General features: G+C 43.6%; 1 protein-coding gene across 7 annotated transcripts; it reads left to right on the top strand.

Moving 5' to 3' along the window:
* Positions 1-44,709: 44,709 nt before the first annotated feature.
* Positions 44,710-119,693, top strand: LOC115129596 (protocadherin-19-like). 7 transcript variants are annotated; one of them, XM_029660139.2, is made up of 5 exons: positions 44,710-47,971; positions 51,597-51,711; positions 86,801-86,856; positions 88,979-89,151; positions 117,014-119,693. In XM_029660139.2, exons 1-5 carry the CDS (start codon positions 45,825-45,827, stop codon positions 117,601-117,603), a joined length of 3,081 nt encoding a protein of 1,026 aa, XP_029515999.1. In that variant the 5' UTR covers positions 44,710-45,824; the 3' UTR covers positions 117,604-119,693. The 7 variants fall into 7 exon arrangements, with proteins under 7 accessions (XP_029515999.1, XP_029515997.1, XP_029515996.1 ...); XM_029660137.2 differs by having other exon boundaries at positions 51,597-51,933; XM_029660136.2 differs by having other exon boundaries at positions 51,597-51,933; positions 88,979-89,163.
* The last annotated feature ends 24,486 nt before the right edge of the window (positions 119,694-144,179 follow it).

Genomic DNA, 144,179 nt, shown 5'->3' with positions numbered 1-144,179 from the left:
GGTATTGCCCTTTGCAGAATTTGGTTGCTTATGTACTTAGACATTGCACAGTTGGAAAGATCTACTGTGTGGGGCCAAGCCCGAAACTCTGGTGAATTGGTCACACGCTCCCACTTGCAAGAGCTAATTTAACAACAATGTTAGGTCTTGCGGATGGGAGATAGCATTGCCGTGCTCGGTCATTTTTCTGTTTTCCAATGTGGCTCTGTGTTGGTAGCCTTTGAGAATGAAGGAACATACTATGCTAACATATGTGATTTTTTTAAGAAGGTCATACCAAGGATCATTTAGCTATTTGATTTTGAATTTAAGACCACTTGAAGTATCAAAAATTTACACTGACGTTCAAAAGTTTGGGGTCACTTAGAAATGTCCTTGTTTTCCATGAAAACATACATGAAATTAGTTGCAAAGTGAATAGAAAATATTGTCAAGACGTTGACAAGGTTATAAATATTGATTAATTTAAATGATAATTATGTCCTAATAACTTTGCTTTCGTCAAAGCATCCTCCATATGCAGCAATTACAGCATTGCAGACCTTTGGCATTCTAGTTGTCAATTTGTTGAGGTAACCTGAAGAGATTTCACCCCATGCTTCTTGAAGCACCTCCCACAAGTTGGATTGGCTTGATGGGCACTTCTTATACGTACCATATGATCAAGCTGCTCCCACAACAGCTCAGTAGGGTTGAGATCCGGTGACTGTGCTGGCCACTCCATTATAGACAGAATACCAGCTGACTGCTTATTCCCTAAATAATTCTTGCATAGTTTGGAGCTGTGCTTTGGGTCATTGTCCTGTTGTAGGAGGAAATTGGCTTCAATTAAGTGCCGTCCACATGGTATGGCATTGGGATTCAAAATGGAGTGACAGCCTTCCTTCTTCAAGATCCTTTTTTACCCTTAACAAATCTCCCACTTTACCACCACCAAAACACCCCGAGACCATCACACTGCCTCAACCATGCTTGACAGATGGCGTCAAGCACTCCTTCAGCATCTTTTCATTTTTTCTGCGTCTCAAGAATGTTCTTCTTCGTGATCCGAACACCTCAAAGTTAAATTTGTCTGTCCATAACACTTTTTTTCCAATCTTCCACTTTCCAGTGTCTGTGTTCTTTTGCCCATCTTAATATTTTATTTGTAACTTTTTATGGCTGCAGGGGCAGTATTGAGTAGCTTGGATGAAAAGGTGCCCATTGTAAACGGCCAGCTCCTCAGTCTCAGTTGCTAATATATGCATATTATTAGTAGTATTGGATATAAAACACTCTAAAGTTTCCAAAATATTGTCTGTGAGTATAACAGAACTGATATTGCAGGCCTGAAACCCTGAGGAAAATCAAAACAGGAAGTGGCTTCTATTTATAACACTTTTTTTTCCAATCTTCCTCTTTCCAGTGTGTGTTCTTTTGCCCATCTTAATCTTTTCTTTTTAATGGCCAGTCTGAGATATGGCTTTTTCTTTGAAACTGTGCCTAGAAGGCCAGCTTCCCGGAGTCGCCTCTTCACTGTTGACGTTGAGACTGGTATTTTGCGGGTACTTTTTAATGAAGCTGCCAGTTGAGGACTTGTGAGTCGTCTGTTTCTCAAACTAGACACTAATGTATTTGTCCTCTTGCTTAGTTGTGCAACAGGCCTCCAACTCCTCTTTCTATTCTAGTTAGAGCCAGTTTGCTCTGTACTGTGAAGGGAGTAGTACACAGCGTTGTACGAGACCTTCAGATTCTTGGCAATTTCTCAGAACAAGAATAGACTGACGCGTTTTAGAAGAAAGTCCTATCACTGTCAACTGCGTTTGTTTCAGCAAACTTAACATGTGTAAATATTTGTATGAACATAACAAGATTCAACAACTGAGACAAACTGAACAAGTTCCACAGACATGTGACTAACAGAAATTGAATAATGTGTCCCAGAACAAAAAAGGGGTCGAAATCACAAGGAACAGTCAGTATCTGGTGTGGCCACCAGCTGCATTATGTACTGCAGTACATCTCCTCCTCATGGACTGCACCAGATTTACCAGTTCTTGCTTGAGATGTTACCCCACTCTTCCACCAAGGCACCTGCAAGTTCCCGGACATTTCTGGGGGGAATAGCCCTCACCCTCCGATCCAATCGGTCCTAGACATGCTCAATGGGATTGAGATCCGGGCTCTTCGCTGGCACTGGCAGAACACTGACATTCCTGTCATGCAGGAAATAACGCACAGAACGAGCTGCATGGCTGGTGGCATTGTCATGCTGGAGGGTCATGTCAGGATGAGCCTGCAGGAAGGGTACCACATGAGGGAGAGGATGTCTTCCCTGTAACACACAGCGTTGAGATTGCCTGCAATGACAACAAGCCCAGTCCGATGATTCTGTGACACACCGCAAACCAGACCATGACACACCCTCCACCTCCAAATCGATCCCACTCCTCGGTGTAACGCTCATTCCTTCGACGATAAACACGAACCCGATCATCACCCCTGGTGAGCCAAATCCACGACTCGTCAGTTAAGAGCACTTTTTGCCAGTCCTGTCTGGTCCAGCAATGGTGGATTTGTGCTCATAGGTGATGTTGTTGCCGGTGATGTCTAGTGAGGACCTGCCTTACAACAGGCCTACAAACCCTCAGTCCAACCTCTCTCAGCCTATTGCGGACAGTCTGAGCACTGATAGAGGGATTGTGCCTTCCTTGTGTAGCTTGGGCAGTTGTTGTTGCCATCCTGTACCTGTCTCGCAGGTGTGATGTTCGGATGTACCGATCCTGTGCAGGTGTTGTTTCATGTGGTCTGCCACTGCGAGGAGGATCAGCTGTCCGTCCTGTTTCCCTGTAGTGCTGTCTTAGGCGTCTCACAGTACGGACATTGCAATTTATTGCCCTGGCCACATCTGCAGTCCTCATTCCTCCTTGCAGCATGCCTAAGGCACGTTCACGCAGATGAGCAGGGACCCTTGGCATCTTTCTTTTGGTGTTTTTCAGTAGAGTCAGTAGAAAGGCCTCTAGTGTCCTAAATGTTCATAACTGTGACCTTAATTGCCTACCGTCTGTAAGCTGTTAGTTTAACAAATGTTCCACAGGTGCATGTTCATTAATTGTTTATGGTTTATTTAACAAGCATGGGAAACAGTTTTTAAACACTTTACAATGAAGATCTGTGAAGTTATTTGGATTTTTACAAATTATCTTTGAAAGACAGTGTCCTGAAAAAGGGATGTTTCTTTTTTTGCTGAGTTTATATTGCTTCTTTAATCAGAACCACAGTTTTCAGGGTTTTCTAATGATCAATGAGCCTTTTAAAATTAGAAACTTGGATTAGCTAACAACATGCCATTGGAACACAGGAGTGATGGTTGTTGATAATGGGCCTCTGTATGCCTGTGTAGATATTCCATTAAAAATCTGCTGTTTCCAGTTACAATAGTCATTTACAACATAAAAAGTTGTCTACACTGTATTTCTGATCAATTTGATGTTATTTTAATGGACAAAATAAAATTCCACTGATTCCACTCCAGTCTCTATCACGAGCGCGTTCTAGCCAATTAAGGTGCCACCAACCTCATGTGATTTCCATTCGGAAAGTATTCAGACTTTTTCCAGATTTTGTTACGTTAAAGCCTTATTCTAAAATTGATTAAATAATCTATTTACACACAATATTCAATATTCACAAAGCAGAAACAGGTTTGTAGAATTATTTATGAATACCTTATTTACGTAGGTATTCAGACCCTTTGCTACGAGACTCGAAATTGAGCTCAGGTGCATCCTGTTTCCATTGATCAGCTTTGCAATGTTTCTACAACTTGCTTGGAGTCCACCTGTGGTAAATTCAATTGATTCGACATGATTTGGAAAGGCACACACCTGTCTATATAAGGTCCACAGTTGACAGGGCATGTCAGAGCAAAAACCAAGCCATGAGGTCGAAGGGAAAAAAGGTCTGCAGCATTGAAGGTCCCTAAGACCACAATGGCCTCCATTTTTAAATGGAAGAGGTTTGGAACCACCAAGACTCTTCTTAGAGCTGGCCGCCCGGCCAAGCTGAACAATCGGGGTAGAAGGGCCTTGGTCAAGGAGGTGAGCAAGAACCCGATGGTCACTTCATAGTTCCTCTGTGGAGATGGGAGTACCTTATAGAAGGATAACCATCTCTGCAGTACTCCACCAATCAGGCCTTTATGGTAGAGTGGCCAGACAGAAGCCACTCCTCAGTAAAAGGCACATGACAGCCCGCTTGGAGTTTGCCAAAAGTTCCCTAAAGGACTATCAAACCAGACTCAGATTGTCTGGTCTGAAGAAACCAAGATCGAACTCTTTGGCCTGAATGCCAAGCGTCACATCTGGAGGAAACCTGGCACCATCCCTAAGGTGAAGAATGGTGGTGGGAGCATCATTCTGTGGGGGAGATTTTCAGCGGCAGGGACTGGGTGGCTAGTCAGGATCAAGGGATAGATAAATGGAGCAAAGTACAGAGAGATACTTGATGAAAACTTGCTCCAGAGCGCTCAGGACCTCAGACTGTGGAAAAGCTTCACCTTCCTATAGGACTACGACCATAAGCACACAGCCAAGACAACGCAGGAGTGGCTTCGGGACAAGTCTCTGAATGTTCAGCCAGAGTCCATACATGAACCCGATCGAACATCTCTGGAGATACCTGAAAATAACTGTGTAGCGAGCCTCTCCATCCAACCTGACAGAGCTTTAGAGGATCTGCAGAGAAGAATGGGAGAAATTCCCCAAAAACAGGTGTGCCAAGCTTGTAGCGTCCTACTCTGGGATGTAATCGCTGCCAAAGGTGCTTCAACAAAGTCCTGAGTAAAGGGTCTGAATACTTATGTCAATGTGATATGTTTTTTTATATTAAATTAGCACAAAAAAACATGTCTTTGCTCTTTCATCATGGGGGATTGTGTGTAGATTGACGAGGGAAAAATAAACTATTGAATACATTTTAGAATAAGGCTGTAATGTAACAAAAGTCAAGGGGTCTGAATACTTTCCGAATGAACTGTATCTCTCGCTTCAACTGACGGATTTTGATGGGGATTTTTTTATTAGGCTAATTATATTGAACAAAAATATAGACGCATGCAACAATTTCAAGGATTTTTACGAGATTCAGCTGTCAATTAAAATGATTTAATTCGGACCTAATCTATGCATTTCACATGACTGGTAATGGGCGTCTTGGGCTGGTTGGACATACTGCATACTCTAAAACGACGTTGGAGGCAGTTTGTGCTTAGAAAAATGAACATTCAATTCTCTGGCAATAGCTCTGGTGGACATTCCTGTAGTCAACATTCCAATTGCATGCTCCCTCAACTTGAGACATCTGTGGCATTTGTGATGTGTGACAAAACTGCACAATTGAAAGTGGCCTTTTGTTGTCCCCAGCACGACGTGCACCTGTGTAATGATCATGCTGTTTAATCAGCTTCTTGATATGCCACACCTGTCAGGTGGATGGATTATCTTGACAATGGCGAAATGCTCATTAACAGGGATGTAAACAAATTTGTGCCCAAAAGTTGATAGAAATAAGCTTTTTGTGAAAATAGTACATTTCTGGGATGTTTAATTTTCTGTTTAATTTATATTTTTGTTCAGTGTATAGCCAACCCAACTCTATTTGTTACCACTATCATGTATCCCATGGGTTTTCAAAACTTTTTGACCCGCAACCCCCAGAAAGGAGTGGTACAAAACGTGCAACCCCCGCGCTCGCGTGCAAACACGAATATGCGCGCACATTCACCTGTCATTACAGTCATAAACAGTGATGCATTTTCAAAGCACAAGATATGCTACAGAATTATGCTTCCTTTTACACCTGCATTTGGAGTTGAAAGTCATTCATTTTAACAGCCAATATCAACTTGGGATATTCTGTATAATGTCACTTCTCTGGAGTGCAGAGAAAGCAAAATCATACTAGGTACTTGTAGCGGAGGTTGCAGGATCGTATGAAAAGCATGTTCTGTCTACGTGGCACCATCACTTTGGAGGATAGCCTGCCTGCAGAATGCTCATTGCCAGCCAGGTAGCCCTGTTCTTCCTTACAAATATCCTAATACATTTGCCAGAATGTTACATCTTCATCCCATAATATTGAAGCAAGTGCGATGTTACAGCTGCTTAACTTTAGACATATATTCAGTAGCCACCCAAACTAGGCCAATCTGAAATATGAAAATTAGCAATGAAATAGCCAGGCAGCTTATTGCTCTGGCAAAGATGAGTCAGTAAGTAGTAGATTGCTAAACTGTATTTAATATGGATGAGAAACATAGGCCTACTCTGTTTTTGCCAGGCAAAACTGGTGGTTGTGAAATAAGTTCTTCCTGGTCACTGATCTGTATATGCGAACACACCAATGCTGATGAATGGTCAACAATCAAGACGAGCAGCTTTTTCGTTTTTTTTTGCACTGATAAGAATTTGACAACGAGTTGCGGGCAGAACAACAATGTCAACATTTTGGGAGGAAATTATACCACCACCGAAAAGGACACTTTGGAGGATGGAAGGTCAAAGGGGCATGTGCTCTGCACAGGTCCAGCCCTATCTGTACACATGCCTGCCTTTTCCCTGTTAGGTGTATGTCTCTGGCTATTGAAGCCTTGAGTTGTCGCTTGAGCTCCGGGGTTTCTAATACTTGTACACTACAATTGCGTCAGTAGTGCACTGTAAAGGTAATAGTGTGCTATTTGGGATACAGCCTAGGGCCTGCCTGGGCATATTCCCCTCAGGCTATCATCATACTTAAGTGAAGCGTCGTCTAGAACCCGCAGCTCTGCCGGAGAAAACTGCCAGTGGTGAAGCTTCCCCAGTACCTAGCCCTCGGGGCCAATAATTCTCTTTGAAGGTTTGCCTGACAATTTGCTAAGCAGTTTGTAGCTCAACCTCAATTCACTGAACTGGGAGTTTTACTGACAATCATTCCATGCACAAACAGCTGGAGATGCTTGCCATCGTCCATTTATGTCTGTCTATAGGAAGACAGGCGTGCTTACACTCACACAAAGAGCTGTGTTGTGTGTATAGATCTCCAGATTACAATGAACTTGGCCAAGGTTTGAAACCTCAGGGGCCTGTAGAGTAAGGATTGGCTTCAGGTGACCTTGAGAGGCATCCATTTAATAATACATGGCATAATGATCAAAACAAGGTGGAAGCAAGTATACGCCTGGGAAGGCATGAAACGGGGACCGACTCAAGCTTGGCTCCAACTAGTGCCTGTCTGTTGCTTTCTGGGTAACCCAGATTTAACACATCACACACATTAATCACTCTGCCAAGTGGAAAAATTATAAGTGTGTGTCCGCCTTCGCTATAAGCCAGACCCACACGTATATACCTCAGGCATTACTCACAGCAGCTGATGCTCATGATAGGGAAGGAGAAACTATGCAAACCAGTCCATCTCTGTCTGATGTAAAATGTTCTCCTTTCCTCGTCAGCTTAGAAACATTTTAATGAAGGATGTCATTCATCAAATCATCTGGATAGTCATTCTATGAATATTTGATTCATAACAAATCAGTTACAGTGCGATACACTCACTTACACTGACATGAGATGACGCATAATAAATAGAGTGTGTGTGTGTTTGCCCACATTCACACACACAGGCACACATGCACGATTGTGCATGCTCTCACATACAAATAAGTGTGTGTGTGTGTATCTCTTTCAGCAAAATAACCGCTCGTAAAGGGCACAATTTCCCAGTGGATTGAAAATCATAATTTCATATTTTCTCTCGCCATTTTCTCTCTCACAGTGAATAATTCCCAATTAACCTGTAATTGATTGTAATAAACGAAATTGCCTCTCAGCGCTAGACTGAGAAATAGGTGAGTGGGAACTGCTGAATATTCAAAAGATAAGCAATGGATCAAAGACCACTTTTAATTCACCACAACTGATTTGAATAATTAAAATATCATTAAGATTTCACGGTACTGGTGAATTAGATGTCCTTGGTGGAGTTTGAATACTATTGATAAACACACTCACAGTCCATCCCTATAGAATTGCTTGCAGTACATTTGCCATGGAGTGGCTGCATTTGCTATGGAGTGGCTGGATTTTCTGTAAACCCGAGTTGCTCCCGTTTTAAAAAACAGGTTTCTGTGCAGGATATGCTTTCCCATAGCTGCTGTAAACTACGATGCCTATGTAGCTGCTGTACACTACGCTGCCTACGTAGCTGCTGCTCAGTGCCTTTGTCTGTTGTAGCCTGCACAATTCATGTTGTACACAAAGGACATGTTCAAACTATGTAGTGTAGTGGTGATTGGGTGAAATCACAGGGGATGCCAAGCCAGGAAAAAAAGGCATAATACTGTATGTTGTGATAGTAGTAATGTGTTGTGATAATTGTGTTAATTGCTCTACAACCTGTTAGTTCATATGCCTTGCCACCGTAATATATAAGCCTAAGGCCGAGACAATAAGAAGACACAGCGGCAGAATAAATTCACACACACCTTTGTTTCATCACAATACCGAAGAGCAACATCTGTCCGGTGGAGTCCACAAAGCATATTGCGTGTAAAAATCAGTTACATGACCTACAGCATGGTCAATCAAGTTAATGTTTCCAACATTTTGGGACTATTAAACAACTACTGATTAAGAACACCGGAGAATTACCCCAAGTCGCTAAGAAAACTTCCTCCACTAATTCCAGCACCATTTCAACTTCAACATTTCAACATCATCAAATCACCTATGCTTAGTCTAATATAGTGACAACTAAAAGATACCAAAAACAATTTAGTCCAATCAACATGAGCTAAATATCATGTGGCTGTCCATTGTATTAATTTCTGTGTGTGTGTTTTAAGTAGAGAAAAAATGTTGACTTATCCTACGTGTAAGGAAATACCAATCCCATCCTCCTATCTTTCCTGTCATACAGTACATGATTTTAGTTTTAGTTGTCCTAGGCTACCTGGCTAAAATACTTGCTGGCTAGCCTAACTTCCTTTCATGTGCAACGATGGGCCAGCTAGTTAACCTAAACCTACTACATCTAGCTACATGTTGAACTTCCATTCTCTCAGGCCTGGGGCACAATGTGTGAATTATAGTTGGATCAGAATCGCGGTTATAATCATTGACCAATATGGCGTATTATGTAAAACCAGAATTCCAAATCCCCATCTCCATCCATGGATAATTTAGGAAAGAGACAGTTTTTCCTAGCTAGCCACCGGAGGACAACGAGATCCAACAATTCGTTTTTTTCTGTTGATGATGTTTGGCTTTTAATGTGATGTGATTGGTGTGAAGCCAAATTAAATAGTTAAACCTCAATTAAATAGTAGCTTTGCTTAACCTAGCCATAGCTCAAAATGACAGTAACAGGGTAGAACTCCAACCGTTACTCTGTGCCAAGCCATTTTAACCCACTAGAGAGGAGGCAAGAGTGGGGTTGACACTTTCTTTTGGTGCACCAGGACCATTCACAGTTGAGCTCACTCAGTGCTAATTGCCTACTATTATTAATGTTTTTTTTATCAATTGAGACCAAATGCTTGCTGGCTTCCCTTGCCTTCAATAGTCTACAACTGCAGCCCACAATTCGGGGCATTCCTTGCGTGTGGGCATTCCTGCATTGCAGGAACTTCCCCTCCTCGAGTATCCCAACAGTTCCTTCATGAATACCCCCCCCCCTCCCTCTTGAACATCTTCATGCTAGTGTGATGCTTTTGAATGTGGGTCAAAAGGGAAATAAAAGTATTATCTGAGTTTTTTTCACCACCGCCTGCTGTGTACCGGAGTCCTCTTTGCTAGTTAGCGGCAGACAGTGTCCTTCGCTCACGCCTGCCAAACATCTGCCCTCCCCATCATTAACAGAACTGCAGGAAAACAGTGCCAGACAGCTAACTTGCTAGTTAGTTAAAATTACGGTGTCGCCTCTGCTTCTCACCTGCTGTGTACCCAAGAAAACCGTGTCCAACAGGTCGGGCCAAGGACAATGTCTACCGGTCATCCCCGCATCCCACTAATACAGCAGGCGGAAGGCTGGGGCAACATTGTGTGCTAACTAGCTAGCTTGTTAGTTAGCAACACTGTGTGCTAGCTTGCTCGTTAGCTAGCACACAGTGTCGCTCCCGCCTACTGTGAACCGGGGAGAAAACCGTGCCCGACAGGCGGTGGCGCCCCCACCTATTGCTAGCTACTGCAGTCGGGGGCGACACTGTGTGCTAGCGACACTGTGTCCTAGTTAGCTAGCTAGCAGTACTAGCAAACGGTGTCGTCCCTGCCTCCCTCCTGCTGTATACTTGAGTCATCCTTAGGAGTAGCTGGCAAAGATAGCACACAGTGTCCTTTGTTCCCACCTGCCGAACACCTGCCCTCGCCTTCGTTAACAGAACTGCTGGAAAACAGTGCCCGACGGGAAGAACACTCTACCGGTGTGTACTAGCTGTAGCTAGCTACCGTTGTCGTCTTCTGTGGAGTTTATCAGCGGTTGGCATCCAAAATGATGGTGAATTACCGTCATCTACTGAAATGGAGCGCCCCTGCCTCCCGCCTATTTAATGGAGTCATAGCTTAAAAATTGAACAGTAGAAGTACAAAGAAGGGTTCCTGCAGATGCATGAATGCCCACATGCAGGAACGCCCTGAATTACGGGCTGCAGTTGCACCCTTTTCGTCACATCCAATGCTACCGGAGGAAACAATATCATACTCTTTTTGACCAAACAGCATCAGATATCGATTGGGAGTCCCATAGGGCGGTGCACAATTGGCCCAGCGTCGCCCGGGTTAGAGGAAGTTTTGGCCGGGGTAGGCCGTCATTGTAAATAAGAATTTGTTCTTCACTGACTTGCCTTGTTAAATAAAGGTTAAATAAATCAAAATAAAAAGATAGATGGGCTACACATACAGCGACAGAGGGGCACTGTTTCGTTCGCTCCGGTGAGATACATTCAGCCTCTTGTGACTTGAAGGAAAATTATGAAACACAAAAAGATAAATTATTATAATTTTTGGTCAAATTTTAGGACAAGCCCGGCTTTCCTTGGCACCCATGAATACACACCACTGTAGGCTAGGCATAAGTGCGATTTTGTGTTATACACGAAGAAAGACATTATCAAAATGCTTGTACGAACTGTCAGATCGTTTTTTGCCCCACTGCAAAACTCAAGTGGGGAGTTACATGCAGTTTTCTAGGCAGCATATCAAACACAAGCAAGACACAAACAAGCAGTCTAATTAGCGATTTAATGTTATTTTTTCATCATCATTGCAAACATTGGCTAAGCACGAGGCAGACAGGCAAACAAAGTAGTAGTGCTCTCATACAGAAACGCTGGGTAGTGGCTACGATATGGCAGCAACTACAAAGATTAGCCGACATCATCACACAAAATGCTGATTGTTTTTGCTCAAATGTAATGGTGAAGGGACTGCGTCCTGCTTGTGCAACTGCAATATCCATTACGACAGAGAAGGTTGTCGCCTTCATAATGGCCTTGAATGTTTGTTCAAATTGCTGCTGTTTTTTTTTTATTTCAGCTGTCCAGAAGTATGAGGCATAGACCTTGGCTACATCATCAAGTGTGAGCAGCAGCTACATAAAAAAACGTGTGTGTAAAAGAACACCTGCGCAAAACGTGATCTGGATCTGTAGCTTTGAGAAAGAGATCTCCAGAGTGGTGGGGGGGCGGAAACTCTTTTCACAACCAAGGCCTATTTTCGAACATAGGCTCCAATTCAATTAATTATAGATAAATGAAACCGTACTGCATGTTCTCTCAGAATGTTTATGCTATATTGGATGTTAACCACGTTTGAACTGACACACCCCACAAGCTGTTCATCTAGCGCACATTGTCATTGGATACTGACTCGAAACCACCTGTCCTTACAATACAGAGTAAAGTAAACAGCCTATATCCGCTAGTTGTTGAATGGGGACTTACTCTTTCAAAAGTACTCTAAACTAGCTATTATCTTGGGAGACAAACTATATGCACATTTATATATATATTTTTCTATGGGAGGCTCTCTGGACTAATTATGTAATACAAAACACATAAGAGAGTTCCAAGGTGACATGAAACGTGAGTCAATTCTTCATCGAGGAAGGCCTAATTAATTAGGATGTCAAATTCAAGGAGCGCCCTCACTTAAATGTTTCTTCTTAATTGGGGAATCATTTGGAAGTCAGAGAGGCGTTGGCAGGTAATGAAAATTGACACCTGTTAATACCTTGACAACCTCTTCACAACCACAACATGAGTGGCTCTTTATTGACGGCTGGTGGTGACCTTCTGTAGGGTCACCTGGACTCCTGTGTTCGCTTTGAGGTCACAGAGTTCAGAATAATAGTGACTTGGTCCCACCTCTGCTTTGTTTGTCCTCAAGCGTTTTTTACTGTTATTTGGCATGTTTTGTTGCTTGACAAGAACATGTGGTAGCTAACTAGCTTGTTAGTTGTTTACAAACAAATTAGTGAATGTGCTAGAAAGCTGTGGCCTGCAACATTTGTGATTTGTTTGTTCACATGAAGTGTGGATCTGCCAACCCTCATATGCGGAAGCTGTAAAGTCTCAAAGTAACATTTTGCTTGGTTGCAAATGCATCTTGTTTAAATGCAGTGCCAAACATTGGGGTGCTGGAAACAAGCAGGGATGATGAGTGCAATCTAGATGAGATAGTCGATGTATCAGCAGTGGGCACAGAAAATGACATGTTTGACTGTTTCAAATCGGAGAGGACTTCACTTTATCCATGTGAACTCAAAGAACCTGCTGGCAAAATTAGACAAATTAAAACTCCTCGCTTCCAACACATGGGCTAGTTGCTGTGACTGAGACATGGCTCAATAGGTCAATTGAGGACAATGAGGTTGAGCTACCGGGTTATAGCATTCATAGATTTGACCCAAACCAAAACGGTGGCGGCGTGTGTGTTTTTGCTAGGAACGATGGGCATTTTAACCCTTGTTCAGATCTGAAAATGGATGGTCTTGAGGTCGCATGGATAGATATAATTCTTCCAATTTCAATTTCAATTCAAGGGCTTTATTGGCATGGGAAACATGTGTTAACATTGCCAAAGCAAGTGAGGTAGACAACATACAAAGTGAATATATAAAGTGAAAAACAACAAAAATTAACAGTAAATTCTTCCAAAATGTCGTCCTATACTTGTTGGTGTGTGATATCGGCCTCCTAAGTCAAATAATTTACATGATTAGCTTAAATTGAATTGCTGTGATCACAATGTATTTTCAGATAGGGAATGTATTCTGCTTGGGAGGTTTAAATACAAATGTGCAGTTAACGCCTAAGAAAAGTACACTAGTAAATGCCCTGTATAACTTGAATCAGTTATTTGGACTAAAATAACTGATTGTTGAGCCAACCTGGGTGTGTATTGACAGGAAATCAACTTTGGATTTAATTAGTGTATCAGACCAAGAGAACGTCTGTCAGTCAGGTGTCTTAAATATAGTTTTTTTTGTGATCATATGGTAACCTACTGTACCCGTAAGAAATCCAAAATGCTACTTGAGCCAGGTAATAACTACATGAAGGGACGGTCTATGAAACAAAACAATACTCAAACGTTTTGTAGAAGTACTTGGAATTTAAAATTGGTCTCATGTTTTAAACTATGATGGTGTTGATCAAGCTGGGTATCTTTTTTAAAGATCTGTTTCTGTCTGCACTCGACTCTGGCTCCGATGAAACAAATTTGAATCAAACGGCGGTCAGGGAAATGGATCACTTCCGAGATCTTAGACCTCATAAAGAAAAGGGATCGCTACCTGGCCAAATTAAGAAGGACAAATCTAAAACAAGATTATGACGGTTATATTAACTGTAGAAACCAGGCAAGATACAAAATGGATAAGGCCAAATCCCAACCTTACATAGGTGCTGTGAATGAAAACGTATATCAGCCTCATAAACTGTAGAAAATGCAGCATTGCATTTTAACACTTTTTGTTTTACTGCTATAGCCTCATCTCTGGTTAAGAAGTTACCAACCTGCTCTGGACAGTCTTTCATTAAGAACTTTTAGCATAGCAAAGGTATCAAATGATTTGTTTGAGCTGTGCATGGTAACATAGGACAACGTTTCCAATATACTATGCTCAATGAGCACAAACCAAACAAACAAAGCAATTGGATAACCTCCCTGCAAGATTCATAAAGGATAGTGCTTGTGTCACTGCTAAAATGATAACGCACACTGAAAACATTTCTATTGGTAGTGGTACATTTCCCAATTATCTCAAAACAGCCCAGGTGGTTCCGCTCCACAAGAAGAGCAGTAAAACAAATGTAGAAAACTACAGGCCTGTGTCGATCCTCAGAACCTCATCCAAAGATGTTGAAAGATTAGTTTTTAATCAACTTGAGGGATGCCTTCTCGAGCACAAACTTCTTTATGAACTCCAATCTGGCTTCATAACAACTCATTCCACTGATACTTGCCATATCCACCTTTTTGACCACATCAAGCATGAAAGTGAGAAGGGGATCTGTACAGGTAAGGTCATTTTAGACTTGCAAAAAGCTCTTGACACTGTGGAACATGATATTCTCCTGAAGAAACTGAAATACTTGGGTCTAAATGATGTAGCAGTAAATTGGTTTAGGTCTTATCTGACCAACAGAACACAAGTATGTAATGTTGGTGATGTTCTGTCAGAGGCCAAATAAAGAGTACCGCAGGGATCAATTTTAGGGCCTCTTATTTTTTATATACGTTAATGAAATGCCAGATACAGTGAAGTGCAAACTCCTGCTTTATGCTGATGACTCAGGCATACTGGTATTAGGGAAGGATATAGTTTACATAGAGGAGACCCTGAGTAAGGAATTGCATTTAGTTAGAGATTGGTTAACTGACAACAACTTGTCGCTACATTTGGGAAAAACGGATTCGATTTTGTCTGGAACAAAACATAGATTGCTTAGGGCTGACAAGATAAAGGTAAACTGTGCAGGCAAGGAGATTTAATCTAAAACAAGTGTAACTTATCTTGGTGTGTCCCTAAATCAATCCCTTTCTGGAGACCTGATTGCTGCTAAAATTGTTTCTAAAATGGCAAACAAATGTACATTTTTATATTGTAACACTAGATATTTTAATATCAAAGTTAAGAAACTGCTTGTCTCAACTTTGATTCATTGTCATTTTGATTATGCCTGCTCTGCTTGGTATAGTGGGCAATCAAAAAAGCTTAAAGAGAATGCAGGTCATGCAAAATAATGTTATCCGGTATGTGCTGAATGTCGCCCCTAGGACCACACATAGGGGTACAGGAGTTCCCGGTGGGCTTGTTGCCTTTGGAGTCCAGAATGGACCAATTTAAACCTAATCATATATTTTACATCTTAAATGATCGTGCAACAGGTTACATGAAAAACCACATTGATATGATCTACAACCAACACAGTCACAATACCAGAGCTAGTGTTAAGTCTTGTAAATTCCCAAGAGTAAACAGTAATGTGAAGAGTACGTTTTTCTATACAGGCATTTGTATATCGAATAGCCTCCCCCTTGAGATCAAGCAAATAAAAAGTAAAATTAGCTTTAAAAAGCAGGCAAAGGTCTTCATTTGGACAAGTTTGTCTGAGTAAAAGAAGCCACTCCACTGCCCCTTGTGCCCCCTACTGCTGGTCAGGTGTATTTATTTGAAGGATCGGTATGATGTGCAATTAACAGATTGTTTTAATGTGAAATGAATATGGTTGATTTTTAAGATTAGGGAAAAGTGCAGTGACTACTGCAAACTTTTTAGATGTCAATAAATTTGGGTATTTTGTCTTGCCTTTTAATCATTATATGTGTTATTGTTTTTACCAGAGGGCCACTTGGGAAACAAGTGTTATAATGAATACTTTCAAGGGATATCCTCTGGGTCCACATTGTACATGTCTGTTACCCAAATTAAATTAAATTAATAAAAGCTAAACAACTACCTAGCTAGGACTCATTTTGAGGCTTTAAAAGTGTTGTTACACTATGATTTTGAACATTCAAAGAAACTGGGAAACGTCCATGGTGGGCATCTTAGCTTGCTCCATAACTAGGAAACATGAGCACCACCACCAATCAGCCTACACCAATGCACATACACCCGTCGTTACTATGACAACCGACATAGCCTTGTCAGTAAATGACTGCTGTCTGAACACAAGTGTCCGATGGTCACTTTTAACTTGCTGTTTGTGTAGTCGAAAATGGATTTGAGCATTGAGACCTGCCGTGTGAACAAGGAAAAATAATCATTATTTTGCAAGGTGGCAGGTTAGGAAACTTGATAAGAGCGTGAGTGGATTGAAAATGCAGTCACACATCCGTTTCCATACACTAATCTTCATAGTGCCCACTCCTAATACGTTTTTATATCTCTCTTGCCGAGGTGAAATATCAGATTAATGTCCCGGCTTTGAGTATATCATATTACATTCTTATCTAACATTGAGGGACTGACTGAGTAGTGGGGTTGAATTGCAGGGGATGGGCACAAGCATCAACTTTGGCAAGTTGGTCGTTCTTTAGGAATATTGAAAATGACAGTTTGTTTCTACAAAATTGTCTTTTCATTTCCTGTGATTTGCTGGCATCGGGTGGATTATGTTTCCACGCATACCTTGTTTACAATGCTGTTGACAGAAATCATTCCCTTCCCACCACTGAGGTGGCAGTTAGGAATGAATCACTCTCCATTTGTGTGCACATAGTTTTCCAATGCGCTCTGCGGTAGAAGCGTTCAAGGTAAGGCCAATCAGGGAGCCCACCATGCTACGCTAGCCAATTAGCCATCCCCCTGAATATATGGCAGGCAGGGTTGGAGAGTAACTGATTACTTCTTGGATTACCTTAAATTCAGAAAGGTTTTTTATGAATTTATGACACCTTTGTTTTCACAATGATAGGGGAGAGTGGGGTAAATTGAGCCAAAGGGTTAGTTGAGCCATCCTTTGTTTCTGGGAAACCATACACAAAACAATTAATCATGATACCAAATATTTAGGAAGAGGTCATGATTTCATGGTGTCTGAAGGAAGAAACCACGTAAATAGTGGTAAGCAAGTTAGGTCCAAAAAACTGTACAAAACAATACTGTAGGTTTCACGATGCTTGTATCTTAACCAAAGTACTGTAGATAGTTTTGTACATAAGTTGGGGTCTCTATAAGCTACAATATGCGGTCCTAAACCTAGCATGAAAGTGCATCCTTGTAGCAGTGTGGTCTAATATAGTCAAAATGTCTGCCTTGAGGTAAGTTGAGCCATTCATTGGCCACCACATCCCATACAAATTATGATTGCATTTTGTCATTTTTATGCATATTATGCATAGTATTTATGCAATGTGTCATGCATATAAACTCATTTTTATTGTTACAGAGAAGACATCATGCCAAGTGTCTACAAAAGTAAAACAAGTAGGGACCCCACCCCTTTAAGGTTGAATTAAGTGATAGAAGGGAATAAGTCCATTTGATAAACAACAAGGGATGAACAAATAAACTGAATTACATAGAGGTACATTGATGCAAAAGAGAGGCTATGATAGAGTAGCAGACGCACACAAGGTCTTATCTAATGACATGGACTTTGATCTTGCTAAACATATCAATCATCTTGCGAACCAGTTTCCTGGGCTTAGTAGCCTCAAATGCAGAGAACTTGCCTGCGAATTGGCACATCAAAAAAATAACCCTGTCCCGGACAACTGGTCAAGAAATGGAAGGGTAAGTGATATTGATCAGAGAGATCTACAGATAACTGCCAAAATAATAGAAACACTTCCGTAAATGAAGGATACAAAGTACATTGAAAGCAGATGCTTTCACACAGGTGTGGTTCTTGAGTTAATCAAGCTGTTAACATCCCACCATGCTTCGGGTCATGTATAAAATGCTGGGCAGGCCATTATTGTGGCTGCCATGGCAATTCCCCCACAGGATGACAATGCCCCCATTCACACGGCATGGGTGGTCACTGAATGGTTTGATGAGAATGAAAAGGATGTAAACCATGGCTGTCTCAGTCACCAGATCTCAACCCAATTGAACACAATTGATTTTGGTGGTGCTCCTTTTCCACTACTATCATCATCAAAACACCAAATGCATGAATTTCTCATGAAAGAATGGTATTACGTAACTCCAATAGTTCCAGACACTTGTATAATCTTTGCCAAGGTGCATCGAAGCTGTTCTGGCTCGTGGTAGCACTTTACGTTGGTGTTTCCTTTATTTTGGTTACCTGTATTTCTTATTACTTTAACTAAACTTTGACCTACAGTCACAGGACACCATCAACCACTTACCCCAAGGTGGCTCAACTTACCGTGTCTCAAAGCTCAATTTACCCTATTCCTTTGTTTTAAAAACTGCAATGTTTATATTAATTCTGATTATTTCCAGGGATACACAACATCCTGAAATATCTGTCGATATATTTGTTATAAATAATACTATATTTCCCTTGAAGTAGTGATGCTGAATGTTAAAAAAAGCTCAACATACCCCACTCTCATCTATTCAATTCAGCATTGAAAAAAAACGTGCAAGTTTGCTCCACAAGTTAAGACATCATTATGATCACACACACAATGCATTTGATGGATCATTTTTGTCTTCTTCTAATCCCTCTTAAGGGGAAAGTAATCAGATCACATTACTGAGTTTGGGTAATCCAAAAGTTACGTTACTGATTACAATGTTGAACAGGTAACTAGTAACTGTAATGAATTACAATGAATTACATGTAGAAAGTAACCTACTGTGCCCAACCCTGATGGCAGCTACATTTGTACCATATCTGACACAGGAAGGGATGCCTGCATGTGGAATCTCTGCATTACACATTGACCATATACACACAGATAGACACACACACACACACACTGATGCGTGCATCTAGGCCTAAACACAAACAGTACACACACAGTTTGGTGATCCATAGGCTTTGGAAAGGTAGCATTTTGAGCAGAGGGAGTACAGATACAAACATCTGGCAATAGGCCACAGAGCTCTTCATCGGGCACCTCGTCATCTTTGATGTTCACAGCTCCTCCTCCATAGGTAGGATGGATTGTCCACTTCTGAAATGTAGCACCCAAATGGGTGATGCTTTCAATGGCTATAAAAACAAGTCAAAGTCAAAAACACATGTTCACATGTGAAATAGCTGTTTTCACACATTGAGCTTAAATCTCACAAGTGGAACCATATTTTCACATGTACTGTATTAAATTTAGACTTCACATGTTAACACAACCTTTTCACGTGTCAATTGCAGTTTCACATATAAAATGTGAATTTTCACATGCTAATTTTTCACATGTGAAAATCTCCCTTTCACATATGGAATTGCAAAATCACATAAATCAACTGTCTAATTTGTCGGTTCATAGGTGAAACTTTCACATTTGATTGTTTTTCACTTGAACTTGCAATTCCACAAGTGAAAGTGAAAATGAAATGAGCAGTTTCACATGTAAGAAAACTCCACATTTACTTCAATGTTTGTAAAATAGTGAATGTAAACAAACACGGTATAGCCTAAAAACATGATTAAAACTATAATTTTGATATCATGGATGGTCAGTCCTTGCATACATATTGTAGTCTATGGGTTTGAGAGTGGTTGCATTTCTCCAGCCCCATCCCTCAGCTTTTTCTCAAAACTGTGGCAGGTTAATGTTGGTTAATGTTAATGTTTCAATTAAGGATTGCTGCTTTAAACAACTTTAATAGAGTAATAGTGTTGTTACTTTACACTGTGTGCAAAACATTAATAACACTTTCCTAATATTGAATTGCACCCCCACCCTCAGAACAGCCTCAATTTCGTTGGGGCATGGACTCTACAAGGTGTCGAAAGCATTCGACAGGGATGATGGCCCATGTTGACTCCAATGCTTCCCATAGTTGTGTTAAGTTGGCTGAATGTCCTTTGGGTGGTGGACCATTCTTCATCCACAAAAGAAACTGTTGAGCGTGAAAAACCCAGCAGCGTTGCAGTTCTTGACACAAACCGGTGCGCTTGGCACCTACTACCATACCCTGTTCAAAGGCACTGAAATATTTTGTCTTGCACATTCACTCTCTGAATGGCAAACATACACAAACCATGTCTCAATTGTCTCGTCCTCTTCATCTACATGGTTAGAAGTGGATTTTACTGGTGACATCAATAGGGATCATAGCTTTCACCTTGATTCACCTGGTCAGTCTATGTCATGGAAAGAGCAGGAGTAATTAATGTTTTGTACACTCAGTGGTGCAATCCTCTAGTGAGTGAGTTACTTTTGTAGTATTAATTAAACACAAGAAAAACTTCTGAAGTCGAGAACAAAATGCTCAGTACTGCAAACAAAAATGATGCTATTGAAAGCAAGCAAACCCAGAAGTATTGATAGCAAAACAAAATATTGCAAGGAAATCATTTTTAAATGCGAGAGCAAATTACTTGTAAATGGATACAAAAATGTAATTTCGTTATACATTTTTTATGATAATGTATTTTTCAAAAACTCTTTTTGGTTATGCTATCATGGCCTTTGCCTTCGCTGCCTTTTTTCCAATGTTTGTCACCTTGATTCCAGCAACATAGAACCCTGCATCCCATTGCTGGTTAGCCTCTGAAGCTAACCAGCGTTGATCCTGGTCGTTCCCTGGATGGAAGACCAGATGTAGCTGAAAGATATTAATATTTTTTTAACTTGTGGGTATTGTTTTTTCCACGGAGGAAAGACACCTGAAAATTGACATGTGAAACTTCACGTTTCCGCAAACCACCTGTCTGACTCGTTAAACTTTCCCATGTGAATGTATTTTTTTAACCTAAGAACAAAAGCTCACACCTTGTGTTTTTTTCACATGGTTTTTTCATGTGGTTTTTGTGTAAGGGTAGGACCGCCACACCTCAGGACCACCACCACAGAGGCGAGCCTCTGCATCCTCTCACACCGCAGTCCACTTCCCTCTAGGAACCAGAGCAGGTGCCCAAAAAGCCGATGCTGTTTATCTTGAGTTCCTGCATTATACAAATCGAATTAGCTAGCCAAGTCAAAACAAAACTAACTAAATTTTACTTATTACTCACAGCCGTTCCCACACAAATTCATAATTCCTTTGCTAGGGCCTAGATTCAATTTACACGTACCGTCTTTCCCCTGAATTTTCCCTCACACTTTTATGGAAGCAATTTTTTATTTTTACAACAGTTAATGAGAAATAAGATGCCATACGGTGTCTAATCAATGATTTTGTCCCCACGGCCGATTCTCAAAGGCCATGAAAACACGGAAAGTGTCTCTCTACTGAATACTGCATCATGTACATTATGCCGGGATCGCTATACTCGAGTGTACTCCTTTTTGCTCCGACGCCAAAATATCACAATCATTATTTATCTCACACGACTTCATGTGGGCTACTTTACATTGTCTCTGCACCTGTTTCAGAGTCCATTGATAAAACATTACTGTACATTTCCATGTCCTCTGTGAGAAAATGACACATGCAAATAGACATTACACAAAACAATGAATGCATCCGCTGGGTTTACACACCAGGAATACAATGTATTTTCAAATCTGGTAAATCCACAGGGTTTCGATAAAGAAAGACCCCCTTAAGATGTGCCTTGCTCCTGAGTCCTGTCTTACGTGAAGGGAAGATATCAGGGCTGAGGCAGAGTAGAGGAGAAAAGCAAAGGAGTATTCGCAGGATCTATGACCAAGGTCACTCGCGCGTCACCTCTGTGGCTTACGAGTGTGCTAGTTGCGCCGGTCCCCACCTTTACAAGCGTTCCATCATACTATACAGAGGAGCCGGGCCCAGTCAGCTGTCACGCCTTGACCATAGAGAGCCCTTGGATTCTCTATAGTGGTTTAGGTCAGGGTGTGACTTGGGGGGTGTTCTAGAATGTGTATTTCTATGTTGGTGGTTTTGTATGGTTCCCAATCAGAGGCAGCTGGTAATCGTTGCCTCTAATTGGGGATCATATTTAGGAAGCCCTATCTCCCACCTGCTTTGTGGGATATTGTGTTTGTGTGTGTGCTAGTTGCACCACTTATGTTACTTGTTTATTTTTTTTGTTTAAAGTTCACTAAATAAATATGTGGAACTCAGAACACGCTGCACCTTGGTCCGTCTCTCTTCACGATTGTGACAGAATATCCCACCTCCGCAGGACCAAGCTGCGTGTGACGGAGGTAAAGGTGTTTTGGACCTGGGATGAAATCATGTCCAGATGTGAGACCCTTCCTTGGAAGGAGACACCAAGGAAGGTGGAAGGACAGCGACAACGCCGGGACCGTGGCAACAGAAACACCAACATTGTTTTTGGGGGGGGGAGCCACGAGGGGTGGTCGGCGGAGCAGCGGAGAGTGGAAGAGCAGGTCATCAGTCCGGTGCCATCGGTGCCGGCTCCCCGTACTCACCCTGGAGAGCCAGAGACCATCAGGGAGGCGATGGAGAAGTTGGGAGAGATGAGAGAGATGTTGGTCAAGTGTGTTCTGCTCAACATTCGACCTGAAAAGCATGTCAGCAGTCTGGTGAAGTCTGCGCCGGCTTCACGCATCTGACCTCCAGTGCCGCCTTCCCAGTCCGGTACGTCCTGTGCCAGCTCCCCACACTCGCCCTGAAGTGCGTGCCACCAGTCCGGTGCCACCTTTGCTGGCTCCACGCACCAGGCCTCCAGTGCACCTCCCCAGTCCCGCTCCTAGGCCGGAGCCTTCCTCTGCGCCAATGTCCAGTCCAAGCATGGTGTCCAGTCCCGCTCCAAGGCCAGAGCCTTCCTCTGCGCCGATGCCCAGTCCAGGCACGGTGTCCAGTCCCGCTCCATGGCAGGAGCCTTCTACTGCGCCCGTGCCCAGTCCAGGCACGGCGTCCAGTCCCTCTCCAAGGCCGGAGCCTTCCCCTGCGCCGGTTCCCAGTCCAGGCACGGGGTCCAGTCCCTCTCCAAGGCCGGAGCCTTCCTCTGCGCCGGTTCCCAGTCCAGGCATGGTGTCCAGTCCCGCTCCATGGCAGGAGCCGTCTACTGCGCCCGTGCCCAGTCCAGGCACGGCGTCCCTCTCCAAGGCCGGAGCCTTCCTCTGCACCGGTTCCCAGTCCAGGCACGGAGTCCAGTCCCGCTCCAAGGCCGGAGCCTTCCTCTGCGCCCGTGCCCAGTCCAGGCACGGCGTCCAGTCCGCTCCATGGCAGGAGTCATCCTCTGCGCCGGTGCCCAGTCCAGGCACGGCATCCAGTCCCGCTCCAAGGCCGGAGCCATCCTCTGCGCCGGTGCCCAGTCCAGGCATGGCGGCACTCCCGCTCCAAGGCCGGAGCTTTCCACTGCACCGGTGCCCAGTCCAGGCACGGTGTCCAGTCCCGCTCCATGGCAGGAGCCTTCTACTGCGCCCGTGCCCAGTCCAGGCACGGCGTCCAGTCCCTCTCCAAGGCCGGAGCCTTCCCCTGCGCCGGTTCCCAGTCCAGGCACGGCGTCCAGTCCCTCTCCAAGGCCGGAGCCTTCCTCTGCGCCGGTTCCCAGTCCAGGCATGGTGTCCAGTCCCGCTCCATGGCAGGAGCCGTCTACTGCGCCCGTGCCCAGTCCAGGCACAGCGTCCCTCTCCAAGGCCGGAGCCTTCCTCTGCACCGGTTCCCAGTCCAGGCACGGAGTCCAGTCCCGCTCCAAGGCCGGAGCCTTCCTCTGTGCCGGTGCCCAGTCCCGCTCCAAGGCCAGAGCCTTCCTCTGCGCCCGTGCCCAGTCCAGGCACGGCGTCCAGTCCCGCTCCATGGCAGGAGTCATCCTCTGCGCTGGTGCCCAGTCCAGGCACGGCATCCAGTCCCGCTCCATGGCAGGAGTCATCCTCTGCGCCGGTGCCCAGTCCAGGCACGGCATCCAGTCCCGCTCCAAGGCCGGAGCCATCCTCTGCGCCGGTGCCCAGTCCAGGCACGGCGGCACTCCCGCTCCAAGGCCGGAGCCTTCCCCTGCACCGGTGCCCAGTCCAGGCACGGCGTCCAGGCCCACTCCATGGCAGGAGCCTTCCTCTGCGCCGACGTCCAGTCCCGCTCCAAGGCCGGAGCCTTCCTCTGCACCGGTGCCAAGTCCAGGCATGGCGTCCAGTCCCGCTCCATGGCAGGATCCTTCCTCTACGGCTGGACTCCGCACCTTTGGGGGGGTACTGTCATAGAGAGCCCTCAGTTCTTTATGGTGTTTAGGTCAGAGCGTGACTGGGGGGGGGGGTGTATCTAGTTTTTAGATTTCTAGGTTGGTGGTTTGTGTGGTTCCCAATTAGAGACAGCTGGTAATCGTTGCCTCTAATTGGGGATCATATGAAGGTAGGCTTTTTCCCCACCTGCATTTGTGGGATATTGTTTGTGTTAGTGTGTTTGGGCACTACGACTTCACGTTCTTTGTTGTTTTGTTTCTAGTTTCACTTTGTATTAAAAAGATGAGGAACTCAATGCCCGCTGAGCCTTGGTCCGTTCATTTTGAAGAACGTGACATCAGCTTAGCAACCTGACAGCGGCATAAATGTGTATTGAGGGGCTGCAGGGGCGAGGCCATAGGGGAACAGTTGTTTCCATTCGGGTTAAATTGCCCATTGGCCAAACTTAATGAGGTGGCTAGTGTAGAAGTGGATGGGGGCCGTGGACTTGTAACTCATGTGTTGCAGGCACACGCAACCCTGTATGTGATAAAGCTCATTCACCTCCATAATGAAATAGATTTTTTGTAGTGTGTTTGTCTTGTGTGGATGTCCATGGGAATACAGAATTTCTTAGTGTGTGCAATACAAATATACTTTAATGCAAACCCAATTGTAGTTTGTGGGTTGATTATCATTTGGGGTGGAAATCATTAACAGCCCTTGTGATCCACTGAGATGTAAACAAACTACTTCATATTAAATTGGCATGAAGCAGAGCAGTCAACAATGTCCTTGCTTACCTCCCAGCCCTGCCTGCTACAGTTCTGTTATGTGCAGACAGCCAGCCTAACCTGTATATTTTGGAACTGTGCCAAAGCCAAAAAACTGTGAAACAAAAACAGTGAGAAAAAGATTTGAGAGCTATATAAACACAGCCTGACTTGAATAGTTCCCATAAATGACTGGAATTGCAAATGCATGGTTAAGTGACTATGGGGGAGAATGAAGTTGAAATCCCAATAAGGTTTAAGCCTAATCGTAGAGCATCCTTTACAGAGAGAGAGTGACAGAGAGAAAGGTGAGAGTATTGGAGTGTGGGTCCCTCTCTCTCAAGTCTCCAGTGTTACTCTAGCCTAGGTTATGTGGCTAGTGGTGAGGGGAAATTACCCATGAACGAAACAACTGCTTACACAAGGAGAATTATTCTTCCCTGCCTCCACGAACGGGGCCACTGGATTGTGAAATGCTGTGATACTGCCCCGCTCTCCCCGGTCCCTCAGAGTTTAGTAAACATTAGCTGACACATGGGGGAAAGGAATCCTTATAGCCCTGGGGATCACAGGAGGTTGGTGGGCTCTTGGTAATGGCTAGAGTGGAATGGTATCAAATACATAAATCACATGATTTTGGTGCCATTCCTCCTGGCTCAATATGCAGTGCTGCTACCGACTAACTGTCAAGGCTAGATTTTTTATTTTACCTTTATTTAACCAGGTAGGCTTTTTGAGAACAAGTTCTCAAGCTCTCATTTAGAACTGTGACCTGGCCAAGATAAAGCAAAGCAGTGTGACACAAACAACCACACAGAGGTACACATGGAATAGAGAAAGTCTATATACACTGTGTGCAAATGGCATGAGGTAAGGCAATGAATAGGCCATAGTAGCGAAATGATTACACTATGGCAAATTAAACACTTGGGTGATAGATGTGCAGAAGATGAGTATGCGAGTAGCGGTACTGGGGTGCAAAGGAGAAAAATAAATAACAATATGGCGATGAGGTAGTTGGATAGGCTATTTACAGATTGCCTATGTACAGGTGCAGTGATCTGTGAGCTGCTTAAAGCTAGTGAGGGAGAAATGAGTCTCCAGCTTCAATGATTTTTGCAGTTCGTTCCAGTCATTGGCAGCAGAGAACTGCCAATGAGTGCTCCTATGGTGCCCAGTGAGCTGAGATAAGGCGGGGCTTTACCTAGCAATGACTTATAGATGACCTGGAGCCAGTGGGTTTGGTGACGGATATGAAGCGAGGGCCAGCCAACGAGAACATACAGGTCGCAGTGGTGGGTAGTATATGGGGCTTTGGTGACAGAATGAATGACACTGTGATAGACTGCATCCAATTTGTTGAGTAGAGTGTTGGAGGCTATTTTGTAAATGACATCGCTGAAGTCAAGGATCGGTAGGATAGTCAGTTTTACTAGGGTATGTTTGGCAGCATGAGTGAAGGATGCTTTGTTGCGAAATAGGAAGCCGATTCTAGATTTGGATTGGAGATGATTATTCTGAGTCTGGAAGGAGAGTTTACATTCTAACCAGACACCTAGGTATTTGTAGTAGTCCACATATTCTAAGTCAGAACCGTCCAGAGTAGTGATGTTTGACGGGTAGGTAGGTGTGGGCAGCGATCGGTTGAAGAGCATGTATTTAGTTTTGCTTGCATTTAAGAGCAGTTGGAGGCCACAGAAGGAGAGCTGTAATGGCATTGAAGCTCGTCTGGAGGTTGGGGGAAGCAAATGGAATTTTGGATGAAAAGTATGCCCAAACTAAACTGCCTTCTACTCAGGCCCAGAAGATCGGGTATGCATATAATTGGTAGATTTGGATAGAAAACACTCTAAAGTTGCCAAAACTGTTAAAATAGTGTCTGTGAGTATAACAGAAATTATTTGGCAGGCAAAAACCTGAGAAAAATCCATCCAGGAAGTAGGATTCTTTTGTTGGTGTAGTTTTCTTTTCAATGTGTGGCACCCCCATAGAGACAGAGGTCCGGACAACAGGCCCTATGATTTGACACACTGACCTCTGTCAGAGAAGTAGTTGGTGAACCAACTAAAGTAGTTGGCGAGGCAGTCATTTGAGAAGCCAAGGCTGTTGAGTCTGCCGATAAGAATGTGGTTATTGATAGAGTCGAAAGCTTTGGCCAGGTCGATGAATACAGCCTCTTATCGATGGCGGTTATGATGTCGTTTAGGACCTTGAGCGTTGCTGAGGTGCACCCATGACCAGCTCTGAAACAGGATTGCACAGCGGAGAAGGTACGGTGGGAATCGAAATGGTTAGAGATCTGTTTGTTAACTTGGTTTTCGAAGACCTTAGAAAGGCAGTGTAGGATAGATAGGTCTGTAGCAGTTTGGGTCTAGAGTGTCTCCCCCTTTGAAGAGGGGGATGTTCTGGCAGCTTTCCAATCTTTGGGGATCTCAGACAATATGAAAGAGAGTTTGAACAAACTAGTAATAGGGGTTGCAACAATTTTGGCAGATCATTTTAGGAAAAAAGGGTCCAGATTGTCTAGCCCTGCTGATTTGTAGGGGTCCAGATTTTGCAGCTATTTCAGAACATCAGCTATCTGGATTTAGGTGAAGGAGAAATGGGGAGGCTTGGGCAAGTTGCAGTGAGGGGTGCAGGGCTGTTGACCGGGGTAGGGGTAGCCAGGTGGAAAGCATGGTCAGCCGTAGAACAATGCTTATTAAAATTATTGCGGATTTATCGGTGGTGACAGTGGTTCCTAGCCTCAGTGCAGTGGGCAGCTGGGAGGAGGTGCTCTCATTCTCCATGGACTTTACAGTGTCCCAGAACTTTTTGGAGTTAGTGCTACAGAATGCAAATTTCTGATTGAAAAAGCTACTCTTTGCTTTCCTAACTGCCTATGTATATTGGTTCCTAACTTCCCTGAAACGTTGCATATCGCAACGCTATTCGATGCTAATGCAGTAAACCACAGGATGTTTTTGTGCTGGTCAGGGGCAGTCAGGTCTGGAGTGAACCAAGGGCTATATCTGTACCTGGTTCTAGATATTTTTGAATGGGGCATGCTTATTTAACCTCTTGCTACGAGCAATCCCGTATCCGGGAGCGTAATCATAGCGTATCGAATATATGAAGTGTTTTAGGGAGCGTTTGACAGTGACGAGGCGTGGTCGCTTGACCACAGACCCATTACGGACGTGATTGCTGAGATCCTGGTTGAAGACAACAGAGGTGTATTTGGAGGGCAGGTTGGTTAGGATGATATCTATGAGGGTGCCCATGTTTACGGATTTGGGGTTGTACCTGGTGGGTTCATTGATCATTGGTGTGAGGTGGAGAGCATCAAGCTTAGATTGTAGGACTGTCGGGGTGTTAAGCATGTCCCAGTTTAGGTCACCTAACAGCACGAGCTCTGGAGATAGATGGGGGGCAATCAATTCGCATATAGTGTCCAGGGCACAGCTGGGGGCAGAAGGTGGTCTATAGCAAGCGGCAAGAGACTTGTTTCTGAAGATGTGGATTTTAAAAAGTAGAAGCTCAAATTGTTTGGGCACAGACCTGGATAGTAAGACAGAACTCTGCAGGCTATCCCTGCAGTAGATTGCAGCTCCGCCCCCTTTGGCAGTTCTGTCTTGTCGGAAAATGTTATAGTTAGGGATGGAAATTTCAGGGTGTTTGGTGGTCTTCCAGGATTCAGACACGGCTAGGACATCTGGGTTGACAGAGTGTGCTAGGGCAGTGAATAAAACAAACTTAGGGAGGAGGCTTCTAATGTTAACATGCATAAAACCAAGGCTTTTACGGTTATAGAAGTCAACAAATGAGAGCGCCTATGGAATGGAAGTGGACCTAGGCACTGCAGGGCCTGGATTAACCTCCACATCACCAAAGGAACAGAGGAGTAGTAGGATAAGGGTACGGCTAAAGGCTAAAAGAACTGGCCGTCTAGTACGTTAAGAACAGAGAGTAAAAGGATCAGATTTCTGGGCACGGTAGAATAGATTCAAGGCATAATGTACAGACAAAGGTATGGTAGGATGTGAATACAGTCGGGGTAAACCTGTGCATAGAGTGACGATGAAAGAGATATTGTGTCTAGAAATATCATTTAAACCAGGTGATGTCACGTGTAACTAAAGTGTTAACTAAGGCGTATTGAGCAGGGCTAGAGGCTCTACAGTGAAATAAGGCAATAATTACTAACCAAAAGAGCAATGGACAAGGCATATTGATGTTAAGGTGAGGCATGCGTAGCCAAGTGATCCTGTGAGTGGCTTCAGGCAGCTAGCGGGCCGGGGATAGCAAGCTAGCAGAAGGGCCTTTGAGGGACGTTGCGACAGAAATAAGTCTGCTGTTCTGTGACATCGGCCGATGGATCAGTAGGGCTCCATGTGGTAAACCAGGCCAATTGGCAAAATTGGTATAGTGGCCAAAGAATTTGTCCGAATGGCCTCTTAATAGAGTTTAGATGTGTATTTAAATGTTTGTTGTTTTGCAAAACACTATATATCCATCGTCTAAATTCAGGAGAGAACACTTTAACTAGTTGCCTTGAATGCAGCTCCCTAGCAACTCAACAAGTACAAGCTGTTACTAATTGCCAATCATCCTCCACACCTGTTTGCAACACTTCAACTAGTTGTCTTGAATGCAGCTCCACAACAAGCATCAGCTGCAAGTTGTTGCTTATAAGCCTCCATGCCTGTCCTCACTCTCCTGAGCACCACTGCCGCCCTACTTTAACCTGTCCAAATTAACATTCCTCCTCTTTGTTCTGCAATGCATGTTGCGTTGCACGGCACTGTGTGCTACGAGTCGTATCAAGGTTTGTAGCCCATCTTTTGTCATTTAGGTTCTTCCAAGCTTCTTCTGTGGGGATTGTCATCACCACAGAAGCCTAACAACCACAGCCTGACAATGATGTCTGCTTGAGATTCCAAGCCAAACTCTACAAAATCAACCCCCTGGGTCCTTTATCTGTAGCCATCATTCGGTCCATCCTCATTCTCATATCCATTCCATTTCCTCAATAAATATTCTAAACCCATTTCAATGTCTAGTCCTTAAACTTGGGAATGGTATATTTGATTGTGATATGTGGTTGTCTCAACTAGCTATCTCAATGCGCTAACTGTAAGTTGCTCTGGATAAGAGCATCTTTAAATGTTAAATGTAATGTTTACATACAGATGTCATTTTACTGTATTGATTCATTAACTATTTTTTATGTCATACATGTGGTTACATTTGACTGTAAAACCTAGCAGTACTACTTATTTCTCTGAGGCAGATGTACAGTACCAGTTTGGACACACCTAATCATTCCAGGGTTTTTATTTGTACTATTGTCTTCACTATTATTCTACATGTAGAAATAAAAACTATGAAATAACACATATGGAATCATGTAGTAACCCCAAAACTGTAAAACAAATCAAAATATATTTATATGAGATTCTTCAAAGTGACCACCCTTTGCCTTGACAGCTTTGCACACTCTTGGCATTCTCTCAACCAGATTCATGAGGTAGTCACCTGGAATGCATTTCAATTAACAGGTGTGTCTTGTTAGTTAATTTGTGGAATTTCTTTCCTTAATGCGTTTGAGCCAGTCAGTTGTGACAAGGTAGGGGTGGCATACAGAAGATGGTGTTTACCAAATAGGGCTAAGTCCATATTATGGTTAGAACAGCTCAAATAAGTAAAGAGAAATGACAGTCCATCATTACTTTAAGACGTGAAGGTGAGTCAATGCGGAAAATTTCAAGAACGTTTAAAGTTTCTTCGAGTACAGTCGCAAAAACCATCAAGCGCTCTGGGCCTCCCGGATGGTGCAGTGGTCTAAGGCACTGCATCACAGTGCTAGCTGTGCCAGCAGAGATTCTGGGTTCGAGCACAGGCTCTGTCGCAGCCGGCCCCGACTGGGAGGCCCATGGGTCGGCACACAATTGGCCCAGCGTCATCCGCGTTAGGGAGGTTTTGGCCGGCAGGGATATCACGAACTAGCGACTCCTGTGGTTGGCCGGGTGCAGTGTACGCTGACCAGCGGGCGACGATGACCGCCGAGCACCGCCCGAACAGGGAGAGGAGCCACCTTCGGTGGAAGTCGTGACAAGTGCAGTAATAACAGACAATACATACAATTCCCAAAAATGTACAGAAAGGAAGTAAGAAATATAGAAATATTAAAACGAGCAACGTCAGAGTCCAGAAAATGGGCATTATGTGAATAGAAAATGTGTGTACAGCAGTAGTTTTATAGTATAGGCCTTGACTAAAATACAGTATAGACATGAAGTGGGTAAAACAGTATGTAAACATTAGTAAATTGACCAGTGTTCAATGACTATGTACATAGGGCAACAGTCTCTAAGGTGCAGGGTTGAGTACCGCATGGTAGCCATCTAGAAACAGTGACTGAAGTTCAGGGAAGGGTACTAGGTGGAGTCCGGCTAGTGGTGACTGTTTAACAGTCTGATGGCTTGGAGATAGAAGCTGTTTTTCATTCCCAGCTTTGATGCAAATCAAATCCAATTGTATTTGTCACATACACATGGTTAGCAGATGTTAGTGCGAGTGTAGCGAAATGCTTGTGCTTCTAGTTCCGACAATGCAGTAATAACCAACAAGTAATCTAGCTAACAATTCCAAAACTACTACCTTATAGACACAAGTGTAAGGGGATAAAGAATATGTACATAAGATATATGAATGAGTGATGGTACAGAGTGGCATAGGCAAGATACAGTAGATGGTATTGAGTGCAGTATATACATATGAGATGAGTATGTAAACAAAGTGGCATAGTTAAAGTGGCTAGTGATACATGTATTACATAAGGATGTAGTAGATGATATAGAGTACAGTATATACGTATACATATGAGATGAATAATGTAGGGTATGTAAACATTATATTAGGTAGCATTGTTTAAAGTGGCTAGTGATATATTTTACATCATTTCCCATCAATTCCCATTATTAAAGTGGCTGGAGTCAGTGTGTTGGCAGCAGCCACTCAATGTTAGTGGTGGCTGTTTAACAGTCTGATGGCCTTGAGATAGAAGCTGTTTTTCAGTCTCTCGGTCCCAGCTTTGATGCACCTGTACTGACCTCGCCTTCTGGATGATAGCGGGGTGAACAGGCAGTGGCTCGGGTGGTTGTTGTCCTTGATGATCTTTATGGCCTTCCTGTGACATCGGGTGGTGTAGGTGTCCTGGAGGGCAGGTAGTTTGCCCCCGGTGATGCGTTGTGCAGACCTCACTACCCTCTGGAGAGCCTTACGGTTGTGGGCGGAGCAGTTGCCGTACCAGGCGGTGATACAGCCCAACAGGATGCTCTTTGTGCATCTGTAGAAGTTTGTGAGTGCTTTTGGTGACAAGCCAAATTTCTTCAGCCTCCTGAGGTTTCGCCTTCTTCACGATGCTGTCTGTGTGGGTGGACCAATTCAGTTTGTCCGTAAAAAATTAAGAAAATTGTTTGATACTTAAGTATATTTAAAACCAAATACGTTTAGTCTTCTACTCAAGTAATATTTTACTGGGTGACTTTCCTATTTACTTGAGTCATTTTCTATCTTTACTTTTACTCAGGTTTGACAATTTGATACTTTTTTAACCTCTGAGACTCAGGGCCTGAGTTTAGTGATGAGCTTAGAGGCTACTATGGTGTTGAAGGCTGAGCTGTAGTTGATGAACAGCATTCTTACATGTCCAGACGGGATAGGGCCGTGTGTAGTATAATGGCGACGGCCCTATCGGTTAACGAGCCTCTCAAAGCACTCAAAGGGATAGGGAGAGATTGAATATGTCAGTAAACACTCCAGCCAGCTGGTCTGCACATGCTCTGAGGACATGAGTAGGGATGCCGTCTGGGCCGGCAGCCTTGCGAGGGTTAACACGCTTAGATGTCTTACTCACGTCGGCCACGGAGAACGAGAGCGTCGGCGGTACTGTGTTTTCCTCAGATAATGAGGCCAGTAGGAATGGGACCCAGCAATTTCCAGAGGGCCCAAAACCAGGGAGATGGGTATTAGTGAGTTTAGCCATTTAGAAAATGCCTCAAGGATGCCGAGCATCACACCGTGGGCGTACTAAAATGCGACTGGGAGAGAAAACGGGATAAAGAGGTAGAACAATCTAGCAGAGCAGGGTTGACTTTGTGGCATTCTGACCTATTGTTGAACTATGCATGCAAAAATTGGATGTTTGCCTCTTTTTAACGTATCAAATACAGTCATTGTATCTGCTTTATCTCATCTGGCCTGGCCATATACATCCCCATGCAAACAGAAATTAGGTCTAGAATGCAATTGCAGTGCAGATAAAACTGTGTGGACCATATGAGTTCAGACCGAAGCATACGTATATTAGAGCTAAGCTGAGCCCCGACACATCTAAAAAAAACAATGATGTAACATACAATCTGGCCACCCCAGACTTTTTCAATATACCGCATGTGCAATTAGGTTACACTAAACAGAATGCCATGCCTTTCATATGCTATTTCCTTAATCCCCCAGCACTTCAAGGGAGGAAAAATGGGTCTCCCAAGGAAAGCAATCTCCCCGTATCCTCCTGTTTTCTACACCTCAGATATCTGCAAAGGGAACTGCCACCTTCTCGGCTTGCTCCCTAAACCACCTTTTAATCGCCAGCTGCATTTCAGGGGGCAAATTTCCATACTAATTTCTTTCTTCTCTCCTCACTTACCTTAATTCCAGCGCCGGGTGCCAGGCTAGCAGACGTGTGTGTCTTTCTATCCAATGGCGGAAGACTAATTGCATTCTGGGATACACGCTCGGAATTCAGAATGTCAGGGAAACGCAGGCGGCATCTCTGCAGGCAGACGACATACAACATAGGGACAATTAATAACCCTCCTTCAGGGAAGACAAAATGGGACTGTCCAGCCCTCCCAAAGACTGCAGTGCTGCTGGGGCTAATGCTGTTACGAGGCCAAGTTAACAGACCTGTGCCAATCATAGCAGCGCAAACAATCCCCACCAGCGCCACTGAATGCTAAGCCAGATCAGTCTCTTGGGATAAAATAAAATGACATTATTTTCTGTGTGCGCACACACACACACATCTCCCATAACCAATACTCAGTGAACCATCCATTATTGCCACAGTGTGGGAGGTCTACATTGCTTAGAGCACCAATAGGCTCTTAGCAGAGAAGTGAAGATGCGTGGTTGGTTGATAAGGTGCTATAGAAATAAACAGGGGTTCCGATTAAACCTGCCTCACGGAGCCTGTCAGAAGTGTACATTCGAGCCCTGCTAGAGTCCGACGTCAAAGGTGATGAAGTGAAACATTTAAACCTGGCACAATCATAGCGCATTACCGCATAGCCCGGTGGCACATTACGGAAAGCAATAAATACGAGGGCCTACTCGTGACCGCATTTATCAAAGTGCTAAACATATGTGTGGCCCAAAAGCGGGGGGCGTGGCCCGCCCCACTTGTGTTAACCACAGTGCTGTGGACAGTGGAAAGGTGAAAGTTCATCATTCATCAGAGGTATTATGAGGCAAGAAAATATCAACAAAGCTTTTCCCTGGTTTCCACTCTCAATATTTCACTAACAATCCCCGGTGTCAAAGAGAGAGGGGGGGTGGGGGTTATCCCCTGTCACTATAACCTCTTGTCCTCCTGATAAGCCACACAATAGCCAACTGAGACTAGGGAGGGATTTAGAGTATTACTGGGGATGTAAATCAGCCACAGCAGCTGCTCATGAACTAGATATTTAGATATTAGATTAGATAGAGACAGATTTAGGGAGGAAAATAAACACAGTCAATATGTTTCTCAGACTTAAGTCCCCCGGTGTCGTAAATACATATCAATTTACAAACACACTTACACATGCTGGCGGATATAGCCACCACACAGTATACTTTGCTCTTGTACTGTAGTTAGGCTCATGTCAATGACCTCTTTATCCTTCATTTCCTGTCTATGGCCTTTAACTTGTGTGGCCTTTAAATTAAGCATTAGCTCATGGATCAGTACAGATACATAGAGAGACTATAATAGTATCTACCTTCCATAGATTTAAGAATAATGCAATATTATGAAATGTATCTCTATGCTACCAACATCTGCTTTTCTGCATCTATGAGGAACACAATTGATAGCGGAGCGCTAATTTGTCTTGACTAGAAAAAATCTGTAAACACACCCGAGGGGATGTGGAGATAAGCGCTCCCGTGGTGGGTCGTGGAGATGCTATCAGACAGAGAGGCATGCCCCACCCAGGCCTGATTCTGTTTTAGGTGTTACCATGCTCCATGTTACCCAATTAATCAGGGAGGGTGACACTGAATACAAACACAGAGCACAAAGCTAATTGAATTGTGCATGCACCAGGTGTACAACGCCTATATGACTATAGAACCGGGTTGTTGTGCATTCAGGACTTTGTGTTTGTGTGGCTTTCTTTTCAGGTGCCGTGTCCCTCACAACAAAGCCTACTGATTTTGCACATAGGGGTAATCTGATCCAAATCTACATCTCTGGGACTGCATTGTGTGTGTGATTGGGCCTATTGTGCTAAATGCTACGGAACCGGTTGGAGGAATGCAAAATATCAGGGTTCAAACACACAGGCAAAGCAATAACATGAGGTCTATTCAGGGCTAGCAGACATCAATAGGGCAACTCATTCTGAGTTGGGTCCTGATTCATGGCATTATTGACCTGCATTGCAAACAATGAAATCTAAGCCAGACGAAATATCTTATATTGAGTGATATTTCACTTAAAATGTGTTCGTTGTTTTTTTTCTTACCAAGCTAAATTATCTAATGTCAACGGCAGATCAATTTTGGTTATTTTAACCTAATTGTCATCTAACGCATAAATATTCTGATGATTCATGCACAAATAGAACATATTTCTCTTAAACATGTTTAATTTCAGAAGCAAATAGATTTTTCGGTGACTAATTATTAACTGCTTACATATTGACAAACCAGATACAGTATTTAATCATGGAAGCGTTTGATGACCAGGAACCCTACCAACCCTCCTGGACATTTCAAACACACAGACTCAACAATATTTCTTTATTCATTTGCATCCCATTCCCATACAAATCCCATCTGCACATAATTCCCATCCAGTGCCAAAACAATAGGGGATAGAGGGGATAACATTTGGGTCATTAAACCTGCGGGAGCACGGTTCCAGAAATCCTTGACATATTTGATAAGAGAAACATCCAAATCAAACTGAAATGCAAATGTGCTGGTTGCCGTGCCAATGACAGGCAGAGAAAGCCACATTGTGTGTCAACGCTAGCCATTCACTGGGCATTAGACGTCATTTCAACATATAGTTTTGATGTACATTTGGCGGAGATGTCAACTAAGATGAGATCAAAGTTTTAAAAAAAAAAAATAATAATAATAATAATTACATGGAAACAATGCTGATACAACCAGTTTTTGCCCAGTGGGATGGGATGCTAACAAACACCTGGATAATAGGGAATAAGGTGCAAAGAGCAGAAAGGGATTGCATCACATACAGTGGGGCAAAAAAGTATTTAGTCAGCCACCAATTGTGCAAGTTCTCCCACTTAAAAAGATGAGAGAGGCCTGTAATTTTCATCATAGGTACACTTCAACTATGACAGACAAAATGAGAAAAAAATCCAGAAAATCACATTGTAGGATTTTTAATGAATGTATTTGCAAATCATGGTGGAAAATAAGTCACTTCCTTTGCCTTCAGCATCTGGCCAGGGCAGTGAGGGGGAATACATTTCTCGCTATGCCGTGTGGTTGAAGACTAATAATAAGGTTGTTCTAAAAGCCAAAACAAGCACAACCATCTTGCTCGTTCCGAATCAACGCTCCATTGTCGGTCTCTGTCTTCCGCTAGCTACCTGTAAGGCGTGTGTCTGAGTGCAGGCCAAGCTTCAGCGGGCAGACCGGCATGGACAGGTGGGGTGGGCTGTGCAGCGAGGGGTGAGGATAGTGCCAACGCAACGTCAGAGGGACTCAGCTATTCCTTTCGAATCAAGCAGCAGGGACAGAGGAGTCCGACTACAGAAGCGTGTGCCATGCAGACATGCCTTGGTGGAGAGAAAAATATTGAGGGAGACAAAATCAATCATTCTCTCTGTACTTTGAACTGTGGAGGTTCAAGTCTTCTGGGCAAAAAAAGTATAAATATGCTCCCCTTCACCCGAACTAGCCTAGCTTTTGCTACCATCTGTCCGTCGTCATACTCCTCCACAGTGCCGTACTTCACATAGGGTTAGAAAGAGGTGATAACAGTGCAGAGAGCAACAAACAAATGTCAGCAATGGTGGTACACTATAAAAGTACAAAGAAAAACTTCTGAGCTGCCTCAAACACTTCCAACCCTTTGAGAAGGACCGTAACAGCCATTGTCATCTCTGATTAGCAACTTTTCTTCTCCCCGACTTCAAAGCATCTAGGTGCAGTCAAGTCTCTGCATTTTCTGACAGCGAGCCATCTCATCTCCCCACTTCAGTCTATCGTCACAGCAGAACCCGTCTGACTGTCTCAGTCTCCGCACAACAGCAAGTGTGCCTCGCTCCCATTTCTGTTCCATTAAAAAGAATAGAGCCAAGATAGATTAAAACCCAATTTCGTATGCATCACTACATATCGCAAGCTCAACAAAACCCTTGTCGTCTGTCTGTCAAAGGTAGAGCACATTTGTAAGTATGATAGAGAGAGTACACATTTCTAAATGTGTTTTTTAATACAACAGAGAGAGACAAAGACCTATATCTATCTCTATGAAAGCCTGAATGGGACTCACGGTATCTATTCCAATCTATTACTAGAACAAATTAATTAAATCTAGGTGTGCGTCATGACTCTTAGGTAAACAGAACCCAGGACCATCAGGTATGGTTCCTTTAACTGCAAACAAGTAACACCCCCTCCCCCTAACCCCCCACATGCACTGTAGGGGTGTGCCAACTGTGCTCCACATGTGGTCCAATATCTGTGGCTGTGGAGAAACATATTTCCATGGCCACTTTGTTCATGAGAGCTGGAGGATTCTGGGTAATTATACTTTGAAACAATAAAAAGTCATACTAATAATGAAGGGAGAAGTAGCCTAGTCAATCGCCATCATCTCCTCTTAGATGATAGAGAAGGATATACAGTAGATTAGTAGATTAGTGTCTGAAATCAAAATATTGCTTTGACCAAATTATACAGATAAAATGACAACGATACTTAGCATAGAAAATGTAAACAGTTATGTTTACAACCACTAAAAAAAGCACTCAAATCATTTAAAATCAAAAGGACAAACAAATTAATGTAATTTGTCCAGTAGTCTCCTCCCCTCTATTACTCATCACCTATGTGATATGCCACCACTTTCATGGAGACAGAGTGGCTAGCCTACTGAAATTATTGATTTGTTTCCCTTCCACTCTCCTATGACATAGCAACTTTGTTTATCAACCTGTGCACAATTTCAAATGGAATATTATACAGTATAAAATCCTCTGGCTGATTTGCAGACCTTTACTATGCAACATGTTTTAAATAAAAGCCTTGAGTAAAAAGCCCCACCATCACCGATGGTTGTTTTAATTCCCTGTCCATTAAAAATGTATTGTATCTAGCTTCAGAATCCACCCAGTGTCTTGTAAAAGCACCAGCAACTGGGTGGTTTGAGCCCTGAATGCTGATTGGCTGACAGCCATGGTATATCAGACCGTATACCACAGGTATGGCGAAACATTTATTTTTACTGCTCTAATTACGTTGGTAACCAGTTTATAATAGCAATAAGGCACCTTGGGAGGTTTTGGTATATGTCCAATATGCTACAACTAAGGGCTATATCCAGGCACTCAGGGTTGCATCATTTCTATGAACAGCCCTTAGCCATCATAGTCACAAAGAGTGATTATTGGTCGTCTTAATCAAATCTACTTTGAAACAAAAGTATACACCTGTCACAGGCCGGCTCATAGCCTGTGGCAAAAATGAGGGGACACAAACAACAGGTATAGACCAATCAAAAAGGTTCTTTATTATAAACCAAAAACTATTAACTTTAAACCAAGAAAAAGGAATGAGGTGTGAAAGTATCATAAAGTGGGGTGTATGTAAAGTGCAGGGATGTGTGAATCTGTGTGTGTGAATATGACTGAGTGAAAACTAAGTAAAACTACAAAGGAACAAACAATACAGGATCATACCTGGAGGAGCAGAGAGAGAGACAAGAGTGGTTAGTGAAGCAGTTTAAATACCCTGAGCCCAGGAGGCTCCAATCACTAATGACCCTCCTCTGCCTGCAGGAGGAACCGCCCATGCAATGCCGTGACACACCTCACACAAAAGGTTATGGGCTTGAGAAAAGAAGACACCTGTAACATGTCAGCTATATGTATTGAAGTGTACTAAATTTAGAGTTTGCATCCCAAAATTACACTTTATATGCATCACAGAAGCCTGAAATATATAAAAAAATACTTTTACATAGAAATACTGGATTTTAGTTGTTGTTTTTTTGTCAATAATCTTTATGAAACATATTAATAACATGCCACCCTTGAGGCCAAATAGGTCATTTTTGGTGATTGACTGCAGGAGAGGGCTACTACCTCGCAGAGTAAGTTGGTATGGACTCACTGTGTGCAATAATAGTGTTTAACATGATTTTTTAATGACTACCTCATCTCTGTACCCAACACATACAATTATCTGTAAGGTCCCTCAGTCGAGCAGTGACTTTCAAACACAGATTCAACCACAAAGACCAGGGAAGTTGTTCAATGCCTTGCAAAGGGCACCTATTGATAGGGTAATTGATGGCAAAAAAATATTTAAAAGCAGACATTGAATATCCCCTGCAATAAGGAAAAAAAGTAAAACTGCAAAAAATGTGGAAAATAAATTAACTTTATGTCCTGAATAGATAGCGTTATGTTTTGGGCAAATCCAACACAACTCATCACTGAGTACCACTCTTCATATTTTCAAGCACGGGGGAGGCTGCATCATCGTATGGGTATGCTTATCATCGGCAAGGACTAGGGAGTTTTGAGGATAAAAAGAAACGTAAAAGTGCTAAGCACAGACAAAATCCTAGAGAAAAACCTGGTTCAGTCTGCTTTCCTACAGACGCTGGTAGACACATTCACCTTTCAGCAGGAAAATAACCTTAAACACAAGGCCAAATATACAGTTGAAGTTTACATACACTTAGGTTGGAGTCATTAAAACTCGTTTTTCATCCACTCCACAAATGTCTTGTTAACAAACTATAGTTTTGGCAAGTCGGTTAGGACATCTACTTTGTGCAAGACACAAGTAATTTCTCCAACAATTGTTTACAGAGAGATTATTTCACACTGTATCACAATTCCAGTGGGTCAGAAGTTCACATAGACTAAGTTGACTGTGCCTTTAAACAGCTTGGAGAATTCCAGGAAATTGTGTGATGGCATTAGAAGCTTCTTATAGGCTAATTGACATGATTTGAGTCAATAAGAGGTGTACCTGTGGATGTATTTCGAGGCCTACCTTCAAAGTCAGTGCCTCCTTGCTTGACATCTTGGGAAAATCAAAATAAATCAGCCAAGACCTCAGAAAAAAATTGTAGACCTCCAGAAGTCTGGTTCATCCTTGGGAGCAATTTCCAAATGCCTGAAGGTACCACGTTCATCTGTACAAACAATAGTACGAAAGTATAAACACCATGGTACGACGCAGCCGTCATACCGCTCAGGAAGGAGACGCGTTCTGTCTCCTAGAGATGGACGTACTTTTGGCACAGCCAGAAGAGGACTGGCCACTCCTCATAGTCTTTTCCTAGGGTCTAGCCTTTCTAGGGAGTTTTTCAGAGCCACCGTGCTTCTACACCTGCATTGCTTGCTGTTTGGGGTTTAGGCTGGGTTTCTGTACAGCACTTTGTGACTTCAGCTGATGTAAGAAGGGCTTTATAAATACATTTGATTGATTTGATTGACTTTGGTGCAAAAGGTGCAAATCAATCCCAGAATAACAGAAAAGGACCTTGTGAAGATGCTGGAGGAAACAGGTACAAAAGTATCTATATCCACAGTAAAAGGAATCCTATATCGACATAACCTGAAAGGCCGCTCAGCAAGGAAGAAGCCACTGCTCCAAAACCGCTATAAAAAAGCTAGACTTCGGTTTACAACTGCACATGGGGACAAAGATCGTACTTTTTGGAGAAATGTCCTCTGGTCTGATGAAACAAAAATAGAACTGTTTGGCCATAATGACCATCGTTATGTTTGGAGGAAAAAGGGGGAGGCTTGCAAGCCGAAGAACACCATCTCAACTGTGAATCACGGGGGTGGCAGCATCATGTTGTGGGGTTGCTTTGCTGCAGGAGGGACTGGTGCACTTCACAAAATAGATGTCATCATGAGGAGGAAAATTATGTGGATATGTTGAAGCAACATCTCAAAACATCAGTCAGGAAGTTAAAGCTTGGTCCTCAAATGGGTCTTCCAATTGGACAATTACCGCAAGCATACTTCCAAATTTGTGGCAAAATGGCTTAAGGACAACAAAGTCAGGGTATTGGAATGGCCATCACAAAGCCCTGACCTCAATCCTATAGAAAATTTGTGGGCAGAACTGAAAAAGCATGTGCGAGCAAGGAGGCCTTACAAACCTGACTCAGTTACACCAAGCTCTGTCAGGAGGAATGGGTCAAAATTCACCAAACTTATTGTGGGAAGCTTGTGGAAGGCTACCCGAAACGTTTAACCCAAGTAAAACAATTTAAAGGCAATGCTACCAAATACTAATCGAGTGTATGTAAACTTCTGATCCACTGGGAATGTGATGAAAGAAATAAAAGCTGAAATAAATCATTTTCTCTACTATTATTCTGACATTTCACATTCTTAAAATAAAGTGGTGATCCTAACTGACCTAAGACAGGCATTTTTTACGAGGATTAAATGTCAGGAATTGTGAAAAACTCAATTTACATGTATTTGGCTAAGTTGTATGTAAACCTCCGACATCAGCCGTACACTGCAGTTGCTTACCAAGACCACATGGAATGTTCCTGAGTGGCCTAGTTACAGTTGATTTAAATAGTCTAGAAAATCTATGGCAAGATTTGAAAATGGCTGTCTAGCAATGATCAACAACCAACTTGACAGAGGCTAAATCATTTTTTTCATAATGTTCAAATATTGTACAATTCAGGTGTGCAAAAGCGCTTACAAACTTACCCAGAAAGACTAAGAGCTGTAATCGCTGCAAAAGGTGATGCAAACATGTATTGGCTCAGGGGTGTGAATACTTATGTATATTACAGTAGATATTACCGTATTACTTTTTAAAATAAATTTTCTAACTTTTCCATAAATAAGTTTTCACTTTGTCATTGCAAGGTAATGTGTCTAGATGGGTGAGAAACTTTAATCCATTTTGAATTCAGGCTGTAACACAACACATTGTTGGAATAAGTCAATGGGTCTGAATACTTTCTGAAAGTAGTTTTTTCTGAAAGCTTGTTTTGCTTATCAAGACTAACAGAGAAGAGAGTAGCCTACAGTTGGCGGTTTTGTATGTAAAATAACTCAAAATCAAAAATAAAATCTATCCATCAAACACTTTCTATATCCACATAATGTTACAGATCTATAGGGATTAGTGTGTTAGTAGAGCCTCTTTTTTCACATGGCATATGACTGTGAAAGGTACTGTGATTCGTACTGTATTTCACATGCAACCAGTGTTTTGGCAACTTCCACAATGGAATGTACAGCCTGTAATTCGAATATAACAGTTTTCTCACTCTGGAATCGGATGGCTGTTTGAGGTTTGAGAATAATAAATATGAAAATAAATGTAAATAGCCACAACTGTTAGGGTGTGTTGTATTCCAGAAATATGGTATAATAGTTTTTTGATGTTTGGCTATTTTTAATTTTCAGAACATCTCAAGTAAGATATGAGGAATACAAAACATGTCTTTTCAAGCATAATTTATGGACAAATATGGCGATGATGACAAAACAATCAACACCTGTAGGCCTAATACAAACAATAAATGAAACAAATTACCTCCAAACAAAATAACCGCATATCTCCGAGCAAGTTGGTCTGCGACAATGAGAAAAGTATGCAGCAATTTAACAATGGGCAAAATGTTTGACATAAATGTAGTTGGGTCAATGTCAATAACTGAGCCAAGCTGAAAAAGGACGCTAGGTGTCACCCTTGTGACTTTGAAACCTGTTAGCACTCGATATGGTCTGGGTTGTCTGCAACCATGTTTACTGGAGGGGAGGAGTGAGCTGAAGAGTGAGAAGGCAGCAAAACACACCAGGGACAAATATGCCTTACAACAGACATGCTGGGCCTACCCCCCCCCCCCCCCCCACACACACACACACACACACACACACACACACACCACACACACACACACAATATATATATATATATTGGCTGCATGACCAATTCAAGTAAATATCCTACATTTTTGTCAACGGATAGCACGCAGTCTATCGTATCCTCAAACAAATTGTCATTTTACGAATAAGACCTGGCCAATTTGTATTGACATGATGCAAACAAAAATGTGTGCTTTCTGTGCTGTTAATACAACACTCAACTACATTTTCACGGAATGACGTGGAAGTTATATTGCTGTTTGCACGCAAAGGCAGATCGAAGTAGCCTAGTCTTATCAGAGATATACTGATATGAAACATAAAAAGTGTTACTTTCAGGAGACCGAAGGACTGCAGTATCATAAACAATAATTGCAAATGATTTTAATTAGAGCATGCCATGTTGCTACATCAAAGCAATCGCATTGTTTTGTTGGCATAATTATACATTTTAGTGAACATGTCATTTTATTCACATCTAAGGAATGCAGTGTGTGTGCGTGCGTGCGTGCGTGTGGCGCGCGCTCTGACAGAGGGGGAGTTTGCAGGCTGCAACTCGAAGCACATTTGTTTCATTGTCCTGCAATACAGACACGATGTTCCACAAATAACATGCAACATGACACTTATCCTCATTATATTGTTAACAAATTGTCCTCGTTTTACATGGCAAACTACACCTACCTGATTCTCAAGAACGGTTCGTGTTACATTTCGCGCATCTAACGCAGTCTGAAGCCGCCAAAAATTAACCGCTTTACAGCGTTTCATGATAAAATCTATCCACTTTAACAAAATAGGCTACAATAAGCTATATGCTACGTCCATTATGTAAATAAAGCTTATATCATCTTGATGTCATCAGCGATCACGTGTAAAATCAAATATTATTTCGATACATAAAGCCATAGCATCATTGAAGGATTGGGACTCAGATCCCAATAGAAATGCAGCTGCATTTTGGCAAAGCCTCAATACACACCGGTATTTCAAAAGAAAGCATGTAAACACTCCGATTGCATTGAAATGACAAGAAACACAAAGAGAACCTGAAATATTAAATATAGTAAACATACCAAGAGGTCTACCGTTATATATATGTGCGTGTCTGTGTTAGTTAATTAGAACTACGGTACTAGGCTTGGATCCTGTTCAATTTATTTAAAAATACATAATAAACATCGAGTGATAAGTAAACAAATGTAACCTATTTATATCAACACTACTTAACCCATTCCATCTACAGCTGTACAAGTGTGCAGGTAGTCGGCCGAGTTTTCGTTGCTGTAGTTTGCCCCACCCACCAGCAAATCCAAACCTCCTGTGTAACCTCTGATTGGTTGAGGGGATTGCGGGTCCTGAGACTGAGCGCTCGGCGCTGAGCTGTGCATTGGGGCAGTGTGTACTGTTGATGCGAGCGGAGCCGGGAGCGCGTATTGGAGTCAACTAGCAGCCTACTGACAACGAGTGGTGCTTTTTAGCTCATTCAGGCCGGATATTTTCATGCATTTTGCTCTGCTGCAAGCTTGAAAACGAACTGCTTCTTATTGTGACGATATCCTTTTATCTCTATATAGTTTTACAATGGATTTGATATGGACCATATCTCGTCGCGGAATGTGTTCGGTGTCTCCATGTGTGCGATCCAAGGAAATGAATTAGTAAAATAAGCTACAATACTTTGAGAGAGAGAGTAAAACCTCTAAATGCTTGCCTGGAAATAAAAAGGTAACTGTGGTCTTCACTAATAGCATTATAAGACTAGTACCGACAACAGCATCCTTGGTCTACGTTCGATAACTGGACTTTGGCTATTCAGGGCTTTTCTCAATACGGATTCATTTTTACGTTTCAATCGGATATCTGGTGTGATATAATTGCCCAGTGAAGAGGAAAAGTCATTACAACTTGAAAAAATCGTCAATATGAATGAATGGAACGCATGCGTAAAATCCAGTTTGTCTAAAATGCGCCTTGTGGTTTTGGTACCGGAATCATGACGCTGGGAAGAATTTAATTGGAAACTGTTTAGCCAATTATTTTATCTCCATTGAACGTTATCCTTTGATATACCTGTTCATCGGATTGTTCCTCCCTTTTGATTTTTAAATTATTCTTTTTTTGCATGGTTTTTCACCCTGCATCGAAATGGTTGGGTTTATCGTGTCAATCGCTATAGTTGTTGCTTGATATGAACTGCTCAGATTTACATGGGTAAATCAGTGTTCTGAGATCATTCAGAATGTTTTCCCAGCTCTATCCTCCCCAAAATCTCACGCGTTGCAGCAGATTGGAGAATGTGGTTTTTATCAGAAGAGTACAATGAAGTAGACCATATCGATATAATCAAGTAACATTTATGTCATATACGAGCCTTTTCTTTTATCAAAACGTATTCCCTGGATAACTTTTCGATGAGATAACTGGATGATTTTTCCCGTTATCTCTGACATGCATAGGTGTGCGTGATCATACAAGGTCCCAATTAAATATAAGGAAAATCAACAGGTACAATGTACGCCAGGGAGATGGATTTTATACAAATTATTTGGATAGTTATTTTATGCTGGACTGGGGTTGATTCTGTTATTAATTTGAAATACTCGATAAACGAAGAGCAGAAAGCTGGGTATATCATTGGAAACGTGACAAAGGACGCACAAACGCAAGGATTTGCCATTGCACCGCGAGCGCCGTACTTGCGGGTCATCTCGAATTCAGAGCCGCGATGGGTGGAACTCAGCCCGGCTGGACTTCTCCTCACACATCAGAAAATAGACCGGGACGTGGCTTGCCGACAGACGGCAAAGTGCACTGTCTCTCTGGAGGTGATGTCAAACTCTATGGAGATATGTGTCATTAAAGTTGAAATTGTGGATTTGAACGATAATGCGCCCAGATTCCCCACAAACCACATTGACATTGAAATCTCAGAGAACGCCTCCCCTGGTACCAGGTTCCCCCTAGAGGGGGCAAGCGATCCGGACTCGGGGATCTTCGGTGTGCAATCATATTCGATCACCCCGAATGAGCTCTTCGGGCTGGAGATTAAGACTAGGGGGGACGGGTCCAAGATTGCCGAGCTCGTAGTTCAAAAATCTTTAGATCGGGAGACTCAGTCTCACTATTCATACGAAATCAGTGCAGAAGACGGTGGAGACCCCCCAAAGATTGGCGCAGTCCAGCTCAATGTTAAAGTAATAGATTCAAATGATAATAATCCAGTTTTTGACCAGCCTGTGTATACAGTGAACGTGATGGAGAATTCTCCTATTAATACACTTGTAATTGACTTGAATGCAACGGACCCTGACGAGGGAACTAATGGTGAGGTTGTGTACTCGTTTAACAGTTACGTCACCGAGAAAACGAGAGACGTATTTAAAATTGACCCTAGAACCGGTATTATCACTGTAAATGGCCCTTTGGATTATGAAGTAACCCATATTTACGAGATTGATGTCCAAGCCAAAGATTTAGGTCCCAATTCTATTCCGGCTCATTGTAAAGTCACTGTCAATGTGATGGATGCGAACGATAACCCACCTGTCATTAGTTTATTGTCGGTGAACACGGAGCTGATTGAAGTTAGTGAGAACGCGCCTCGTGGATACGTTATTGCATTAGTGAGGGTCTCAGACAAAGACGCGGGCGCGAATGGTAAGGTGCAGTGTAGACTACAAGGCAACGTTCCTTTCAGGCTCCAGGAATACGAGAGCTTCTCAACCATCCTTGTTGATGGCAGGCTAGACAGAGAGCAGAGGGACACGTACAATCTAACTATCCAAGCAGAGGACAGTGGTACCCCCCCTTTACGCGCCACTAAATCGTTTGTAGTGAAAGTCACAGATGAAAATGATAACCCTCCCCACTTTCTAAAACCACATTACCAAGAGATGGTCCTAGAAAACAACCTTCCTGGATCATGTTTGCTGGCTGTGTCAGCTGTAGATCCTGATTTGGGCATGAATGGCACAGTTTCATACACCATCGTGCCCAGTGAGATTAAACACATGGACGTAAACACATATGTCAGCATAAATCCTTCAGGGCGTATTTATTCCATGAGATCATTCGACCACGAGTACACTAGGACATTTGACTTCAAAGTTTTGGCCAGGGACCAGGGGAATCCGTCCTTGTCCAGTAACGCGACGGTACGCATTGTCGTTTTGGATGTGAATGACAATACACCTGTTATGACCACTCCGTCCCTGGTAAATGGCACCGCGGAGGTATCCATTCCAAGAAATGCAGGAGTGGGTTACCTGGTGACCCAAGTCAAGGCCGACGACTATGACGAGGGGGAGAATGGAAGGCTGACCTATACCATCTCGGAGGGGGACAGGCTTTTCTTTGAGATAGACCAAGTGAATGGAGAGGTGCGGTCCACCAAGATGTTCGGAGAGCAGGTCAAGTCGACCTACGAGATCACAGTGGTGGCACGCGACCACGGGAAACCGTCGTTGTCGGCCTCGGCATACATTGTAGTTTACCTCTCACCGGACCTGAACGCTCAGGAATCTATTGGACCCATAAACCTGTCGTTGATCTTCATCATTGCCCTGGGCTCTATTGCTGCTATCCTGTTTGTCACTATGATTTTTGTGGCAGTAAAGTGCAAAAGGGATAACAAGGAGATCCGAACGTACAACTGCAGGTACTGAAAACAGCCCCTTCATATCCATCTCATTAGTTTGGTGTTTCAGTCGGTCATGGTTATAGCCCTGTTGTTTTATTTGATTCCCCCATATAGGCCCACATGTACGCATTTTGGTACCCATTCAGTGGTGCGCATAATTGTTGTGCGTGTGTGTGTGTTTGTGAGAGAGAGAGTGAGTGAGTTCCGGCTGGTACTGAGTGCACGTAGCTGTATATCTAGTGCATGTCCAAGGGCCCGAATGTTAGGCGCTATTAAGGAATGCAGGTGCTCCGAATTGGTAAGCAAAAATGTCTTATGGACTCCTTGACCAAGTGTCCTTGGTTTACTCCTTTTTTTTTGTTGCAAATCCTCACCATTACCTAGGACTAATAATCTTGGCTAGATTCGGACAATTATCTGAATTTTACAGCTAATTGAATTTATGGCGCATGTTATTCCCAAGGGTTCAAATGGATGTTCTAAAGGAGACAGCATACCCTACCATGCTGTGAGAACGATGACATAATCATTATCATTATCAATATTACTGTTACTAATCACAATGATAAACTCAATAATGATAGCCTAATAATAATAATACAATTAATGCTAGAGGGATCTACTACTAAAACTAATGTCATCCACCTTTGAACCCACTATGCCTCTGAAGGAGACAGACATTATTATGTAGCACATTATTATCTTGATCATCATAATAAACATATGATTTTCTTCTGTAAAGCATCAGCTCCCACTTTGATTTCCTAGTGATACATTACCACTTAAAATGTCCAAATTGCATTTGTGGATTTAACCTGAAGCTTTTATCATATTTCATATTTTACTCTGAACAGCATTTTAGTTGTGCTGCTACATCAGGCCGTTTCAAACGTGTGGCAATTGGCTGACCTTGTATGGTTCTTCCATAAAGTAAGGCAAATGCACATCTCTCAGTCAGCTCTAGCCGATAAAGGACTATTGACAAAAATGTTGGGTTGAGATCCATTAAACACACTGTGAAGCAGGGGTTCCCAACTCAGGGGGCATGCCCCCCAAACGTGGCGCCAACGTTTCATGGGATGCTCGGGACCTTCCTTGACCTTCCTTGATCTAAAACTACGCATAAATCTGCAATGCTTTAGGCTAGAAACAAGCTGTAAAATGCCAGAGGAAGATGGGACTCTGATGCACATGGGAGTATTGGTTTGTCTCTATGACAATCAGAAGCTGAGCTATGACCTTCTAAAGTCCAGGAGTCAAAGAAATTGGTCTATGCTTGGGAAGTCATTTCATACAATGACTCTGTCACTATCAATTGATCAAATCACTTTCTGTCAAAGAGAATACATAAAATTAAGTTGAGGGTTCATAAAAATTATAAAACACACCTGTTAATAGAATAATATTTGGGGAAATCGGGTCTATACTTTATTTTATAATCATTAAATAACCTTCCTAAAATATGTCACGGGTCATGTTAAACTGTGGAGAATTGCAGGAAATGAGTTTCAAAACAACATTTTCCTAGGTTCCTCAAATTAAACCAAATTAGTGTTGTATTTAATATAGGCTATCTCAATTAACAATAATTATTGAGGGGACCCTTGGGAAAAAAAGGTTGGGAACCCCTGCTGTGAAGCATAGCCTACAAGAATGGACATTGTGTTGTACTTTCTTTTCCTTTATTCACCTATAAATACTTAAGGTGTGCAGACAACTTTATTTTTAAACTTTCTCAGGCACACATGATCATGGATTATGGTTCATATTTGTCACTGTTGATTTAAAATCTAAAGCACTCATGGATTTGCATCATGTTTTCCCAATCCTTATTCTTCAGAGATGTAGATTTGATCAGGGGTTCACATAGTAGGAGATCACTTTTACATTCAATATTCTATGTACGGTATGGATAGCACCCCTAGGGCCTCACTTGTTATGTCACATAGCTTCTAGTTTCAAAGTCACATTGTTGTCAACACAAACAGCACACAGACAGTAATGAATGACATTGGAATAAAAACATCTGTTTGTTTTCTGAAAAAACAATGCTCTTAGAGAGTGAAGCAAAGGACTCTGGACATAAGTGATTTTATTAAGCCAACTTTAAGGGGATTTAGGGCGTTTATATGCTGTTCTTTTTTTCCAAAGATGTCTGTCATTGCCACATTGAAAAACATAGCCTACTACATTTCCCAGCACGCTCTTTCATTTGGATGTGACCCACAATGCTCTATTTCTGTAAGAAAAATACACAACCAACCAATCAAACAAAAAACTAAGCTAAATAAAATAATATCTGCCCAACACTACCTAACCTTCACCTTAAAAAATCCTGTTTTGTGGCATAAAAATCCTCTTCCTGCTGGGTACTTTAATCTATATTGCTGTGCAGTGCTCTTGAGTAGCTAGCTACCATCTCAAACCTATGCAGTACTTATCTGCAATTTATTACTAATTTTCTTTGTGTCGGCAGGATTTCTCCTGTCCATTTTTCGATTTTGGGCACAGGAGTACTAGAGAGAACAATGACAGAACGATGCACTCTCTTTTTTGATCCTCACAGTCTCTTCTCTCCCCTACTCAGACGAGAGAGCAGACACGTGCGCGCGAGAGAGAAATAACAGTTTTAAGATGACCCGAAAAAGATAGAGTCCAAGGCTGCTATTGACATTTTATTTTCCAGAATGAAGGCAGGGAGGAACAGACCCGGAAAGCATCTTAAGTGAAAAGGAGAACCCATCCAGTAATTACTAAGGACGTGGGAGTCCGACATGTGCATATGCAACCAGGGCCTCAAGTTTTATTAGATGCACGGTAGAAACAAGAGTAAATAACACAATCTATCCAACCGGGGCTAAAAATAGATTGTTGGAGAGTGGGAGTCCATGCAAATGTTTGACATGTTAAAAACTCAGAGGAATAGGCTCTAGTCAGGAGGGATTCAAGGGATTCTGCTTAAAATAAAACTTCCCCTCATAAGAATTTGCAAGCCTGGATGGAGAATGGAAATTGTCTTCTTCCAGCCTGAGCATCAGCAGCATCCTTTCAATAAAGAATCTCCGGCTTTCTCATTTAGACTGATTAGAATCAAAATGCTCTGCTCCAGTCAGGGAACAGCCACAGACACTAGTTTCTAAATGAATTTGATTTTACAGTTTTCCTGCACTCCATATTGCCAGTGGGCCTCGCTTGGTAATGAAAGAAAAAGGGAATTAACTTTAGCAGTGGGGCTGTGCTTTAAATATGATTGAACATTTGGTTGGTGCTCTTCAGTATTGTCTGTTGTCTTGTTGTTGCTGTGTGTGCGTACGTGTGCTTTTGTGGTTGGGCATGTTTGCATTGTGTGTGCTTGTTGTTTGTGAGACATGTCGACTGTGCCGAGCATGCAAACGCAAACAAATGAGGGATGATGGCTCCATTGGTGGCATGGGGAAGGCGGTCAGGCTTGGGGTGACTTGAGCATGGCTCCTCTCGCTCTACCCTGAATGCCCACCAATGAGCTGGCCACCACCATGGGAACTTTCCGTCAGCACCCTGGCATGGCCGGGCGGGGCGCCTCTGACTGAATGGCGTTTGCCTGTGGGCAGATACAACAGAGCACTGCTTTATTGAGTCTGTTCAGTTTCTTCTACTTGCGCAGGGTGGCGGAGTACTCATATGGCAGCCAGAAGAAGTCGAGCAAGAAGAAGAAGCTGAGCAAGAACGACATCCGCCTCGTGCCGCGCGACGTGGAGGAGACGGACAAGATGAACGTGGTGAGTTGCTCATCTCTCACCTCCTCCCTCAACTACTTCGACTACCACCAGCAGAGCCTGCCGCTGGGCTGCAGGCGCTCCGAGAGCACCTTCATCAACGTGGACAACCAGAACTCACGCAATGCTGCACCCAACCACGGCAGTTATCAGCAGCACTCCTTCGCCAGCGGGCAGGGCCCCCAGCAACCTGACCTCATCATCAACGGCATGCCGCTGCCTGAGGTGAGACCACGCTTAGTTCGCTCTGATCTGTCCCTGCGGCTTGTTGCTGCTGTTCCAATCTGTGCCAATGCCCTTGGGAAGAGGGGGGGACAGAGGGTGGATGTACAGGGTTGGGTGTATGGGACAGGGGAGAGTGATGGTTAAGACATGTCCGGTCAACTCTTACATAGTCTCACTAGTCATTGTCATGACTGCGCTGTGCTTCAGCTTCCAGTGGGAGTATAGTCATTTTGGGGTATAAAATAGTACTTGTAGGGAGTACAGTCGCTGTGGGTTCACCTGGTGTATGTGAATGAATTGTCACGTTGACCGGGTATGTTCTCTCAACAGAAACATACCAGATCATACTTCTATACCCTCAGTGTAACAGTACATTTCCTACTCGTTTGAAATAGAATCTGATCCGCCATGTGTGGTCTTGTGTGTTAGTAGCTGCATTTGAGAGAAATAAATCAAAGGCATGTCAGAGGTTTACCCAGGTACAGGGATTGACCTGTGGATGAGAGCGAGCCGTGCCAAGCGCGAATTTGGAGGCCTGACAAAATGGATTATTTGGCTTCCACCTACCTGCCTTGTTTCTTTGTGAGCTGAGCTATTGCAAAATAACAGGAGTTTGAACACCTGCCAGACGCATTGACCCGGCTAATCAGCTCCACCACATGTGGTAGAAGAAAGAATAATCATTGCTTAAATGCTCCATGTGCAAACAGTGCGAACGGCCCAATAGGCTCCAGTGTTAGTCATGCAGTCAAGGCCAAGACTGCAGCTTTGCACCCCACGCAGCCAGCTATTATAGAGCTATAGTCAACTCACTATGCATAGGGTTGATTGGATTGACGTAGCGATGTATGGCTGAAGACAGCAAAGGCCTCGCTCGAGTGGGCTATTTAAGCTGACAAGAGTGTACACCGACTAGCTGGTCTTTAGAGTATAGATTTTTGCCTCTATGCCATTGTCTATTGGATTCCTTGGACATCCTCTCTAGCTGGACCTACTTCTATGGCCCTCAGTGGGGTAGGGGGTTCTCACAATCCTGTTCAGTCCCAAATAAAGCAACCCCAGCCATCACATATTTGATGACTCCAATCCTCGTTTGACATTCAGTGAGAAGAAGGGTGGAAAAGCCTAAAATCAAAACCAGAAACATAAGAACAGTTATTGAGCCATTGATTGGCTGATCCACTGAGGATCTGAGCTCCTATCGGATCCCGCGGGGTCGATGAGGCCCCACTTACAGCCACGCTGATTTACTGCAGACTGTCTGGGACGGATGGAGCCAGATAGAGGGTGAGTGAGAGGGAGAGGAAGAGGGAGAGAAAGAGATGTCCTGTAAATTCAAGCGCTGGTAGGGGGGAACAAGTGCATGCCACCATGCCGTGCCCAGGCCTTTATGTACCCGCAGGTAGCATTCAGGTCACAGACCTCTCCATGAGCAAAACACAGGAAAAAACTTCAGTCCGGCAGGCACAAAGAAATGACTGTGTGGTTGTAAAATCCAGGTGGAGTAGCCTGTCTTGAAGGCTTAAAGCATCCAATAAAAAAGCACATTTTCTGGATTAGAGAGGCCTTTATTTGTTTCTGTTAATGAAAAAGAGAAGAGAGGGAGACAAATAAGGTCTGAGGTTCTGATATGCAAAGCTTGGAGGTGTCTGATAGGGATGAGTTAGGGGATGGAGGAAAGGAGGGAGGGAGAGTGTCTTAATGCCAGGTGTCTGGGCTCCACCACATTTTTACATTTTTTTTTCCCGTTTGTGATTGGCTTGATAAAGGCAGAGGGTCTGCTTAACATGCAAGCTCTGTCGCAGCTCCGCGTTCCACATGACGTTGACAAACATCCCTTTGACCGCGACCCTGTGCATATTTCCTGTGGACAGACGGAGAGAGGAGATGCTGATTGTTAGTCAATGGGAGAGCGGGAAAGAGGGAAAGAGGAAAAAGGATAGATGAGCTGGGTGAAGAGAGAGAGGGGGGGGTATGTTCATGTGCCTGTGTGTGTTTGCATTCTCCCCCTCAAGCAGGCTGCAGCTAAAGCCGAATATTTATTCTCCATTCTGACATTTAGAAGACAGTAGCTAAATATTCACACATTGCTGTTAAATTACAAAAAGTGTTGTCAAGTGCAATTGCATAGCCATTAATGTAGACCGCAAACAAACAGTGCATCTGTGAAATGACCAATAATAGCTCTGTCACGGTGAGCAAACCCACTTGACTCCACAAGTCCACATTTTCACGAGGTCTAGCTAGGACACAGGGGCACTTTTGTGATTAGTGAGGTTCATGCTTTATCCTCAAAAACGTTTGTCTTCACCCTGGCCTGAGGGGCGCTCCTGCAATCATCTGTGAGTCAACCACCGTTTTACCGTTTTACACTAGGGCATAATATATAAAGAAATATTATGCCCTAATGTATGAACTCTAAGCTGAGCCACATGGAATAATGGTATTAGGATTTGAATAAGAGAAAAAAACGAATAATCGAAAACAAGAGAGTGAAAGACTTCATATGTAATAATGATGATTTGATTTTATAGGATTTGTGTTATTGGTGTACAGGTATATGGGTCTCATCAGCACCCAGTACATGTATTAGGTTGTTTTGTATTTTTCCACCTTTATTTAACCAGGTAGGCCAGTTGAGAACAAGTTCTCATTTACAACTGCCACATGGCCAAGATAAAGCAAAGCAGTGCGACAAAAACAATGACACAGAGTTACACATGGGATAAACAAACGTACAGTCAATACCACAATAGAAAAATCTGTATACAGTGTGTGAAAATGAAGTAAGGAGGTAAGGCAATAAATAGGCCAATAGTGTTGAAGTAATTACAAATTCGCAATTTACACTGGAGTGATATATGTGCAGATGAAGATGTGCAAGTAGAAATACTGGTGTGCAGAAGAGGAGAAAAACAAAAACAAATATGGGGATGAGGTAGGTAGTTGATTGGATGGGCTATTTACAGATGGGCTGTGTACAGCTGCAGTGATCGGTAAGCTGCTTTGACTGCTGACACTGAAAGTTAGTGAGGGAGATATTAGTCTCCAACTTCAGTGATTTTTGCAATTCGTTCCAGTCATTGGCAGCAGAGAACTGGAAGGAAAGGCGGCCAAATGAGGTGTTGGCGTTGGGGGTGACCAGTGAAATATACCTACTGGAGCACGTGCTAAGTGTGGGTATTGCTATGGTGACCAGTGAGCTGAGATAAGTCGGAGCTATACCTAGCAAAGACTGATAGATGACCTGGAGCCAGTGGGTTTGGCGACGAATATATAGCGAGGACCAGCCAACGAGAGAATACAGGTCGCAGTGGTGGGTAGTATATGGGGATTTGGTGACAAAACAGATGGCACTGTGATAGACTGCATCCAATTTGCTGAGTAGAATGTTGGAGGCTAATTTGTAAATGACATCGCCAAAGTCAAGGATTGGTAGGATAGTCAGTTTTACGAGGGTAAGTTTGGCAGCATGAGTGAAGGAGGATTTGGATTGGAGATGCTTAATGTGAGTCTGGAAGGAGAGTTTACAGTCTAGCCAGACACCTAGGTATTTATTGTTGTCCACATATTCTAATTCAGAACTGTCCAGAGTGGTGATGCTGGGCAGGCAGCGATCGGTTGAAGAGCATGTATTTAAGAGCAGTTGGAGGCCACGGATGGAGTGTTGTATGACGTTGAAGCTCGTTTGCAGGTTAGTTAACACAGTGTCCAAAGAACGGCATCAGATGTATAGAGAATGGTGTTGTCTGCGTAGAGGTGGATCAAAGAATCACCCTCAGCAAGAGCGACATCATTGATATATACAGAGAAAAAGAGAGAAAAAAGTCAGCCAGAGAATTGAACCCTGTGGCATCCCCATAGAGACTGCCAGAGGTCCGGACAACAGGCCCTCTGATTTGACACACTGAACTCTATCTGAGAAGTAGTTAGTGAACCAGGTCATTAGAGAAACCAAGGCTTGTTGACATTGGTTGTATTATCCTACTTCAGAGAGATAGATATTTTTAATAGTGCTTTACTTCAAGCTAGGTGTACTATGAAACGACATGGTAAAATGGTAGTTAAACAGGAATAACCTATGTATTACCAGCTGAGAGATGTTTGGTTGACCTGCCTGTGGTTGTGGTTGCAGATTAAAAGACTACAGGTCACTGGTTTAATTTCTTCTTCTTCCATGGCTTAATTGTAGCAGATCAGTTGGTGGGGGAGACAATTGGACAGTAAAGGAATGGCCTTTGGCTATAACGTGTTTTTGAATGGGTAATGTGTACTACTGTGGCTTTATTATATCTCCACCTGTGATTCCAGATAATGAATATGGCAGGGGGAAAAATAACTTATCTCTGGTATTGATTCAGTTTACGCTCATCCTTATGCGGGAAACAGATTGCATATTTTTTATTTTGTTGGGTTTCATTATGGTGTTCAATGAAATAGAAAAAAGGCAGGCAGTCTTTGTGCTCCCTGGTGTTAAAGTGTGAGACGTTCTGTGGAGAAACTGTAAGCAGATATTTTTTGCCAAGTTTAGTTCAATGCTAATTGAGGTAAATTCACATCCAGATGCTCCCATTCTGTTACCTGAAAGATGGCTACATAACTAGCTATTGTAAGCATATGGCACATGTCGTACAGTTCAATTTCGGGCTTTCTGCAGTGTGACGAGATTAGGCACTTGGAGCATTTGGCAAAACCAAAGGCATTTCTGTTACTGTGTCTTGAATTTGTTCCTCTCACAGTCAACAGCAGAACTCCATGCTACAAACAAAACCAAGGTTGCTAGCTACAGCAATTTGTTAATCACTAACTGTTTTCTAAGATAGCTTGAAATAGCCTACATTTTGATATTGCTGCAAGAGAGGCGATGGGGAGCGGTACTGGGTTCCATATTCTACATGCCTGCACATCATCCCACCCCCCATGCAATCACTTCACATCAGGACAATATGCACAGAACACATTCCAACATGCCACATTGAGGATGCAAAGTAGATGTCGTGCTGTCAACACATACTACACATCTGCTGTGCATCTACATACTACACACATCTACATACTACACCCCCCCACATCCTATACAGTGCACTACTGGTTTGACTGGCACAACACAAACTCAAGCCGCTCTACGTTTAGTCTTTGATCTTGTGATGTTTCCATTGTAATTGGACGATCCAAGCCCCCTGTTTCCCTCCTTCCATCTCACTTAGCTTTTTCTGAGAAAAATGTCTGTCTTCTCTAATCTGGTTGCCTTCCTCTTTAAGCCACTGACTAATACATGTGACAACACATATGGCGGGATAATATGTTGCGAACTACAGAATTGTACATTTTCTATGACTCCCATCGAGGCAACAGTCTAGGGCTTTTGTATTTCTTTAAATTTCATCAGGCTAATCCAATTAATCATCCCTAAATCCATACGATAAAGTAAAGGTCAAAGCATGCTGTCTCGTTGAGGGGCTTTATGCTGAGAAGAAATCTCAGTCAGGCTCCAGGAAAAAGCTCTGATGAGGGAGTACCATTTAAACAATTTCAAAAGGGGATTTTCGAAGCTCAGGAAGAAGAAAAGAGAATAATCAGGTGGTGAAAAAGCGAAACAAAGATTTTACAGAGTGGCAACTGACGCATTCTTGGCTGCTTGAACTTGAAATGTTGAAATGCTAGTGTGTTTTATCTGTTGAAGGAGTTGAGGGCGAACCTTTGCGTGCTTTAATGTCTCCTCTTCAGAGGGATACGAGAGAGTGAAGCATCTTATCTGAAGCCCCTGATTGAGTAACTGGCAGATGAGCGCAGGAATTATAGCGAGAAAGGTTTGATTTGTGAGTGAGCCATGGATTTGGGAACGCTCTTGCAAAACCATCAGTCAGTCTGACAGTCAGTTAGTCAGTCAGCGAAACAAACAAATATTTCAACATTCATGCACAGTCATGTACAGTATGGACACACCTACTCATTCAAGGGTTTTTTCTTTATTTTCACTATTTTCTACATTGTAGAATAATAGTGAAGACATCAAAACTTTGACGTAACTAAAAACATGTTAAACAATTCAAAATATATTTGAGATTTTAGATTCTTCAAAGTAGCCACCCTTTGCCACGGTGACAGCTTAGCACGCGCTTGGTATTCTCTCAACCAGTTTCTGGAATGCTGGAATGCTGTTCGAATGCTTTTCGAACAATCTTGAAGGAGTTCCCACATATGCTGAGCAGTTGTTGGCTGTTTTTCCTTCACTCTGCGGCACAACTTATCCCAAACCATCTCAATTGGGTTGAGGTCGGGCGATTGTGGAGGCCAGGTCATCTGATGCAGCACTCCATCACTCTCCTTCTTGGTCGAATAGTGTACTGTTAGCTAGCTAACGTTAGATGGCTGGCTCGCTAGCTAACGTTACATGTATGATCTTATTTTTCGCATCTCAGAGACATTTGCTTGAATATTATAGCCTAATGTTAGCTAGCTAACATTAAACAATGTAGAAAATAAAATTAAAATAAAGAAAATCTTTTGAATGAGTAGGTGTGTCCAAACTTTTGAGTGGTACTGTATATGTGTCGGGCCATTTCATTTTCGGTGACTGAAATTATGCTCTGATGAACACTGAAATGGGTTGCACTTGAGCCTTTATGGATGAGTAACATTAACCCATGGGATGCTTTAATTCCCAGGGATAGGCCTACCCTGTTCCTACTACATAGTCTAGCCAAGTTGACCTGTACTGGACTGGCCTGGTTGCGCATCCACCATAATTCGTGGCAACTTGCTGCAAATAACAATGTGAAAAGAAAACATCCATGCCAGCACAGTACGGTTCAGGTCAACATGATTGACAAGCTAATGCCAGTTCAGTGTATATATATATAGCCTTGCCCCTGAAACACTATTCCTTGCTTCGTATGTAGAGGATGTACAATAAATATGTCACATTAGCAGCCAATGGTAGCCTCCTCAAGCCCCAGGCTGCTGCCCTCTTCTCAGGATTGGGGGGTGCAGGCAACAGCTGAGGTGTCAAAACATACAGTACATGAGTGAGAGGGCCTGTCATATGCATGTCACCGAAGCCCGCCTGTAACCACATGTGATGGCTGAGCAGCCCCTCTGTCGGGTGCATCAAGGCCAGGGAAACTGTGGACACGGAAAAAGGCTGGAATTATGATGAGAGGAGGGAGGAAAGAAGAGAGAGAGAGCAACACAGTCTCCAAAGAGGGAGGGAGAGAGAGAAAGAGATAGAACCTCAGCTTTATCTGTAAGTCTATTTATAGGACCCCGAACGATTTTCCATAACCTGTATTAGTCTGACTCCAAAACACTCTTTCTCTTCTTCCCTCTGAAATGTAATTCTATTGTGAAGTACAGATACAGTTATTATACTGAAAGCCCCATCCTTTGTTCAAAATATAACCCAAATGAAACTATAGAGCAGGAGGGAAAGAAAATGTCTCCCTTTTAGTGTTGGTTCAGCATGCACTACGTCTGCTAAAGAAAATATCCATATCAAGCACCTCCATGAAGTTGTGCATTGTACATGAAAATACTGTAGTCATTCACCAAAATGTTTATTTTTGCACATGTACAAATTTGCCTGGCAGCAATGGCAGTCCAAACTGTAAACCTTAGATGGTAGACGGTACGAAGAGGTAAGCGGCAGGATAGCCTAGTGGTTAGAGCGTTGGACTAGTAACCGGAAGGTTGCAAGTTCAAACCCCCGAGCTGACAAGGTACAATCTGTCGTTCTGCCCCTGAACAGGCACCCAATGTTAAAAATAGAACGTTGAAAAGAAAGCACATGAGTTCTCTTAGTGAGTTATAGTCCCAGTAATTTAACAATAGGCCTGCTACACAATCGTGTGGTGTTCTTGCAATATGACGCTAATAAATAAATACTATCATCTTGTAAATCTGTACCCAACCCCCCCCCACCCCTTGTAAAACAAAATAATATGCACTAATATAATGATACATCCCAAAATGCAATTCACCTATTGAATCACTTTTCAATGCATCATCCAGCAGTCGTGACCCACAGAACAAAAACAACAACCTCAGTTGTAAACCCAAAGCAATGTGAAATATATTACACTTCTCAATTAAAGCTGAACTTATACTTACTGTGATCCAACCCGTGATCCATTGCTGACAACAGAACACATTTTGTGCTCAAACAAAATTAGTTTCACAATGGAATCAGAGCATTACGAGCCGTACATTAGCAACATGAACCAGCCAAGCTTTTTCATAGATCCCAGAAAGGCAATAGGGAGATAATGACCTTGGGTCTGGACTGAAGGTTGTAGAGGGGTAAATGAGAGAAGGCGAGACCGAAACCACCACAAATAAATGGAGTGAGTGAAATGGACAGAGAGAGAGAGAGGGAGAAAGGGCGAGAGAATGGTGAGGTTTATCCCTGGGGAAGGGGGGACATCATTATGCACCTTGTTAAGCCCTTCCGGCGATGCCGAGCCTCGGACGTAATTACCCATTTAAAGGACTTTCCTCCAACCACTGTTTAATTTTTTTTTAAATTAAAGCCTGTGACACAAATATGCCACACTCGGTTTGCGTCCACCCTGCAATCCAATGGACTATACTGGATAGGCCTATACCTCCAGCATTTGTACTTTACGTATACCTTTGAGCATGTTTAGTCAGGGATCTGTACTACCACTAACTGTCAGTAATGTTAGCAGTTTTAAGGTACATTGATTTAGCAGATCCAACTCTATCATTTTCACTCTATTCTACTGTCTGTTATGGAACAATACATTTAAGCATATGTATTCTGCATATGTAGGCCTACTGCATCCAATGTTGGGAATATTGGCAGTTTGCGGTACATTGATGTTGAAGGTCATTGAGGTACTATGTCAATAGTGGGCAATCAAAGATATACAGACCACTATGTCTTGCATGAAACCCGGCAAGGTATTCCAACACGGTTTGCCACGGTTAGAAAAAAAGAAGATGATTTGCACAAATCCATATGCATTAAATATCTTAAATAATATAGACATGTTTATCTTCCTACAAGCATCGTTGTATCTTTTAAAACCTTTTACTGCAGTGGGCTAAATCAGGGTCACACAGAGTGTGTCTTGGTAATCTTAAACAAATCTACTTTGAAACAAAAGTATATACCTCATACACATGGTTATGGCCTTAGAAGAAAGAAGACTGTAACATGTCATAGAGCTGAAATGTATTCCAATATTACAGTTTATATACATCACAAAAGACTGAAATATATCAAAACCTTTATATGAAATATTAATAACCTTCCACCCATGAGGCCACTGGGTCATTTGCCTGCAGGAAAGGGCTACTCTCATCTTAATCTTGGGTGAGATTTTAAGTGTAGCATCTCCTGTGGATGCCTGTCGGTATGAGGGAAGTCCAATAAACAGCAGGCTTCACATCTCCTCTAATTTTTAAGACAAGCCTTTGGAAACCATCCCTGAGGGTTGCAAGAAACATAACACACTTTTTTCATATCATACACAATTCATATGTGAGTTTTCTTACTGCCTTTGGTGGGAAACGATTCAAAGGAAGGTGGCTGCGGAAGAACACCTAATAAAATACCACTGGTCTCAGGGAAGAAGTGTTTGGTGTCTAACGCTGCAGGAGAGAGGGAGGAAAAAATAACTTAATTAAATTATTTTTGCCTCTCTTAGCCTCTTCTCTCATTAACACAGATTTGGCTGCCAGCTTCCTTTTTTACGCCTGCAGTTCAATTAATGGGATAGGAAAGGTCGGCCTACATTCTTCGACACAAGCTAAACCACTTGTTAATGCCATGGGTTAGGGAGGAAAGGCTATTGACTTTCACATAGTAGCTTACACTCAGTTGAAATCAAGGTATGTGGACACCTGCTCGTTGATCTCATTCCAGAATCATGGGCATTAATATGGAGTTGGTCCCCCATTTGCTGCCATAATAGCCTCCACTCTTTTGGGTAGGCTTTCCACTAGATGTGGGAACATAATTCCAGGGACTTGCTTCCATTCAGCCACAAGAGCATTAGTGAGGTTGGGCACTGATGTTGGGCAATTTAGGCCTGGCTCACAGTCAGTGTTCCAATTCATCCCAAAGGTATTTGATTGGGATGAGGTCAGGGATCCGTGCAGGCCAGTCAAGTTCTTCCACACCGATCTTGACAAACCATTTCTGTATGGACCTCGCTTTGTGCACGGGGCATTGTCATGTTGAAACTGGAAAGGGCCATTCCCAAACAGTTGTCACAAATTTGGAAGCACAGAATCATCTAGAATGTCATTGTATGCTGTAGCATTAAGATTTCCCTTCACTGGAACCAGGGGGCCTTTCCCGAACCATGAAAAACAGCCCCAATCAATTATTCCTCCTCCACCAAACTTTATAGTTGGCAATATGCATTAGGGCAAGTAAGTAGCGTTCTCCTGCCATCTGCCAAACCCTGATTTGTCCGTCGGACTGCTAGATGATGAAGCGTGATTCATCACTCCAGAAAATGTGTTTCCACTGCTCTATAGTTCAATGGCGGTGAGCTTTACACCACTCCAGCCAACGCTTTACACGCTATGTGCTTCAGCACTCAGCATTCCCCTTCTGTGTGCTTGTGTGGCTTACCACTTCGCAGCTTAACCGTTGTTGCTCCGAAACGTTTCCACGTATCAAAAACAGCACTTAAAGTTGACCCGGGGCAGCTCTAGCAGGGCAGAAATTTGACGAACTGACTTGTTGGTGGCATCCTATGACGGTGCCACGTTGAAAGTCACTGAGCTCATCAGTAAGGCCATTCTACTGCCAGTGTTTGTCTATGGATATTGCATGTATGTGTGCTTGATTAAACAGTGCATTCAGAAAGCATTCAGACCCCTTGACTTTTTCCACATTTTGTTACATTACAGCCTTATTATACAATGGATTCAATTAAAAAACATCCTCAGCTATATACACACAATAGCCCATAATGACAAAGCGAAAACAGGCTTTTAGAAAGGTTTAGAAATGTATTAAACATAAAAAACAGAAACCTTATTTACATAAGTATTCAGACCCTTTGTATGAGACTTGAAATTGAGCTCGTGTCCATCCTGTTTCCATTGATCATCCTTGAGCTATTTCTACAACTTGATTGGAGTCCACCTGTGGTAAATTCAGTTGATTGGACATGATGTAGAGAGGCACATACCTGTCTATATAAAGTTCCACATTTGACAGTGCATGTCAGAGCAAAAACCAAGTGATGATGTCGAAGGAACTGTCCGTAGAGCTCCTAGACAGGATTGTGTTGAGCCACAGATCTGGGGAAGTGTTCCAAAACATTTCTGCAGCATTGAAGGTCCCCAAGAACACAGTGGCTTCCATCATTCTTAAATGGAAGAAGTTTGGAACCACCAAGACTCATCCTGGAGCTGGCAACCCGGTCAAACTGAGCAATCGGGGGTGAAGGGCCTTGGTCAGGGAGGTGACCAAGAACCCAATGATCACTCTGACAGAGCTATAGAGTTCCTCTCTGGAGATGGGACAATCTTCCAGAAGGAACCCAATCTCTGCAGTCTCAGAATGTCGTTGAGTGGCACAGCCAGAGCCCGGACTTGAACCCGATCGAACATCTCTGGAGAGACCTGAAAATAGCTGTGCAGCAACGCTCCACATCCAACATGACAGAGCTTGAGAGGATCTGCAGAGAGGAACACCCCAAATACAGGTGTGCCAAGCTTCATACCCAAGAAGAATTGAATCCATTTTAGAACAGGGCTCTAACGTAACAAAATGTGGGGTCTGAATTACTTTCAGAATGCACTGTGTATACCCGTCAGTAATGGGTGTGGCTGAAATGGCTGAAACCACTAACTTGAATGGGTTTCCACATGTGTATATATAGTGTATGTATTATAGAAAGCATGGGGTAGGAAGAGTGTAGCAATGGAGCTAGCTAAGATATCTTGCTAGTTAAATTGCCCCTCATAATATAGGCTGACAAATATTGAGTGATCGCGTAGTTAATTTCGACTTTATGTAATGACCGCTATTATTCGAGTGCACAAAAATTCATTTAGTCCAAAATGCAAGAGTAGGAAAGGTATTAATTAAAATGGATGCATAACTACATGTGGCTCTTCTTTCGGGGTCCCACACTCTTAGCTGAATTGCTAGTTACACCACCAGACTTCCCACTGCGCTGGCTGACAAGGTTTCTCACAACCTCAGCTTGAAGTGGTGATACTGTGTGGTGGCTAGAGTGATTGAGTGATGGGGGAGGGCCGTGGTGAGAACACAACAATGTTCATTGTGAAGGAGGGTAATTGAAAACACTATTTTTCCAGGCATCCAACTCAGACAACTAGTAGAGAATGACCTAAAACAAAGAGGAAGTAGGGAGGATGCTAGTTAGTTAGCATTTCCCACCATCCGATTAAATGTCAACTTCTGCATGCGTAATTGTTGGATGGTACAGGAGAAAAAAAGAGAGAGAGATGAATCAATTTGCTGGTGAAATTGATTTTTTGTCCTGTTATTCTCGGCAGTGCTAGGAAAATAGCACTGTAGTGGATAACGTGATCAATTATGTGCATCGTTATATTATAGTCATACACTTTAAGCATGACTGGGCCCATGTTCATCTCATTGAATCTGCATATAATAAGAGAGATGTCATTTGGCTGTCCATTCTCTAAGTCAATTGAAAATAAAGGAATTAGGCTCACATTTACTCCTCACATGTCATCTTACTTTAATGTCTGAATTTGATATCTATTAAAGCTGAAATATGTAGCTTTTTGGGTGACCAGACCAAAATCACATAGAAATGAGAGTTATAGATCTGTCATTCTCATTGAAAGCAAGTCTATGAAGCAGTAGATCTGTTCTATGTGCGCTATTTCCATGCTTTCATTAGGCACACTATTAGAATTTTAGCAACCATGAAATGGTGGAGCAATTTCTGCATAGTGCATCTTTAAAGATCGAGCTGACCAAGAAAAATGAAAGAAATCATATGAAAAATCACAAGATAAAACACAGCACATTCCTTGATGTATTACTTTATTATCTATTTGAATTGTACACCATACTTCCCCTCGTTTCATAGTAAGCCATTTATACCTCTTCATAGATTTAGCATTAGCATAGCTAGTAGCTATAGGGGTAGTTTAATGAACACAGAAGCCTGTTGGCATGCTATAGCCACAGCAGTAGCCTCAAAGGCAGACAGCGGTAGGGCTGTGGAAACAGCAGGCCGGCGTAATTGTGCATTGTTCATCCCCAGAACAGGAGTCAGAGCATGTAATGAGCTGTAGCACTCTCTCCCCGCGCCGGGTTAATGGGCTATGACCGGCCATAGGACTCACAGGCCTTTCAGAGCTAACCCCCACATGCATCTCTTTACCCCACGTCACAATGCCTCTTTATCTTTCTGTCTCTGGGTCTCATCTCTTTCTTTTGTGTGTCTCTTATCTTCCCCTGCCCTACCCTCTCTTTCATTTCCTCCCCTTCCTCCTCCTACCCTCATTCCTCTCTTTTACTCCCCTCTTTTCTCCATCCCATGTCGCCAATGCCTCTGTCTTTACGTCTCAGGGCTTTATCTCCCTTTCTCATCTTCCCCTTCCTCTTGCCCCTGCCCCTACCCTCATTCCCTTCTTTTCTTTCCCCTTTCGCTCTCCTCCCCTCCTTTTGTCCCCCTGTCTAAAGAGATGGGGGGACCCCTAATGTGTCACAATGCCTCTAGTGCTTTTGTATTCATAATGCCTGGAAGGCCCCAGAGCAGGCAATCCTCTATTCTGCTGGCCATAAAGAGACTTCAGATAATAGATGTAGTACATTGACTGGTAGGGTCTGGGATACTATATTATACTACATTAAAAAAACAGATGACTACGAAGTTTATGAAGATGAATGCAGATGTTATAGGTATAGGGATTTGCACTAGATCTCCAGTGACTCAACTGTTTTGAATTTTGATTATCCGGTTTTCCCTGAAAACGATTCAGGTGGGATTGTTTCCCTCCGATTTGTTTTGCTTGGATTGGGAGGGAGGGAGGGAGGGAGGGAGGGAGGCAGGCAGGCAGGCAGGCAGGCAGGCAGGCAGGCAGGCAGGCAGGCAGGCAGGCAGGCAGGCAGGCAGGCAGGCAGGCAGGCAGGCAGGCAGGCAGGCAGGCAGGCAGGCAGACAGACAGACAGACAGACAGACAGACAGACAGACAGACAGACAGACAGACAGACAGACAGACAGACAGACAGACAGACAGACAGACAGACAGACAGACAGACAGACAGACAGACAGACAGACAGACAGACAGACAGACAGAGAGTTTCCTGGGGGACAGAGGAGTCATTTATTTGGTTGACTGATAGCAGTCAACTTGGAAAGACAAGAATGTCTGCCTGTAAATATATATAGTATATACATTTCAACTCAGAAAAAAAAATGTCTGTGGAACTTGTTCAGTTTATGTCACAGTTGTCATGTTTATACAAATATTTACAAATGTTAAGTTTGCTGAAAATAAACGCAGTTGACAGTGAGATGACGTTTATTTGCTGAGTTTAAAAAATATTATATAAATATATAAATGTATAAAAATATAAAATATAAACTCAGCAAAACAATAAATGTCCTCTGTGTCAATTTTCAGCAAATTTAACATGTGTAAATATTTGAATCATAGTTTTCAGCTGTGCTAACATAATTGCAAAAGGGTTTTCTAATGATCAATTATCCTTTTAAAATTATAAACTTGGATTAGCTAACACATTGTGCCATTGGGACACAGGAGTGAAGGTTGCTGATAATGGGCCTCTGTACAGCTATGTAGATATTCCATAAAAAGATCTATAGTTTCCAGCTACAATAGTCATTTGCAACATCAACAATGTCTACAACGTATTTTTGATCAATTTGGTGTTATTTTAATGGAAAAAAAGTGACCCCAAACTTTTGAACGGTAGTGTATATTAACTTGGGCTATATACTCTTAGCTGAGCACTCAAAAGAAAACAATTAATAATGATAGTAGCTATGGTTGTGAGTTCATCACTATACCACCACTATTCAGTCAGAAAACGATGTTCGTGGGTCCAGCTGCCAGTGTTGGTGGAAACACAATAGAAGTAAAGCTTTTAGTTTCCTCTCATGTCCAAAGTTTGACATCCCACTGCACAAGTGGCCTAGTTAATGTATGAAAGCACCGGGGCTCTGACACGCTGGGTCATTCTGGGGTGTTCTGAGTGCAGTGCCTACAGCAGGAGCCTTAAGCTCACCTACTCCTATCTGATCGCCAGCTGTTGCCAGACCTGCCTTACGGGAGAAGGAGTGGAGGAAGATATGGCGCCGCCGTGGTGGAGGCAGTGGAAATTGGGACTTGTTTCGCTTGCTGTAATAACAACTGGGATTGAATATTCCCTATGGGAGAAGGGTCACCATGGAGTTGTGTTCAGGTGCTCTGATCACACCCACTAACACTGAAGGATCATTATCCTAAAGCAGCCTGACAGGGACATTAATAGCACACACACACACACACACACACACACACACACACACACACACACACACACACACACACACACACAGACACGTACAGCTGTAATGTAGTTGAGGAGAAAGGGGGTTCATGTAGTTTTTACTCACAACTGTCTTAATCTGAGCCACATCAGATTCTAATAATTACATTTTGGGCATGTCATGACATGAGTCAAGACATTGTGTTCTCCAGTGTTTTTACAAGTTGCATGAGTAATGATTTTGCTCATTGCTCTGACTTTTTTTCCCCCAGCAGCGGGAAGAGATAAATGACAAATGGTTGCTTTTTGCTGTTTTCCTACTGCACAGCCATGGTTGATGTACAGATGTTGGATCTTAATTTGATCACTCTTTTGTTCCTTAGAATTATCCTGCACCGCAGGAAATGCAGATGAGTTTTGTCATTTACACATTATGGACAAGACATTAAAATACTGTTGCTGCAGGATTATTTTCCTGGGACAATACAGGTCAATACTGAGGGGTAGGGTTAGGATGGGATAAGGTTTAGCCGACCCTCCAAGTACCTGGGTGTCCAGCGTCAGACAACAGAGCAATATCATTTGAATATTCTTAATATTCTAATAATAGCCCTAACCCTTTTTCCGATTTCCTTGTTGTGGTTGGTTGGTGGGACAAAGGCCATCAAGGGAAAGCAGCAGCTTGCAAGAGCAATGGCTAGAAAGCGGACTTTTGGTTTAATTTGGAAGGACTAGACCTAATCCAGACTAAGTCTTTTAAAGCTGCAGTTTCCCCTCGGCTGGATTACCGGGTGGTGTCTCTAAACGGATAAGGGGCTGCTTATCACTGCCTCCCTCAACTCTTTGAATGCCTCCCAAATTACACCCTATTTAGTGCACTACTTTTACCAGGGCCCATAGAGCTCTGGTTAAAAGTAGTGCACTATATCGGTAATAGGGTACACATTTGGGATGTAACATTCTAACAGCGACTTTTCAAATCGGGTGAGAGATAGCGACGTCATAGAATGTTGGCAGTTTTATTTGTTGTGTCTTCTCGAATATGCCACCTGACAAGTAATATGAACGATAATCGGGATATTCACAATTGAGACTTTTTTTTACCTGTGAAGTTTTTAAAAAGGTATATGGATTTTAATATAAGCACAGTCATGTAAACACACGCGCGTGCACACAGACACGCCCCAACATGCTCACACCCAACTAACGCAAGTCAAATCTGTTCCATTTTGCAGCAGAGTGGCGTGTCCAGCTGTTCTGTTTAAGCTGTATGGTTCATGCTTTTATAATCACATTCAGCGCATGCACTTTCGTAACTCAATTGGACACGATTGCCTGAGCGTTAATGAAAATATGGATATATTAAGCCCAAATGGGAAGGCATAACTAGTTAAATGTCAGAGGCAAAAAGGGTAAAGCAGCATTCAAAAATGAGCACATTTGCAGACAGTTTATCTTGTTATTTCTCTATATTTACACTCGCTGTTTTTTATTGTAAACAACTCGCATTTCCTTTCAGGAAATCAATTGATCTAGAAAAAATATATGATCATTTACTTTTTTCCCTTGTAGAAATGACTTTTCAATCAAAGTTTATTAGTCACATACGCAGTTTAGCAGATGTTATAGCAGGTGCAGTGAAACGCTTATGTTACTGGCTCCTGACAATGCAGTAAAATGTCAGTCAAGTACACAAATTAAAAAATTATCAAGAAATGTTGGAACGAATCCAATTAACAACCCAAATAGGACTGTAACAGTAATCTAAATGCAATCTATACGTATGTACACGGATGTACACTAAGAATGGTACAGTATGTAGCAGTAGATACTGTACTGAGTGAGCTATGTCAAGAACTCAGTGTATGTGTGTAGTCTGTATATACAGTAGTAGAAGTATTGGAATGAGCTATGTTGAGAATACATTATTTAAATAAACAGTGTGAAACAGGAAGTGTCCTGTGGTTTCACGTCTTTCTAACATGGGACAGCAGCATTGGCTGTGTACAGCGTGTGTGTGTGTGTGATAGCTTGTGTGTGTGCATCACCTGGTAAATGGATAGTGTTGGCTATTCAACAGTCTGATGGCCCGGTAATAGAATCTGTTTCTTAGTCTCCCTGTCTTAGCTCTGATGCGCCTGTACTGTCTCAGTCTGTCAAACGGTAGCCGAGTGAACAGTCTGTGGCTCGGGTGACTGAGGTCCTTGACTATCTTCTTCTTTGTTCATGGCTTTGAGGTTTTTCTTTTAATTGTTCTCCCCTATTTAAAAAAAGAGGGTGCCAGGTGGTGATGTGTTATTTTACGCCGCTAATAAGCACAGCAGTAAGAAAAACCTGTTAAATTTAGCAGCAGAATGGCGTGTCCAGCTGATCTGATTAAGCTGTACGGTTTACGCCTTCATAATCACATTCAACACATGCACTTAGTTACTCGATTTGACATGACTGCCTGAGTGTTTATGTAAAGGAAAATATGGATTTAAGCCAAATGGGAATGCGTAAATACTTCAATGTCAGAGGCAAAAAGATCAAAAAAGCATTCTGAAATTAGCACATTTGCAGAAAGTTTATCTTGTTATTTCTCTACTTTTACAGCCTACACTAATAAGCACAGCACATTCGGTGAACTATAGCTGCTGTGAAGTTGCTATCGCACAGATCTGGGTGTTATCTAGGAACAAAGAAGAGTTGTTTTAAGGAAATGGAGCAGGAATAGGAGTGATAGCAGTCTTCTTCCAATTTAAGCCTGTTTGTCTCACTACCTTGCTAATGAAGTGTTGTTTTTTGGTTGGCTGACTGGCTGTCACACAGTTGCCAAGGGAATTGGCACCAATCTAGCACTTGCCACCTGATGTGTTATTTTAGATGCTCTGAAAGTGCGAAGCCATCATGCATCTCATTAGGGAGAAAGAGAGGGAGGGAAGGAGGTGCTGGACTGGATCCCTTGTGGGTACAGCCTGAGAGCCTCTGGGTCTTGGGTGAGGATAGAGGGAGGGATAGAAATAGAAGGTGCTCCTGTGTGTGGATACTTGTTTACGGTGTGACACCATTTCTGTCTCTCTTTCTCTCTCGTAAACCACACTACTAATTAGGTTTGATCGAAGGGGCAATTCTGCGATTCCTCACCGGCTTTGTCATGGTCTACGTCCAAAATGGCAGCCTATTCCTTACATAGCCCTGTCGGCACCCATCAAAAGTATTGCACTATAAAGGGAATAGGGTGCTATTTGGGACGGAACTGCCGTCAATGCGGGTGATCTACACCCCGGAATAGGTTAAGTTGGGTAATACAGCAACAGTAATTAGAGTTACAATCATTAACATGGGTAGTTAGAACAACAATAAGGATCATGCTATTAGCTATTAGTAATAGGCCCCGAATTAGCCTGGGTACACACATTACAATACTAGATGCAAATGAGGGGAAAATGTACTGCCAAATAACGAGAGAGAGAGAGACAGACACGGAGAGGGAATGTGAAAACATTGTTTTGTAATGCTCATTCTAATGACCTTATTACTGAGTCAGATCATTGTCTTTTTCATCTTTACTACCTCACCACCACGCCATAGATGTTTTAAGAATGGGATGGTATGAAAGAGGCATTTTCAAAGATTTGTGTAATTGCCCATCAACATAGGGTTAGAATAGCGCCTCCCGCAGGTGACAGATCTGTTGCATCTCACAGTGAGCAGGTTAGTGCAGGAAGCAGTATTTTCAAAGCGTCCCACATGAATGAACGGGGACAGTCGGAGCACTCTTTTGGCTGGCGTGCCACTCATGTAAAGAGTCTGAGGCCCAATTATTCTACTTGCGATCAAAAAAAAATAGAACCAGAATACTTCTCTTCCCCTTTTTTCTCTTTCTTTCTTTGACATTTCCCACCGTAATATCTTCCGATAGGAGCAGGGAAGGATGAAAAAGCATCTATTTTCTGAGTGCCGCTTGATAGTCTCGAATGAAGGAACTCCGACAGTGTTTTCTTTTTTCTGTCAGAAGGACCCTCCAAATGCATTTGTAGCTCTCCCAAGGTTTTTCTCTCTTTCCTTTAATGTTGTTTAGATCTGCCTTGTAATAAAACAACTTTTCCCAGTACATGGTACATTAGCTCGCTCTCATGGAGCCTGTCACCTGAGCGAGAAGACATAAAGGAGGCTTTTAGACCATCATGCCTTTGGGTTTTAACAGACTAGATGGCTACACAGCATTGGCATATTTTTCACAGCACACTATTGTAGATGGTCAGGCACTAGGATGTCTACTTATTCACTGGAATAGCCCACGTACTCCGCCTACTCTCTGTTGTTACTCTCCGGCTGCTCGGTTTTCACTTTTCATTTTACTAGGCCCGCAGTTCAGCTCCACAGTATCCTTTTTTCTCTCTCTTCTGCTTAACATTGTAAGTCATCGTCTGTCGACTTCGCCAGTCGTGGACAAAGGGGAATGTAAAATGATTATATTGTGTGCAGATTCCTACCTCCTTTTCATTTAATTAATTCCCAAGATTACAAACAAAAGCACATTAGATATCTACAGGGTAAACAGAATGTTTCTTCTATCCGCTATAGGATATCAAACTACATCAGCCTGCAGTGAATAAAATTGCCTGTTAATCAGAAGCCATGAATAAGGATAAGATGAATTACATTATCCTGCCATAGTTGCCGCATTGAGACAAAGACTAACGTCACCCAATCTGCATCAGAATGGATAAACATCAACCCCCACGATATGTTTTTATCAGATAACCACTGAGAATGTTTGTGTGCAGTGTAAGTGCACACAAACGCACACACGCACAATGTCACTCACACGCACCTACACACACAGACAGCTCAGCTGATAAGTCAACAACAATTACGACAAGTTGTTTACAATGGCAGAACAAAAGGGTTTGAGCTTTTCATTTCAAGGAAGTCAAGGTGTGTATTAAAGGCAGGCGAGCAATTTCATTATGTCAAAGAGGTAAAGCACAGGCAGCAGACCTATTCAAGCCGCAAACAAGATGCTATCCGGCATGCTAGGGGCATCAGAACACTGGCGACTCCTGCCTCCCTGCAGTATGCAGCAGACCACGCAGCTCCAGGACTGCGGTATGGGGTTGGGGAGCACCAGAGAGACTGTTGTTGTTGTTGTTTTCAGTGGCCCTGGCGTTCCTCTCTCTGTAACAACCTGTTTGCCCCCAAAGACAGGGCCTAATACAAATTAAATCAAGACAGTGCAGGCTAGGGTAATCCCTTTGTGTATCAGCAGTTTGAACCCCCCCCCCCCCCCTTGAATTAGTGGGTCAAACCCGCTGTATCTGGCCCGCTCTCTGCCCTGGCCGCGCTCTCAAGCTGCTCCGCTGCTCACCATTCGCTCCCTGACTGGAGATGACAGCAGGCCCCAGCTGAACCCCCACCCCACCACTGAGAGTGTGTGTGTGTGTGTGCGGATGTGTGTGTGTGTTGGTGGTTGATTGTGTATGTGTGTTCTTCTATGTGCGTGTATGTTTCTCTCTACGTGCATGTTCCTATGTATATATTTACAATATTTGCACTCCTATAGCCATGTTATTGGGCAACATTGGCAGACTCCTCTATTCTATCACTTACATTCATTAACTTCCCGGGGGGAAAAAATGACACTTGCTTATCGAAATAAGGTGGTTGAGCTAAACCAACATCACAGTGTGAATTACATTCACCGTAGAGTTGTGAGAGATAGAATGTTGTTGTTATGACTATGATGACCTGATGGCAGCCTGTCATGTCCCCTGTTGACCAAGCTGCTACTCCTGGCTCCTGTGTGAGTGACGTGCTTGAGGTGGTAACGTGGCTCCCATCAATCCCACCGCTAGCTGACAGCTGCCTAGAAAGACCAATCCGAAAAACTTAGACCAGATGTGCCCCATCGGCAACAGGGGGGCTCAAAGCTAACTAGGGCCTTCCATTACTGGATGGGAGCCGTGATTGGAGCAGCCTTGCTGTGGTTAGAAGCCACCGATACTGCCCATCTGTCTATTAACCTCCCCCCTGTCTATGATTCACCAGTTAGTGAGCCTGCCCTATCATATCCACCCAGTGCTTTGAGCACATATATAGGCTTTCATTTCTGTGAAACGAAAGAGCATCCGTAGTAGTGTGTGTGTTGCCTTTGGAATGGGAACTGTGTACTGTAGGTGTATACGTGTGTGTGTGTGTGTGTGTGTGTGTGTATGAAGCTCTTAGCACCTGCATACATGCCTTAGATCAAATCCACCCCCGCCACCCCTCCTGTCACAGTGGCCAGCCCAAGCCCATTGTGTACATGTGGTTAGTTTAAGTGAGTATTCAGGGCTAGAAGGATTAATAAGCACTGATGAAGTTCCACCTGTATCCAAATCAGACGCAACCTCTGGAGGCAGAGAGAGAGTGTGTGTGTGTATGTGGACTGTTACTCCCTTAACCAGTGTGTGTGAGACTCATCCTTCAGCAAGTGTCAGATTAACGCATGTCAATAACGAGACCCACTCAATCCATCTCAGAGTGAGTGCATCCTCTCGCCGAGCCCCAGTCTGTAATGAGCTGCCACAAATCTTAAAGGCACTGCATGGTCAATCCGACGTCTGCCATACATCATTTACCGTGATGCAGCCTCCGACAGAGGTCTGAGCAAACATACGTTTTGCGCTTCGCAGAGCAGCAAAGAGCCATTGTGAAGGAAGTTGTTTGTGTTGATACAGAACCTCCCACCATCACCTACCGCATTGTTTAAAAAATTGAGAGACGTACGACGATGCGGTACAGAGCTCAATTTGGCCTCTGTATGCCTCCGGAGGTTCCGCAATTGCGTGAAACCATCCATACGGTGCTTCAGACCACATTTTCAGATCAAGCATGAATTGGCTTTTAATCCAACAAAAATGTCTGGAAAGATGCCTTGTCAGTCTCCCGAGGACAGGAGAGCGAGTGAGAGAGGGGGGTGGAATCTGAAGAGACAACCCAACATGGCAGCCGCCTGCCTGCTAGATATTTCAGGGGGGGGGGGGGATATAGCCACCGATGAACCATTTCATTACTTCACTTTGTTGTGTCAAGCGATCACAACAGTGTTCACTGTCTTCGATTGATAGCTCTCCCAACGCCGATAGGACCCAGAGACGTCGAATGTTGTGTCATAGGGAAGTATTTAATGCACACAGCTTTTGCTCATTTGCATAGTTAATTGTTTAATTCCAGCTTTCTAATCCATTTACAAACTCTCACACATTTATTTTTAAACTTTTCCTTGGCAGAATAATTATTCTCCTCTTCGACTGTGCATTTTCAGCAGTTCTTACTTCCACCACTAGAGGGCAATCTGACGATTTATAGGGGTCTGTACTTCCGAAGTTGTTGGCTGTTTTCATTCTTGCCAGTTAGCCAGCAGTTCTCAGCCGTTAGCATCCAAGCTGTTTCTTACTGGTGATAAAAAGTAATGATTAACATTTTTTTTGTTGTCATTATTTCATGTAACAAATCAAACAATGAAACTTGTAAATTATTCAACTTCATAAACAATTCATTTAGTCCCAGTGTTTATTTGAAGCAGGCGTTTATTTGCTGAAATAGTGATGTTTTATATATATATATATATATATATGCAGGCCTCAACCACTACCCCGAGAGCACTTGATTCAGTGTATCATGCAGCCCTCAGATTCATTACAAATCAGAAACGTCTAACACATCATTGTGAACTCTACAGCGCTGTTTGCTGGTAGTCATTGACCTTGCATAGGCTTAAACACTGGTACACACTGATTTATAAGGCCATATTGGGTAAAATGCCATTTTCTTTTTTTAGTCAGGTCGGTAAATAAATATCAATTACGGTCCCATTCTCATTTGCTTCTAACAGAACCAAAATATAGAACAGGTCGTGGTATAAATAGTTTGTTACTTAGCTCCGTGTTCCTGAAATTCTCTTCTGAACATTTTAAAATGTCATGATCTAGTTACGTTGGTGGAGTTTAAACACTTGATTGATGTATATATCATAGAAGAGTGTGATTGTTTTAGTCAAGACTTTCTGTTTTTTTTACATACAATGTTTTGTTGTCCTGTATGTGGGAACACTTTAAACAACATAATGTAACTCCAAGTCAATCACACTTCTGTGAAATCAAACTGTCCACTTAGGAAGCAACACTGATTGACAATAAATTTCACATGCTGTTGTGCAAATGGAATAGACAACAGGTGGAAATTATAGGCAATTAGCAAGACACCCCCAATAAAGTGGTGGTTCTGCAGGTGGTGATCACAGACCACTTCTCAGTTCCTATGCTTCCTGGCTGATGTTTTGGTCACTTTTGAATGCTGCCGGTGCTTTCACTCTAGTGGTAGCATGAGACGGAGTCTACAACCCACACAAGTGGTTCAGGTAGTGCAGCTCATCCAGGATGGATTATCAATGCGAGCTGTGGCAAGAAGGTTTGCTGTGTCTTTCAGCGTAGTGTCCAGAGCATGGAGGCGCTACCAGGAGACAGGCCAGTACATCAGGAGACGTGGAGGAGGCCATAGGAGGGCAACAACCCAGCAGCAGGACCGCTACCTCTGCCTTTATGCAAGGAGGAGCACTGCAAAATGACCTCCAGCAGGCCACAAATGTGCATGTGTCTGCTCAAACGGTCAGAAACAGACTCCATGAGGGTGGTATGAGGGCCCGACGTCCACAGGTGGGGGTTGTACTTAAAGCCCAACACCGTGCAGGACGTTTGGCATTTGCCAGAGAACACCAAGATTGGCAAATTCGCCACTGGCGCCCTGTGCTCTTCACAGATGAAAGCTGGTTCACACTGAGCATATATGCCAGACGTGACAGTCTGGAAACGCCGTGGAGAACGCTCTGCTGCCTGCAACATCCTCCAGCATGACCGGTTTGGCGATGGGTCAGTCATGGTGTGGGGTGGCATTTCTTTGGGGGGCCGCACAGCCCTCCATGTGCTCGCCAGAGGTAACCTGACTGCCATTGGGTACCGAGATGAGATCCTCAGACCCCTTGTGAGACCATATGCTGGTGCGGTTGGCCCTGGGTTCCTCCTAATGCAAGACAATGCTAGACCTCATGTGGCTGGAGTGTGTCAGCAGTTCCTACAAGAGGAAGGCATTGATGCTATGGACTGGCCCGCCCGTTCCCCAGAACTGAATCCAATTGAGCACATCTTGGACATCATGTCTCGCTCCATCCACCAACGCCACGTTGCACCACAGACTGTCCAGGAGTTGGCGGATGCTTTAGTCCAGGTCTGGGAGGAGATCCCTCAGGAGACCATCCGCCACCTCATCAGGAGCATGCCCAGGCGTTGTAGGGAGGCCATACAGGCACGTGGAGGCCACACACACTACTGAGCCTCATTTTGACTTGTTTTAAGGACATTACATCAAAGTTGGATCAGCCTGTAGTGTGGTTTTCCACTTTAATTTTGAATGTGACTCCAAATCCAGACCTCCATGGGTTGATAAATTTGATTTCCATTGATAATTTTTGTGTGATTTTGTTGTCAGCGCATTGAACTATGTAAAGAAAAAAGTATTTAATAAGAATATTTCATTCATTCAGAACTAAGACGTGTTATTTTAGTGTTCCCTTTATTTTTTTGAGCAGTGTAGTTCAGTTTAATGTTGTGTTAGTATATGTAAGTTGTTTTGCCTGAAACATTGTTCCCCCTGCTGCTATTGGACCAGGTCTCTCTTGGAAAAGAGATGTTATCTCAATGAGAAAAACCTGTATAAATAAAGGTACTATATGTGCCGTTGCCTGGCTATTAAAAGGGACACGAGGCTATTTTTATATTATATATGCCATTTGATACTTGGTGTTTCATTGAAGTTTTACGGTAGTATTCTGTATTAGTACAACTGTATCCTACAATAGGTATTTTTCTACTCTACTGTATATTTACATTAGAGTGTAAAGGAGCACAGTTTGAATGTCTTCTGACTGTGTTAATCATGAAAGCTCAGCCTACTTCCAGTGCCACTTTTAAGTATGTAGGATTATTAGACCTAAGAATGTGGGAGAGATACTGCAAAGGGGCTCCTATTTGAGACTTGGGATTAGTGACAGGGAAGTAATGTTCACCAAAAGCGGTGGGAATGATAAGAACATTAAATTACAGTCTCCCCTCTCCCCTTTTACATTGGTGAACAGAGAAAATCCACAATTGAGACGAAGCCCTCTGAAATCCTCACTAGGTTAATTAACTTGGAAAGCTAAAATGGTTAGTAACCACACCGGTTTCACGCCTACCACCGGACGAATGGAGAACTGAGGAAATCTGCGTGGTTTCGAAATTCTGATTAATGTTCCGACTTTCTTTGAATGATCTTTCTGGAATTCCAGGGCCTGTTCAGGGAATTTCGATGCAAATGTCCACCTGTCCCAGTTGACATCCGAGCAGACTTCCCCAGTTTGGGATGAGGGTGTAAAAGGTTGTTTTTTTTTCCTTCTTTTTTTATCCTGACATCCAAATTAAGGAAAATCCCCTGGGAGTGCCTCAGGGGAAGTTCCTGCTATTTGAGTTTGATTAGGTTTCGCAGGCTTAAGAGGAAAGTAAGCCTATTTACCCCTTTGAAAAAGCTAGCATGTGATAGCCAAGAGTTTTTCCCTCCCCTTTTTAGTATGTAAAACCCCAAATCTTAATCTTGACGCATTCCTTCAGGATTTCGCTCAAAACAGACGGGTAGATAGATAGCTTTAAAAAAAAATGCACACACTGACATACACAAACAGGCACACACAGTTGTGAAATGTAACCACAGTTCCCCATACTCCCTTCTCTCTGTGTCAGTGGTGTGAATCTACTGAGCGGGATGTTACACTGATAGCCTGCTACTCTCAGTGGATACATTGTCTCGGTCTCATTTGCATTTTACCACAAAGGCAGATACACTGACAAAGCACAACACAGGTGCTATTCCGATCCTTTCCGACTCTCTCTGACTGACACTTTAGAAACGGGAGCGGTGGGCTTGAACAATGCTCCTCTCTAGTAAGACAACAACAACAAGACCAGGATAAAACCAACGCTCTCAGCCCCGTCCTCCAGAATGCAGCAAGACATCTCGACGTGGGCCTATTATTTAAAATATTTTAATCACACGGAAAAGGAGGGAAAGTAGCGTTAACGTTTGACGACCTCATGAATTATGAATGCTGTTGCTATTAATGTATGTATAATTAATCACATCTCCACTCACTCGCACACAAATGGAGCCGAAGGAGATGATGCCTATAAGGGCCTGACTGGGATGTTATAGCTTGGGATTGGCTATTGAGGCTATTACATTATTGCTGGTTCAAATCTCAAGGGCATGAGAGCCTCCTCCTCTCGCTCTTTGTAACTACAGATGCCAAGGCAGGAAAAAAGTACTCAAAAAGTATCCACATACCGTTGTCTTTTCTTTTCCTCAGTTTATTAAAACAAGTAGATGGCAATTGTTTCTGAACAGAATGGGCAAATGTTTGTTCCGTTTCACACGGGAAGGCGGAGAGAAAGAGACAGAGAAAGAGACAGAACGAGAGAAAGACTGGAATCAGGAAGTAGGAGCATTGTGTTGACATATACTGTTTCATTGTGTTTCCTCCCTCGGCGGACGGGTTGTATAGTCGGGTTCAAACAATGCCGACGACACCAACACGTGGTCAAGGGCAGTGGTGTGATCGCGTTTGATTCACTCTGTCTGCTATTAATGTATCTGTGCTTGTGACCCAAATGGCAACCTATACCCTGCATAGTACATTACTTATGGCCAGAGCCCTATGGGCCCAGGTCAAAAGTAGTGCACTATATAGGGAATAGAGTGCCATTTGGGACATATCCTCTGTGTGAACATAGTAGCACTACCACAGTGCCTGCAGACACAAAGAATGGGGAAAATGCATTTCTTAGCTCTGCTTTCAGAACGCCGTTACTACATTCACTACTCGCAAAAAGTCACTCACTTTCATAATAAGTTTGATTCCAAATTGGGGGCTGAATTGACAGGTGATAAAGTGAAATGATGCCGGGAACTTTACACGTGCCCCCGGATCGGCCGTAATTAGAGTTTGCAGGGTGGCCATTGATATTAAATGGTAACAACTCCCTCGTATTCATCGTGGGGAGGGCTCCAGAAATGGAATGTGTAATCTCATCCACTAGTTCCATGGGTGTGGTACCTTGGGCGCTTTTTCACCCCTGTTTACTGGTTGAGCCTTCTGGCTGGGAAAAGGGACATCTATAATCTAGCTGATGTAGAGGATCTATAGGACATTCTATAGGTGTGTGTGTGTGTGTGTGTTGGGAAATAGGAGAGGAGAGTGGTGAATGTGGGGATATTGTCTCCCCCGTTGGTAAATGCTGCATAAATCTCACTCCTAGCAGGTACTGTGCTGATCTGGTGTGCTGTCATGGGTAGTGCCACACAGCGCGAAGCCGAGCTGGTTAGAGAAGTGGGTTATACAGTGACAGGTCTGGTGTGGCGGCCGTGTTAGCAGTAGCAGTTGTGGCGGGGGCACCAGCACAGGCATGCAAATCAGAGTTTGTCAGAGCAGCAATTTTTGGAAAGAGAGAAAGATGTGCGTGACAGAGAGAGTGTGAGAGGCTTATGGGTGAGCGTTTCTATTCGCGATCGGAATGTGCAAGAGCGGGGTGTGGGATGATAGGCCACACACACACACACACACACACACACACACACACACACACACACACACACACACACACACACACACACACACACACACACACACACACACACAGTGTCTCCTCTGCAGCTTCACTGAAGCATTATACAAGGAGGAATACACGTGTGGAAACAGATGCTTCTTCAGACACTAAGCCTTCCCTCTGCTGCCCCCCCCCCCCCCCCCCCTTCCCTCCCTCTCGCTCACTGAGCCCTAATATCTGACCCCTTCCTGGGGAAGAGTATAGAAACAACATGGCTCATTATGGGTAACATTTCCTTCCCAGGACTCAAGGGACCGTATGAGTAAGCCACGCTATAAGATGACTCAAGACTGCAGACTGAGAGTGTGAAAGACCAAATCAGGCATGAAAATACAGTCTGTTTTAATCGTGGGACTTTGTGTTTTTTCTATGTTGATGATATTGTGGACTATTTTCATATTTAGTAGCCTACAGAGGGAAGGGTGTAGCCAGAGGCTGTGTGGCTGACTTAATTGATACAGCCTCGGCTGAGTGTTTCTGCAGAACAACTTAACATGATTAGAGGCCTGCATCCACGACGGGCATTGAGTTCCTCTTTCCAGACCTTGTTTTTTCCCCAGTGCTTATTTTTCCGAACACGTTTTTGTCTACCACCACTAACTCACTTCTTCCATTCCAACTACATTTGTGGAAGGTTTTAGTCATTTAAATGAAGTGTTCTGCTCATCTTAAATGATTTAAAACAGCAAACTTATAGGAGTTTTATCTTTGGAAACTGAAAACAAGGACACGGGCACGATAATTAATCATTTGAGTTTTAAGCGTGCCGCTTCAATTAGTCCATTTCTTTTTTGCATCCCTCCTCTGTAAATGCAAGTTGATTTCTATTGGTTGATATATCAGGCCACGGCGGAGATTTTTTTTAAAGAAATCAAAATTGTGACTTTGAGTCAATATTTTCTTGTCCTTTTTTTCTTATATTTTCCCGACAACTCCCGACAACTGGTGCTTGTGTCTGCTCCCAACCCGTCCTCTCCTACACACACACAAACAATCACACACTGGGTGCCCCTCTGCACTCCCATATACAATGAATACCTATTGTCACGCTAGGTAGGAAGGTAAATCAAATCTCATGGCAGAGACTAAGCGAGAAGATTGCTTTTCCTCTCTCTGTTGCGGCAGAAAGAGTGTCACCGAGGAGGATCCCACGTTCCCCTTTCATGGGAGAAAAAGAGGGAGGAAGAGAGAAGGGGAAAGGGGAGGCCTTAGGGCTGGGGCTAGAGGGTGAGTAGAAAGAGAAGTCTCACCTATCTCCCCCTCCCTTGTACCCTTCCTCGTTCACCACTTTCATTTGACCCATCTTCTTTTTTACTCCCCCAAGCGCTTTAACCCTCCTCTTCTCCAGATGAAACGGAACAATAATTATAGGGATAGAGTGACTCTGGCTGTCAAACTGGGGCCACTCAGATCACAACAACACATTGTCCAACTTGATTAAGTAGCCATTTGCAGTGGCCGCTATAGCGATAGTTAAGAAAGTCTCTCCTCGTCCTCCATCGGCCTGAAACTCGATCTCAGCGCAATAAATATCGACATTTCCTCCTCTGCTTTTTAAAGTTGGTCAGATAGATAAAGGCGGACGGGGGGCGGAGGGCATTTCTTTACAGGAAGCCGACCCTGCCAATTTATCTGGCCATATTCTCCCTCAGAAAAGCCCTCTCCAGATTGCCTCCTCATGAACGCAGTAGGCAAGTTTGTGCCCTTTTCTGATTTGTGTTTGCTCATTGCCATTGACTGTGTGATAATAGAGAAAATGTGCTCGCTTTATTTCTGCTCTGATTTTACTGATGACTAGAGTCCCTTGGCGGAGCACAGGTCCATTGAAGCTACTCTACTGAATGGTTGAATGGTAGTTCAAATCATTATAAGGGCAGAAAACCAAGAATATAAGGGGGCATTAGGGTGTCTTGAAGGGATTACAATAGGATTACCTGTGGTGAATATGGAGCAGTGCATTTGGGGAAATGCAGTCCTGATGACGTAGCCCAGTGTGTAGACTACTAAACCAGTATAGTGCCTAAGCATCATCCCTGCCACCATCGCTACTCCCAGGGGGACTGACGACACTCAATGCTGAGCTTACTATTCCAAACCAATTACAGGGCTTGAGCCAAAGTGAGATTCATCAGGAAATGTATATTAAGTTTTCCCCTTGCTACTCCCGCCATGCACTTTCATTAGCCTCACTGAATGCCTGGGCTAGATGGAAATCCTGGCCATAGAAATATAATACATTCATTATATTTCTGTGATCCAGGCATTATAATGAGTGCTCACTGGGACCAAAGTGGAGCACAGGTGGCACGCTCCACCAAGTAAAACCACACGATACAATATATGTATATGTACAGTGCATACACATCCAACCACAAAATAACTATCAACAATAATTACAGATGAGTTAAGGGCGGCTAATAAAATGTTAATTAAAATAGCTTTTTACAAATGATCTCCTTGATAACAATGAGTTAAGGTTTAATGAATTAAGATTGAAATTTGTGAGATGACGATGCAATCAGGAGGCCGCCTGCCCCGCCGTCGTCGCTAATTACAATATTATCTTGTTACGGATGTAATTAGCCGGTGTGGAGGTGAGACAACAAACAATGGCCTTATTTGGTCAGTGATTGAGGTATTTTGGCGGGCCTAGTCTACTGGACAGAGGGGGTGGAGGAAACACCATATTTCAACCACAATAACAACTGTTACTTATATTGCTGGGGGGAACGTGATATTTCAACCACAATTACGTCTCTGATTTACATTGGTCTCATTTTAATTTGTCAAAATGTTGACATTCAACCATTGCAGTATAGCTGGTATGTAAGTTGTTGGGGGGAACGTGATATTTCAGCAATACTTCTTTAACCTATAGTACAGTACATTGCTAAAGCTGATGACATTATTATATTTTTGATCGCATTGTGTTTGTCCTTGAAGCTAGGAGAGAAAATGGCAGGTCTACTAAAGAGTCAAACAAACACAGACATGCATTTCCCTAGCATTAATAAACAGTAAGCACACACCCATGAGGGGCTACTCTCACCGCCTGGGGGCAGCCCGTCAGGAAGTCCTGAATCCTGGACTTCCTGATGTGCCGCCTCCAGGCGGTGACGGTAGGCATCAACACATCTGCCACACTGTCCATCAACACAGGCCCCTCAGGGGGGTGTGCTTAGTCCCCTCCTATACCCCCTGTTTACCCATGACTACCGCACAAGACTCCAATACCATCATCAAGTTTGCTGATGACACAACAGTGGTCAGAGACCTGGCAGTGTCAGAGACCTGGCACTGCCAGGACAACAACATCTCCCTCAACAACAGCAAGACAAAGAAACTAATCGTGGAAACGGAGTGGCGAGCATGCCCCAATCCACATCCATGGGGCTGTAGTGGAGTGGGTCAAGAGTTTCAAGTTCTTTGGTGGGGCATGCGTTTCATCTTCGGTTCATCACCAAGAAATTAATAACATGTTCCACACACACCCACACATTTGTGAAGAGGGAACGACTGCACCGCTTCTCCCTCAAGAGAGGCATGGCCCCTCAGATCCTCAAAATTTGTCAGCTGCACCTTTGAGAATTCTTGATTGGCTGCATCAACGCTTGGTACAGCAACTGCAAGGCACCTGACAACAAGGCGCTACAGAGGGTGATGAGTACAACCCAGTACATCCCTGGGCCCATGCTCCTTGTCATCCAAGACCTCTAAACCATGCTATGAAGGCCGAAAAAATTACCAAAGACTTTTTCCCACCCAAGCCATAGACTGTTCTCTCTGCTACCGCACAGCAAGCGGTACCAGTGTACCAATTCTGAAACCAACAGGACCCTAAACAGCTTCTACCCCGAAGCCATAAGAGTGCAAAACAAGACTGCTAAATAGCTAATCAAATGGCTACCCTCTGCTGCTACTGTGTACTACCTATCATGTTGCCTAGTCACTTTAACTCTACCTTTAACTCTACCTATCTCTCTGGTAAGAAGAAGGGCGGGGGTGTATGCCTTATGATTAATGAGTCATGGTGTGATCATAACAACATACAGGAACTCAAGTCATGTTGTTCACCTGACCTAGAATTCTTTACAATCAAATGCCAACCGCATTATCTACCAAGATAATTCTCTTCGATTATAACCACGGTTGTGTATATCCCCCCTCCCCCCCAAAGCAGACACCTCGAAGGCCCTGAAAGAACTTCCTTGGACTCTATGTAAACTGGAAACCACATATCTTGAGCCTGCATTTATTGTAGCTGGAGATTAAACAAGGCTCCCTAAAGTTTATCAGCATATCGAATGCACAACCCAGGCTGGTAGCATTCTGTATCATTATTACTCTAACTTCCGCGAGGCATACAAAGCCGTCACTCGCCCTCCTTTCGGCAAATCTGACCACGACTCCATTTTGTTGCTCCCAGCCTATAGAGAGAAACTAAAACAGGAAACGCCCGTGCTAAAGTCTGTTCAACATTGATGTATACGCTGATTCGGTGAGCGAGTTTATTAGCAAGTGCATCGGTGATGTTGTACCCACGGCGACTATTAAAACCTTCCCCAATCAGAAACCGTGGATTGATGGCAGCATTCACGCAAAACTGAAATTGATTAAAAAATGAAATACTGCCAAGTTGCTTAGGAGCTAGAAGCAGAGCTTCCATATCAGAGCTTCCATATCTTACAAAAAAGTAACTCTGTCTTATGTAAACATACCAAATGTAACATATCATACTAAAGGAGTCAAATGTAATACTGTATATGTCATACTAAACAGGTCAAATAATGTAACTTAACGTATCATACTAATTGAACTACTAAAACAGATTTGAGTCAAATATAATACACTTTGCTCTGAGACCAGCTTGCCTCCTTGCTCTTGTGTAGTGCCTTTTAAAAGCCACAACATACAAGAACACAAGGGCTAGTGTTGCATCTACATTCCCGTCTCCTGCCTCTCCTTCCCCTCTCTCTCACACACTCTTGCCTTTTTAATGAGGGGGGGGGGGTTCATAGGGTGTTTAAGTCAGGATGTCTCAATAAAAAGCATCAATAGCCTCTCTCTCTCTAACATTTATATTGTGGTTTTGCATTTTGGTTTCTGCCTCAACCTACACAGGTTGAAAAAATAGGGTGGGGATTGGGGAAGGGTTTCACTTTTCAAAAAAGCCAACCACATCGCCAGTTAACAAGCTACATTTTTTTTATACAAATGCATTTGGTCACCCTGCCTCACTGCCTCACCATCGCACACAGCTCCCCGCTCCCCGAACAGCAGGACCGAGCTGGCAAATATTATCCCTCATTTGATAATCAGTGAGTTCGTGCCACCGCCTGCATTAACGTCTCTTATCATAGGGGTGACTCTTTTGTCAGAGGAAACACTTCCTCATTGGATGTGAGCCATTGACACTCCCTCTATCCCTTATCCTTTATCTGAGATAGCATATCATGAGTCTATGAGAGTGGAATTTAAAAGGAGTGATGTCCTTTTCTCCCTCTTCCCACAGGAAAACACCTGCATCAAGTATGTTGAAAGGGTCGGATCATGGAGTTTTCATGGGCAGGCTGGGGAAGTCCTTTGAGAGTGCCTTTGATACCCTCTTGAAATGTTATCTGGGCATGAGTGGATGTTGGCCAGGCACAAGGGACTACCTGTTCAATGTCCCCTCTCCCCCCTGTCACTCTCCTGTCTAACATACTATAACAGTCTTTCTATAAATGTTGGGGGATTTTATTTTTTATGTTGAATACAGGATGCCTTTGACTGAGTAGATGCTCACCAGACACGAGGGGACGTCTCAATGTACCTTCTCTCCCCTGTCATAATAACCCTCTCCAAGAATGATGGACAATGCCTTTGACTGAGTAGATGCTCACCAGACACGAGGGGACGTCTCAATGTACCTTCTCTCCCCTGTCATAACACCCCTCTCCAAGAATGATGCACAATGCCTTTGACTGAGTAGATGCTCACCAGACACGAGGGGTCGTCTCAATGTACCTTCTCTACCCTGTCATAACACCCCTCTCCAAGAATGATGCACAATGGCTTTGAACTATGTGGGTCAGAGATCCATCGTATGCAGATTCCTCCATGCTTGCTTTTAATCTGCAATTGCTAAAAGTTAAGATTCCCCCTGGTACGCTCTCAATTTCTTCTTCTCCTCTTACACTTTTATTTATTTCGAATTTATAGATTCAGATCTTCTCAAAAAGGTTGAGGATAAAAGAGAGAGATTTGGAGAGGAGAAAAAGGAAAACTTTTCTTCCTTCCCTCTTGACATTTTATCTCTGCATGATGCACTGTCATCCCTAATGATCACATTTTTGTGACTTTGGTCTGATGGAGGGATGGAGAGGACTGAGGAAGGGATGGAGGAGTGTCTCTCCTCACTGCAGCACTCTCCTTAGTTCTCTCAGCTCCTAGCCGGCCCTCTCTCTTTCTCTCTCTCTCCTTGTCTCTGTGTAGGTACTTTGAAAGAGAATGGCTTCCACCTTTGAAAGCTGAGGCTCGCTCACTTTGTGTAAAATAACATTTCTATTGAAAGGCAATTACCGTTGTAACATTATTTGTTTCCCTACGAAATTAAATGCATCTCTTCTGTTTTTTTCTCTACTTTCCTCCCCCTCTTCCCCCTCCTCCCCCAATCTTCTGTTACAGACGGATAATTATATCGACTCCAGCTATGTGAACAGCCGAGCACATCTTATCAAAAGGTATGTCTTGATTAGGCAATTTGATATTTTCCGCTGTCACCCGTTGTGATCCGTAATTGTCATATGCTATGGGCTGCAAATGCATGAGTGTGCATGTTGTGAAAACCCGTGTTTGTTCTGTGTATTCACTACAAATTCACACAGTCAATAATCTCATTTGGAATTAGACTCTAAAATGATCCCTCACTACTATATTAGGTACATTTTTCAAGTCTGTATCTTCAAAGCACATATTTTAACATTAACATCATGAATAATTCCATCCATTCCCATAAAAACCAAAATCAAGACACGTTGAGCAATATGAAAAACTCCTGCTAAAACACGGCTCGTAAAACGACTTATACATCGTGAATAAGATTGAAAGAAGTCAAATAGAATTTTGGCCAGGAACGTGATTTCAATAATGCAAGAGGTTCGTAGCACAGTTGGATCTCAGCTCAATACTAACTCAAAACTAATACCAAAGTACGAATAATTAAGTTCATTTGAGTCGCCCATTTTGAGAACATTGAGCAGGATATAAAGGTATAGGGTATGGGACTAATGGTGCATTCCTGATTCCACCTGAAGCAGGATATAAGGTGAGCTCGTGGTTCCGGCGGGGTAGTGTAGACAACTCTAATAACGCCCTGCAGCAATTTCTTTTTTTGTTGTTGTGGCCAGGCCTATAATTTCTCACTTTTTACCTGCAGCTGCTGAACATTCCAACCTCCCTTTGTTTGAGGCCGTCCCCGGCTTTTTGAAAAGCCATTATGGCAATTTTACTCCCCCAAAAATCACTATGTTTATGTAAACAAAAGCACATTTAAGCGAGGGGCCTCTGCAGCACACTACAAAGCTATCCCCTAGGAGCCTGTGGGCCTGTAGTCTGGGACAGGTGCAATTACACTGATAACATCAGAGAGAGGTAAAGCCAGCTTTACCGTCACTGCAGTACTTCTCTCTCTCCCCCTTTCCCAGGCAACCCTCTCAAAGGAAAGCTGGGAACTGCTGTTGCTACTGGTTTTTTTCTTTCTTTATGTCTCTTCTCTTTCCTTCTCTTATATTTTTTCTCTTCTCCTACGTGAGGTTCTTGATGTATACATTCGCCTCCTCCCTCAATAGCAGTCTTGTTTGTATAGCACAATTTGTTCCAGTGGGGCGGCAATCAAATGAACGGAAATCATGCATACACTATGAAGCTGTTGATTGACTTTAAGCCCCAAACAAGACAGATTCAATCTGTGCACATACGTACATGCTCATAGCATTTTCTATATTCCTTTCCTTCTTGGAATGCTTGATTATCATCTGATTGTTGAACAGTAGAGTGTAATTGCAAGGCGTTTTAAAAGCCCACTCTGTTATTTGAAAAACACAACGGCAGTCTCCAACTCTTGGTTTGCTCTAAAGCTGAGGGACAGGGTTCATGAGGCATTTACGTCTGATATTCTTAATTAATCAATAGGTATATAATTACATACATTCAAATGATAAAAAAACAGGATTTAAATATCCGGACAGGCCCTTTATAGCCACAACGGTTCACACTAGAGATGCCCTTGAAGTCAGTGCATCGCCATCCACACGGTCCCTTTTAGAAACAGACTAAAACAGCCTGCAGCCTCTTTGCTCCACTATCAGCAGAGTTTTAAAATGGCCTCTTAATCCCAAAAATCCCCAACAGAGTTAATCTGTGCCTTCACCACCACAACCCTCCGATTACTACAGAAGTAGGAAGGTTCGTTTCCCTCCAGAAATAAAATGTGGAACGCTGTGAAGTCGTGTCCTTCTAGACAGCTGAGGCCAGAGTTAAGAGTCCTCCTGAAGATTCCCATCATCCCTCTCCTTGTCTCAAGATTCCGAGTGCTGTGAGAAATGTATGAGAGAGGAGGATGTGGAGAGACACACATGTTAGAGAGTCAAGTATGAGATAGTGAAAGAGAGACAATATGAAGAAAATGTTTAGATTTTTTTAGAAGAGAGCTAAGAAGGAAAAAGAGATGGACACAGGAGAGAAATGGATTGAGGGAGAGAGGTGATGAAGGAGAGAGGAGAGAATCTGATAGAAGTTGATGTGACAGTAAATCAACATTCTCTCCTTTCTCATCCCCCTCTCCCTCCCTCCTTCCCTCTGTAGCACATCAACATTCAAGGACCTGGAGGGCAATAGTCTGAAGGACAGCGGGCACGAAGAGAGCGACCAGACGGACAGTGAGCACGATGTCCAGAGAGGCCACTACATAGACACGGCTGTCAACGACGTGCTCAACATGACCGTACCCCCCAACGTCTGCCAGCTGCCTGACCAAGGTAGGAGAAAAGGTTTGTGGAAAGCTGTGTGTGTTACTCATCATTCATCCCTTAGTGTTAGAATTACCCCATCAGATACTTGGTCAAAGCTTGTGTATGTAAAACGAAGCTTGTTTACACCTCCAACTAGAGCAGCTTCAGCAGGCTATTATACCCACTCCTACATAAGGCCTCAGACCTGTGAGTGTGTGTGTGTCTCTCTGTGTCTCTGTATCTATAGAATTTGAATTAATTCCATTCCTGTGTGTGTATTCGTGTGCTTACATCAAGCAGAACACATTTAGCGGTAGCATTGTGTCCACTCTCAGATAAGGCCCCTCAGATCTGTTTTTGTGAATAACAACTTAGTACTTTCCCTTTGATGTCCCGGTGCTAAGGCTGCTAATGTAGAGGGATCTCCCCCTACCAAGGCTATCCTTTATATGATGCTCTGGTAACATTATTGACTGATTGTAGGCCTAGCCATGTCTGTCTGGAAGTATTTGGTGGCAGCCAACTTCTGATGCGCCTGAATGGCTGACAAAGGTGGGTTGAAATCTACATATCGCGTTGTAACCACTCTCATACATTATTCAGCAGGAACATTTAGCAGAGGAAATAATGTTGATGTTTCTTTGTCGACTTCCAACGTTTAAGAGGACATCCGATTCACTGGCAGGGGAAGTGGAGGTGGTCATGTTAGTGTTTCCTGGTTCTATGGTTTTAGAGTAGTGGAGAGCTTACGTAAAGAAGTGTCATAGAGAAAGGGAGGGTGGGGGGGAGAGAGGGAGAGAGAGAAAGAGAGGGTGTGTATTTGAGGAAAAGGTAGTGGGTAGAACTGGCACCGACCTGTGAAGAAATTGAATTGAATTGAGAGAGAATGAGAATGAGAATTAAAGATATGCCTGTAGACGGAGATAGAGCGAGTGAGAGAACAAGAATGAGTGAGAATTAGGTGGATAGAAACTGGCACAGACCTGTATGCTACCATTGTATGCACATGGGAGTGTTTATCCAGCTCAAAAGGAAAGACACACAGGTGCTCAGACTTGGGAGAGCATAGAGCAGTGGATTCAGTGCATGAACTCAAAATGAACTAGCTTGCCTCCTACTCCAGTTAACAATTGCTTTATTTTCTGAAGAGACAGGAAGCTGGTGAATTGCCTTGCTTTGTTCAGTTCTGATGACTAGGCCTCTCATCTTAGCAATTTGAAACAATCAAACAGCTCCATTATAGGGAAAACTACATCTGCATATTACCCAGCAGGCTTCACGTCGCAGTGTGTCTTTGTTTGGTTTGAATTCGCCTACTCCTTGGTCATTGGCTTCTGCTATAGAGGAAAATTTAGGACAGGTTTGGTGAAATATGTTGAAATTCTAGTCGAAGTGTGGCGTCTAGTGTTAGGCACTTTCTTAGCCATAACCCTAGCCTTTACCCCTCCCCCCAAACAAACAAACAAACACACACCTTATGCTAAACCTCTGTGATTTTTCCCTCCAATTTTCTCAAAACCCCTCTAGTGATCCTCTCTAGCTATATGTTCACATTTTCTGTTTGTCTTCCATTTTAATGCTCCCTGCTCACTCCTCTTAGCCTTGCTCCGAAAAAGGGAATCTAATGAATGAAGGACTAACAGATGAAGAAAAATTTAACAATCACACTTTAACCCAAATTATTTATGAGGGATTTTATTCCTGGCAACATATTCCATCGTGGGGAATGAGCTGCGGAGCAAATTAGAATGTTAGCTCGGGATCACGTGGACTCACGCACGGATGTTGAATTGGGCTAATTAGCCAGCCATTTTACCGCAAGGCATTATGGGTAGGGGAAAGAGACATCATGATGTCATGATAGGAGGAGAATAGGTAAGTTCAGTCTCTTCTACTTCCGTTTTCATCTGGGAGCGGATGCTGCTGTAAAGGCATGTGGATTGAAGCGGATCTGGTTCAGTTGCTGGTGTTGAACTCGAACATGTCTTGTGATGTTGTGATGACGGCTTGGTTGGGGGTGGGGGTTGGGTTAACAGATAGTGGCAGGGAGTGTTTGCATGCGTGTCTATGTGTGTATCTGTATGTTAGCTGCATAGGGAGGCTAGCTGTGTCCCAATCCAAAGGCCTCCAAAGGCACCAACCTTTAATAGGTAGCACTTTTCTAGTAGGTAACTGCCATTTGGGATGGGATTCGAAAGGCAGCATCACGTGACAATGCATTCGCATTCCACCGAGCGCTAGACATTTGTTTACCTTGTAGGCACTGTAGCAGAGTGAGCAACTAGTGCTAGCAATTCAGTGAACACCTATCCCAAAATGGAAATACTGTATCTGCCACGAATAGCAAGTAAGAATTAGAATTGATCTCCTCAGTACCTATTCATGCATGAAGTTAACACCAACTAGAATAGTTATCCTACGGTATAGGGTCCTCCTTTCACATATTGCTTGGTCTGCAGCTCAACTGTGGACATGATAGGTAAGATTGCATGCAGGATACAGGAATTTTTGAGATAGCTTTTATACTGACTGTTTAAGAATGTTTAATAACAAGAATAGTGGTGTTTCACTGTGAAAGATGATTTGAAGGCCTAGGCTACTTCATCCTAATGTAAGCTAAATGCATTGGATAAAAAATACTGGCATATAATAAAGGATAACAAAATGTCCAATATAATTATATACAGTAAATACAGTAAGCTTATTTAGTCATGACCGCCACAGTTTTTTTTATACACAATTTTTAGTTCCAGCCCTTTACTAACACCTCATTTCAACGAATTGTGGACTACTACATTGAAGACTTCCCCTCACGTCTGTATTTTAGAATGAGCTTCATAAGTTACAAATGTTCTGACAAATCTGCGTGATAAACAACAACATGGGGGGGAAATCTGGTTCTATTTAAGATTGTGATTTTGCACATTTCAAAATGAAATCCCTGGGATATGGTGATTGTCCTGGTGGCTGGGGAAGTTCCCAACAAAGTCTGTCCCATCTTCTGGATGTCAGGGTGACGTCCTTAAAGCTGGAGCGAGTGGAGACAATGGAGGTTGAAATGAACCTCGCTGCTCAAATTTCAGTGCTGGATCAAGTCAATGAAGCTACAACTACCTTTATTAATGTGCAAATCATTTTGTCAACAGTTTAGCATTTTTTTTTAGGGCTTACTTACTGTAAGAGTTGAATAACTTAACCTCTAATTTTAAACCCAATCGTGTAACACAATAGGGGAAGGAAAAATGACAAGAGAAAGTTAGCTAACTTTAACGTAATGTAAACCAAATGCACAATCAACTTCACTGGCTAGCAAGCCTAGAATGAACAAAACACAGCTAGCTGCATTTTCTACAATTTTCATCAGATGAAAAAAAAAAGTATGTCTTACCTCCAAACGAGTCAGGCGGGAGTGTTTTCTGCCAAGTCAGTATAATGCAATGGAGTGAAACATGATCAGATGCCCACTTTATTCCCTGAAAGCAAATGGGGGAAAAATATTTTCTTAGTCTTTAGCTGGCTAGCAAGTTTACCAATTCATGATTTAAAATATTTTTGTGTCTTCACAATTGACACATTGCTGAATCTATGATTAGGCCTAGTTAGTTTAGTTGTTCTTCTCTAAACAGCCAATAACCTGTACAAGTCTGCCTACTAACATTAAAATTAGCTATCTATTGCATAAGATGTGCTAGCTAGCTAGCTTGGCAACAGGTTGAATAAGAACAATACATCTGATGAATTAACATTTGAATTCAAAATCATATGAAAGTAATTTGTTGAACATTTAAACATAACTTGGTGAATAAATAAGTTATAAACTCAGCAAAAAAAGAAACGCCCTCATTGTCAACTGCGTTTATTTTCAGAAAAATCTGTAAATATTTCTATGAACATAAGATTCAACAACTGAACAAGTTCCACAGACATGGAATAATGTGTCCCTGAACAAAGGGGGGTAACAGTCAGTATCTGGTGTGGCCACCAGCTGCATTATGTACTGCAGTGCATCTCCTCCTCATGGGCTGCACCAGATTTGCCAGTTCTTGCTGTGAGATGTTACCCCACTCTTCCACCAAGGCACCTGCAAGTTCACAGACAATTCTGGGGGGAATGGCCATAGCCCTCACCATCCTATCCAACAGGTCCCAGACGTGCTCAATGGGATTGAGATCAGGGCTCTTCGCTGGCTATGGCAGAACACTGAAATTCCTGTCTTGCAGGAAATCATACACAGAACGAGCAGTATGGTTGGTGGCATTGTCATGTCAGGATGAGCCTGCAGGAAGGGTACTACATGAGGGAGGAGGATGTCTTCCCTGTAACGCACAGCATTGAGATTGCCTGCAATGATAACAAGCTCAGTCCGATGATTCTTTGACACACCGCCCCAGACCATGACGAACCCTCCACCTCCAAATCGATCCTGCTCCAGAGTACAGGCCTCGGTGTAACGCTCATTCCTTCGACGATAAACGCAAATCCAACCATCCCCCCTGGTGAGACAAAACCACGACTCGTCAGTGAAGTGCACTTAATGTCAGTCCTGTCTGGTCCAGGAACGGTGGGTTTGTGCCCATAGACGACGTTGTTGCCGGTGATGTCTAGTGAGGACCTGCCTTACAACAGGCGTACAAGGCCAGCCTCTCTCACCCGATTGCAGACAGTCTGAGCACTGATGGAGGGATTGTGGGTTCCTGGTGTTACTCAGGCAGTTGTTGCCATCCTGTACCTCTCCCGCAAGTGTGATGTTCAGATCCTGTGCAGGTGTTGTTACACGTGGTCTGCCACTGCGAGGGCGATCAGCTGTCCATCCCGTCTCCATGTACGGCTGTCTTAGGCTTCTCACAGTACGGACATTGCAATTCATTGCCCTGGCCACATCTACAGTCCTCATGCCTCCTTGCTGCATGCCTAAGGCATGTTCATGCAGGCCTCTTTAGTGTCCTAAGTTTACATAACTGTGACCTTAATTGCCTACCGTCTGTCTCAACGACTGTTCCATAGGTGCATGTTCATTTATTGTTTATGTGTCATTGAGCAAGCATGGGAAACAGTGTTTAAACACTTTACAATGAAGATCTGTGAAGCTATTTGGATTTTTACAAATTATCTTTGAAAGACACGGTCCTGAAAAACATTTATTTTTTGCTGAGTTTACTTACATTTCTCAGCTATTCCTTATTCTTCTGGAAAATGTTCTCCTATGCTGGGACTTGTGTCCTCTATTAATTCTGAATTGTTTTCGATTTTTGGTACAGCCTGTCCAGCAAAGGATTACATGGGATGCCAGCTTCAAAAATGCCCGAATGAAGGTACCTTAGAAGGCAGCATTTTAAGGTTCGTTAGGATTGGGACATGCTAATTGTGACGCCCTGCAATGAAATGCTGCCTGAAAAGGCCTTGGACTGCTGCCTTGGCAGTGTCAGCCAGTAATGAATAATGATTAGTGGGTTCACTGCCTATTTGGTTGGCTGGCCGTAATTATTTCACAACCCTCTTCACAACATGCATAGTGACAGGTCCAACAGTCTAGCAAAGTCATTATTTGAGGCAATTAGAAAATATGTACATGAAGAATATTACAAGTGGAGAAAAAGGACAGAGAGGAATGGGGGAGACAAAGAAAGAGAGAGAGAGGCTTTTTTGATTGTCACTCGCGAGATGGATGCTAACTCCTGGAATGTATGTAAACAAATAAACGCTACTGGTAAACAGAACGACGGGGACTATTTACCGCCACCAGGCAGGCGTTCACTGCTTGCTTTGACCAGAGCAGCAATAGATAAGTACAAAATATCTATTTGGATTTGCAATTGGATCCTTGTTGCTATTGTTATTGCACGCTCCTTCTCCAGACCTAGTTATAATATGGTCTTGCAACAGGCCAATTTCTCCCTCTGTTGAAAAAGAAGCAGTGAGAAGCACTGAACAAAATGACTTAATTTTTTCTCTAAGCTTGAATCCCAAATGGCACTTTATCCCCTATATAGTGGGCATATGGGCCCTGGACAAAATTAGTGCACTAGGTAGGAAATAGGGGGCCATATGGAATGCAGGCAATGTCTGTCTTCTCTCCTGTCTTTAAAGGGAGTCTGTGGCAGTAAATCAGCATGAGGGTTCGTCAGTATTGAGGGCTTGTTCATAATTATTAAATGAATTGACCAAAAGACCCTTACACGTGCATGAACGTAACGACATAGCCAAATGGAATTGTCCTTTCATTAACATCTCAGCATTCTAATTACACAGTTAATAACGAGTATGATGGGGCCGGGGCTAAGCTCGACAGAATCGGCACGGCCACACTATACTATACTTCCGATACCCCACAGACAAGGCCCTTGTTGTATCCTCCTACCTTTTTCAAGAGGATGATATTAGCTATTGCTGAATACTCATTTCCGATTGGCTTGAAGGGCGTTCTAGAGTGTGCATTATTTACTTATAACGCACCATGCATTTGCACGGTAGAATTCCATGGCAATGTTTCATTCTTACATGTTCCATGTTTGAGCTAAGTCGAATTGAAATCATTATTTTTATTGTTTGATTATATTGTCATAATAGCAAGCTAGGACTGATGGTTTGGATAGCTAAACTAGCAAGTTCGTTTTGTTACCAAGGCAACTACTATCGCCATCAAGTAAACTTGCTAGCTACTTTAGTAGATGTTGTATACATTTCTCGCGGCAAATGTGTTAAATTATAGTCGTAGTATGAAAGGGATATTTAATTTGCGGCTCTATGCGTTCTCTGGAAAACAATGCACTCCGTGGAAGATTAGTTCCAATCCGCTAGCATCACCGAATAATGATTGTCCCTTACTTAGCTAGCTAGCTGAAATCGCTGCTATGTATTTGCCGAAGCTAATCGACTTGCGGGACAGAGACACAAGTCAGACAATTGTGGCTTGTGTGAATTGTGACAGCCCTAAGAAAATGTGAAAGGCAGAGAAGATACTTTGCTGAACCAATACTGTGTCTCAAAGAGCACCCTATTCCCGACATAATGCACTGCTTTTGACCAGAGTCTCCACAGGCCCTGGTCAAAAGTCATATACAACATTTTGGTGGATGCTTAAATTTGTCCCGTTTCAATGGAAATGTTTTTCTTGCATAACTCTCGATGCCCTCGGGGAGTGCCGTTATCAATGGAGGCTCTGGAGCAATTATGCTTCAGTGCCAAGGGCACATCAACACATTTTTTCCCCCTCCTTGTCGTCTCAGGGATTCAAACTAGTGACGTTTTGGTTACTGGCTCAATGCTCTAACCACTAGGCCAACTAACCATCTGCTGGCCAAATTAGCGCACTGGGAAATACGGTGCCATTTGGGATGCATCCTATATATTTCCAGAAGTAGGAGCAGATCAGGATAGCTCAGTTACAGCAGCAACATATACTAGATGTGAGAGCCCCGATGGTTTGGAGTGAAGTGAAAACGCGGTTGGTCGGACACATCCGTCTTAATTGAATGTGAGCGGGCACCGACAGGGCACCGACTATGCAGTAGCCCTGTTTGGCGAAGGGAACTGTGTGAACAAAACAAATAGTCTTGTTCGCAAAACACCCCGCCATTTAGATACTGTATGTTCTATAGGGAATAACTTAGATCTGCAGTTTGCCTCTCCTTCTGGTACTACAGCAACAAAAAACAACAAAAAACATAACACACTGCAATTGCCCCAAAGGACAGGCTCTGGATACAAAAGTGATTTTATTGTGATGTTTCCTTGTGTTCGGAAGCGAAACGCAAACAGGGAGGAATGGAGGGGGATAGATGGAGTACAGTAAACTCCCCTCGTGGGTTCCCTAAGCTTTTTACAGTACAAATGTTTACCATTCTCATAGGCACCATGTAAAGGTGGTGTTTGCACAGTGGGACGTACCGTTACCTTTGACAAAGAGGAACACACACAACCCTCCCCCCCACCCCTCCTTAAAATTCTCAGTGTGGGAATCTGCTCATATGAGACATGGAGCTCTCTGCGAGGCTCTGCGTTTCTCTCGCACAATACAAAGTTCTTCCTTTGTTACAGGCTTCCGTTTTGCACTTTTTGATTATGTTACCGACTTGTTTGTCCATTTCCTGCGTTTCTATTTATCCTTCTCGTTTTGAAATGTGATACTCGATAATGGATTGTGTCTCTGGAATCCAGCAGTAGCTAAACTATTGTCTGATTTCGTGGAGAGGTATTTTGCCCATAATCAACAGAGGCTACCTGCGTGACACTGAGACGAGACCAAACATTGTAAGAAGGTACTGTTCTTCCTAAGAATACCTTGGTCTGAAATCTACTCTGCCAATGGATTACACTAGGGAAATATATAAAATATCTTAAAAATCACATTACATTCAATATATAGGCCCCATATCGTCAAATATCTTCAACTATTAATGCTTTCTCTTCTACAGTATCTGGCTATGGAGTGACTATGGATGATATCGCCCAGCTATAAACGGTTGAGGGAAGGGAGAGGAGCTGGAGAAAAATGTATAAAATTACCTCTATAGACGTGACTGTGAATGTCAAGGGGATTTTGTTGAAAAAATATACAATGTGCTAGCTTTGGCTCTAGAGAACCATTAGTGTCTCACGGGAGAAGTGGGCGAACAGCCGCACAGGGCTCTGGTAACAAACAGAAGCGGCCATTTTTTTTACCCCCACATCCTTTGATTATCCAACCTCTTACTTAATTCCTTGCAGACACGGATGAGCCATGGGTTTTTTAAGGGCTCGAGATTCTCTAGTTAAGTGCAAAAATGATCAATGCACGGAAACTCAACTTTTCCATGTCCTTTTTTGCCTTTTTGTGTATTTTTCTTGGTGGCCATTTTGAGGGTTTAGTTTACCAGGGGTCTTTGGTTCTTGGTTTATGACTCTAGGGGGAAAAGTGTTGGTCAGAAAACCAATTTTTCCAGTCTTTAGCACCACATGGACTCTTGTCAACTACATTTGCAGTCGCAGGGCAATAGTCTCTCTCATTCCACACATATTCCATATCCTTCACCCCTGAGGGGGTTTTCCACTCATTAATCCCATCCACGCCCCGTGGGTGTGTTCCCGAAGCAGAAGCCCAGGGATGAAGCTCAGCCAATGGAGCACAGATCCACCAGGGTCCAACTGCTCTTAATTGATTAATTAATTGATTTCACAAGGCTTCCCCCATCTTAACTTCACTGCTCTCCTAGTCTCTCTCTCTCTCCATATATCTCAACACACAAAACCCTCATCTGCCAAGTCAACTTCCTGCCAGTCAAGCACTTCCCTTCCCCTGTTGAATTAAAGAAACAGCAAAGCAGTGTTGCGTGTTTATGCCGCAAAACATGCCCTAAATTCAACACAGGGAACATTTTGAGTTTGCTACTCCTCTGATCTACTAATGAAAATGCTGACAGGTGTCAGAATCAGGACAGCAACAGGAACGGGGTTTGTGCTGACAACCTGAGAGAGGGGAGGGAGGGAGAGGAGTTGGGAGTCTAGTAAGCAGACTTGACGAGGGAAAATAAAAAATCTCTGACAGGTAGGAGTATTTTTTTCTCTCCTCTTTCTCGTTCTCTCTCTCCTTCTCAGAAGGCAAAATACCCCCATGAATGTGTCAGAGGATCCGACGGCTGCTCAACCAAATATTAACATTTGATTGAATTAAACGTCAAACTCCAAAAACGTGCAGTTGTTTATGCCCGCCCACAGTCCATGTCGTCTGTTATATTAACATACATAGACATGAAGTGGGGGAGTCCATTTTGATTTTCCAAGTCTGTGTATCTTTTTTGAAAAACTGTAGACAAAATGGCTGACAACAAGCCAACTGAATTAATATAAAAACTAGAATTACATAAATGTCAGAAGAACCTCCAATATTTGCACATTATTCTTTTAAAAAATTGTTCAAGCTCTGTCAAGTTGGTTGTTGATCATTGCTAGACAGTCTTGCCATAGTTTTTCAAGCCGATTTAAGTCAAAACTGTAGATAGGCCACTCAGGAACATTCAATATTGTCTTGGCAAGCAAGATTTGGTCTGGTGTTTTAGGTTATTGTCCTGCTGAAAGGTACATTTATCTCCCAGTGTCTGGTGGAAAGCAGACTGATCCAGGTTTTCCTCTAGGATTTTGCCTGTGCTTAGCTCCATTATGTTTCTTTTTTATCCTGAAAAACTACAGTCCATAACAATTACAAACATATCCATAACCCGATGCAACCACCACTATGCTTGAAAATATGGAGAGTGGTACTCAGTAATGTCTTGTATTGAATTTGTACCAAACATAACACTGTATTCAGGACAAAAATGTCATTTGCTTTGCCACATTTTTTGCAGGATGACTTTAGTGCCTCGTAAACAGGATACATGTTTTGGAATATTTTTTATTCTGCACAGGTTTCCTTCTTTTCACTCTGTTAATTAGTTTAGTATTGTGGACTAACTACAATGTTGTTGATCCATCCTCAGTTTTCTCCTATCACAGCCATTCAACTCTGTAACTGTTTTAAAGTCACCATTGGACGCCTGTATCACAGGAAGGATGCCTGTGTCTTTGTAGTGACTGGGCGTATTGACACCATCCAACGTGTAATTAATAACTTCACCATGCTCAAGGGGATATTCAATGTTGGCTTTCTTTATTTTTACCCCTCCCTGGTCTTTTTGGTTGAATCTGTGTTTCAAATTCACTGCTCTACTGAGGGACTTTGCAGATAATTGTATGTGTGGGGTGCAGAGATGAGGTAGTCACTCAAAAATCATGTTAAAAACAATTATTGCACACAGAGTGAGTCCATGTAGCTTATCATGTGACTTGTTAAGCAATTCTTACTCCTGAATATATTCAGTCTTGGCTTACAGGGGTTGAATACTTATTGACTCAAGACGTTTCAGCTATTCATTTTAAATTAATTTGTCAAATTTTCACAAATAAATTCTTCCACTTTGACATTATGGGTATTGTGTGTAGGCCAGTGACACACATTCTCAATTTAAAATCAATTTACAATTCAGGCTGTAACACAACAAAATGTGAAAAAAACCAAGGGGTGTGAATACTTTCTGAAGTTACTGTAGCTGTTCTAAAATTGGTCTGAGGCAGGCATTAGATCACGAACATTTTCAAGTGCATTGTTAAAAACAAGGGTTTTGGGAAACAGCTTGGATATTTACAGATGCTGCTACGAAGGTTCTAACGATTAACTTAACCTTAAGATGCTTTTGGGAATCCAGGCCCTGGTGTGTTCGTGTTATTATCAGTATATGCCTCAAGCAGGCCCCCAAGTCAGTCAGTGTGCCATGTAGGTAATTACAGATTCCGTTGGGAAGAATAACGGCTTCCACTCAGGCTTGAGGCCCTCTCCTCTCTTTCTATACCCCTGACATAGCTGCTCGCTCTGCACCACGCACACACACAAAATATTTCTCTCCACCTCCCCTCCACTCCATCCTGTGACTCACAAGACATCACTCTAATGTTGTATCAACTTCCCCTGAACCTTCGGCTTTACATTACCCTAACGTTCCAGCCCTCCTCAATAAACCTAATGTATTTAATCAGCTCGAGAGGGATGACTGCTTATCTCCCCTGCACTTGTCATGGATAGGAGCATATTGAACGTATGAGGGAGAAATGGTGGAGTCCTTCATTATTTCCTAGGGCTTCGCCAATGAGCCTGATGTATCTCCTCCACTGACAGCTCATTTTCCACACAATCGCTTGCATTCATTGGGAGCGGGGGAGAAAGAGAAAATACGGCTCTTGGATACTTCTCCCCATTGCTTATTCATGACCCCGCTGTAGCTACTAGGCATGCTAGGCTAGGTGTGTTAATAATCTCCTCAGAAACCAAGTAGAATCACAATTGTTTGTCGAACACACGGCTAGTAGCCAATGGAGGAGGGCACAGGGGGGATCAGGGCAGTGCTGAACAGAGGGGGAGAGATTAAGAACAGGTCATGTGACAAGTTGATAGGGAGGGAAAAAGAGAAAAGGAGAGTGTGTGTGTGTGTGTGTGTGTGTGTGTGTGTGTGTGTGTGTGTGTGTGTGTGAGAGAGAGGGCAATATGTCTGGAGGGAGAGTTTGCCTGTTTCTATGTGCATGCTGGTGTGTGTATGTGTCTGTTTGTGTCTGTGTGTTAGATCAAGCGAATGAGTGTGTGTGTTCAAAGGTTAATGAGAGAGAGAGAGAGTGGGGTAGAGCGATAAAGCGAGAGAGGAGATAACTGTGCTTGGAGGAAAGAGAAAACAGACTGAAATGTGAGTACCCCATCCCTGGCCTCGTGCTAGCTGTCTGCAGTCTACCTCTTGTGCAGGCTATTGTGGTTCTGAATGATTGTGTTTTTGGACTGTGGAAGCCTGTGACAGCACTAGGTACTCCCCTTCCCCCCTTACTCCTGTCCTAGTACCTCCAGAGTCCTCGCTTTGGCAAAGCCCCATTTCCATTCCAACACAGTCTCCACTGGTAACAAGGCTCAGGGGGTATAGCTAGAGGTCTGCAGGCTAGATCTCTGTAGTCTAATCAGACACTAAATAATGGCCAGGAAACCATAGGCTGGAACCAGGGGCTGGGCCCAGTAGAGATGACCTGACCATCTCTGCTCTGTCTGGGGGTAAATTCCAGACCCCTACTGGATGCTCTGTCCTGGATCACTAATCGAAACACATTGGAAATGGCATGATTATACACTGAATGTACAAAACATTAAGAACACCTTCCTAATATTGTGATGTGCACCCCCCCCCTCCCCTCCCTTTTGTCCTCAGAACAGTCTCAATTCGTTGACTCTACAAGGTGGCGAAAGCGTTCCACAGGGATGCTGGCCCATGTTGACTCCAATGTTTCCCACAGTTGTGTCAAATTGGCTGGGTGTCCTTTGGGCGGTGGACCATTCTTGATACATGTGGGAAGCTGTTGAGTGTGAAAGACTCTGCGGCATTGCAATTCTTGACACTAACCAGTGCTCCTGGCACCTACTGCCATACCCCATTCAAAGGCACTACCATAGCCCTTGCACTGAAATATTTTGCCCTGCCTATTCACCCTCATAAAGGCACACATACACAATCCATGTCTCAATTGTCTCAAGGCTTAAAAATACTTCTTTAACCTGTGTCCTCCCCTTCATCTTTACATCTTTGCAACTTTGATGGGGGTGGGGGCTACAAAAGAACTGATCTCATCATGAGGGGCCACACAGTGCATCATGGGTCTGCATACACACATCCACACCCCCACACACACACACACACACACCTTGCTAGCAAAACATTTCAGCGGCTTCACTCGTGACAGCGAAGATACTTTTGGGGGTTTTAATGTTCAATTCCTGCGATTCTACACATTTTTTCCATAAGGTGGAGGCAATTGTTTGCAGTTTTTTTTATATGATAGCTGATCATCAATTGCCCCCATGCTTACTACAAGTTTCTATAGCTGTCCGCTAGACTAATTTACCAACACGTTTTTTTTAGCTAACATGGGCTAATTAAGTGACTTCACAACAAAAATGTATAAATTGCACCTAATGTATTATATTATTCTAACTCTCAACAGTAAATTGAGACCCAGACTGAGTTCCCCCCCAGATTGAAATTGGTCCGCGGGCCTGCAAAAGGGGGGCGACCGGTTGGTCATCCTTGATCTACACTGATTGTGGATTTAACAAGTGACATCAATAAGGGATCATATCTTTCACTGAGATTCATCTGGTCAGTCTATGTCATGTCCTTAATGTTTTGTACACTCAGTGTATATTGGCTTGATTGAAATACCATATAATCCTAATCTTAGAATGACATTCTGAGAGAATGTTATTTTTGAATTGAGGATGATGATTTGGAACTATAATAGTGGGACCTGTGTGTGTGGCAATAACTGAGCAGACAGGACAGATATCTCTGGGAGCGGCTGTGTGTGTGGCAATAACTGAGCAGACAGGACAGATATCTCTGGGAGAGGCTGTGTGTGTGGCAATAACTGAGCAGACAGGACAGATATCTCTGGGAGCGGCTGTGTGTGTGGCAATAACTGAGCAGACAGGACAGATATCTCTGGGAGCGGCTGTGTGTGTGGCAATAACCGAGCTGACAGGACAGATATCTCTGGGAGAGGCTGTGTGTGTGGCAATAACCGAGCACACAGGACAGATATCTCTGGGAGCGGCTGTGTGTGTGGCAATAACTGAGCAGACAGGACAGATATCTCTGGGAGAGGCTGTGTGTGTGGCAATAACTGAGCAGACAGGACAGATATCTCTGGGAGCGGCTGTGTGTGTGGCAATAACCGAGCAGACAGGACAGATATCTCTGGGAGAGGCTGTGTGTGTGGCAATAACCGAGCAGACAGGACAGATATCTCTGGGAGAGGCTGTGTGTGTGGCAATAACCGAGCAGACAGGACAGATATCTCTGGGAGAGGCTGTGTGTGTGGCAATAACTGAGCAGACAGGACAGAGATCTCTGGAGAGGCTGTGTGTGTGGCAATAACTGAGCAGACAGGACAAATATCTCTGGGAGAGGCTGTGTGTGTGTGTATGTGTGTGCTTGCTTGTGTATGTGTGAGTATGTGCGTGCGTTGCTGCCAAAGCAAAGCTGGGCCTCGTATTACAGGGATCCCTGGGTATCAGACACGAGCCTGTATGCGCTCGGTCTAGACCGGGCCAAGCCTGGCAGCTAGCCTGCAATGAGCCAGCTCTAATCAACTCTATTTGCTACACTGTAGACTCCCATGTAGGAATACTTTACAGTACTACAGTCGGAACGTCTCAATAGGCTACAGAGGCACAAAGATATGAACAGCCATGTAGTCGCAACACTGATTTAATATGCTACTCTCTCACACAGACATGCATGCACACACTCATGTGTGCATACAGGCAAGCCCATAATATGCTTACGCACGGATACATACACACTTACATTGCGCACACCACACATGCATATGCACACACACACGCAATGAATGGGGTTCGATTTTCTGGGCATTCCAGTCCTTGGCAATAGGCGTTTGTTTTATTTCCTGCCTACACCAAAGGGAAAGATTAAGCATATACTGTGCTCTGTTTAAGGGAGAGAAAATGAGCTGTCTACTGACAAGTACATTGTAGCCCTGCAGTTTTCTGTCCAGAATACAAAAGAGACATTTATCACTGCAGCAGGGGAGGAGAAGAGAAAAGAGGGAGAGTGAGTGAGAGAGAGGCACATCTCTCCACTACTGCAGTGTGTGCATCTCTGCTTTTACCTGGGTCTCACACTTCCCGACAGATAGGAGAAAGCTTTTCTCCTCCTCTAACTGTGTGAGATATCCCTCAGTCTCACCTTCTCTTGTGCTTCCCGTGTGTATCAAGAATGGTCCAACTTGACTCAACTGTGGGAAGCATTGGCGTCAAAATCGTCCAGCATCCCTGTGGTATGCTTTCGACACCTTGTAGAGTCCATGCCCCGACAAATTGAGGCTTTTCTGTTTATCTAATTATTAGGAAGGTGTTCTTATTGTTTTGTACACTTAGTGTATTTAAAATATATGGAATTTGTTGTAGAGGCTACTTCCTTCTCCTTCTATGGTAATTAAGGTGGTTACAAAAGGTTACTACCCTGGGCAGCTGGCATTTCCTTTATCTCTCACTCTGCTTCATGTATATTCAGCAGCAAATTATTTATTCTTTAAACATTCAATCATCTGGAAAGCAGACCCCGTTTTTCAATGAAGAAATACTAGCACACCAGCCCAGCCAACCCACCTATAAAACATGCATAATAGCAGGTGGTGTTTTCGCTTATCTCCTTTGTAGGGGCCACAGGTTGAGGAAACTGAAACAAACCTCTTTTCTCCTGCTTAGCCTCATTGATTAGTGTCTGAAGTCCACATGGTTGTCCCCAATGATGACCTCGGCCGGATAAGCTCACAGTATTTAAATGAAACAGGATGAAAAATGTAGGTAGAGGGAGTTGGGAGGGACTTTCCCTTGGTACAGAATGACCGCAGCTATGGCAAGCCTGTTGGCCAGCTGGGGTCCAGATTAATAGCTATTGATGAAAGATTAAAGGGACAGACAGAGGGAGGGGATCAGAAAATGGCCTGTGGACACCTGTAACTCACGTCCCCAACCTTGCCAGAAGGCCTCTGGCCGCTACTGATAAACTAGTGGCCTGCTGAAACTGATGACTCCACCTCCACCACACACACGCAGCCCAGACCATCATTTGCACATGCCTCCCTCTCTCCAATCAAGATCCCTTTGTCTACTCTGAATGCACGCAACCTCCATTCCTCCACGAGAAAACAAAGAAAACAAAAATCCCAAGAATATTCAAGGTATGCCAATCAAATAGCTATCCCTTGGAAAGGAAGACATTCCATTTAATCAGTTAATTCTCCTTGGTGAGCCAATTATGATTTTTCAGCCCTTACTCGTCTTCCACCCTTCCACCCCTTTAAAAAAGGAGGATAAAAAGTAATGGGAGAGGTTGGCTGTTAAGTTTAATGGCAGACAGGAAACACACAAAATTGCTTTTTTTTATGATGCACCGTCCTGTTCTCATGCATTCCCCATTAAATCTCAGAGCCAGACTGCACATAGACAGCAGAGAGACTGATCGCCATACCCCAGACAATGAACAAGAGCCGCCGTATATAGGGGACTTAAGCCACTTATTAATATGGCCTGGAGAAGACTGACACACATGACCATAATGGGAATCCTCTGTTTCCTTGGATGTGTCTCAAATGGCACCCTATTGCCCATATAGTGCACTACTTTTGACCAATGCCCATATAGGGCTCTGGTCAAAAGTAGAGCGCTATGTAGAGAATATGGTCCCATTTGGGACGGACACCGTCTCCTAGTTTGGCTCTCATTAGCATCACAAAGAGATCTTAAACAACTTAATAAGTCTCAGATGACACTGATATCATTCAGCACTCACAGGTGACGTCTAATTTAATATCCCACCACACACGATTATGAGTTTAATGACATGGGTTTCCTTGAGGATATGAATGGGCCTATCCTAACCCCACCCCCATGCAACAAACCTTGTTATGTGTGTGTGTGTGTGGCCCCATCCCTAAATGGGGCATTCTAACTTGCATAGGGGGTGGCAGCGTGCCAAGCTAAGCGCATGCTTCTTTGCCACATATAGGCCATTTAATCATAATGAGTATGTTTACATGCACACTAATAATTCAATATTAAACTGATTATGGCAGTAGGAGGAGTATGGCATTAGTTATGTAAATAACTTACTCTGTTTAGCTTAATCGGAGTAAAGTTACAATCGAAGTAAGTATACACCGATTAAAACACCTGGATTTCTGATCTTCCAAATTATTAGGACATGTAAACACCTTAATCACAGTTCCAGCTGTGTATTTCATCTAGCATATGTGCTAGCACCAGCCGAAGGAGCTTCCCTCTTTTGCTTGAGTCATCATAGAAATAGTTTCACAATAAACTTTATATGTCCAAACCCAGAATCAAACTTGCAGACTGGCGGCACTGGCGGCCCCTTGCAGACTGGTGGCACTGGCGGCCCCTTGCAGACTGGCGGCACTGGCGGCCCCTTGCAGACTGGCGACTTAGATGGCGCCGGGAAGCTCCGGCAACGCCGAACGGGCGGGAGACTCCGGCAGCGCCGGACGGGCGGGAGACTCCGGCAGCGCCGGACGGGCGGGAGACTCCGGCAGCGCTGGAGAGGAGGAAGGCTCTGGCAGCGCTGGACAGGCGGGAGCACCTGTAGGGATGAGACGGAGAGACAGCCTGGTGTGGGGGGCTGCCACCGGAGGGCTGGTGCGTGGAGGTGGTACCAGATAGACCGGACTGTGCAGGCGCACTGGAGCTCTTGAGCACCGAGCCTGCCCAACCTTACCCGGTTGAATGCTCCCGGTTGCCCTGACAGTGCGGCGAGGTGGAATAGCCCACACTGGGCTATGCAGGCGAACCGGGGACACCGTGCGCAAGGCTGGTGCCATGTAAGCCGGCTCAAGGAGAGGCACTGGTGACCAGATGCGTAGAGCCGGCTTCATGGCACTTGGCTCGATGCTCACTCTAGCCCGGCGCGGAGCTGGTATGTACCGCACCGGGCTATGCACCCGCACTGGGGACACCGTGCGCTCCACCGCATAACACGGTGCCTGCCCGGTCTCTCTCGCCCCCCGGTAAGCACAGGAAGTTGGCGCAGGTCTCCTACCTGGCTTCGCCACACTTCCTGTGTGCCTCCCCCAAGAAATCTTTGGGGCTGACTCTCGGGCTTCCATCCACGCCGCCGTGCTGCCTCTTCATACCAGCACCTCTCTGCCTTCGCCACCTCCAGCTCTTCTTTGGGGTGGCGATATTCCCCTGGCTGTGCCCAGGGTCCTTCTCCGTCCAATTCGTCCTCCCATGTCCATTCCTCCGCGAGCTGCTCCTGCTGCCACTTCTCCTGCTGCCCGACACTCCCCTGGCTTTGCCCAGGGTCCTCTCCCTTCGAGGATTTCTTCCCAAGTCCAGAAGTCTTTATTTCGCTGCTCCTGCTGCTGCCCGTTACCACGCCGCTTGGTCCTGTTGTGGTGGGTGATTCTGCAACGGTTTTCTTGACTTGAAGGAGAGGCGGACCAAAATGCAGCGTGGTTTCTATTTATGGTTCTTTAATAAAGACTCTACACATGAACAGACTAACAAAACAAGAAACGTGAAAACCTAAAACAGCCCCATCTGGTGCAAACACAGAGACAGGAACAATCACCCACAAAACCCAACACCAAACAGGCTACCTAAATATGGTTCCTAATCAGAGACAATGACTAACACCTGCCTCTGATTGAGAACCATATCAGGCCAAACATAGAAATAGACAAACTAGACATGTAACATAGAATGCCCACTCAGATCACACCCTGACCAAACAAAACATAGAAACATACAAAGCAAACTATGGTCAGGTGTGACATTATTAGGCAAATCTTCTTGCAAAGCATGTAAACCAAACTAGTTTATTAATCTGAGTATTCACAATAATCTTTTTATTGTGTGCATGTAACCGTACCCAATGCACCATACACAAAGCAACCAGTAAGGAGCCCCCACCCCTCCTCCCCACCATCTACCTTATGCCATAGTCGAGAAAATACATAACTGTTGGTTCCCTCTTCCTTTCTTACTTCACTGGTTTTCTTTTCTTCACCCACTCTGTCTTCTGTGGGTGATACCAGCCCACCGCAGTTCTCCGGGATTGCTGTACTGCTGACAATCCCCTCTCCGCCGTAGAGGCAATGGCTAGAGAAACAGAGTGGTGTGGAGATGGGCTCGGACTCAGTGCTATTAAGTGCCATCACAGCCAGCGCCCTCTCAGCTGTGAATAATGGAGACCCTCTGAGAGAAACAGCAGGCCTCCAGACACCAAACAAAAATGGCCTTTTTGTGACTGGAGAAAATCACAAAAAGGCCCTGTGCAACATTAGCCTCTATGCGTCACCTGCACTTTACTTTGGCTAGGGGTTGCTCCGGTGACCTGCGCCAGGCCTCTTATCAAGCCTTTCTACCGGACCGCTAGGCTCTCCCCAGGGGGGCCATCCCCTGCTTCACTGTGTTCCTGCATGCACAACCAATCTCACCCACATGGTTCTACTTCCATAGATTGTTCAAGCGAGCATGAAGAGAAGGGGACGTGGAAAGAAATGGAGGACAATGAAAGAAATAATAACAGGAAGAAAGAGGGAAGGGTGAGAAAGAGAGTGAGATACAGGGAAGAAAGAGGGAAAAGAGAGGGGGGGAGGGAGAGAATGAATGCTCTGGCGTCTTTTCTGCTGGGAGATAAAACGGAATATAAAACACATAGTCCCAGCAGACACAGAGTGAACATGACTGAATGAGAAGGCACATTACATTAATTATGTAAGGGGGCCTCTGTTCAAGCAGTGCCGAGTCTCACTGGGTAGAGACAGAGATGGCCTGAGTCCCAAATCGCACCCTATTCCCTATTTAGTGCACTACGTTTGACCATGGCTCATAGACAGAGCCATAGAGCTCTGGTCAAAAGTAGTACACTATGTAGGGAATGCCATGGAGTCTAGCGATGTTAGTATATTCAATGTCTCTGCATGCTGGGCCCAGCTGTTTAGAGGAAGACACATTGATTTGTTGAACTCAGGCTGCCGGATGTCCAGGTGGGTTCGTGGTCAGATGGGAACTGAGCTATTGTGTTGGGTTTCCTGAGTGAATAAAACACCACACTTGGAAATAAAAATACAAAATGTAAGGGAAGTTGGTTTATGGTAGCACTGGGGTGAGAGTGGGGTGGCTTTTTTGAAGAAACCTTATTGTCATATATGGCAGAGCACCCAGCTGTTAAAGCGAGGTAGAGCATCTTTTACCCTTGCTACTCTTCTAATATTCTCAGACTCCAACTCTGATTCTACAAATTCCACAAATAGACTCATTTGAGAACTGTCCCATAAGGGACTCCTTAGCTAAGACTGCTTCCCTGGAGATGGGTAGAAAGCCTCAGCGATGATTATATCCTGCTTACCTCGTCGAAGGGACTTCGACGTCTTCCTGCCTCTGCCTACTCCCCCCTCTCCATCCCTCAACCCCAAAAGCCCAGCTCGTCCCTGTCCCCCTATCACAGATGTAATTTACTGTCTGCGTTTGTCCCTCCTCGATCCCTTTCCCAGACTCAAGGGTTTTTGCAGAAGCAAATTAGCTCGCTAGCTCGGTCAAGCTTAAACACAGCAGAAATGCAGCATTTGTTACAATGTATTTAAAGATGCCATTACAAAGAGAGGAAATGAGAGAGCCAATGGCAGGTCAGGGATTGGGACTGTGGAGAAAATGGGGATTGAGTGTTCTGGGGGTGCGTGCCACTGTTGTTGTTGTGGCCCTGCAATGAGCCAGGTTAATTTGAGGGTCTGCCAATAGGGTGAGCAGCACCCCTAGAATGGTATCCTTCATCTAATTAGCCGGTCGCCTAGGATGCAGTACAGATCCTACTCTTGTTGATATGTTGGCCTGAGCTGGCTGTGTGTGTGTGTGTGTGTGTGTGTGTGTCAGGCTGTCGTCAAATCAGAGCCTTGGGCGTGAGCCGACCCCTACAACCCCTGGAATTGTTACGCTGTGATCCAAGTTGCCTACATCCTACATCCCAGTAGCTCACACAAGATCAGTCATGATCACTTTGAAACCTGCCCCTCTGAGCATTCCCTATCTCCCTACGCCATGTTCCCAGTAAAGGCTGAGCCCCTGGAGCCAGTGATGGCATTTTTAGAACCTTTAACCAGGCCTCTGTGACCTCTAGTTGCCATTGATGGTTATATCTCCTATATAGAGCCACTGTTTGATAGGGTGCGGAAAAGTGCCTCCCAGCAAAATAGAATTAGTCGCCTGCCAGGGCACTTGGAAAAAAAGTCCCGCCAGCCCACTTGGGCGTATTTCATAATGACAACCAGCTCATGTTCGTTACCACTATATAAAGCAGTCCATTGGCTCGCCACTTCTGCCTTTGTCATCGCTGCCTACTGCAGCGTTTTGGTCAAAGTGATTTATGAAAACAGCATAGCAAAAAATATTATATATATTTTCTTCTCCCCGTCACAGTTACACAGCTGTTAAACATATGGTGTTTGTACCAATTTAGAAGCCATTGCATTGTTTGTCAACACCAGTTTTGAGATTCATTCTTTAAAAAAAGAGGAACCTGCGATGGAATGCACACACGCCAGGAGTTGATGGGGCAGTAAAACAGAGACTTGGGAGGAGGAGAAGGAGAACGTTCTCTGGAATTTGGCATGATTTATAGTTTAGATTTTAAAAGAATGAATGAAAGAGGTACTTGTAAAATAAACAGGCTGTAAGGGTAGTGGTTGGTGGTGTTGACCAGAGATATAAGATAACCTGTCAGTTTACGTTAGCCGCCAACTAATCACACAGCCGGGGCCTTCACGGAAGAGACTGGCCTGTCAGACACACACCCGGCCGCTCGATGGACTAGATAGCAAATCACTTCCCTGATAAATTTACTGGTACTAATGCTCCGAAATGGAGGCAGCTTAGGGCCCCCCGCTCTCTCAGTTCCCCATCCGTATGACAGTCGTAACACGGCTTCCTAGCGACTCTAATTTCCTCCATAATTAATAATCTGACTGACGGTAAAGAGGATGAGAGGAAGAGAGGAGAAGGAAGTCTGGAGGGGTCGGATAACGACACCAAAAAAAGAGGTAGATTTAATAAAAGTGATGTCCTTTATGTAAGACGAGGGAAGACGAGACAAGTTGAGAGGACGGAAGAGGGAGGGAGAACAGGGGATGGGGAGGAGGGAAAGACTCGCAATTGGGAGGAGGAAGGGGGTTGAGTGAACCAGATGCTGTTGGGAGTAGGAGGCAGTGGATGGAGAGAAGGGAAAGGCCTCGGCTGCCGTGGCGGTGCTGGGAGAATGATGGGCTTGCACGGCACGGTAAGGATGCCCCTCCAATGTTTGTAAAAACAAGACCATCACACTCCATCTTGCACTCCCGCAGGAACCAGGGCTCACGGCTGATTAATGGCACCGGCCGACTGAATTGGCTGGCTGGGACGACAGCAGCGCTTGGACTCTCCCTGGTGGGTAGTAGTGGAGGAGGCTGCCTCACTGGCAGGCCCCGCTCAAGCCCAGTAATAGTGGATGGCAAATAGCATTAGCCCTAGAGCTAGCTAAAGCATGACCAGACTGTAAAGCCCCTGACCCACTATGTCTGGGTAAGCCATGACCAAGTTAATCAGGGTTGTGTTCATTGGGGCACAGGGTTTAAACATTTTGCAAATGGAAAATGAAAATGTGCATATATTATTGTTAAAGGTAGTGCCTCCCTGTTTCAGTCCCCTTTCTTTCACTTGGTGCCTAATATACACAACCCAGGTTTTCAGCAGAGTCCAGGGTTGCTTGAGAATTCAACTTAGCTCTAGCACCAAGCAACCACACAGACACTAAATTCCCCATTTCTGAAATGTCTCCCTCAGATTTTTCTGCTGAGGGAGCTTCTGCATCAGCAGTTGAGCATTGAGAGACTGTGGTACAAATGAGATGTAATCTTGGTAATTTAGTCTCTGGCTGGTAGAATGGAAAATTAATATGGAGAGCAATTACAAAACAGCAATTCCACTGTCACAGATAGGGACTGGCACCTCAAGTGCAGAAACGTGTGGGCTTTGTTGTGGTGCATGAGGAGTGATGACAGACAGACATGGAGGAGGAGAGGCGGCCTGCCACCAGCCTTGTCCGTAGCCTTTTCCTGCAGTCAATGACCATAAGCACCCTCTTTGGCCTCATGGGTGGAATGTTATGAATATTTTTTTCACAATTTCATCATTAATATGTCTATGTCTTTGTCTATGTCATATTTCAATCTTCTGTGATGAATATAGGGTAATATTGGGATATAAACGCAAAATGGAATACATTTCAACTCTATATCTGACATGGTACAGGTGACTTCTTCTTTAAGCCCATCACCATGTGGGTGAGGTGTATACTTTGTTTCATAGTAGATTTGTTTAAGACTACAAAGAATCACTTTGTGTTACCTTGATTTAGCCCACTGCAGTAAAAGGTTAAAGGGGTCAGTGGCTGGATAACTGCTCAGATTTCGTACCAGTCAGCTACAGGCAGCACCTCTCTTGCAGCGAAGTGAAAGAGACAAAACAGAATATCAGCCATAGCGGTTTGGTCTTTCGTTCTCCCAGAGCCAATCACTTTTTCTTCTCACACAAACAAGCTGTAAATTCATTGTTTCAGCCATTGGACACAGACCAATACCGAAGATGACGGGGGTGGGGGTGAAACAACAAACAGATTTACAGTAGAAAAGTAAAGCTTTTGGGGCAGTAAATGAAAATAAATAAATGAAAAGTTGAAAATCTCTCCAAATCATGTTTTTGCCAGTGTAGCGTCTGATGAATGATCTCAACATGGTATCGTCTGACAAGTTTCTTTATTTTGGTGCAGCACAGTGTTGTTACGGTAATATTGGGCCATCATAATCATTATCAATAGCACTAATCATTGCTAAATAAAGTGGAATAAAATGGTACATGGTCCTAACCATAGGGTATATGACTATATACAAGTATCTTTAAGAATATATCCTCATCCACTTAAAGAGTCTTACTGCTCTAAATCATTTTTAGGGTTCATAGTTCAGAGAACCCAAACTGACTGAACGATGTCATACAGAGAATCTCACAGCCCCATGGCTGCAATTAAGCCCCCCAATAGAAGCCGAGTTGTGAGTCGTCTCCAGAATTTGGGCCTGCATCGAGTCACCCCTGGCTTTCTAGTCAAAAAGCCGCCTTATTCGTTAAGACATTACTCTGCCTTCTTCCCCCTCATTTTATAGGATTACCTGGAGGTTCTCTTGTTGCACTTTTTATAGGGAAAACAGTGTTTGTTTTCCAAGTGAAAGCACATTACCCTGCCAAACAAGGCAACAGATTTCTGGTGCGAGTTATGGGGGTAGAGTCTTTTCTACATATGAGCAAAATACTTCCCTTTTTGTGCTCACTGTGAGGAGATTTCATCCTCAACCATTTGCTAGTTTAGCCGACTCTCTCACTTTTGCTACATTAGCCACAAACAAATAGCACCTCCAGGTGATCAACTAGGGTGGATCATTAAAGGTCTGCTAGCAACGGTACACTGAGGGATGGCTGTGAGAGGCTCAAAGAGCTACCCGCTGACTTTCTATCTGCCGTGACCTAAGGTTCTGGCACATTCCTGTGAATGAGGAAGGGGGCAGAAAGTGAGGTGGCAGAATAAGCGGAGCTCCAAGTGAATGAATACAGCAGGAGCGAGGGGAAATCAGGAGCGAGGGGGAAACAGGTGGGCTCCCTTCTTCATGCTGATGTAAAACCAATGTTGTTCTATGTAAAAACACGGGCGATATCTACCAGGAGATTTTGGCTTTTGCATTTGAAGTGCCAATATGTATTCTTCGCCTACACTATGTGTTACGTTTATAAGGGCATACATATTTAAAGTGCTCCACAAAGCCTTTGCTATTCTGTTGACGCCCCAATGCTGAATTAAAGGAACAACATTTCTGAATTGTCAGCAGTACTGAGGGACTTGGATCGTTGTGATTTATTTTTCCCCCTTCTCTCCATTTAACTCGATTTCTATTTCAAATCTGGAATGACTGAAAAACACAGGCGAGCTTCCGACTCCCGACGGAGTGCCCTCAGTAATTAATAGGAATTAAATCCTAGATAGGAAATGATATAGAACGAACGGCTCTGTATGTACTCTAAGTTTTTTTCATGGAACTGATTGGCAAGCTTATTTTCCTGATGACTTTCAATAGGCATTCACAGCAGGAGGGTGCCTCCTTCTTGCTCTTCCTCTCAGCTTGTGGCGTTTCAGATCCGGCTATAAAGAGCATTTAATTGCTTCATTTGTGAGCGTTAGATTTAGCTCCTTTAGATCCCCCCCCACCCCAAGAGATTCGGCTTTGTCAGGGGTCGACCGAAGACCCGTCGTACATCTTAATTTTTCTTTATTTTCAATGTTGTTTTGTCGTCTTTGGGGGGGAACCGTTGAGAATGACATCTGCTTGTGTTGTGAACCTCTAAGCGGAGTCAGGATGTGAAAGTTTCGTTAATAGCGCTCAGGCTTTCAGAACCGCTCTCTCTCTCCGGAGGTCCCCTAAAGGAAGTGGGTGAGAAAGGGTATATTCACTGCATGTTGCATGGATGGCTCAGTATAAAGCATAGGCTTTAAATAGGTCTTCTTTGTGTTCTGAGATATTTCAATCAAATCTAGCTTCCCTGGAAAAGGAGGAAGATCCTCATAGGAGAGCAAAAGTTCTGAAGAGGAGAATGGGATTGTACAATATGCCAGGTGCTCTACAGCCAGTCTCTGCCACAGAGAGCAGTATGGATAATGGTAAAGCTCAACCACTCGTTTCCATGGTGACAACATTGACTTTAGGTGATTTGTGTGTGTTCACAGGCCCTGGTAATTACATACTAAATTTGAGTCACCAGAGTTGATCCAGAGCTTTATTTTCTATTCCATTTTAATTTCGCCATGTTCCCCTGTGCACATCAGAGTGTGTGGGCGGGAGTGTGTATGGACAAGCGTGTGAATAGAGGGAAGGAGAGAGGGTGTGTCTGTGTGTGGTGTCTGTGTGCATATTGCAGACACAGGCAATATGCTTCAGGGTACAGAAACCCCTCCACACACACACACTGCAAAGCTCAAGGTAATCCTTCAGCACTTCCATGAAACATTCATGATGGAATTGACGTCGGTCACCCATGGTCATGGCTGCCCGCTTGGCCTCTTGAGCTCCAGTGTCCCTGGCCTTGAGCAAACCCACTTAATCCTCCACTGAGATTAGCCATAGCATGGTTTAAATTGCCCATGAACCTAGCCAGCCAGTTAGCCAGCCATTCAGTCATCTTTCAATCTCATAGGATCACAGTTTAAGAGGGAGACAGTTCCGGCAGCCTTGCCCCTGGAACGCGATCTTTAAATATCGATCTGATCGCCCAAAGCAGAGGTGCTCCTCAGAGTGCAGAAAAGAGGGGAAGGAAACAGTAATTAGTGATTTTAAATAGGTGATATGTAAATGTGTGGCGCGCTGCAATTTCTACCCACAATCCCTTCTTGTCACCTTGGGCCTCTCGTGTGGGAGGAAGGCCCCTTGCCCTTAGGAGGCGAGGACCAATCGGGATGCTTAGAAATGTGGTCACTGAACATCTGCGTGTCAGTTTCTTTTACAAGGCCGAGGCCAACAGAGAGAGCTCGGAGGCACAGCAGTGGCATACTGAATGGTTAAGATTAATGACTGTGTATATTTGGGCATTAACATGGTAGCTCTACTGTAGATGTTATTCAGTCTTTTTTCACGAGTGTGATTGTAGTGAGATGCTACATATCCACAAACATCCTTTTCATTCTCATAACAGAACTTCACTTGCGTTCAATATGTCAGTATAAAGCCAGCCTTTGCCTGTTTTGTGATGGGTGTGTGATTTGGTGAGAGGCTCACACTCTTTGATAGTATTCGTAAACACGAGGGCATCCTGCATGTGCCCTTGTTAAGGTTATCTGTCCAGATGGCCAATAATGAATGTATGGATTCAAAAGGCCTCAGCATCAAGAACTCACTCGACTGGCATATGGATAAAAAAATAAAAATCTTTAAAAAGAAAGGTAATGTCAAAATGACAGACATTTTTCACTTAGATAACAAAAAGACAGAAAAAGAGGACGACAGCTCAAAACTAGAGCGCCTGGCTCTTTTATTGTTTTTATAATGATACAAAAATCGTCTTGAAAGCCCTTCCCTTCGACACAAAGGATATGTAGTTATGCAGACTCAGCCAAATATTATTTTCAGCATTTAAACATCATTATATATTTATAACTCGGTGCCAGATGACAGAGACTGGGTTAGATGAACTAGGCAACAATATGGCAACGTGGCTGCTGTCTCTCTTAGTGGGAATATCTGATTGCACTTTTTAAACCCTGGCATTCATCAAGTGTTGCTATAGAAAACCTGATGGTGCATGATCTAGAAATTGACTTTTGATTTAATAATACGCCCTGGCGCATTAAAAGTGCCTCAAACTTGCAGATCTCGAGTCGTCTGGAAGCAACGGCAAGGCAGCAGGAGAAGAATCTTGTGTAGATGGCAGAAATGCCATACTTGAAAGAGAAAGCAAATTACCCACGAAAAATATAAACTGGGGCTGCCACGAACTTTTCTTCATTTTTTCACGTTTCTGACACCTTTCAATAAGATGAAAGTACCATAAACAAACCATGGTGAAATCCATGAAAGCAAAGCGTGAATGAGTTAAAGTGCTGGAAAATAGGCCAGTTCAACAGACAAACCTAATGATTTCCCTCTCCCCCCTCTCCCCCCCCCTTCTCCCCCCTCTCTGCAGACTCAAGCGAAGGCTTCCACTGCCAGGACGAGTGTCGCATCCTGGGCCATTCGGACCGCTGCTGGATGCCCCGTGTGCCCGGCCCAGCCCGTGGCAAGTCTCCTGAGCATGGCCACCCACGTAATAACGTCATTGCCCTGTCCATCGAGGCCACCACCGTGGATGTGCCCCACTACGAGGACTGCGGCACCGGCACCATCAAACGGACTTTTGCCACCTTCGGCAAGGACGGCCCAGAGGACCCAGAGCGGGGCGAGCTAAAGGGCAACAAGCGGACAATGATGGAGTCGCAGGCATACAGCCCCAAGGCCAACGGCGGCGCCGTGCGCGAGGCAGGCAACGGGCGCGAGGCAGCCAGCCCCATCACCTCCCCTGTGCACCTGAAAAGCCCGCTGGCCAAGGCGCCATCCGGCTACAACACGCTCAAGTGCCGCGACGCTGAGCGCATCGCCAACCACAGCATGCTGCGACAGCCCGAGGGAAAGGACAGCGAGCCGGCCGTCCGGGAGATCAACACGATCCTCCACGACAGCGTCCATCTTGAGAAGGAGTCTCCCAGCAGCAAGCGCCTGAAGGACATTGTGCTCTAACGGGCCTCAGGGGAGTCTACACACACACACACACACACACACACACACACACACACACACACACACACATGAACAAACACGTATATATATATACACTCCGCCATAGCTGTGTGTACGCAGGAGAAACTCAAGCCGAGGAAAGAAAGAAAGAGAGACACCTTGAACATAGTATACAGTACCTAACGACCAGGTCTGACATAGCCCAGATATGGAACCGTACTGGAATATGCTGAGCTTTGTGTTGTGTTCCTCAAGAAAAGTGATGGCCTTGGATGTGGCTTTGTTGTAGTCGCAGTACTTTTCTTGTTTGCTTTTCTGTTTGTTTGCTGCTCACCCCGTCTGCAGCCAGTGGACAGGCAGGTTACTGTTGACTGTGTGACTCGCCCAATCGTGCCCCTTTGGCCGGATTCGGCCTCTTTCCCCGCCCGAGGCTGGCACCGTTCGGATTTTTGTGGATTGGACACCTACACTGACAGATATAAAAGTACAGTTATGCCTTTTGAACTTTTTTGTATCACTAACTGAGATTGCCTTCTTTGGTTTGCAGTTTGGCTCGGCTGTCAAATCAACTTGTTGTTTCCTTTGTAGAGTGAGCTCACCACAGTGCAACAGATGGCAACAGACAGACATACATCTTCTTTGAACAATTGCCTCCATGCGCGTCTTGAACAGTGCTCAGTAGTAAAGACGGAGAAAGGAATGGAAGGGAGGGAACAGTATTTATGGCTTATCTGATGGAGCTAAATGAACTCGCTATCTGCCCAGGCACTCCAAACACTGGGACTCGGGACAGACCGATTCCTTCCGTCACGACCGAGATGTATGGAAGAGGGGGGGGGAAACATTGCTTTAGAAATCTCCTGTGCCCAATCTTGATTGTAGCCAGTGGAGCACAATTAGAAATGTTGTGCTCTGGTCTTGTACTTTTTCTGAGATTTGACTATGGGGCTAGAATAGAGGGATCGTCACTCACGTCTTGCTATGTGAAACTCTGTATAGGGTATACTAGTATCATTTTTAATAACCTGTTGTTATGTGACAATCCCTTTAATGTTTTGTTTCAAGAGTAAAAAATAATAATAATAAACATTGGTGTTCAACTGAAGCTACAGTAGCGTTTGTTACACAAACACAAAAATAAAAAAACATATGCCAAAATATATTTTATAAATAATTTAAAAATGTATAATGAGAATATTTAATGCTGTGTAGTTATTTTAGTTATTTTATCAGTAAGTTAAACTTGAAATTAACTGGCTTTTGTTGATTCATTTATTTTAGCTTTTTTATTGATCATGATTATTATAATTGTCTTTTCATTAAACTTGGATTATTTTGTTTACTGTGTTACCCCTGGCAACTGTTGACTTGCAGTCTACCTTGTTGTAAAGAGTTTCTTATTGGTCAGTTCTCGTGCCATGAAGTTTCTGTGTGGGCAAATAGAAAATGTAAAAACAAAAAAAGCAATTTCAGCAGCAACAGTAGTGTGCCAGTTGAGCTTAGAATGAGATAGCAAAATAAACCAAAAAGGACACAAACAAAACCTTTAAGATTGCTTAATTTATTTAAGTGAGATGAAGAGGTTTAAGATCGTTTTTTTTTTCAGCTATTGAGATGATTCCAACTATTTCTGTGTGTCTGTTTTTGGACGAAGGTACCCCTCCGTAAATTCCTCACCTCAGGTGAGAGCCCTGTTGACACTTCAAGTAAGAGACTAAGGATGAAGGAATGCTCAACTGTTGTGTCATCAGGTACCATCTCATTTGAATTGTGTTTGAAAATATAATAAGAACAACAAGTCAAATCTTACAATCACAACCAAACAGATTTGGTTGAATTGTATGTTTGGAGGAAATTAAGGTCTTTGAAGAAGCGTATTATAAATCAGCGATGCGGTTTTCAGTTACTTTGCAGTTAACCTATGTTACAACATGGAAAATTGTAAATGAAAAAGGGAGACATTTGCATACAACGAAATAGATCTTGTAGCTGAATGTTTTTTGCTGGTCTCACCCATGGCTTCTGGCATCATGAAAATCTGAATAATCACTGAATGTATACAGCAGCTTATTATTAAACTATTAAATGTTCTCCACTTTGTTTCCTTGTTTTTCTTGAATGTATAGTATGAGAGAGAAAGTCGTCTTTGATAACACTCCTCAAAATTACCATCAAATGAAATGTGTGTTGTAAACGATTACGAGAGAGTGTGTGCGCATTGTTGTAAATGAATGAGCATGACAGCATCCCAGTATATTGCAATTATCCATTTTTTTTTTTAAATGATCTTTTGTCTTACCATAATTCATTAAAATGTATAAAGTGATCTGAATATTGTCTGGAAGCCTTTCTTGAAAATGGCATGCCAGTACATAGAGTGATGACAATTATGTCTATCACGATGGAAATTCATAGTTTCTGTTCAGGCTCACTCTAGTCGCAATTAAAGCATTTCAGGCAGGTGCTGCTCTCGTTATAAGTGCTCTGTGACATCATTTTTTTGTTTGTTGATATTTTGATTGACTCATTTAGGGCGACGGACGGTAGATACACCTCAAGCATGCAAAGCAAACCAGTCTTTTGGGACTGCTCCAGCCAAAGTGCCCATTTCTAATGGCAGAGCCCTTTTCATTTGCAGGAGTGGGTCACCCATGCCATTTTAGAGGCATTTAACATTCACCAACTCCTCCTTAGATGTCACGAAACAGACATTGAGGCATGTGAAGCCTTGCGTGGCCATTCCTTTTGCATTAGGTGAGTGAGTAATGCACATTCGTACCCAGCAACATAATATCCCTTTGACAGGATTTTCTCCTTACAAACCTTATTAATTGATTAGTTGCCTTTGATGCACTGAAGAGCCTGAAGCGATGAAATAAGTGAAAAGCTATGTCAGGACCTCACTCATCTACCACTCCTACTCTTTCTCTATCCTTGACATATTCACTCAATGGTGCTTCCACTCTTCACCTCCCCCATAGGTGCAGATGACTCCCTTGAGCGAGTTGTAATGGATTGATGCTCCAAATGAGAAAATGCAGGTTGACAAGGAGACATTCTACAACTACAGCTTAATGGAAGAGGAGGAGGAGGAGGAGGAGGAGGAGGAGGAGGAGAAAAAGACAAAGAAGAGAACCCCCAATGCATGGAGATAAAATTGATGCCACACAGCTGCCCTCGCAGATAAGTGTGGAGAGCGGGGTCGTTTTTATATTCTCTAATTAATTTGCCATTGCCTGTCTACCCTCTGGTCAAGCCGACATGAAAGTAGTTTAAAACGTACTCGCTTACAGTCCCATTAATCTATTAGGAGAATCTTGTTTCCTCCAGCTAACTTTTCCTCCCCTACGTCACTATCAGTAGCCCTGCCCCCATTAATTTAGATGATTCATGCCGTTCTAATACTGTTTAGACCCCTGGGTTCTTCACATGTACAGTCATACTCCAGTATCCTTTTCAGCTCATTCATCAACCGATTTACTTAACAAAAGTCATTACATTTTTGGTGTCCTCTGACAGCAGGGTGGGAGGCCTTTCTTCTTTGTTCTTTATTGTTCCTCAAGCATGGAGGAGGCTGATGACACCAGAGGGTACCATCAGGCCAACTCAATTAAGTTTATTTTTATATATTTTTTTATTAACTAGGCAAGTCAGTTAAGAACAAATTCTTATTCATAATGACAGCCTACCTCGGCCAAATCCGGGCTACGCTGGGTGTGATACAGCCTGGAATCGAACCAAGGACTTTAGTGACGCCTATTGCACTGAGATGCAGTGCCTTAGAGCGCTGCGCCATTCGGGACTTGTGTCTAAGGAAACCCAATTTTGCTCAAAACATATTTTTGTACCCTTAAGTGTGTTTATACATGGGATATTGTTTTTCAAAAAGAAAAGTTCAAAAATAGCTGGAGTGTGTCTTTAACCTGGAGCTAGCCAGGTTTTACTTTCACTGCAGTGGGCTGAATCAGGATCGAACGGAGTGTTTCTTGGTAGTCTTAAACAAATCTACACCTCTCACACAAGATTATGGGCTTAAAAAAGAAGACACCTGTACCATGTCAGATATAGAGTTAAAATGTGTTCCATTTTGAGTTTGCATTCCAATACTACACGTTATATACATCACAGAAAACTGAATAATAACGAAACCATTTGACACAGAAACACAGGATTTTGGGTGGTAAAAAAAAGAAAAAAAGTGTATTAATAATGAAGAATATTAATAACATCCCACCCATGAGGCCACTAGAGGGCACATTGGTCATTTGACTGCAGGAAAGGGTTGTAACTACGGTCAAAGGCAGTGCATATCGTCATAATTGCCATTACAAACCAGCTAAAACCACAATACAGTAGCACACACATACTGTATACACTCAATGCCTAATAGGGTCTACCCTGGGATCCCATAACGGTACCTTTAACTAGGAGCTAGCAGCTATTGTCTTTAAGGTCAAAGTATGAACTTCACTGAGTGCACAAAACATTAGGAGCACCTTCCTGATATTGAGTTGCACCCTATTTTGCCCTCAGAACAGCCGCAATTCACCTGGGCATGGTGTTGAAAGTGTTCCGCAGAGATGCTGGCCCATGTTAACTCCAAGGCGTCCCACAGTTGTGTCAAGTTGGCTGGATGTCTTTTGGGTGGTGGACAATTCTTGATACACACAGGAAACTGCCGAGTGTGAAGAACCATCAGCGTTGCAGTTCTTGACACACTCAAACCAGTGTGTCTGGCATCAACTACCATACCCCTTGCAGATAAATATTTTGTCTTTCCCATTCACCCTCTGAATGGCACACACACACAATCCATGTCTCAATTGTTTGAAGGTTTAAAAGATAATTATTTAGCATGTCTCCTCCCCTTCATCTACACTGATTGAAGTGGATTTTACAGGTGACATCAATAAGGGATCAAATCACATTTTATTAGTCACATACTGTACACATGCTTAGCAGATGTTATTGCGCGTAGCGAAATGCTTGTGCTTCTAGTTCCAACAATATCAATATCTAACAATTCCACAACAGATACCTAATACACACATCTAAGTAAAGGACTGGAATGAGAATATAAAAATATATGGATGAGTAATGACAGAACAGTATGTAATGCAACATATTCAAGCATTATTAAGAGGCATTATTAAAGTGACTAGTGCTGCATTTATTAAAGTGGCCAATGATTTCAAGTCTGTATGTAGGCAACAGCATCTCTGTGTTAGTGGAGGCTGTTTAACAGTCTGATGGCTTTGAGATTGAAAAACAGATTCTGTCTCTCGTCCCAGCTTTGATGCCCCTGTACTGACTTCGCCTTCTGGATGTTAGCAGGGTGAACAGGCAGAGGCTTGGGTGGTTGTTGTATTTGACAATCTTTTGGGCCTTCTTGTGACATCAGGTGCTGTAGGTGTCCTGGGGTTCTGTAGTTTGCCCCCACCACCCTCTGGAGAGCCCTGCGGTTGTGGGCAATGCAGTTGCCATACCAGGCGGTGATACAGCCCGGCAGGATGCTCTGAATTTTGCATCAGTATAAGTTTGTTAGGGTTTTAGGTGACAAGCCAAATTTCTTTAGCCTCCTGAGGTTGAAGAGGCGCTGTTGCATCTTCTTCACCACACTGTCTGTGTGGGTGGACCATTTCAGATTGTCAGTGATGTGTATGTCGAGAAACGATTAAAAAAAAACTTTCCACCTTCTCCACTGCTGTCCCGTCGATGTAGTTAGGGGGGTGCTCCCTCTGCTGTTTCCTGAAGTCCATGATCATCTCCTTTGTTTTGTTGACGTTGAGTTAGAGGTTATTTTCCTGACACCCCACTCAGAGCCCTCACCTCTTCCCTGTAGGCTGTCTCGTCATTGTTGTTAATCAAGCCAAGTCTTCTGCAAACTTGATGATTGAGTTGGAAGTGTGCATGGCCACCATGGGTGAACAGTGAGTACAGGAGGGGGCTGAGCACGCACCCTTGTGGGGTCCCAGTGTTGAGGGTCAGCGAAGTGGAGATGTTGTGTCCTACCTTCACAATCTGGGGGGCGTCCCGTCAGGAAGTCCAGGACCCAATTGCACAGGGTGGGGTTGAGACCCAGGGCCTCAAGCTTAATTATGAGATTGGAGGGTATTATGGTGCTGAATGCTGAGCTAGAGTCAATGAACAGCATTCTTACATACAGTAGGTATTCCTCTTGTCCAGATGGGGTAGGACAGTGTGCAGTGTGATGGCGAAATGCATCGTCTGTGGACCTATTGGGGGTCATAGCTTTCACCTGTATTCACCTAGTTAGTCTGTCATGGAAAGAGCAGGTTTTCCTAATATTTTGCACACTCAGCGTATATCATTACCATTAGAAATAAGCTACAGTATGTAGCACAATACAATAGCACACACATACACACACACATGCACACACACAGACTCACAGCCTTGTGTGAAAACCGTGCCCTTCTCTATCAAGCGAGTCCCGAGTTTATTAGCTGTATTTGCAAATCGTTAGCCGTATTTGTAATTTAAGCCATCCCCAAATGGCACTTCTCATATTTAATTACTTCTGATTCCCATTGGTCAGGGTGAATTGTCCCCCATTACGGCGCAGAGATTTATATCAAAGGTTACCAGGACACACGTCCTATTAATGTCCTATTAATGTTTCAATTATCATTTAGCGAAATTGCGAGAGGGGAAATCATTGAACAATTAAAATGATTTAATTCTGACACAGCCATGCACTGTAGAGGGGGGCACCACCTTCGACAGCCCAGAATTCTTCCAATACAAAACAGTTTGTCGCCTGTCCTTTTGAGTGCGCTAGCCCCCCCCCCCCTCCTCCTCCCTTCCCCAATCACGGCCACCGATCTCCATTTCTGCACCGACCTCATTCTTTCAAAAGGAACTGCAGCTGCTTCTCCTGCAGAGGGACAGGCCTCATTGTGCCCCCCTATTCCTATTAACTGGATCCTATGGGACCATGGGACCAGTTCAGGAACCCCACAACACTTTCACAGGGGGATTAAATTGGAAGCTAACAAAATGTCTGCCCAGAGAGTCCAGCACCATCAAATAGCAAAGGCTTGAGTTGCCACTAAAGCAACGTCAGATCTCAGTTCAGACACATGAATTATGGACTGAATTAGGGATCATGAATACAGTATATATGCTTTTGTAGAGACAAAAATGGCTGTAGACCTCACGTTTGTCTTAAGCTCTGGACAATTGAGGCATTTAGTCCATTGAAATGCATACACTATTCAAGCTGACTTGAAGGCCCAAGCTGTTGCCAGTCAACAGTGGACTATCAGTGGCACCATAAGTTGTTATGGGGAGGTGTCTGGCCCATAAATATCAAAGGTCTAATGTGCTTTATTCTCCACTTCTCTACTTATCAATTGCCAAACTCATTCAGTCTAATGGATGCAAATTAGGTGTTGCTCCGGCTTAACTTCAGGCGCTTCCCATCCCACATCTCTTATTTAATTCTCCAGTCACATTTCAGCTGGAGCTCCACCAACCACGACCAGGAGAAAAGGTACTCAGCCATGACCAAAAGAAGGACAGTAGATGTTGGTCCATATCAAGGACAAAGAAAAACAACACCACGTTCCCGCTCTTTTTTGGCAACCATTCTATTACACAAAAATGATCACAGATCTAAAGCTAATGCGATGAATCACAAACCAGCCCCTCGCCCCTACCAACTCGTTTGGAGGGCCCTCTGCTGTCACGTGTAACTTACAAAACTCAGAGGGTGACTTTGAGAGTGGCGAGGGGATCAAATAAACCCAACAACTTCGGGATACACTCTTGATTTGAATGATGCAATTCATGTTCCATAGTCCAGCAATAAAACAGGGATTAAATTCAAAGTAACATATTACCCATGTTGTTTTAGAGGATATTAACAATTAAACATTTAAATTGGGAGGTATTTCATTTACTGCATTTGTCACGCCTCAAGATCAGATACAAACAAATGCGCACTGCCACGCCCTGACCTTAGAAAGCTTTTATGTCTCTTTTGGTTTGGTCAGGGTGGGCATTCTATGTTTTGCATTTCTTTGTTTTGGCCGGGTATGGTTCTCAATCAGGGACAGCTGTCTATCATTGTCTCTGATTGGGAACGATACCTAGGTAGCTTTTTCCCACCTGTGTTTTGTGGGTAGTTGTTTTCTGTTTAGCGTTCTGCACCTGACAGGACTGTTTCGTTTCTCACTTTGTTATTTTGTTCTAGTGTTAATAAAAATCATGAACACATACCATACCACGTTTTACCTCATTTCTACCAGCATGTCACATGTGCAACCAGAGGGAGAAAAAAACACTCTATATCACCTTTACTCCACACACAGAGATGCATACAAAAATCTCCCTTGCCCTCCATTTGGCAAATCTGACCATAATTCTGTCCTCCTGATTCCTGCTACAAGCAAAAACTAAAGCAGGAAGTACCAGTGACTCACTAAATACAGAAGTGGTCAGATGAGGCAGATGCTACTCAACAGGACTGTTTTGCTAGCACAGACTGGAATATGTTCCGGGATTCATCCAAGTGCATTGAGGAGTATACTACCTCAGTCACCGGCTTCATCAATATGTGCATTGACGATATCGTCCCCACAGCGACGGTACATACATATCCTAACCAGAAGCCAGAGATTACAGGCAACATCCGTAGCAAGCTACAGGCTATAGCCGCTGCTTTCAAGGAGCGGGAAACTAATCCAGATGCTACAGCTTCTACCCCAAGTCATAAGACTGCTGAACAAATAATCAAATGGCCAGCCAGACAATTTACATTGACACTGCTGCTACTTGCTGTTTATTATATATGCATCGTCACTTTACCATACCTACGTGTACAAATTACCTTGACTAACCTGTACCCCCCCCCCCGTATATACCCTCGTTATTGTTAGTTTTTATTTTGTAAATATTTTCTTAAATCTACTTCTTGAACTGCATTGTTGGTTAAGGGCTTGTAACTAAGCATTTCATGGTAAGGTCTACAACACCTGTTGTATTCGGCGCATGTGACAAATACATTTTTATGGAGGGCTGAAGGGGCGTGGGAAGGGACTGATTTGCGAGGACAAAGGGGAGGTGTTTTATTTATTCTTCCTGGACTCTCCATGTTTTGCATTAGCACTATTTAGCTTCAGCCTAGTGTCAGGACCTAAGGACCTCAGATTGGGGATAGAAAGGTGCAAGGACGAAGAAGTGGGGGGTGTCAGGCAGATAATGGTCTTGGTCTGAAGATCCACACCTTTAAAAAGAAGCCATTATCCTCACGGCAGGAGAGTTATCAGATCGACCCAGCGCCGGGGCTCTGCACACCTGCATGCGGCCCACACACAGCCCATCTACATTGGACTCAGACTTGGCTCAGCGTGGGGCCTGGATGAGGCCTGTGGAGCTCAGAAGCACCACACAGGAGTAATGGATAAGGAATCTCCAGTACCGCTGTTACATGGTCACATTTATTTGGAGGTGACGGGGCCAAAGAATGGCAGATTATCTGACAAGAGACATTCATTTTAAGAGAGTGTTTTGCTCTAGAGGAGGGTTACTATTACTTTCCGACAATAAACTGCTAAGATTTGAGCCTGTAATTGTGGAGATACAATGTCGAAGAAAGGGATGTGCATTTTGCTTGTAATACAGCAAAGAGGTGGGCTGGTCATTGCTATCAGTGAGATTGTGAGAAACTCATTACCCTTTCCATCTCCCGGCCACCATTACATATCTAATATACCCAGCCGCTTCCTTTTGTGGTGAGCACAATCAAACTTTGATCGCCCTTCTGAAATGAAGAGGACAAACAATGCCTTGCATTCATGGTGCGTTGCTGCATCCTCAAGAACCAGATACCCTCCACCCCCTGTAATTGGCATTGATGCTAGACAGATGATATCCTAACCATTGGAGATTCCCGGATAACGCTGACCTGGGAACAGGGCTCTTTGAGGATCCTCTGTCTGGACACGAGCCCCCTTGCCCTCAATCTTCTATCTCCAGCAGCAATCAGACACTGACCCCCAGGCATCTCTCGCAGCCCTCAAAGCCCCAAAACGAGGTTCTCGGGCTGGGGAACAGATGCGATTGACCCTCCTCTCTCTGGAGGATAAAAGCGCTAAACGCCGGGACTAGAAATTAAAGAGTGGGGTTTCAAAGCCTCCATTATTGTCAACGCTAGCACGGCAATGAATCTCCCCGGGCGTGTATTATCGGAGGGATGATTTGTTGACCTTAACTCCTTGCCCGCCAATGATTTATTTTACTTTGGCACAGATAAGCTCCCTGACCTCTCAGATCCCGATGACGTTTTAAGCTGTTAAACTCTGAGCGGTTGTTTTGGGTCCCTGTACAGGCCCTGCAAATTTTGGGTAAACAAAAACAAAAGCAGTACATTTCAGCTTTGTTTTGAGCTCTGCAGTAAGTCACATTGTTTCTGATACCTTTATAACAGTACGAAGCACGTGTGTTTGTAGGACGTATAGTTTTGAAACCGAAATGCACTTTGAGGGTAGAAAGGAAAGTTGTACAACTGAATGCCTTCAACTGAAATGTGTCTTCCACATCAGAGAGGTGCAGGGAGGGCTGCCTTAATCGACATCCACGTCTTCAGCGCCTGGGGAACAGTGGGTTAAACTGCCTTGCTCAGGGGCAGAACGACAGATTTGTACCGTGTCAGCTCAGGGATTCGATCCAGCAACCTTTCGGTTACTGGCCCAATGCTCTAACGACTAGGCGCCTTGCCGGTTAGTATACAATGTTATGTGTCATTTAGAAAATGCCACCAGAAGGGAGTCACAGTTTAAGTGGTTTAAAGAAGAGCGACAATAGAAGGCCAGTTGATGTATGATGCATACACATCAAAAGTAGTTCCTTCAACAAGGACTACTTAATGAGATCTACTTTTTTAATCCGTCTTTGGATCAAACTCAAATGTTTCCCTGTCTTGTGCAAAGCCTTTTAGTGGAATATACTAGGGCATTTAAAATGATCGGTGTAACGGTTTTCTTCTGGTGAAAGAGAGGCGGACCAAAATGCAGCGTGGTGGTTATTCATGTTTTTAATAAAGACGACTATACATGAACAGACTAAACAAAACAAGAAACGTGAAAACCTAAACAGTCCTATCTGGTGCAAACACAGAGACAGGAACAATCACCCACAAAACCCAACACAAAACAGGCTACCTAAATATGGTTCCCAATCAGAGACAATGACTAACACCTGCCTCTGATTGAGAACCATATCAGGCCAAACATAGAAATAGACAAACCAGACACACAACATAGAATGCCCACCCAGCTCACGTCCTGACCAACACTAAAACAAGGAAAACACATACGAACGATGGACAGAACGTGACAATCGGATCAATTGTTCCGGTACTACAGCAATTCGGAAAGATGGATCACAGTCCAAAGTGAGACCCAAAATGCACTGTGGATAGTTAAAATCAGAGGAGCACGTCACTTTAAATGTCAGTTCCCATGGATACTGAAGGTATGCTCTGTAACATGGGGGTAGAATTTTATGAAATATGCAGTATATTCAATAACTCTCCCTAGAATATCAGTTCATTCCACTCTTTCTCTATAACAGCAGTGATTTGAGTTGTTTTGACATTGGCCCCATAGCCAGTTAATTGCAAAAAAAATGTATTGTGTAAATGCCAATATTAAGCCTATTACTCAAAACTTTAATGACTCAATAATTATGCAATGAAGACTTGTGTTATGGATAGCACTGTCTTCCATCCATGCATGTTATGTAGGTGCTCCATCTTTATATCAAGCTGTGTTGTGTGCTGTATCATAGTACACAACGCATGCAACAGTGCCAACATAATTGACCCTGATAAAGTAGGGTCCATATTTTTTTTTTTACATTTGAGTTATTTAGCGTCGCTCTTATCCAGTGAGTGCATACAAATCCGTACTGCTCCCTTTAGGAATCGAACACACAGCTGAGCCACTGGTGGCCTGGAGACAAAACACCCAAGGTGAGCTCGAGCTGAGGGTGTTATTCTCATTGTGTGTAGGAGAGCCGAATGTCACCCACACGTTGAAAATAAAAACTTGGATTGTTGACAGTGGTTTTGGCCAGGTACTTGAGCACTTTACTGAGAGCTGAACACATGACAACGAATGCAGAGTAGCTCTTATGTTGAATAACGGCTGTCATAAATCTGAGGGATGAGGAGGTGGAGACGTAGGCGTGGAGGTGCGTAGGAAAAGTGGTTATACTCTCTGATCAGTTGGAATATGAATTGAACCCGAGGGTGTCAGCGAGAAAGCTGCTACTACCTTCTCAAAAATGGCTGGATAGGGGCCTATGAGAACATACAAAATTCTCACAGCTTTTCTCTACTTAATGTTTTTGCTGTATGTACAGTGACTAGTTCAAGTATCCACACCCCTTACACAGTCTTCACATTTTGCTGCCTTTAAATTAAATTTGACAAAATAAATACACACACATTGACAGCTTTCTCCTTCCATGACCTTGTTTACCCCTAAGGCGAGCTCCGTTACTTTCCCCAACCCTAGAGCCACTTATCGATAGGCGCAGTGGGAAAGTTCTCTAAATAATGCAACCCCCCCCCATTTTATTAGTGAAAATCAGTTCTCTTTAGTGTAGGGAAGTTGTCCTTTCGCCTCGGGAACAAACAAAAAACGTCTAATGCCGAGGAACTTGAAAGATGACAGTGATCTATGCTATCTATGCTAACTCTCCCTGAAGATAAACAGGTGGCTCTGATTCACAAGAACAAGGTATGAACGGAGGAGTGTGATTTAACAATAAAGGAGGGAGATCTCCAAATATTACATAAGACTTTACTATAACGTTTCCTAGACACTGTGTGCCATGATTCATGGTGAAATGTGACAACGTAACTTGCAGTTGTCCATCAACTCCTGTGCAGCCATCTTTTACTGTGGTATGGCAACAAGAGATGGCGAGTGAATACAAGGTCTTGTCTCATAACGAGCAAACTTGCAGATCTATTGAACAAATATGATTGACAACACCACTCTAGCGCTAGCATACTTACTCTGACTGGCTACATGTGCATACACTGTGCAGTTGGACCATCAAACACACAGAGCCCCATTAAAAATTACAACAAACCTGGCAATTTCCATCCAGTCACCCTATTCGAGCCAAGTAGAGTGATCCAAACACTAGTCAAATCCCAATCACACACCATTACATTTTGTCCCTGTAATGCAAATAATTAGAGCTTTCCAATCAATTGAAAGGCTGATGAAGGGGCTGCAGATGTGGATGGGGAGTGTAGAGTGCATGCTTCTGCATCTGTAGGACAGACATTAGTGAGCTTACTCACAGAGAGCCATTGTTGTGTAGAGGGGTCAATTTGGAACCATGCGGATAGATTTTACCCTATTTCTGAAGCGTTCAACAAAGTGGATAGTTGACCAAGCATATCTAGCTTCATTTAGGACGACAGGCGTAAATTTGCTCTATTGCTAACTCTGGCAGATTTCTGTGGATGTGAAGTAATATTTCTGGAGGTGCGTATAATATAGTTGTCCTGTTATACACAAATGTGTTTCTTACATATCCCATCTCCCCCTGAGACACCCGCAGGGAGCTGGGTGACAGCCACCGCCCCTGGAGCAATCAGGGTTAAGTGCATTGCTCAAGGGCACAGCTACCAATTTTTCACTTTGTCAACGCTGGTATTCAAACCAGCGACCTTTCATTTACTGGCCAAACACTTACCTCGAGGCTACCTGTCGCCCCAAACAATTTGATTAATGTGCACTGTCCCTGTCAAATTAATTCCATAAATAAATACAACTGGATAGTTCCAACCACGCAATCTGATTGGTCGATGAGCTTTCACAATTGTGTTTTATTCCTTAACACCTATAATGCATTTTCCAGTACAACAAGCACTGCACAAACATTTGTTTACAGTTTGCTTTCTAAGGAAGTGTTCCTCAGAATGACGTCACAAATGTACGAGACTGGTTAAGCGTGAAGGAATGTGTCACAAAGTCCTCTGAGCTATAACTATGAAACATAATTCTGCACATACATACACATGAATACTTTATGTTGTGCAGATCTGCACATCACAATGGCACAGGCTATGCATACATGCATTAATGTACTGTATTAAACATGCGTGTCCACACATGTATATGTCGAAGAACATGCAAATGCATGTTCATTTTTGCTTCATTCTTCCATATAATGAAAAGTTAATGTGTTTGAGTGTTACGAGTGGTATAGAGAGGCTTTTCTACAGGCTCTTAGATTTGAACAGGTTGACTATCGAGATTTTGAAGGAGTATGTGTGTGTGTGTGTACCTGTGTGTTTACGTGTATGACTGTGCGCGTGTGTGTTTTGTCACCACCTTTATTTCTCTGATGTTAATTAAATCTCCCAACAAACGCAAGGGAGAGCTTGCCAGGAACTTTGAGGACAGGTGTGTCGAGCTTCCAGTGCAGCAGGTGGAGGAAATAGGATTTAGTTTCTCCTGAGCCTAACTTTCTGGAGATTGCCGAAGACAGATTTCCCCACAACGAAAAAAAAGAAAAAAAAAAGAAAAAAAAAGCCACCTAAAACAAAACAAACATTAAAAGTGCAAAACGCTAGGTGTGGTGAATTGTGAATATATCAGAACCATAGAACGGTATCTCTGAGGGTTGGATTTTTGATTCCTTGGTTTCCTTTTTAAACTATAGCACCTAATGTATAGGCCTTTGTTTGATGTGGCCTTGAAAACAATACTGGTGGCCTGGATACTGATTCTCTGTATACATCAATGATGTCGCTCTTGCTGCTGGTGAGTCTCTGATCCACCTCTACGCAGACGACACCATTCTGTATACTTCTGGCCCTTCTTTGGACACTGTTAACAACCCTCCAGGCAAGCTTCAATGCCATACAACTCTCCTTCCGTGGCCTCCAATTGCTCTTAAATAAAAGTAAAACTAAATGCATGCTCTTCAACCGATCGCTACCTGTCCAACATCACTACTCTGGACGGCTCTGACTTAGAATACGTGGACAACTACAAATACTTAGGTGTCTGGGTAGACTGTAAACTCTCCTTCCAGACCCATATCAAACATCTCCAATCCAAATTTAAATCTAGAATTGGCTTCCTTTTTCACAACAAAGCATCCTTCACTCATGCTGCCAAACATACCCTTGTAAAACTGACCATCCTACCAATCCTGGACTTCGGCGATGTCATTTACAAAATAGCCTCCAATACCCTACTCAACAAATTGGATGCAGTCTATCACAGTGCAATCGGTTTTGTCACCAAAGCCCCATATGCTAAACCACCATTGCGACCTGTACGCTCTCGTTGGCTGGCCCTCGCTTCATACTCGTCGCCAAACCCACTGGCTCCATGTCATCTACAAGACCCTGCTAGGTAAAGTCCCCCCTTATCTCAGCTCGCTGGTCACCATAGCATCTCCCACCTGTAGCACACGCTCCAGCAGGTATATCGCTCTAGTCACCCCCAAAACCAATTCTTTCTTTGGCCGCCTCTCCTTCCAGTTCTCTGCTGCCAATGATTGGAACGAACTACAAAAATCTCTGAAACTGGAAACACTTATCTCCCTCACTAGCTTTAAGCACAAACTGTCAGAGCAGCTCAAAGATTACAGCACCTGTAGATAGCCCACCTATAATTTAGCACAAACAACTACCTCTTTCCCTACTGTATTTAATTAATTAATTTATTTTGCTCCTTTGCACATTCTTCCACTGCAAATCTACCATTCGTGTTTACTTGCTATTTTGTATTTACTTTGCCACCATGGCCTTTTTTTGCCCTTATCTCACCTCATTTGCTCACATCGTATATAGACTTGTTTATACTGTATTATTGACTGTATGTTTGTTTTACTCCATGTGTAACTGTGTCGTTGTTTGTGTCGAACTGCTTTGCTTTATCTTGGCCAGGTCGCAATTGTAAATGAGAACTTGTTCTCAACATGCCTACCTGGTTAAATAAAATAAATAAATAAATGATACCAACGAAGAATCACACAGAGACCCGACATAGCCTGGATCCACACAGATGGAAAGAACCACAATCTTCTCTAGAAGCCCCCCCCTTCCAACAGCGCTTCCTGTGGCCTCTACCACAACTCCACTGGGGAGCCCACTCTCCAACAGAATGGCAGCTATTGAACCTGTACCTCCATTCCGAAAACAAACTAGCGTTTTTATAGAACATCGGGCTTACATTAGGGAGGGGGGATTATTGAGGGAGTTCATGGGGCCGTACTGCAGTGGCTGTGGTGCGGTTAGCTACTGAGTTACTCAGATTGAGAAGAAAGTAGTGGTAGTGCAGGACAATGGGGAATGGCCAATGGAGGGGGAATAGATTAGGGAAGATGGCTATGTCTCTGTATATGCAGAGGTAAGAGGTTCTATGTAATGTTAAATTAATGTCTAATGTCTTTGATTCTCTTGCATGATTTCTCAAAAATAGGACAAGTTGTAACGGTTTTGACTTGAGGTTATTATTTATAGGGGTGCCAGGTAGGTTGTGCCTACCAGAGAAAACACTGGTTTCTCCTTTTGGTTTGAGAGGGAATGAGTCCCATCTGGTCCGTCAAGTCTACACCAATACAAAGGACTTATTTAAAAGTCAGGATGGAAATAAACTTTTCATAAACCCTTAAAACATTGGAAAGAACTTCAAAAACATTGGAAAGAACTTCAAAAACAACTATATTATTTTGCGTGGGTTGTATTAGCAACATCAATGATTACACACACATATAATAATATCACAATGAGTTCTGGTTCTTCTAGAAATGTCCTGTACCTCGGGCCTAAAAAGAGTCCAGCCCGGTAAAGGAGTTCAGGGAACTCCCGTGACCTTAGTCACGCAATGTTTGTCCGTTCATTCAAGTGTAGTGTAAACCCAGTATTAATCATACTATCAATATAACAATTATTTTACCACAGAACTTTAAAGCGTATCAACTCTTATTAAGTCTTCAACTATAACTAAGAACATAAATCGTCACAGTATACCTCACATCAAAACAAATGAAATACCGTATACAAAAAAGGTTGTAGTCAGTCGGTCAGTCAGACAATCCAATAATCCAATCCGCCAACAGATCTCCAGCAGAGAAAGGCCACGAAGAACGGAGAGGTGTAGTCCACGGACGCAAAGAGTTGATCCGATCCTGGGTAAACTCTTTTAGGCTACAAAACACACGTTTAACGGCAACAAAACAAACGGAATAGAGAAGCTTCGGAACTGAGGGTTGAACACATCCTCATTCACGTCTCCATCACAACCCCACTTTTGCGCAGCTGATGCTGGCTATTTAATTATTGGGAATTAAAGGGAAAGTGCCCTATTGGAAGGAGCTGCACTGAGACGGTTCAGAAAAATTCAGGGCCGCCACACACCCCCTCCCCTGGAAAAAGCCAACCATTGCACTGGAAGGCACATCTTGGTCGGGGAAACCGAGAAAGGTCTCTTCATCACTTTCCTCTACAAAAATATTCATGACTTTTTGGAGCTCACGCTCCTCAGCTGAGGGGTCACAGGCCTTAAGGTGTGAGACTTCTGGGTCTGGGAATCCAAGAAAAGTCTCCTCACTTTCCTCTTCAAAGATATCCAGGACCTTGCGGCGCTCAATCGTCTCCAATTCCTCAGCCAAGGGGTAACAGGCCTTAAGGCGTGAGACATGGACAACGCGCATATCTTCACCTGTGTCCTCTTTCACCACTCGGTAGTTCAAAGGGCCCATCTGCTCCACAGTCCTATATGGTCCTTGCCATTTAGGAGCGAGCTTGGCCGAGAAGAATTGTTCAGCTTTCGAGTAAGGATGAGAGCGAAGCCACACCCGATCACGAAGCTGGAACTGCATGTCTCGTCTGTTCTTATCATAATTTCTCTTCTGCTTGAGTCGAGCCTGGGTCATGTTCTTTGAGACAAGAGCTCTCAAGTCGTGGAGATGGACTACCTGGTCATAGCAAGCAGCGTCTGGAGTAAGCTGCTGGGGCTGTAGCACCATATCCAAGGGTCCTCGGAGGGGACGACTTAGGTTCAGCTCTGCAGGTGTGACTCCAGTGGATTCCTGCACAGCAGAATTCAGGGCAAATCGAAACTCATGAAAGTGCTTGTCCCAGTGTTTGTGCTGGGTCCCTACATAGGAAGCAACCATTGTCTTCAAGGTTCGAGTTACTCTCTCAGTGAGATTGGTCTGTGGGTGATAGGCCGTGGTCAACTTCTGTCTCAGGTTCCATCTTTGGCAGGTCTCCTCAAAGAGATCAGAGACAAATTTTGGAACCTCGATCAGACAGGATGCAATCAGGCACTCCCCAGCGAGTCAGGATCTCTTTCGTAAGGACGTTAGAGACGGTCCTTGCTGTGGCCTGATGCAGGGAAAAGAGCTCCACCCACTTTGAATAGTAATCAACAAAAACAAGCATGTACACATTCTGATTGGAGCTTCTAGGAAATGGACCCATCAAATCCACTCCTAACATTTCCCAAGGTCGGGTAACCACCATTTGCTGCAACTTGCCAGCAGGCTTTCTACCTTCTGGTTTGTACATTTGACAAACCTGACAGTTTCGGATGTATGACTTTACATCCATGCTCAGATGTGGCCAGTACAGTAACGCTTGCAACCGCTTGTAGGTTTTGAACCTGCCCAAATGACCAGCTAATGGGTCTTCATGGAATGGTGAAGCAGTTGAAGGCGTAGAGTTTCAGGTATGTACAATTGGTAGAGGGTTCTGTGAGGTAGTTGTACAACACGGTAGACTTTGTCTTCACAATGATGGTCAGCTTTGTGGTAGGATTGACCATCTTTTCTCCATCTTCCAGGATAGTCTGGTACAAAGCCTGTACTTCTGGAACATCCTGTTGGGCTTTCCATATGGCCTCATCAGAGATGGGAAAGTCCGTTTTGGGCAAGTCTCGCCTGCTTGACAGGACAGTAGCACATGTAAGATGAGGGCCACCGTTATCACAAGCAGGAGCTCTGGATAAGGCATCTGGAACAGTGTTGTATTTTCCTTTCCTGTATTCTACTGCAAAGGTGAACTCTTGCAACCGTAGAGCCCATCTTATGAGTCTGGTACTTGGTTTGTTGGTCTTGAACACCCACACAAGGGAGGAATGGTCAGTGACCACAGTGAAGTGTCTTTCCTTCAGGTCGTACCTTCACTTTTCCAAAGCCCAGACAACTGCAAGGCACCCTTGCTCGGTTGTGGAGTAGGTCCGTTCTGCTCCATTCAATGTCCGACTGGCGAATGCTAGCACTTCTTCAGTGCCAAGTTCAGTCTGTTGGACTAGGACAGCACCAAGTCCAACATCACTTGCATTAGTGTAAACAACAAAAGGGCAATCAAAGTTGGGATGACCTAATGGGAGGTGTGACGAGGTGTCGTTTCAGGGTTTCAAAGGAGGTCTGGCACTCTGCCGTCCATAGGAATTTTACTCCTTTTCGCTTCAACGCGTTGAGGGGTTCTGCCACCTGGGAGAAGTTCGACACAAACCGATGGTACCATCCAGCCATCCCAAGGAACCATTGAAGGGCCTTGAGTGTGGTTGGCACAGGGAAGTCTTGTACAGCCTTTGTCTTTTCAGGATCCACATGAATGCCGTCAAAAGACACAATATGGCCAAGGAACTTCAGGGAGGTTTGGCAGAAGTTGCTCTTCTTCTTATTCAAGGTCAGACCAGCTTCTCTTATCTTGTCCAACACTGCTTGAAGATCTTGAAAGTGTCTTTCTCTGTTCTGAGAGTAGATAATTATATCGTCCAGGTAGACGAAACAGATCTTCCCTTTGAGCTCACCTAACGCAATCTCCATGAGTCTTTGGAAAGTGGCAGGTGCATTCTTTAATCCAAAAGGCATCACCTTAAAGGAAAACAAGCCCTCAGCACAGACAAAAGCAGTCTTGTCCTTGATTTCCTGGTCCATCTCAACCTGCCAATAGCCACTATTGAGGTCAAGGGTAGTGAACACAACAGCGCCAGACAATGACTCCAGGATCTCATGGATGGTGGGAAGAGGATAGGCATCAGTCTGGGAAACATTGTTGGTCTTCCTATAGTCCACACAAAATCTAAGACCACCAGTCTTTTTGGGGATGAGGACAACCGGAGCAGACCAGGGAGAGGAGGAACATTCTATTATATCTTGTGTTAATATATCATTAATGAGTCACTTTTGGATGATTAGCTTCGCTGGGGACAAACGATATGGCTTTTGCTTGATCGGCTTTTCCTGTGTAAGGAATATTTTGTGCTTCAGGAGCCCGGTGCGTCCTAGCCTTGAAGTACATACATCAGCATTATTCTGCAGCTGTTCCAACAGCCTTAACTCCTCTGGCTGTTCCAGCTGAGCTCTTCTCACAGCCTGTAAAAGGAGATCGTCAGAAGGATTATCAAGGGTTAGTGGTACCGGAGCAATGGCAGAGAAGACTGCCACATTTGAACCCCAATCATGTAACTTTGTAGCTTCTGATTGGAAGAAATGCTTCTTGCTCGGATTGTATGTGGAAACCAGTAGCAATTGTGTGCGATATCAATCTGGACACCACTGAAGTACATGAAATCAATTCCCAACACGACAGGAAAAGCAATGTTCTTGGTTTGTAGGATAACAGAAGGAATCATATAGGAGCGGTTACACAGGTGGAACTCTACCTCACTCCATCCAAGTGGTCTTTTAGCCTCACCATCAGCCAGATAGAGCGGACCTTCTGTCCACTGCTTCAAGTTGTATTGTGGACCTTTAACCTCCTTCCACAGTTTCTCATTGAGCAGTGTGTAGGATGACCAGGTATCCAAGATGGCTCTTCCTGTCCATGGGCCTATGGACAGGGGTAACACCAGTTGGTGCGGTATTAACTGAAAGGAAGGGGATGGGGGGGTCGTAGGCAGTGACTCTTGGGGTTTCAGCTCTGGTTAAAGCACCCAGAGTAGGATGGTCATTCCTGCGAAGAGAGTTAGGTGTGTTGGCCTGTTGTGATTTGTGGTTTCTGAAGGGTTTACATGATACGGTCTTGGACATGTAACTGAAGAATGTCCCTTTTGGCTACATCTCCAACAGAACATGAGAGGGGTCTTGGCTGGAGATTCTGGCTGTTGTTGATGGTCTGTCTTTGGTAACTGTTTGGGGGTCTGTTTCTTTCTTTGGTCATATTGCTGTTGGCATTCTCTGTCCTTCTCAAACTGCTGTCCCAAGCGAACCAGTCATGACGCCCCCACATGACATCTACTCATATCACCATGAACAAAAGAGCTAGGAGAGATTGAGGAAGTAGAGGGGGAGGGAGTTATCGGACCATGAAAATGAACACCAGGATGCATGGTGGATTGCATCCTGCAAGGGGTGGCTGCAGCATGGCCTTGTCTTAGCTGTTCAGAGGTGCCAGCTTGGCCCACAGTGGTCTGAACAGAAGTGGACACCAGAGAATCTCTGTGCAAGGAGTTGTGCCTAATGGAGGCCATGTCCACAGACACATCATCCAACATTTTAACACAATTAGAGAGTTCTGTCTGCAAGTAGTCTACAGTGTTAACCATGGGAGAAAAAACAGAATTAATGTCCTTGAGGACCTCAGTGTGGTGATGTTGCATCCGCCATTGGAGAGTGGCAGTGAGTTGGTTTCGTTGGTAGTCAAACTGCCTGTCCATGGCACCAGAGTTTCTGAATTCCATGGCACTCTGTTGTTGCTCTTCCCTCAGACATTTGAATTTATGGTGGATAAGAGTTTGGAGATGTTGTTGAGTCCGACGAATATCAAGGATGTCACCTTGAAGTTGTAAGACTACAACCTCTGGAGACAAACCAGACAATGGAGGAAGGTTGGGTGTCAGAGGGAGGGCAAGCTCAGTACTTCCACACATATCCATGTCAATAAGTGAGTAACTGGTTAGGCCTCCTGTGGCCTGTGGTTCAGACCGAGCATTCAGATTCCCAGGGCTCTGGCCCAAATCAACTCCATTATCTCCATTCACATTATGATTTGTATTGTCAGCTTGATGGTCAGAATGGCCCTGTGTATTCCCATTGACAGGTATGACATGGATGGGCACATTATCTTGGGGTGAATCCATTGTTTTAATTCCACACAAAATATTTGTTTTGGTTAGTTCTCAATGTTGAGCTGTCCCATCTGGGGTGCCATTTTTTATGTAACGGTTTTGACTTGAGGTTATTATTTATAGGGGTGCCAGGTAGGTTGTGCCTACAAGAGAAAACACTGGTTTCTCCTTTTGGTTTGGGAGGGAATGAGTCCCATCTGGTCCGTCAAGTCTACACCAATACAAAGGACTTATGTAAAAGTCAGGATGGAAATAAACTTTTCATAAACCCTTAAAACATTGGAAAGAACTTCAAAAACAACTATATTCTTTTGTGTGGGTTGTATTAGCAACATCAATGACTACACACGCATATAATAATATCACAATGAGTTCTGGTTCTTCTAGAAATGTCCTGTAACCTCAGGCCTAAAAAGAGTCCAGCCCGGTAAAGGAGTTCAGTGAACTCCCGTGACCTTAGTCATGCAATGTTTGTCCGTTCATTAATCATACAATCAATATAACAATTATTTTACCACAGAACTTTAAAGCGTTACAACTCTTATTAAGTCCTCAACTATAACTAACTACATAAATCATCACAGTATACCTCACATCAAAACAAATGAAATACCGTATACAAAAAAGGTTGTAGTCAGTCAGACAATCCAATCCCAACAGATCTCCCAGCGGAGAAAAGCCACGAAGAACAGAGAGGTGTAGTCCACGGACGCAAAGAGTGGATCCGATCCTGGGTAAACTCTATTAGGCTATAAAACACACGTTTAATGGCAACAAAACAAACGGAATAGAGAAGCTTCGGAACTGAGGCTTGAACACATCCTCATTCACGTCTCCATCACAACCCCACTTTTGCGCAGATGATGCTGGCTATTTAATTGGGAATTAAAGGGAAAGCACCCTATTGGAAGGAGAAGCACTGAGACGGTTCAGAAAAATTCAGGGCCGTCAAAGTATTAGGACCAAATTCCATACATTCTACAAAAGGGATGCACTTCCTATTACACAGCAAGCTAAAATGACAAATGAAGTTACGAAGCAGAGCAAAGTTGTATTTATCTAACGGAAACGCTGAGAATCGAGAAGCAGGTGAAACGTTGTATAAAACTGCAAACATGAAACAAGACAACATAACAGTAGTGTCTACACTAAACACAGGAACAATACTGACTGAGGAAAGAACCAATGGGAGTGACAGATACAGGGGAAGTAATCAGGAAGGTGATGGAGTCCAGGTGAGTATCATGATGACATGTAGGTGCAATAATGATTGATGCCATGTGTGCGTAATGATGAATCCCAGGACCGGTGGTTAGTATACTGGCGACGTCGAATGCCGGAAGGGAGGAGCGAGAGTCGAAGTGACAATTTAGGTTCAAAAAGGTTTTCGAGACGCTATTGTAGCAGTGGTTACGTTATGGTCTTGCCTTCCTCGATGGAATGTAAAATCACAATAGGAATGTCTGTTTGAAATCTACAATGAAAACCAACTTAAGTGTCTGTGCTTTCTCTGGGGTGAGGCAGACAACAGCTCACAAACCAAAATTCAAAGAAGGGACTAGATCAAGTATTCAAAATAACACCTAGAGTAAATGCCACTGAACAAAAATATAAAAGGCAACATGCAAAAATTAACAGTTTTACTGAGTTGCCGTTCGTAAAAGGAAATCAGTCAATTGAAATAAATTAATTGGCCCCAATCTATAGATTTCACATGACTGGGCAAGGGCACAGCTATGGGTGGACCTGGGAGGGTATAGGCCCACCCACTTGCGATCAATGCCCAAACACTGAGGAGCCAGGCCCAGCCACTCAGAATGAGTATTTTCGCACAAAAGGGCTTTATTAAAGAGAGAAATACTCCTCAGTTTCATCAGCTGTCCGGATGGCTGGACTCAGATGAACCAGCAGGTGAGCCAGATGTGGGGGTCATGGGCTGGCGTGGTTACACGTGGTCTGCGGTTGTGAGGCAGGTTGGGCATACTGCCAAATTCTCTATAAAGTTGGAGGCAGCTGGAGGCAGCTTATGGTAGAGTAATGAACATTCAATCCTCTTGCAACAGCTCTGATGGACATTCCTGCAGTCCACATGCCAATTTCATGCTCCCTCACAAGGTACACTTGTGTAATGATCATGCTGTTTAATCAGATTCTGTATTATGTCACACCTGTCAGGTATATGGATTCTCTTGTCAAATGAGAACATGTTCACTAACAGGGATATATGCACATTTGTGCAAAGAAATTGCAGAGAAGCTTTTTGTACATATGGAACATTTCTAGGATCTTCTATTTCAGCTCATGAAACATGGGACCAACATGTTACATGTTGCGTTTATATTTCTCTTCATTATATCTGAAATTGTCATTGTTAAAGTAATTGTAAGACACTATCAAAACTATTGAAAAGTATGGAAATCCACACAAAAACATCTGAAAAAGTGTAAACAAATGCAGAAAGTTGCCTTAGTCTGTTGTGAAATTAATATAAGGTCTAGCTGCATTTACATTGAATTATTCCCCCTACTGAGTTTAGACTTGAAATAACCATGGGAGCAAGCAAACTTTCCACTTTTTATAATGAGGGTAAATGGTGTTAGCGATGCTTGGTCACATACATTAAATGATTTTCAAGTCACCTCCAACACAGATAAATCATGCAAAGGTACAATTCCAAAGAGCGAGGAGACCGGGAACTTTGGGAATGAGTAAGCAACTAAAATTAAACCTTTTGTGGGCTCTTTCTTGGATAATACCACACATTTTAGAAATCGTAGGTCCATTACACAGTTTTTAGTGAGAAGAGGTCTTGATAAGTCTACTGGAACCTGCTCACTGACATCATCCACTGTTCCATTTCATAAGACATTGTCCCATGCAAGACAAATATTATGCTAATTTCAATCCGCTTCATTCTTCATACTGCAGAACACTAACTGAATCTTTCTAGTACATGGAACGTGACCAAGACTGCTTATGTTATTCACAATCTTTTGTAACCCCCGAAACACGCTTACCTGCCCTGTGTATTCATGTATTCATGTATTTGTACAGCACTCCCCCACTGTGCATTCAGCTGATTGGATTATAAAGAAAATCCAAAGACAAAATATATCACAACCCTGGTCCATATTTGTAACTTGAAGTGTTACAGAGGTGAAAGTAGGACTATTCGTGTCTATACATCATGGCTCTGACCCGTGTCTCTTTTGGAATTTCAGATAGAGAGAGCCGACCGCCACGGCTTGAGTGATTCCTCCTATTCTCTGCCTGATTTGGTTGCTGTCGAAGGCCAGACCAACTGCCTAAGTCACTATCTATCACCGAGCAACGGGGAGACAGGAGTCCTGCTGAAGTTGCCATAGCAATATGATCTCTTTAATGATGGCAGATCAACCAGTAGAGCGTACCCTTAACGGCGTCCCTCTGGTCACCGTGCTGCTCATCACCCGGGTGACAATGCAATATATATTTAGATAAGACAGCCCTGGCTTCCGACATAACAAACCTCCCCTCACACCACGATTGTACATTGTCATAGCATTCCATCTTTGACTTTCAACTTAGTGTAATTGCGTTTAGCTGAAAAGGAACTGAAACTAAGGCTGTCACCATGATAATACCAACAATAATAATAACGGTCATTATTATAATCAATATTATAGAGACATCAATCCACTGAATTACACACCCCAGTCTTGCCGTAGAGCTCCATACTTTGGGAAACAAAGAGGAGCTCCGCCAGGCTGATGTGAGCCTTCGTTAAAACTGTAATTGATATTTGGTGTGATTAATGGATACCTGCAACTCACTATAGGAAAAAAGTTACCTGCAGAGAAATCTTGCGAAGAAACTTTTGCCTCACGAGTAGTTTTCGGGCACGGGGGGACCTTGTGCCCTGTCATGCCGCATTGTGTGCCTGCATTGTCTCTTTGGGTTTGGCCAGCTCTTTGGGAACGAGATGGGGAGTCATTTAACTATTTCCATTGTCAAGTAGTCGCTTACATTTTTTTCCTCTCGTCGCCTGATCATTATTTTCCCATTTCGCATCCATTTAATCTGAGATAATGTATCTCTGCCCGCTTTAATGAAGTGATAATTCCATGATAATTAACATAACCTTGCACCAAAGCAAATTTGCCTAATGACTGTTGTTTTGATAGTCAGAGTTGGTGGAGGGGAGGATGGGATGCTGCGATGGGAGGAACTGAGGCAAAGCGCCAGACAGGGAGAAGGAAGAAACAGAGAGGAGAAGTGCCTGGGTGGCGAGGGGTGGAGAAAATATGCTTTGTGACCTGGTGGATTGGAGATTGGAGGAGCCCCTGGTATGTTCCATTCAGCAGTTCAAATAATGGGGTCCTGACGGGTCAAATGGATGCCCATTTCCATGCCTGGGAGAGTGCCCATTACTGTGCCCTCGCATTGCCTAACTAAAAATATGACTGGCTGGGAATGATGAGGCCAAGTGAGAGGGGCCACAGACCGAGG

Source organism: Oncorhynchus nerka, linkage group LG5, assembly GCF_034236695.1.
Source record: "Oncorhynchus nerka isolate Pitt River linkage group LG5, Oner_Uvic_2.0, whole genome shotgun sequence".
NCBI lineage: Eukaryota > Metazoa > Chordata > Actinopteri > Salmoniformes > Salmonidae > Oncorhynchus > Oncorhynchus nerka.
This window is presented reverse-complemented; position numbering and strand designations above follow the sequence as displayed.

Coding starts and splice junctions, on each gene's coding strand:
- LOC115129596 (XM_029660134.2), top strand. CDS start 45,825: ATGTACGCCAGGGAGATGGATTTTATACAAATTATTTGGATAGTTATT. Junction 51,934..86,800: donor ACGGCATGCCGCTGCCTGAG/GTGAGACCACGC, acceptor CTTCTGTTACAG/ACGGATAATTATATCGACTC. Junction 86,857..88,978: donor CGAGCACATCTTATCAAAAG/GTATGTCTTGAT, acceptor TTCCCTCTGTAG/CACATCAACATTCAAGGACC.